Source organism: Chelmon rostratus, chromosome 17 (genome assembly GCF_017976325.1).
Source record: "Chelmon rostratus isolate fCheRos1 chromosome 17, fCheRos1.pri, whole genome shotgun sequence".
Classification (NCBI taxonomy): Eukaryota; Metazoa; Chordata; class Actinopteri; order Chaetodontiformes; family Chaetodontidae; genus Chelmon; species Chelmon rostratus.
The window spans coordinates 5,741,505-5,885,683 of NC_055674.1; the positions used below are offsets into that span (position 1 = coordinate 5,741,505).

A 144,179-nucleotide genomic window follows, 5' to 3' on the forward strand; every position below is an offset into this window, starting at 1 on the left:
AGTGAAACAGCAATGTCAGCCGGCGCTGAAGCACCCTTTCCGCAGCGCGAGAGCAGCTATAAATGGAAACGGCTCAGCCCCGGAGTCACAACATGTGGAGACTGACCATGAGCATCGAGCATCTAGGGCAGCACCGTCAGGACGACCCCGCATTTCAAATGACTCTTCGCTGACAACTCACAGTTGGCCCTTGGCTGTGTTGGAGTACATAATACATTGTTACACATGTGTACAGTATAGAATAGATAAAGCCATTGACACACTGAGAACACATCATAAACATAAACGTACTGAATGTATTGCTTTAAATGTGAGACTTGTCTTAGTTATGGATATTCCATAATGTGATCACTCTCACCTGATTGTTTTTTTGTTTTTTTCCAAGCAAAATTCTCACTGAAATCGACATGGGATCGTAAAAACATACACCTAGAGCAAAAAAAGGTGAATATCAACACAATTTTCATTGCTTTTGTAAGTAAATCAGTTTTAAGGTGCTTTTAATGTGGTTGCCATGGCACTGTGCTTTGTTCCCTCCCACGCTGTGCACAGACACTGCAACAGGATGTCAGTCAAGTACTGGCTGAGCAGCCTCCCCACCCACTGTCATCCAAACTTTTCACTGCGCTCTGAAATCCCATCAAGTCTTCAAGTTATCCGTTGTGTTTTCGTTATGTGTGTGATTGTGTGCGCATGTATTGGTGGAGGGGTGGGAGGTGGCGGGGGGATTCCCTCCTCCTCATCATAATCATCATCTCATGCTGAGTTAACGCCGCAGAAATGAAGCGCAGCAGCGAGGTGACGACAGCGGGGTGAGGGAGGAAGGAAAAGAAAAAGAGCAGTCGTGACGGGAAAGAAATAATAGTGCGTTGCAATGTAAGACATCCACAGCTGCAAAAATGTTTCATGCTAGCTCGGCCAGTGCATAATGTCCAAGCTGCACTTGCATGAACGATGCGCTGGAGCAAAAAATAAAAAAAGGAAAGAAAAGGAAAAAAATCATTCCGAAGACAGATTTGCAAATTGAAACAAAGTCAAGTTGACAAGCTGACCTTTTCTGGACCTTAATGAGTGCTTAATCCTGGGGAAACGGGGAAGGAAAAGAAATCTGGAGGGCTCTGACTATGGCTGTGACTCAGAAAGAAAGAAATGTTATAATTATACAGTCGGGGCTCGGGAAAGTGTTTGGGAGAAGGCTTGAGGTGCAAAATGGTGCTAAAGCAGGGTTTTAATGGACATACAGTGTGTAGTTCTAGCTTCACGTACCGCCCACAATGAGGACTCACAAACGTCCTTGAAATGTTCTAATTTAACAAGGGGTGCTTGTCCAGAGAGCTGTCTGATAATTACCATATGCAAGATGAAATTGACCTCAGAGCATCCTTTAAGCTAGTTAGCGGAAAACAGTGATCAATGAGATGGGCCCGTCCAGCCATACAGGAGGATGACTCATGTTCAGCTGCTTTAATGAACTACGGTCTTCCCACCTTTCATAAAACCCCCCAAAGCAATAAGTTAAAAACGCTTTTAAAGAGCATCAAGTAAAGGGACCTTATTTTGTGGCAACCACACTAAACATACATCTAGACTTGTCTATATTTGTTCTCTAATAAATTACACAATAATATCCATAATCCCACTTTGACCCATGAAATGGCTATAAAAACGGCCTCTGTGCGCCAGTCACTGTCTGGAGGCCTGTCCTCCTCCTTCGGTCATGATAAGAGGAGCAGAAAGAAGGCATGACGGGGGATCTTGGCCTTTATGATAGGAACAGCTCTCAGGCCTAAAGGCCTACCGAGCGTCAGGGCTTGTGCACTCTTTCCATCGTAAGTCAGGCGGGCTGCATAGTTTGCGTGTGGCCTTGTCACGTGGGTCACACTGAAGGAGGGCCTGGGGTTTGGTAAAGGGACGAGGTTGGAGCTCAAATGGGAAGTGGGTCAAGTCTTTAGTAGGGGGAGAAGATGATGGGTGTGTGTGTGGCCCGCAGTGGCCCCGGGGCAGGCCGAAACAGCGCAGGGCCCAGGAAGGGGGTCTGGATGAAGGTGGTGGTGCCCACTGGGTGGCGCAGAGCCAGCGGGTTGGTTGCCACTGTGCACAGGGTTGGCGGGGTGAGGGGGCTGGGCAGGAAGCCAGTTGTCAAGCTCTTGGTCAGCTGCTTCTGCAAGGCCAGTTTGGTCTGGAGAAGACAGGGGGTGCGGGGACGGTGAGAAGTGAGAGAAGAAGACAGTGAGGGCAGAGCGTTTACTGGGCAAACACACATAGAGGAATGTATTCTTACACTAAAGAATCCCATAGCTCCACACTAAACACCACCCACAACCAGGTCCCTGAGAGCTTGTTGCACCAACAGTCAGCAGCGACACACAGCAGGCTAATGCTAGGACTACAGTATGGACACACCCCATTTTAGCTGGTTCAGGGGTTAAATGGCAGCCATTTACTTTAAAGCTCTAGGATGTTAAAAGGATGGTTGGGATGTTTAGGTGAAATGCTTTACTCACTGATGCACGGACATCAACCTCGATGACATTTGCTACGAAAACTTTGGGTCATTGAAAAGCTGGTTTAAAACTGTTTTTCTGCAGAATAGCTGCTTACGTGTCTCATGCACCATTGCTCCCTTGCAGCCTGTTTAGCAATTTATTAGCAAAGAAACAACTGTTTGGAGCATACTGAATATACGGGTGAAAGGAGACTTCGCTGCCAAGATTTTTATGAATGTTTTAATATGTTCTTCTTGCCGTGTCTCTGGGCTGCCATTTGAATTCAATGTAACTGCTGTGAATCCAGGCTGACTACAGCTGCTGTCCTCTGCAAATGAACGAACCATTAACTTTTTCAAGCCTACGGGGCAAGTGTTTGATGGAGATCTCCCTATCATGGTACTAGTGACAAATAAAATCATTTCATGACACAAAGAGGTCCGAGAGGAGGATCAAGCATCAGAAATTTACTGAAGCTGTTGCTTATTCCTGTAGATGATTCAATTGTTTTTGATATATTTTTTGTTAATTTTCCACTGACCTCCACAAACTGTCCAAAGGATCAACAGACTGAGCTAAGGTCCATCTACACCTTGTGGAGTTGTGAAGAGGGAGGGGTGCGTTTCCCCATTCTGTATTCCCATTTCAAATGTTTCTTTTAACGCCATCCTCATTGCAATTTAATCATGGGAGTTTAGGTCAGGACTACCAGTTTTAATTATTTCAATTTAGCTTTAGACCAATCATGTTTTGTCTGTCTAGTGTACCAATGAGCTATAGATGAAGCCATTCAGAGGCACAAATCATTGTCTTTGAATTTGTGAACAAAACACAACGTCACAGCTGCTGAATTAATCCAAAAGTGGATTGATTTAAGCTGCACATTTCAGCATCAATCTTTAGCTCCTTCTTCCAGTCAATGCCCAAGAAACAGAACTGTGATCGGATTTTTCTTGCCGAAAGTACCTTGGGAGTCGTCGATACCTTCTCTGAAATCTTTATATCGACAGCCTCGTACCTTCCACGTGTTATTTAAGAACTAGATATCTTATGGGAAAGGTATATGCCGATCAAAAGCCACATAAGTGCTCCAATTGTGAGTCACGTAACGTCATCGATGGGAATCATGAATGGGATTCTTCCAGAAAGCAGGGGCACGTGAAATAGCTCCTCCCGCTTCGTAACTCCATTGACAGCATCGAAAAATGAGCAGCACCCCGTGTATGACAAACAAACAAACAAACACAATCAATGACTTGACATTATCCCTGCTCAGTCCCCTGCCCGTGGCCAGGCCTAAAGTCCAGCCATCTGAAGCTCTCGCCCTCCAATCCAACCCCAGTCTCGGCCTCTCCCGCCACTGACCTGCGAGGAGAGGGAGGTGAGATTGTACTGGCTGAACGCTTTCTTCATGGCAGACACAGCCACGCCTGCATAGCCACTCCATCTCACGTTCTGTAGGATGGAGGAGGAGGAGGAGGAGGAGGAGGAGGAGGAGTATGGGGAGAAGGAGAGACGGGGAGGTGTGTATATGAAAGGAGCAGAGAAGTGATTAATCTGGAGTGCTGATTCAGGCTGCTGTTGTCAGAGCTGGTCAGTGGGGGAGAGCAGGACTATTTTAGACCTGTCTCAGGGGTAGGGGACTCACCGAGTGCAACAGTGTGCTTAACCTCTATGACAGTACGGGCACACGAGCATGCTGCCTCACCAAGGCATAGAAGCCCCTGAGCGCAATGTAATGGGATCTGTTTGTTTTTTAACTCGGGGCCCGGGTCAAATCAGTTAGCTGTAATGGAGACAAATTAAATCTTGTGTTTAAAAATGCATTAGTTCACAAGCTAGGCTGAATTTACTCCACATTTGGCACATGTGCGCAGCATGTTCAAGCATATCTGCCGTGAGAGAAAAGCAATTATGTGTCGTTTGTCTTCCTTGAGTGTGTGTGCACGGGCGCGTATTTGCGTGACAGTGTTTTGTTTGTCTGTGTCTTTATGCTGAGACTTACCGCTAAGCTGGAGCTTGGCTGGCTCTTGCTGTGGGGGGTAAATTTGGGTTTGGGTGGTTTTCCGGCCAGCCTATCCTTGTGCCTTCTGCTATTCATGTGCTGCCGAGACCGACAGAAATACCATCAGTGAGCTAACAAGCATCTGCTGTACCACGGTGGAACAACTTCAAATGTTATCTGCTGAATTAATAATGGATACACGTTGAGTATGACTGAAGTGCACAGAAATTACAGCACATTACTTACTATCACAACCACACTATGTCCTTCTCTGGCTGCAGTACTAACAGGCTTATGTCCTCCTGGGATAGGGGATGTTTATGTAAGACTGAGCAGCCTGGGCGCTCACACATGCCCCGTATCTTTCCCACATTCCACTCCAGCGTAACGTTTCCAAGACAATCCCTTCGCTCAGATGTAGCATTTAATGAACATCAAAAGGGAGAAATTACTTCCGAAACCTGGTTTGATGCCAATGTAACCAGAAAATTAAATACAGGAGGCATTAGCCGACTGCAGTAATGAGCGGTAAATAAATGCCTGCTCACCGAAGAGCTTTGCAGTTAGTTATAGCATGAGATTATATCTGTGTAATGTGGAAAAATAGCTGCTGCTCGAATGTGCTCCGCACTCACAGCCTGCCTTCAATGGCTTCATTCATGTGGCTGTAAATGAAACTGCTGCTTTGATTTACGCCATCCTCCATCAAGGTTATGCTAAAACGGTCTCTCGGATTAAGTGAGGTATTTAAAATCCCATCATTCATATTTATCATTTTAATACACATCATCTGCGATAGCTTGTCTAATTGTAACATTAGAGGTCAGTCTGGTCCAAGTTCAGGGTGTGATATCAGCCTCTTGATGTGTTGGGTAATTGCTAGCTATGTGCACGCAGCTCAGCTTCCTGATTAATTCTGTGGCCGCGTCATCTGTCTGTGGAGGTGAGGTAATTATATGCAACATTTTCTCTAATGCCTGATGTGATCGGGCTAGAGTGCTTTTCCCTGCAGAGTCAACAGTACTTCTATGCCCTTTGGAACAAAATCCTATCAGGTTAGCAACACTCTCGCTAAGCGTGCCTTGACAAATCTGTAGGACTTCGCCAAGCCCCTGCTTCCTTCCTCATCTTTCATTTCATGCAGCACAGGAGGGACAGAGAAGTCCCAGAGTGTTGGCTCTTGCCGTTTTGTACCTACTACTCTGATACCTCACAGCCACCAGAGTCTTTGTGGTGCTACGGGTTTAATAAAGTCATACCTTTGGCCACAGCTGCTCCACATCCATTCATTTGTACCAAATCTTGCCTCAAAATCTCTAAATTCCTCTTCCGCAATGTTAGCAGCGCATTAAATTGTCAGCTAGACACATACATGCGCTACAACCTAAATATTTGTGCTTCTTTTGAGCCTTACCTGGCTCAGCTGGGTCTCAGAGTTCACAAAGATCTCACACACTTCGCACTGAAAGTTCTTGCTGGGCACGCCGACGCTGCCTTTGCTGCCCAGTCGCTTGCTCTTGCAGCCAGCGCGGGCTGCCACCACTTTCCCCCTGCGTCGAGGCAGAACACTGTGACCTTCCAGCATCAGTTTGTGCTTTGTACCTGGTGGAGACAGCAGAGAGTTGGCAGATCAGTTGTGGCTCAAATCAAATAACATTAGAGGTTTTTATTTGGTGCTCAGATCCACAAAATTTTTGATCAACCATAGAGTCGGTTTCAAATGTAAAAGCCTCGCAAGAAAAACTATTTACCGCTGTTGTGTGCTTCCAGTTGGGAGACGGAGTTGACTGTGACTTTACAGACAGGACAATGGAGGTGAGCCTTGCTCTTTTTGGGGTCCTTGTCCTCGTCTGTGCGTGGCTCCCCATTTGTGCTGGACGTGTCTGCGTGGCTGCCCGACTCAGTGTTTGGGCCCGCGGCCTCGGCAGCCTCTGGGACTTCGGGGGCACTGGTGTCTGAGGCAGTCTCTGAGAGCTGTGAGGAAGGTGAAATATGAGGAGGGGACAGGGTGACCAGCTCCACAGAGGAGACCTCTGATACCGGCGTCAGCATAACTGAGCTCCTGGGACTCTCCTCGAGCTTCACTTCCAGGTTGGCTGGGTCTAAATCAGGCTGAAGACCTGCATAAAACGGTAGAAATAAAGGAGAATATCAGCAAATTGCGGTTCAATCATTATTTTGTGGCCGTGGAAAAATGCTGTGAAAACACAGTTGACAAATTGTCACATTTTAAGTTGATATGATGAACATATTCAGCAGTTATGGAGCAGCTTTATCATTCATCTGGAGTTTTGTTTCTGAATGACTTCACGTCCAATATTCACTCTCTTTTAGTTCTGTTTTTGGTCTCAACCAACTCCTGTGAGAAATATCTGCCTGTTTAGATGCTAAATGCTGCACTCCATTCACAAGCAACGTGACTTCCTGCTGATTGGTGCTGTGCAGGTAGTGCACAGTGAGTTTTTTTTTTTTTTTTTTTGCTAAAAACAGCTTCCTGCTGTGGCTAAAAACACTACGAGAGTAGTGAGAGTGAACCAAAGGAGTTCATTTTTTGAATGTTCGGTAGAGACTGGTCGGCTCGAAATGTGCTGGGGCATTTAGCATCTCCGAAAATAGGAGAAATGGCACTGCTAGTAACTCCAAAGCTTCCTCCGTGCTATGTGTTATTAGCCGGCCGGCTAACGTTAGCCACAGATATGCCTACATTGAAGAATCAGCTGGTTTTGTTTAGCGGCGGAGGCGCATATGAAACCTTCGGCTTCTCTGTGGGGAAGGGACTTTCCAGGATGCTCCTTTCATACCCAATCATGATACTATCACCTGTTACCAATCAACCTGTTCACCTGTGGAATGTTCCAAACAGGTGTTTTTGGAACGTTCCACAACTTTCCCAGTGTTTTGTTGCTCCTGTCCCAACATGTCTGAAAGTGTTGCTGCACCACATTTAGAATGAGCAGATATTTACAAAAATCAACGAAGCTGACAGAGCTGTGCTGGATAATGAAAGTAATGGAACCGAGTTTTGTGGCTAATTGCTTTTTCTCGAGTTATTAATGTACTTTTTCAACATGAAGTGAGTAGTTGAAACACTGACTTTCAGCTTTTTCCACTGTGGGTAATATAATCCCAACAAAGCTTGATGCCTTAAAAAAAAAAAAGAAAAAAAAAAGAGCCTGAATAAATAGGAAGAAAAAGCCTCTTGCATGCTGCTAAACCCTTTTCAAATTGAGTTAACTTTTTGAGCTCAAATACAAATTTGGCTGAATCAACTATTTCTCTTTTAATGCAGAGTGTTTTTGCAAGTGCTACCTTTGTGCCATTTCCTGATATAATATCTGCCTTTCTTTTAAACCGTGCGGAACAAACTACATAAGCACTGGTTTAGGCAGGTAAATGCCATCAGCCTCCTCCCTCCTTCCTTTCTCCCTCCCTTCTCCCTCACTATTTAAATATCAAGTGGACCGGAGTCTCAGTCAATATAAACAAACCCATCGACTGCCGGGTCCAGCCGATAAGTCACTGGAGTTCCATTACACATCTCACCTTCACCTCACTGCCCTCCCGAGGGAGTCACACACTTCACCCCAGAGCACTGTGCGCTACGCTTGCTGAATATCTCCATTTCATTTAGTGCGCTTTCTCCCCACACACACACTCACAGCCCTCCTCAATGCAACTGCTCCATTGATTTCCCCTTTTACGTCTCAGAGTAAATTCATCATTGGAGATAAGGGCCTTCCCCTTCCATTCCCGCGAAAGAAAAAGAACCTATATAGGAGCAAGATTAGACAGTCCCCCGCTGTAATGAGAGTGACCCCTGAGGGATTTGAGCTCCTCTGTGGGGGGCGGGGGTAGGTATGATCCTGAGCTTATGTGAGAGACATGGCCACCTGAGAAGTCTCTGGAGGGGAGCGATACTGATCAATGGATTCAGCAGGAGCCGTACAGAGGAAGACATGGAGGCTGGTGGGAATCAAAGCCCTCGAAAATCCAAAGACGGATCACGAGGGGCCTCATTTAGCAAAGACTCATTTCATCTATCTATGCTTAGCTAAAGATATCTTCATTTTTTTAAAAGCCAGCTGAAAAAAAAAAACAGCAGTGAATCTTCTCTTATATTGAAAATAGTGATGAGAGGATTAGTCCAGCAATCAAGGAGTTAATCAAACTGGTCCACTGGTTCTTCCTCAAGTAAAAGAAAGAGTTGGTAAGTTAGCCACGATGAAAAAATAGGCATACTTTGACTTTAAATCTTCTTTATTTTAATCATGACTACCTTTTCATTGATTTTTTTTTTCTTGGCAGAAATTGGCTTCCACTGATTCTGGCTTCCCAGATGTGAGGGTTTGCTTTTTTTCATTATTGTGAATTACATGTAATTGTTGGGGGGTTTGGCTTGTTGTTAAGACAAAACAATCACTTTCCAGATATCACCTCACAGTTCAGACTGTTTAGAGACTGAAAAGATGAATTGATTTATTGTAAAAAACGACAACACGGATTGATTGTGGAAGTAATTGTTAGCTGCAGCCCTGATGGGAAGCTGTGAAAAGACTTTTTTTGTCTTTTTGCTGCAGACTGGGGTCAAAAATCCTGTGAAACTGATAAAAAATTAAGAAAAGCCTCTCCCACCCTCTTCCCTTTCTGTCTGCTTGTCAGTCGTCCCACTTGCTCTACAACCATCTACATGACGAGAGAAAGTGCCACCAACATTGGCAAACTGTCAGACCAAAGGCCAGCTTATTGGCAGTGCCAGCAGGGCCTCTGTGGAGCAGAACAACACAGCAGCAAATTATGGATATTTGGATCAATGTTATGCTCGCAATCGTCACTTTTCTTTAACATGAAGAGGATTTAATCCACGCTTTAACTGTCCAATTAAGTCTGACAGGCTTTTAGAGTGTAAACACATCTGAAGAAATCTCAATTCAGCAGATTGATCCACTGAGAACTTTAACCACAGCCAAACAGCAAATGAATATGAATGCTGAACTCATTACGCACACGCTTGTATGCACATACAGACACTGAGCGCTGGGTTTAGCAGGGGAGCTGTGATCCGAGGCAGCCTCAGAACATAAACAACTTCCCTGGAGAAAAATCCTCGCTTCAAATCATCATTACTGTGGTGACAGACAGAGACCCCGCGACGACGGTTTCAACAGCGGAGTCAATCAAAGTCGAGGGTGATTGATGCCTGTCGCGACTGATGCAGACCCTCTGTCTCTGGGCACCGGCCGGCTGCTCGCTCGCTCACTCGCTTGCTGTGTGCTCACTCCCTCCTTTGTTGGGCTGGGACATGGTTTATAAGCATCGATTAGCCCCTTTGTAAGACTGAAAACTCTCTGCTCCTCCCTGCCTCCCTCCTGCACTTACAAAATGCTGTGGCACTCTGAATGACTGAAGAATATCTGTAGAAAGTCAGAGGTGTTAGAAAGTTTAACTGCACTGGAACTGTGATAGAATTTAGGAGTTTTGTAAAAACCTTGCGTGCAGCATGACAACATGGGACATTTAATAGTTTTGAGGCACTGAAATTGACGACATACAGGACATCCCCATTGGTGCAGAGGTTGTGTTAGTACTCAAGCAGTTTAAGGTCCTGCATTTCCCCCAAATGGCAACAAAATACGTTGTTTGTCATTTCCCTCTGATCTGACGCCACTGCTAACACGACAACATCATTTGTCAATGCCTTCAAAAACAAATGATGTTGCACCGCTGTGGACGTGGTTTGTCAAGGTTTAGGTACAAAATCATTTTAGTAAGGTTGGGGAAACATCACGGTTTGGGTTAGGGGACCTTTGTCGTCATGGTTACGATAAAAATCACATAGTTAAGGTTAGCGATCGTGGCGATTGTTGAAAGAAACCAACCAGTGGAAAACAGAGAAAAAACTCCTCTCTCCCTGTGTGGACTGTGTGCCAATGTGACACCACCTCCTCTTTCGCTGGTTGGACAAGAGCCATAATTCCTGAGACCGCCAGAGGGGCCTTGTCACTTGAGCGTTCGCTGAAATCCTCATATTTATATAGTTTAACTGACAATCTGTATGACATCCCCGTTGGTGTAGAAGCTGTGTTGGTACCTGAGCAATCCAAGGTCCTGCATTTGGGTCTGGCCCTGTCATACTGCTGTTTAAGGGTTCGGCTATTTCTCTTAACTGTTGTGACAAGGCATACATTTTAATTACCTTGTCCATTCCACTGTGGCACTTTCCCAAATACACTTGGAAAGCAATTGTGACTCATCATTTGTTCTTGTGCACCTTAGAAAAAGCACACTTTGAACTCCATCCAGCACCTCACAGTCAAAAGGTGGTACGGGAATGCTTGCTGCCTTCTGCGTCTGAATGTGCATTATTCTAACGGAGCTGAGGAGGCTGACCTTGTGGGGCTAGAGTGTGTTTATTCAGAGCCAGACAGGCTGCTTCGAGGAACAGCCGACAGGTGTGTTATTGGCTCCTGATGGCAGACAGTGTGGGCATTACCCTCAGACAGCTCCCCACCAGCCTTCAGTTTCATGGCAGACATAACTCATTTCAGAGAGTGTTAATTTGGAGCGCTATTCCATTACAGGTTGGCATTGTGCTGCATGCCACCACTGGCTCGCACTGCTGCATTTCAATTTCACATTAGGCCAATCACACAATTGGGCTTATTAAAGAGTGTTCCTCCTCACAAAATTGCCTTGGAACTGTAAAATAAATTATTCACATCATAAAAACTAGCTATGACTTATCTACTTTCTCTCTCCAATGACCCCCCTTCCCTCCATACTCTTTCTCTCTTATTCCCCCCCCCCCTCTCTCTCTCTCTCTCTCTCTCTCTGTCTGTCTCCTTCATTCATTTCATCTTATCTTTCATTTTCCACTCATCGTCGCGTTCGTCTCCACTGCTGCTTCCCCTCTTTCAGAGCTCTCTTTTGCAACGGCGGAATATTAAAATGAGATTTGATGAGAGCGTTATCAGGCTCTCAGTCTTTTGTCCACTTTCTCCTTTCTGAAGGAGACTCTTAGCGCTCAAGGCAAAGAAGTGTGCATGTCTGTGTGTGTACCCACGTGCACATGAGCATGTCTATGAGGGGAGGGGGGTAAAGTACAAACTGTCCCCCACTTCTCTCAGTACCGTCATATCTCTTCTCTAATATTCCATCTAGCATTGGAGAGCATTTTGAAATTCTTCCCAGATAGCGATCTTCTCCGGGGCGGGGGGAAGTGGAGGGGAGGATGTAGCAGGAAAGCAGAGGAGAGAGAGAAAACTGCTGTGCCGCTCCTCCTCTCCCATCACCTCGGATGGATAAATGAAAAGTGTGGACCCAGACGAGTGCAACGTGAGAAGGTAATGGGCTCACTCTGCAGTCAAAGTGCCATTGAAGTAAGTCATGCTCTCCAAGCCAGAGTTGCAGCCATGGCGCGTGGAACACTCAGATATGCTGCTGATGGAAAACCGACACGTTCCTCTTTCTTTGGCAAAACTTAAAATGTCTATATTTACACCACCAATGTGAAAACATTTTAACTTTTTGTCAAAGAAGATGAGTGCCTTTGATTTCTTTCAACTTTCTTTTCTATTTGACAGCCCCTCAAATGAAAAGTCTCACCGCTATTTTGCTCCCTCTCAACTCAGCCAGCGCGATTTCTGGACCTACAACCACCCTCTCTATCTAACCGAGATGGATAGGAGAGAGCAGGAAGGAGAGGAGGGGGGTCAAGAGCTGGAAATTAAGAGGCAAAGGGGGTAAAAGCCACCCCAGTGAGGCTACGATCGATCTCAGACAGCCCCTTTATTTACACAACATCTCTTGCTCCCAGACATCCTACAATCCCACAGCTTCGGAGCCCTCCATCCATCACAGGGCGCAGGGACAGAGGGCCAGGTCAGGGAGGTTTTGGGGGGGTGATAGAGTGGGTTGAAATTGCTGAGGTTTCAATGTAAAGAAACACGCGGGGGCTACGAGGCTGAAGGATAAAGTGTACAGAAGACGTAATCACAAGTGTAACACAATGGAGCAGCGGGAGAGAGATAAGGGAGGCCAAGATGTGAGGGAGGAGGATGGAAGGTGATGAGAGAGGTGCGTTGGTGGAGGGGGTTTAGAGAGATGAAATGGAGCAGAAGGGGGAACCAAGAGTGATCATCAAGAGATGCTTTCTTCCGATCTCTCTGTCTGTTAACGTACTTGTTCCCTCCACTAAGCTCGTATCCATGAGCGCGGGAAGCGCTGCCTCGGATGTGGACGTCTTGCTCCGGTCCCGATCTCGTTCCCGTTCCCGCTCCCGGTCCCGGTCTCGGTCTCTCTCCCTCCCCGTGGATGAGGCCTCCCCGGCTCGTCGCTGCCTGTTCTTCTGCGCCTCCATGGCTTTGAGCTTCCGGGCGTGCTTGTGGCCCTTGTAGTGGGCCTCTGCTTGGTTCTGCGGGAAAATGAGAGAAAACCAGGTTGGGAGGGAAAAGCAGAAAGGAGTGTTTGACTCGATGTATTATCTGCTGGAGAGTGCAGCCCACGTGCAATAAATGTTAAAATTCACGCCTGAATATTTGCTCTCTCGCAGGCATACACAAGCTGCAAGGAGGAGAGTCTGTTTCCACCTGATAAGAGCGATGGCACATTGGGAGGCCAGAGGTATAATTGCATGTGTAATATGCAACAAGAGAGAGGATCCCATCTCCACAACTACCCTATTAATGTGCACTGTGAGAGTCAGCCTCTGCAAGTCCTCAGCACGTGGCAACACATACTAATGTCACACACATTTGAGCGCTCACGAGCACACAAACCCACAAACTGACTGCAATGCAGCAAATAAACATCTCCACACACGGGTGGATCACGATTTTTACCTTCACATTCTCATCTTTCTCACGGCCCCGTGCAAGCCGAGGACAAAGCCCCTGTTTTCAGAGCAAGATACATAAGAATATCAGAGAAATCAATACAGATATCACTCATTAAAAGCTAAAACAACCTCCGGTGATCAGTTCTCATCGGCTCCTGGCCTGGGCAGGAGATAGTTATAGAGGGAACCAGAACCTGAACAACCACTGAGTCAGTACATTCAGCATCATAAAAAAGGAGCTTTGCTCCAAATTAAATCCAAAGTGTGGAAAACTTCCCTAAAAACAGTAATTATAGAGAATACTGAGTAATATGGACATTTTCATACCCTCAGTATTTAAGAGATGGATGGATTAAGGATGAAGGATTAAGTGTAAAATATTTTTTTTTTCCCCAAAGGGTGCATGTTTTGAAAAGTGGAGCAAGGTAAGACTGCAATGCTTCCTTCTGAGCTCTCATCCAGTTTTACTTCCTCAAGAAATAAATCATGCAAATCCTCAGGCACCAAGCAAGTCGAGTAAAGCGTCTGGACTTCGCCTTGAAGACTCCTAAGTGAGGAATAAATAGAGACTTGAAAAACAGTAAAATACTTTTTCATCAGGAGCAAAATGTGGATGATTACCTGAGCATCAACGACTCATTAAGTCCAGGAAGCAATAAGTAACGTTACAGCTTGTGCTGAGTTCGTGCGCAGACGCACACATGCATGCACCACCAGGCTCATATGTTAGCTCTATGTAAACACCAGCCGTCTTGGGATGGAGTTTAACACACTTCACATTAGCAAGCCTAATGGTGTGATATAGTGGAGGCCTATAAATAACGCGGCTGTCAGAGCATCTGTAAAAACAACTCGAATACTTCAGCGCATCGTGTGACTGATCTGCCGTGAAAAGGCTTCGGAGATTAGCGTGATGTGACGAATTTAGCCAGCGCCTTCTCCTCCACCGGTCTCTCCGTCCAACTGAGTCTCAGCGGAGGCAGAGGACAAGGTGTGAAATGAGCTTTGGTTTGCACATCGCCACCACGTCCAGCAGGATACGGCGCACTTCTAAGGGATCCTTGATGTCCGGTGATTAAGCAATCCTACGGCTAAAAGTAAACATCATACTGTATCTGGTGCACAAACATATGTTTAGTGGGTGTGGAACGTGTCCCCTCATAACTCTGAAACGGTGCTGAATTCTCTCTCCCAATAATGGCTTGCTTGTAGCAAACAAAATAACACAGACATAAAAATGAAGTGGATCTGCCAGTTGGTTTGCTTAATTTAACGATCACTGAGCTGCCTGTTTTGATTGTGGAGGTGCATGTGGTTTGCCCTCAAGTCACTAAAAAAGCAGGGTGGCGGTAAAAAATGGCTCTTTTACCAAATTTGCCAGTCACAGTTGTCTCTGATATTTTTTCGCTGCACTGGGCTATGTCACCTAATTATGTTCTATTATGTGATGACAATATAAAATTTGAAATATGATGAACAAGAGGAAAGATAAAATAAAATATTTATGCAGCACAAGAGCAGCAGACATACTGAAACTCTCCCTCCACACACACACGCACACACGCGCGCACACACACACACACACACACACACACACACACACACACACACAGACTGCTTAAAATGTGCTCATGAGCTGTCGTCCTTGAACTGAGCTGTTTTATACTGATGTACCCAAAATACCAGAGTAATGCAGGATTGTTTATCCAAGACAAAACCACAGTAGCACACAGCTATAGAGTCATTTTAGATGATAATATCTTTGAACTGCACTAATATCATTGAGAAGTAATCAATGAGCTCTGTTAACCTCTATTGGAAACCAGTAGGGAAGCCACTGACAGACAAAACCCACCTCTACTAGCAATTCAAATGACAAAACAAGAAATACGATGGACGCATCTTTTGATCCACATCAGCACGCAACATTCAGTAAAAGCAACCCTCGTTCAAATAATTTCTTTTGCTTTTTTCCCCTTGCTGAATTGAAAAGGTCATTTTAGCTTCACAGTAGAAAGGCCTGAGGGTATGTGGGCTGAACAGAACAGCAGCTGGACATCCAGAGGACACCTGGGCCACTCAGGTGTTCGACATTAAAGAAGCAGTTCAACATTTTGGGAAATACGCTTATTTGCTTTCATGTAGTAAACATAAAGCTACTGCAAGCAGTTGGTAAGCTTAGCTTAGCTTAGCACAAAGGCTGGAAGCAGGGGGGAAAGCTAGCTAGTCTGTCTGAAGGTAGCAGAATCCTGCTAACAGTACCACTAAAGCTCACTGATCATATCTCATTATTTAATGTGTAAAATTATGTTAAAAATGCTTTAGTTAGGAATGTTTTGATGGCTTTAGACAGAACCAGGCTAGCTGTTTCCCCCTCCTTTCAGTCTTTATGCTATGCTATGCTAACCAGCTGTTGAGTCCATTTAGCATCAGACCACATACAGACATGAAATTGGTATTGATCTTCTCATCTCGCTCTCAGCAAGAACATAGATATGTGCATTTCACAATATGTCACTGGGGCACACACCATGTGACACTTATCACCACACCCACCTGTGATGTCACATTGACACAGCTGTGCATGGCTGCAGCTAGGTGAAAAGTTCCACCACTGCAGGTAAGCAAAACAGGATATTCAGCTCTTTAAGGTCAATTTGCGCTATATTGAGCAGCAGAGAAAGTTTCCTTCCTCTCTGAGCATTATGCACAGGGATGACTTGCCATAATACCTGAGCAAACTCGGAGGAGGGTGCATGAGAGTGTTCGGAAAGTATTCATGCTCTCAGAGAGACAGATAAAGCTACAGTCAGACCTGACACTCCTCTTTAAGTCGGTGTGCAGATTCGGGGAATGGGATTTGCTCTAGTGTGTGAAGAGCACGTCTGAGTCTCCTCTCCCCCCTCAGCTCCTTGTCTTCTGTGCCTCAGCCCCTCTTTGAAGATGGGGTCCAAAAGAAAAAAAAAATTCTGTGCCTGTGTGTGTGTGTGTATTTTACTGTTCCCAGAAGTGAGATGTCTTAAGGCTTACTGGACTATTATCTATTTGTTTATGTGAATATGCATGAAATGTCATGGGATGTTTGTGTGTGTGTCTCTGTGTGTACATGTCTGCAATAGCGTGCATGTGTACAGTACGCGTGTGTGTATTTGTGATTGTGTGTGGATGCGTGGGTGTGTGGGTGTGTGTGTGCCAGAGGTTGCAGGGACGGGAGAAATGGAACGAGGAGCCGAGAACGCCGCTTCCTGCTGGGGCTGCTGATTGTTTCTGGTCTTTGCTGATAAACGGCAGCTCTCCCTGCTGTCTAATCCCTCACACCGACACAACAGACAGACACACACATACAGATTCCACTGAAAGGAAGGCCGCACAACGTATATAAACACATAATTAGAAAAATAAAAAAAAAAACTAAATGATTTCTGGTTTAAAATGTACATACGCTTGCAGAGAGGGATCCGCCTACAGTTTTGTGTTTTACATACGCACACGAAGATGCACACAATTGCTCATTCACACACACTGGTGCACACACACATATGGTGTGCACAAACACAGTGAGTCAGTGGGGATGATAAGAGCTGAGGTAATTGAGGAACAGACATACTTTCAAAAAAAACAAAAAAATAAACAGCATTCAAGCAGATAGCAGAAACACAAAACAAAGAGATGTTGTTCTCTGAGGCTTGACTCACTTTTTGGTATAGACTGCTTTTATGTTGTAAATTACAGTCGGGCGTGCTGTCTCTTCCTCTCTCTTATAGTCCCACAACCTCTCTCTCTTTGTCATAAACGCAGAGGGATAAAGCCTGTAAAACATTTCTTACCGTTGAGTTAAAGCGCAGGTGGCAAATGTTGCAGGAGATAATCTGCTTCTTCTTGAGGGGCTGGGGGACGCCAAACGTGTGGTTGATCACTGCCTTCTGGACAGGGTCCATCTGAGAGGAGATCAGCACAAACAACGTTACTTCTATCAGGTTTTATTGTGCCAAATGAGACATTTCACCAAATCATCAGTGTACTTTCGTGAAGCATCCTCTAATATAGCAGCTGAAGAATGTAATGGGAAAGTCATATTTTCATGTCAGTCCCTCAGAATTAAGAGTAACAGCATCTTTCACGACTCAACATTTGGCACCATGGTTGAGAAGTGTCATTACAATAAGAGGATATTTTTCACTTTCAATCTACTTTGTAAGCATTTAATTCTTTGCACGCAGTCATCAGATTCAACACACACAGGTGTTTCCATTCGGCCTCTTCTCAGGATGCACAATGTGCATCATTAACTTATTTTTTGTATATATTCAATTATTTCTTTCCCTTCTTCCTCTTTCTTTTCCCACTTTCTGTTTCTGAGGACAACAAGACTGCTTGAATCTTTATATCTGGCAAAGTGATTCAGTTTTTACTCATATGACAGTACCCCTCTGACTGTTTTTTAGCCTATGCTGTGTATGTGCTGTTGTTGCAGTCCTTCTTTCTACTCCATTGAACTGATGGCTCATGATTGCACCTGTGCCTGGTATATTTAAATGACCTCAAACAAGGACTCTGTAAGCACTGATGACAGTGTGATTCATCTGTTTCTAGTTGGCTTTAATGTCAGGTGTGAGGCATTTTTTGTGCACCACCCTCTCACCACCATCGAGGGGCATGCTACACATGTCCAAGATGGAAATATCGAAAATATGGCTCCTAAAAATTGATCTTGCTGAGGTTTTCGGAGATATGCACCCACCCAGAATGCAGGAATATAGCTGAGCTATGTACGCAAAAAAAAAAAATGCAAGTTAGCTTATACTTATATTTATTATAGGTATATTTATAATTGCTAACTTGACCACACAGCCCTACATGTTGAAAGATGACGCCAGGGGGTCCTGACCATGTGATGCAAATGTGATGAGATGGGAGAGAGAATGTGTTGCAGAGGGAATGTGAATGTATGGGTTGAATACTTCTGTATCACAAAGTAAACTGAAGAACAGTTTCTGTATGTATAGAGTGTATAGAAGCATGATGCAGCCTGATCTTGTACAAAACAATGAGTGGGTGATATCAACCATAAATCCAGCTTTGGCCTTCATGTTTCTCTCCACACAGATTCTGTAGGATCAGTAACTTTGTTCTTAACACGACTGTTGTGGCCTGCTGTTACAAGCCTCGCTAAAGCTCATATTTTCATGCAGTTAGAGTTCATTGTAATCTCGGAAATGTGACTGTATAATACATTATGAATCATTGCAGCCCACGGGGAAGTGTTTCTGGAGAGGGTGTTGGGCAGACTAATTCAGTTTTAACTGTCTGTGAAAAGACTGCAGAGAGTCCCAGAACAGCACACTATAAACAGCAGGGGGAGAGCTGAGGCTTCATTAGAAGGTCTGCATGCCATGATGACAGCTGATTTCATTGCGGCACCCTTCGCCATGGTATCACATATAACAATCACCTTGGATCTCTCCCCAGGCTGGCACAGGGCCTGGCCCAGTCCATTCCTCTGATTGCAAGGGAGAAGGGACTCATGACGGCCAGGCAGAGCGCTGTTCTCACACTGAGTTAGACCACTCACTGGAACCGCACTGGCACTGCTGACACCCTCAGTTGCCCAGAGATCGAGGAGTGTCGGTGTATTTATGGCAGCGTCGATGGCACGCTGCCTTTGCTTTCTTCCTGGTACGTAAGCTCGAGCAGCATCAGCTCCCTCTGTACCACACAAAGAGCTGTGCCATGTCCAAGGCAGCTGCCTCCTCTGCAAGAGTGGAGTCCGTTTACTACAGAATCCTCAAGGCCAGGTGTGAGAGGGAATATAAACACACCTGACACTGAAGCCTCCACGCTGGAGGTATATCTTTCCCTCAGGGCTCTATTTGCTTTTGTGGCTTTATTTTGGCCTCTTCTACATGACTCAAAGCTACCTCTGGGAGCAACTGACTTTTCCCTTCACCAGCTGAAGCCTGACCACAGAAACCTAGCTCCCCCACTCCTGCCGCCCTCTGTCCACCTTAGCAGGGCAGGCTGCACACAGCTATTTGTTTTAGGAACTGAAGAATGTGCCCATTGTCTGTCCGCAGCCATCCTGAACCGACTGCTATAAATGCGTCTTTTGTCCAAGCCCTCCGTCCTCCCCCGCCATCCTGGTGCAGACAGAACTTATCCTGTGCCGGGCGGCTGAGTCCGTGATGGGGTTTCAGGGTAGGCAGAGAGAAAGAGGGAGAAAAAGACGAAGGGAGGGGTAAAGATGTAAGAAGGGACACCGGGGGGACCGGAGGATATTTAGCTTTGGAGACAGGTGCATTCATCTTCCCCCCCTGCACACGTCCGGGACAACGTGTGCCTTATCGGCGCTGAGAGAACCTGGGGCTCCTAGTTGAATGGACTTTGTGATTAATGCCACAGCTGCACTGTCAGACTGTGTGTTATGGAGGCTAATCATCTCCTCCCGGGACTGAAGCGACACTGATTTGATGTTATTTCCGCAGTTATCATAATTTCTGCATTCTGATTGTGGTGGATTCTACATCCTACCGCGAGATGTATTCTGTGTAACAATGGCTGACTGAATATCTTTGCAACTCCGTAAATATGATTTCCTGTGCATGAGTTTGTAGCATTCATTAAGAATCTACTGCCTTCTCCTACGACAACTGCAGTAATGCTACTGATATGACTACTTGTACTTCTTCTATTAAATAAAACAGTGCTCTAAATTCTGAAATACGTGTTTTTTCTCACATGATTTTTATCTGACAACACAAACGCTGGGAGGAAAAGAGCTGTGAGGCGCAGACGTTGGTATGGGAGAACATAAACAGCAATTTTCCGATTGAAAAATAAGCATAACACAGACTGCACACTGACCAGAGACCTGCCCTACTGCCGCCACCACTAATATAAATACATGCGGGTGTAAGAGGGATGAGTGTGTTCCATGCTGCCTTTGCTGCTGGGCATTCTCAATCCTCCATAGGGCAGTATAGGCGACCAAAAGCAGTGGGCAGCAGAACGAATGAATAAACTGAACTTTTCACAGAGCAGACCAGAGACCCCCTGCATGAACACATCATACAGCACACGTTTATGTCTCATCCACCCCCTCACACACAGCCAGCCAGATGTATGTGTGGCCTTACCTCTCTCCCACCCGCATCCCACCTTTTTTTGCTTGGTTTAAAAAAAGGTGTAAAGTGCACGCTGGAGCGAAAGCTCTGGCCTATGTTTCATTTACAGACCACAGAACTGGAGATGGTTTCACAGTGCGCGATGAGGACGTGCACACACACACACACACACACACACACACACACACACACACACACACACACACACACACACACACACACACACACACACACACACACACACACACACACACACACACACACACACAGTGTAAAACTAGGATCAAAGAAATGAGAAGTGCCGACACATATACGCGCACAAAACGACAATGGGTTGGTGAGTAAAGGATCAAAGATACAAGCTTTTAATTCCAGGCACCGAGGCGAGGTAAGCATCAGAGCCGAAGGGGCTCGAAAACCGAAAAGTTTGTTGCTGACGTACGAAACAAATTAATAAGGGTCTCGTCTGTAGAGATGTTGATACTGAAGTGACAACTATCCCTTCTGAGAGGCCGAACACTGCTTGCATAAAGATTAGCACACGACACCTAAGGTAAGGCCTCTGCACAGACAGCGGTAGAGTCTATGGGGGGAGTACTGGAGGCTGCGGTCTGGCAGAACTGATAGTGAGATGGTGAATAACAGGGTGGCTAGCACACGATTTTATAGGTCTGTCTTTCTTTACGCTCTCACTGACATAAACTCAAAACCAGCACAAGGTTGACGGCAAATTTATGAAGTCGCACTCCTGACCCGTAAAATTAAGGATGCTCCTGCTGCTGGGTACACAATGATGTTTTATAATCAACGCCGCCGATTGAGTGACAGCTTGCCAGGTGCTCGTCATCGCGCTTACTCATGTTTTCAAAGAGGGTGGAAGACGAGATGAGACAAAATTTTAAAAGACATTTTGTACTCAAGCTCAAAGAAACATGTTACCAAACAGTGTAATCACAATATCTTTCTACGGTGAAATGAGTCACCTATTGACATGATATTTTTCTGTTGGATCTAATTAGGAACTGTGTTATTTATAGGCTCTGCTAGAAACCTTTAATGTTGATGTTGTTGATCAAAATCATAGATCAAATGGTTCCACTTTAATACCCAAGTTCATCTAATTGCTATTTTCCCTGATTTGAGGTGTCGAGCCACTCACCGTGTTGAAGTTGGGGAAGAGGCTGAGGGGAGAGGAGCCATTGAGTCTGAAGGGCAGGAGGTGCTTGAGGTCGAGCTGAGGTTGCAGGGGCCGTCCTGGGACGGGGAGGGAAGCCAGGAGGGGGCTGCCCTGGGCCGACGTACCTGGGCAACACAAAGAGATAGATGTTAGAAGTTAAGGAAAAACCGGGAAACATTAACTCGAGGGTCATTTCTCCCCCAGTGTGATTGTAGGAGTGAAACTGCACCGATGGCTCCAAAAGGTCAGGTGGTGCGCTCAGAGGAGGCCTGACTTTGATTTATTTGATACCAGAGGCACCGTTACACCTCCATCTGACACCCGATTGTACGACCCATGTGTGTGTTCGAGGGTGCTTGCGCTTGTATCTGGGACAGTATACAGTGTGTGTCAGCAAGTGTGTGTTTCTGTTTCTATGCAGACGATAGGAGGTGGTATTCATGCGTGTTTGAGGGGGGGGAAGGGCAGTTTTGTTGGAGACTTAATACTCCCATCACCCCAATTGCCCGAGCTCATCCCCCAAGGACATGCACCTGCCCTCATGTACACACACACACACACACACACACACACACACACACACACACACACACACACACACACACACACACACACACACACATCATTTAATTACTGATTTATTGGCTGAGGAAAGGTGCCCGTGCGAGGGGAAGATGGGAGATATCGGATTTCAAATGGACCAGGGATGAAGAGATTTCTAATTTTCCGCCTGGCTGCGTTTCAGTGGACTGGTGAGCTCACCGGTGCGCGGGCACTTATCCCAGCACCAGGATCAATCATCGGTGTCAGCTGCAGGTCACCGTGGCCACCCCAAAGCACGCCTATCATGCGAGCCCCCTTGCAACACACACATACGCTGCTCGTGTGTGATAATGCACACCAAGCACAAAAAAAAAAAAAAAAAAAAAGAAGCAATAACCGACCTTGAAATAATACCAGCGGCTTGGAAATAGAAAAGACTGGACAACAAACAGCTGCTTCTCAAGGCGGAGGTGCAAGATTTCAGAGGGAAAAACAGAAAGGTGAAGACAGGAACGCTGGTGTCACAGTGAAAACTGGTAATATATTCATAGCTTTGAGTGCACAGTGTATGCTGTTTAGAGTGAGGCTCTGTATTTGGGAATAAAATGACTTCATTACAATGACAAAAAACTGACTTTTATGTGAAATGATCAAATACAGTTGACCAGATGTTGAGCTGACCGGGGTCGCAAACACAATTTTGCTAAACTTTTGCTAAACCACTATTCTTCCATCTCGTCCTTATTTTTTTTGCTTCGTTACAAAAAGCACAGACTTCTTCCTCCACCGGCTCTGGTACATAATTCCTAGACAGACCTCACAGGCTGGATGAAATATAGAGCTATTCCACTTACAACTCACTTAAAGACTGCTCAAACAGGGCTACGAAGTCACTGAAATCAACAAAACAATAGAAACTGTCAAAATGAAGCGCGGCAGTTGCTCCGTGAAGTCTGTTTGTTTCTTTTTTGTTGTGGAGTATTAGTAGTATTTTTTTCCTCTTAGCATTGGTTTCAAGGTTGCTGATGATAGCGCTGGATGCTGTGTGTGAAGTGCAAAACAGAGTGATAGATGGGGGGGGAGCTGGTAGCCTGGCCCGTGGCTGTCTGAGGCTTGGCAGGATCGGCTGCCATGGCGAGGGGTGTGTGTGTGCGGTTGTTGTGTGTGTGTGGGGGGCTGGGGGGCTGAAGGACTGGAGCTCTCAGCATATGCTCCTCAGTGCTGTGCTCAGGCCTGCCGTTGCCATGTGTGGGCTCTCCTCTGCTGTCTGTCTGACACCCAGAGAGAAGAGGCGCAGGACGGAGGCAGCCTATAGACACGTGGGCGGTGTCCGGCGGGGACACACACACACACACACACACACACACACACACACACACACACACACACACACACACACACACACACACACACACACACACACACACACACACACACACACACACACAAAACAAGGAGAAGTCTTCTCTTGGCTGGGCTATCAGAGGAAAAAGCTGGGCTTGCAGGGAGGACAGTTATCAGCTGATAGTGCTTCCCCACCTCTCAGTGGCTCCCTAGGCAGCTTATTAAATCAGAGGCTGGCTGTTTGCCTCTTTGGATGATAACGCTGCCACGGCGGCGCAGCCCAAATCCAAGCATGTACGGCAGCGGGCGAACGAGTGTGTGCGCTCGGCTCGCATGTACCAGACAAGAATCACAGGCGCACACACAAACACGAACAAACAGAACTGCCTACGCACCTCTGAAAACAAATAGCTCCCAGGGCGAAGGGGAAGTCAATATAACAGTCGCACAAGCTACACACACACACACACACGCAAGCACACACACGCACACACACACAGAAAATCAAACAAGGTATAATTTTGCACTTGGCACATATTGTGTGATTCCCCTAAGAGTACAATTTAAGGCAAAGCAACGTATATTTTTGAGTGTTCAAGCACATTTCTTTGTGTGTGTGTGTGTGTGTGTGTGTGTGTGTGTCAGGAGGAAGGCTGCCGTATTTCAGCCTGCAGCCCCTGATAACCTCCTTCTATCACGCTGCATCATTTTCCACTCATTTAATGTTAGTGCACATATGTGTGTGTTTGCACGCGGATGCGGTTGTGTGCACATATGTTCTCCCTGTCCAGAGTCATGTCTGCGTCAGGGCTCGGGTTTATTTACGCCTCACTTGTGGTCCGGGGTCCAGACAGTCACTGGCAGTTGAGGCCAGGCCTGAAACCAAATGTCCGGCCCCTTTCTCTCTCTCCCAGATGACTTTGCTAACGGATCTGACCGTCTCCGCCAGTCTTTCCCCGGGCAGGCCTCCTCCTCCCCCAACCGTCACAACAACGCATTCCTCCCTCTCATGACTCACTGGGCCCGGTTACACAACAGCCACCGTCACATCGCATCTACTCGGATGCGTGCATGTTTGCGTTGTGCATCTGAGCCACAGAATTCAAACATTGATTTTTCAATTATTTTCTACTTGCTCATCTGAGGACATAATGGATTCCAATGTACACAAGCAAACACGCTGAGCCCTCCCTCCTCATTCCTCCTCACAGAATTAGCCATTCAATGCTTTCGTCATTTCACTGCTATTCTCTTGCCATCACTCCAGTGCTCCCTTAGGTTTCTGACAAATTGCCTTTTCTCACATCTAAATACCTCCACCCCGCCCCCATGCTCTGCGTATCCTTGCAAACTGCTGCTGAGCAGCACAGGAAGGAGAGGAGGAGAGAAAACTGCCTTTCTATTTGTGGCCCAGTGTAATTATGTGGGATAGATGCTGGCACAGCAGGGTCTTGGAGTTGGGTGAGTGGATGTACACCTTCGTTTTCCCTCTGCCTGTTGCTGTCTTGCCTTTCAAAGACAGCCCACGATTTCTTTTCCAATGAACTTGACACTTAAACTTGAAACAGGTCAAGACAGTCAGTCATCAGTGGTTTATTATATAGTGATTATTATAAACCAAGCAGCAACCTCAGGTGTAAGTGCCAAAAACTGCAGTGCCCTGAATGGCCACTTGAGGGTGGCTCAAAAGTGAGTCCCCATAGACCCCCATATTAAAATACCCAACTTTACAGCAGAATGTTTACAGGCTGTACAAAAAATGGTTTCGGCATCGATAGCTAATTTCCCTGTTCAGGACAACTATATGGGGGGTGATTTTTAAATAACTCACTTGTTGTCTATATCAAAGCTTAAAGTTATGCCTAATCATGGGCATGGCTGCTTTGGGTGATAGCTAGCAGCTAGGTGTCAGCAACCAGGCTTCACTTGGCCTGCCTTAGCTCCACCCACGCTCCAACTCTGGCCATTTTTGGATTAGCCATGAGTTTGGCGGAGTCAGGCACTGCCATGGCTGACGGTGGCACTTCGGAAAGCTACGGGTGACGCCACGGAGACGATGTCCATGTTTTATACAGTCAATGTTACAGACCAACAACCTAAATGTTGTTGTTTTCTTTGTTTGACCATGACTGTTCCCTTACCTTAACCACATGTTAACCATGATGATGAAGGTCCCGTAACCTTAGCAAAGTACTTATTCTAACCCAAACCAGGATCTTTCCCTCAAGCAAAACAAATCATTTTTTTCGCCTAAGCCTAACAAACCATAACCATAGTGTCACATCATCTTTTTTTCCATCATCTTGTTTCAATAGTTGATTAAATTTGGGAGGTCACGCTATCATCTAAGCACTCCCACAGATCAGTGATGGACCCAAATAACTGAATTAGGCCCAATAAATTGTAAGTGGCGGTTGTTCAGATTGTATTCTAGCTTTATAAGGTTTGTTCTTCTAGGGTTTAGATTCCAGTATGGCCGACCTGTCCTCTTTGCCGTTTCTAGCTCTCAGCGACAGAAAAAAAAAGGAAACTGTGCTGCTACCCAGGTGGACCATGAGGACACGTGACTTTGGTTATACTGTTCGTATAAAAAGACAAAAGGCGGCTTGTTGGAGTAAAATAACGTACAAGACTACTCGTGCTGCCTTCAGCAACCACAGCAGAGAAGGGAAACTCAGAGAAAGCCTTTCATTATGCGGCTTCCTATAGAGCCTGGCAGAAAAGAAAACATGATGAAATCCTTTGTGTAAGAACATTTTAAAAGAATACACCAGAGATGGAGTGGGCTTTGTCTCTGGTTTTGTGGGGTTTTTTTCTTCGCAGAGACAAGTGATTGTGGGATCACTGCGGTAAGAGCTAGTGTCTTTGTTGATTTCTGCAGAATTTAAGGGCATTATGCACCACATCTCTGCCGCTCAGCTGTGCCTGCCTGCTGAGTAACAGTTGGACTGTCAGTTAGACCTCCGCCACCAGGCCTCTGATCTGATTATCCAGCTGTGATAATGAATATCTACACATCTAAACTTGAATGAGCCGAACAGGAATTTGCGAGGGAAATTGCTGACCGGTGAAATGATGAGCACTAAGTGAAGGCACAATATGAGCGTGATTACTCTGCACCATGTGCATGATTCTTTCGTCAGTTGCCAAGTACACAAAATAGCCTCTCTTTTTGATGATGTTTTGCACAGTCCTCATATGCCAGCACCAAATGTGCAGACAGTCGAGTCCTGACGTGAACCCTCAGAGCCATAACAGGATGTTGCTCATTGTGCACCTACCACACTGTTGCCACACAGTTTCACCATCCCCCAGCCGCCACGCAAACTTCCCAGCAGCCGCTGCCATGGACTGATGGGACTGGACCTGACAGGGCGGGAAGAGCCAGCAACTACACTGAACCGGACCTTTTTAGTTAGAATAACCCGACCGACACAGCCTTTTTTTTTTTTTATTGACTGAGGTATGAAATAACCCAAGACATGCTATGCATACAAATGGCTGTCTCACACTCGCTGTGCCTGGAAATTGTAAATCGGCCTCACGGTGTATTAGAGACTCACGGCCATTCGAGGGCATGAAATGACATTGCAGCGCCTCTGGATGTCCAAATGTACTCCAGCGAGACGCAGAGAGAGTGACAAAGAGGGAGGAATTGGAGAGAGAGAAAAGTGACTCTCAACAGCCAATTAGCTTCCGCTTGATCAGGAGGTGGTGTGAGGGCCACCGTGGGAACCATTATAGCATGGACGGAGAACATTAACCACAATCAGTTTTAATTAAAGACCGACGCTTTTTATTCCCCTCCATCCGCCGCCGTTCCTCCCTCACTTTTACTTTCCACTCCCACTTCAAGTGTGATGATGATCTGCAAACCTGACTTGAAGATGTTACCGGACTGATTAGATGAAACAGCGCAGAGATGGTGCTGGAACTTCAATTAGCCCTCAACTAAGCCAATTTGATTAGTTCAGTTGCATGAAATGGGTGAGAATTATGTGCTTCTCTGCAGCTGCAGAGACGATCTCACTATGGTGCACGAGGCATTGTTTCACATATGAGAGGCAAACCTGGAAAGTGGGCTAATAAATACATGTCTCTGCCTGCAAATTGACCTTTTTGGAGACTTTGATGTCTGCGAGCCACTTTCCTGCATCAGTAGAGAAACGTTAACTATTGTCAGTGGCATGCAATTTAAAATCTCTACCAAGAACCCTCTAATATTATCCTTTCTGTCTCAATGCCTCACCTTACCTTAAAGCCTTTAAAGTTGTTTATTTGAATATATTTTCACTCTCTTTCCTGGGTCACTCGGCACGCCGTGTTTGCTGCACAGCGCTGTACATTGTGTACTGGAGTGTGTAAGTAAATGGCTGCGTGTGCTGCACATGACAGTTTGTATTCCAGCGTGTGTGCAGCAGGCAGATACGGCTCATGTGTTAAATATGTGCGAGGAATATTCGAGCAGAACACGGCTCCAGCTTTACCCCGTTTGATGTCCGAACAGTCGGCTTGTCCTCCCCCCAGTCTGAATGTCCGTGTGAGGGGAGAAGAGCTGGCAGAGATCAAAACCAGTTACATGATAAAAATGTTGGCTGAGATCTTTCCAGCAGAGATACTGGCGTCCATCTCTAATAAGGTTATGAAGATATTTCTTATGAGGATTATACCTAATCTAAGCACTTCCTTTCCTATTTTAGGCTAATCTGCTCTTTAAAAATCTCTCATATGTAGTTCTGGCCTCCTTTCTCCTTCTTTTCCCTGGATTGCAGGAGGTGGCAGACTGCTCCATGTGGCCTGATTATATGCAAGGCTAAGCACAGTTTGACCCACGACTGAAAATAGAGCACTCTCAGGAAGGGAGATGACTTCATAACTTTACTTTCCCGTGTAATTTTAGAGGAATTATACAAAGTCGGACACCGAATCCATCGAGTTTACCTCTCCGTCGACCCCTAAACCTCACCTGTGCTCAGTCGGGCTTCTGCTCTCCTGCTGGCTCGGGTAAAGTTACATCATCAGGGTTGTTTTAGCGCTTCATTAATCACAGGACACAAGATGAGGAGAAGAATGAGGTGAGGTAAGCGTGCAGGAGATTTAAAAGCAGATTCAGACCTCAGGCAGCTCCATCACAATGTGGATAAAGGTGTATAGAGGCTAATTTACAGCCAGTAAATAAAATATGACCTGACATTGAAGTTTAAATAAGATCAATATGGAGCCTTTGGCTTTAGCGGGGATGCTGTCTCATCAGAGAGATAGCAACCTTTGCTTGTGTCACTAGCATTGACAAACAAGTTGCTCTAATTTAATCATCCGTAAATTGTTTTCTTGCTATTAGAATGCTACACCATCACAGTAATTGCTCCTTTTTTAAAACAAGAAATATATTCATGTTGGTGGTTTATAGCAGGTTTGAACAAATAATTCCTAAATTAAAAGTTTCAGCAGTATGTCTGGCTCTACGGGGTTTGGCTCCATAGTCTGTCGTGGCAGTCCGGCAGTGGTAACAGGACCTCGCGGAGATGCTTCTTCTCCTGGGGAGTGTCTATAATGAGTTCTGTCAGGCGAGCAGCGAGCAGCGCGGTGCTACAGAACCCAACCTGAGCAGAGGCAAGGCCCATCTGTCAAGCTGAGACGATAAGCCCGGAGCCATCCAGAAACAAATTGCTCAGCTTCCCCACTGCGAAGCCCTATGAGGCAGCCGGCTACGGGCGGGCAACAGAGATGCCACCGATTCCTGACGCTCCGCAGGAAAAAGGAGGTGGAGAAGGGAAATATCAAACACATTAATCTATGCAGATGGTGCCTATGGCCAGCCATTGCTCTGCAGCTGTACACAGAACTTCAACGAGACGATAAACAGCAAAGAGAGGAAAAAAATCTGAAAAGAATCGTCATTTCTGTTGTTTGTGGTGGGTTTTTTTTGCTTTCAAGCCTTAGGGTGAGCAGTTTTAATAAGTCGCCCACACTTCTCCTAATCTCCTCCCTTTGCTTTACAAAGATAATGACAGCTGTCGGACCTTCCCCTCTAGGTAAGAACAAAATAAACTTTTAGAACACATACACGGTTTAAAAGGATGGAAACGATCAAAGGTAAAACATGGCAGTGTAAACATCTGTCTGAGAGAGTCAGTGGCCTCGTCTCCGCTTTCATTATCATAACTGGCGTTATCATCTTGCATTGGCATGCCAAAAAAACACACACATCTAAACTAACACAAAGCAGTGCCGTGCACACGCTATGCAAAACCCAGGTCTCGGAAATTCTGCAGGATTGACAGGAACTCAGATGAGGTTCATTTCCTCAGCAAATTGAGTCATTTGCGGAAGTGGCATTAAGTGCGACATCGTTTTTTACATGAATAAATATCAAGCTGGTCAACCAAGCGTCACACAGCCATCATGCCAACTGAGACAACTCATTATAAATTGATTAGATATGGTAGGCGAGCCGGGCTGGTCGGATCCTCAAGGAGGAGCTGCGTGGCGCACAGGAGAAAATAAGCACAAGACAGAGGTGGCTTTCTAATTTTAACTCCTCAGCTCAGATGAGAGGAGCAAGAGATGAAAACACTCACTCAGACACTGAGACATGAAGGTGGGCATGAGGCTGTGGCGAATGTGAAATGAAAATGAAGTTGTAGCCGCGTTGAACGCGGTGGAGCCGCCCTCTCCTGAATTTCTTAGAGATGAACGGCGTCTCATAAGACACACAGAGGAGAGAAGCTCTTTACAACTGATAATTCATTTACACAGCTATTCTCTGAGATTCTCAGGTATCGCAGGCGAGCACCTTCCCTTTATTTAAAATACGACACTGGCGAAATTGTTATGCAAAAGATCTCCTGCTAAGCATGTTGCGTTTGCAGCGAGCCAGTAAATTGCCTTCCAGAGCACAGTTTTTCCTCGCCATCAAATAGCCTGCTGATCATCTACTCCCATTCCACCTGAATTTGTTTTTCTCAAAATGTCTCTTTCCTCACTCATTCCACCTTTCCAGGTTCTTTGTTTTAGACTTTTCTTATAACACACCTAATTTGAATTCTGCTTTCAGGCATGTGTCTACGGCCAATTAAAACTCTTAATGGAAATGTGTACTGGCTATAAAAAGCAAAGCTTTCCTGTTCTTTTCAAGTCCTCGCTGCAGGGCCAAATATTTTTTCTACCTTTTAACACATAGCAGGAAAGGTGGGGGACAGCTCTTATATTTATATTATATCTTATATATTATTCATTACAATCATAATATTACATGTTATTATATTTGAGGAAGAGAAATGCAGTTATGTTACGAGAGCTACAGCACAGGACCGTCTGTGGTGATAAAAGTCCTCCAGCTGTGAAGGTTAGCACAGTCGTGATGCACATATATAAAAACAAACACAGTAACAATTCAACCATCATTCAGTTCAAAGATCATTTTAATTAGCTCAACATGCTTGCATTTGAATTGAACCCTAAAATGTCCCTGCTCAGGTGAAAGGTCAGCTGAAGGACATGCCAATGTTAAAAAGCAATTACCCCTTGGTTGCTTTTTAAACCGGCCTCACTCCCAGTCAGCAGTGGCCTTGGAAAATGAATGAGCTAATTTTGCCCAACCTGGGCTGTAATTGTTTCAAATCAGCCTCATGCCTCAGCGTCACTGCCAGAATAATTGCTCATGAGCGTGAAGATTAATCTACAGAAGCACATCTGTGGGACTTAATTTACGGGTCGCAGTGCCATGCCTTGTGGATCCATTAAGCTCATTTGGTTTTCAATCCTGTGCAGCATATGCAGCTAAACAAAGGTGAAATAATGGTGGGGAAAAGTCGCGGAAACAAGCAAACACAATGCACAAACGGCTCAATATCTGGAAACAGTCAGATGCACACAGTTTCCAACACTTGTGTAAATATGGGAGTTGACAGTGCGCCATGAAGACGGACGCAGAGCGGCAGTTACAAAAGGGCGAAAAGTGTCAGCGGCGGCTAAGAAATCAGCATTAGAATTGTGAGCCACTTTTCAGACTGAGAGAGTACGGCCCGTTCAACAAGCTCTCTGAAGAGAAACAGCTGCAAGCTGCAAATTGGAAAGCCTTTGTGAGAAGCTGCTCTGCCCTTTGTTGTCTCCTTCCTCCTCTCCTCAAAGTGCTGGCATGCAGATGTCTCCTCTCATTCCTCATGTGTAATTACAAAGATGGGAGAGCGCCATAAAGGGATGATTCCTCATATGAGGCATTGTACTGCAGGCGGCACACCCGAGCCAGGCAGCCGGCGTGTTTTTAAATAGGAAAACTTCACCACAGCAAAGGATTTAACGCCTCGCTCCGCTGCCGCAGCTGCCTGCTTCCTCGCGCTCGCAAACCCTCTCCAACGTGACGCACCAGACACGATAATGTGGTTGAAAACAATCAATGTGACCACCCACGGTGGTGTAATACACCCTCAGCTCCAGCCTCGGGGCCATCTCTGCTCCGCCCGGGCGCAGAGAAGAGACACGGGGCTGAGCAGATAAGGATTCTTATCAGAGCCTGTGCAGGTGTTTGGAGGATCGAGGCCATAACAGGATTCCTAAGTTACTATTGGCGGCAGGATTTCACTTGATGTGAAGAGAGTAAGAAAAGAGGCACAGGGAAGGGTGTGCGGAGGTGGGGACGGGAGTTACGTGTGTGGTGGTGGCGGGTGAGCTGGTGGCCAGGGTGTTATAATTGTGAATCCCCTCAGAGTGCTGCAGTGCAGCCCGTCTTAGACACCTGCTGGTGCGGTGATAAGGAGTGAAAAGCAATCACTGCAGCTACCTGGCAGCCCCAACTGGCATCTTGCTGCTTCTCAACCTGCTACGACTCTCAAATATAACTGGCTTTCTGTTATAGGTCAGCTCCCTCTGCAGGCAGGTACCTTGGGGATGAGAGGATGAGAAACAAGAGGGGGGGGGGGGGGGGGGGATTACCGAAGGCCAAGAGGGATGCTCTTTTGTTTGTTAGCCCAGTTAAGAGTTCATGTTGTCCTGCTGAATCTGTGCGATGCTCCAAAGCGTGTGTGTGTGTGTGTGTGTGTTTGTGTGGCAGAAGTTTCTCGTGCCGCTACAAGCTGCCATTTCAAACTAACTTTATCACCCGCAGAGGTCAAGGACACGCGGTCTGGCTCCGAATGAGTCCTCAGACTCTCCGGAGAGCGTTTCTCATTAGTGCGATTCCAGCTGAGGATTATAACGCGAATCCTTGGGATAAATCTTTGCTCGTCACGGAGAGACCATCAGCTGTTGCAGTCAACCAGCGCCGGCTCCTGAATAATTCATTTTCTGTTTACAGCAGGCGACAGGTGCGTGACCTCTGTGATGAGTGCCCAGGGTGTCTGGGAGAAGTGGTGACAGGGAGGGGGGGACGGGGGGCTTGGAGGAACAGCACTGAAGACGAAGAGGAGGAGGAGGAGGAGGGGGCGGTAGAAGGTACGGGGCTGCTTTTGCTTTTCATTCTTTTTAATTCTTTGGCAGACTTTTAGGAATGGCTGCATGGAAGGGAGGGTGCCGATGCGGTTGCCAGTTTCAAGGGGTGCAGCGAGAGAAAAAGCAAGTGAGGTGAAATAACGGTTCCCCAAAATGTTAAGAGTGAAACTCAGGGCAGCAGGGGGGTTGGGGAGGTCTGCCAAGCCTGAGCTGCGCATCGGCTGAGTGGCATTTACTGTAACCTTTCCCCTGGCTTTTAATAACCGGAGCAGAAACAGCAGAAACACGGATCACTGCGATTCACCGGGGAGCAGTGGGAATTGCAAACGGATCTCCCACCGCTCGTGGCCACACAGAGCCCGTAAACACCATGAAGTCGAAAACAACCTCGGCTCCAGCTCTATGAAATCTTTAACGCCAGCATGCGAGCACAAATGAGATGTAGTAGCAGAGACGTACGCCGGATAAGCAGAGAATGGGAGCACTGCTGAAAGCAAAGGGAACAGGGAGAGACTGATAAATCGAGAGGCTGTGAGCTGGAAATAGGCAGATGTTGTCAAAAAAAAAAAACACAGGCAACCCGTCGGGTTTGTTTAGTTTAACACCAAAGAAATACCAAACTGAATCACAGGAATCCAATCTGGTTCACTCAGCCTGAACAATAGTCTCTGACACCTGATCGCTCAAGAATAAGCCTCCCATTTATGCGCACATATTGATGTGGACATCTGCATGAACACACACACACACACAAGAATGCATGCAAAAGCAAACAGACGCGCACCCTCGCAGCAGAGTGATGCACGGGTTTCACCTTCAGGCAACTGGGGGAGAGAGACAGACATTTCTCCCCTTCGGCCAACTCCCGCTTCAGACAAAATAACAAACGGCTGAATGATATAGTGAGCTGTCCCCTCTGGTTGCAAAGTGGGAATGGAACCACAGCTCTGAGACAGCGGCTACAAATGGCCCATCTCTGTAACCGCCCTCTCCTTCTCTCTCTCAGCTGCGCATCCACAGAGGCCTTGGCGGATCTCAAAGACAGATTAATCTCGATTGAAAGTTGCTGAAGTGTCCTCAAGCGTCAAAGCATTACTACGTATCGCGGGCGAGCGCCGTGGAGACGATCCAATGAAAAGCCAGACAATAAGCTCTGAGGTCATTTGGGATGGACGAACACCCGAAAGCGACCGGCGCTGTAAAGTGCACAGTGGCTAGATTAAGCCCTCATCATGTGAAATCTTGATTTAACAGACCTCTTCCCAGCCTGCCTGTGGTAAGCCTTGGCCTGCTGCTGTTGGAACTGCATGAATCTCATGTTTCCACCACTCATAGCAGCATGAGTATCACAGTTTTTGGCTGCAGAGAGAAACTCTTGCTCTCAAACTTAAATCATCTGGAACGGGATTTCATTGCGGCACTGTAACATTACCGCTTCACTGTGCACTGTGTGAGATAAGTAGCTGTTCCAAGGGCGCAGGTTTGCCTATGGATGGCAGAGACACGTCTCAACATTCAGGGAGGACAGAGCTGTCCCCGGCAATATTTGAGCAAACTCGTCCCGATGTCTCTTCAGAACCACGGACAGCACTGAGAGAGAGAGAGACGTGCAGACATCTGTTTCTACGCGCCTCCCGCGGCTGCTTTTGACAGTATAATTTAGAAATTAAAAAAATATTTAGCGCTCTGTTGGTGCTACGTTCCTATGCGAGTGCTCTGGTTAATAAATGTATTCTTTGATTTTGAGGCAGTAGCCTTAGGGCTTGTGTCCATATAGCGTTTTTCTCCCTCACCGCGCAGCGCTTCATCCCAGCGTTCCTGCCAGAGAAAAACGCTGTATGGATACACACCATCATCATCATCACAACAATAATAAACTTTATTTGTATAGCACCTCTCAAAACCAAGCTACAAAGTGTTTTACATTAAAAACAGATCACTTTTAAAACACAAACAGAATAAAATGAGCTTAAATGTCGGAAACTATAAACGAAATCACCGAAACAGTCATTAAAAGGTGGGTTTTTTTAAGTGATTTCAAACACCAGACAGAGTTTGCAGCGCTGCTCTCGTCAGGCAGGTCACTCTAAACGACTCTACGACCTCTCTGTACCAACTGACCTCAGAGCAACAAGGAACGACGCCTCTGATGATCTCAGGGAGCGTGAAGGAGGCCAAGAGGAGATCTGATTAATAACTCAGGGCGAGGCCTCTCAATGCACTGCAATGAAAAATCAGGTGGGTGCCTGGGGGTGGGGGTTGTGCATTCTGTCCAAAACAACATTGAGACCAGCCCCGTGCCCTCAAGCTGCTCATTTTTCAAACGCTACATTAAAGCATACAGGAATTTAGAGAAATCAACTAATCTTTTGCCATTAGCTTATACGCTCTATAAATTAATTTTATAAAGAAGAACTAGCAGGTGCGGACTTCCCAGCATGCATTGTTCTTACATACTTGAATTTGTTTTCTCAGGGTTAGGGTCGGTTTCAGTTGGTTGAACTAGTTTAAAACAAACTCCAGACCTCCAGACTCGACACATTTTGGATGTAAAATCCAATGCTTTTCATTGATTTCTCTTTGCTCGCCTTGATCCGGATGCTCTGCTGCTGCTTTTTATTTGCCACTTCAGGCAGGACACACTGCCAGGGTTTACTTTGAACACAGCTCCACATTACCATCATTATGTCCTCAACATTGGCAAATACCACAATGACAACACTAACAACTGAAAGAAGGGCAAATTTTGTGTTCATTTTTGTTCAAAACCCCTAAAAAAACTAGCAGCAATCAAAGTTTTTCGCCATAATTTGGAGTTGAGCTCAGTCCTGAAAAACGATGCTACTCTTCCTCATCGGGACTGTGTGGGTCTGGTTTGACCTGATTTGATTGACAATGACCAGAAAACACAACAAATATCACCAGATTGTAATTCAAATGTTGTTAAATCCTGAGAGCTGAGCCACTTACTTAATTACTAGAACTAATCAGAAACAGAAAACAAGTTTTAAACATTTTGCATTAACACAATGGTGAAATGTTGTTAATTAGTGAGCCAGTCGAAATGATACTGAGCATTCGTTCACTGACAACATATTTCATTTAGATTATACAGAAAAAATCAGCAGCAGTGATGATCTTTCCCCGACTTTACCCAAAGTGCTTCTGTTGCCTGAACCAAAACCACAGTCTGGATCTGAACCCTGGATTCTGGTGTCGTAGTGCTGCACTTTGTACACCTGCAGCAAGCAAACGAGCATCGACTCTGAACATAATCCAGGCAGCGATTACACTTGTCATCGCGATCTACTGTGAATGCAAATTAGCTGTATATAAAGGTCATTTCTAGGAGACACTGGTGCACAGAAGCTCGCAACATCACCTTTTTCTAACAATTCCGAGAGAATCACAAACACAGACGCAGTTATGTCTCAGGTGAAACAGCCAGTGCAGTTCTAATTTCGGCAGAAAACAGCGTCATGAACACGCAACAAGCACCCCATCACTCACAGTAAGAAGCTGACAGAGAAAATGTGTTTTTAGGGCCCCTCGAATCAAAAAGCTCACTCTTTAAAAGTAGTCTTGATCATAATACTGCGCATATCACTGTTAATGGTGATTTTTATTATCTCTGACTACTCAAATAAATTCACTGCCATGTTTCCCATCAGAGGTAACACCTTTTCACATGACATGACGCTCGGAGGCAGAATCTGTTTTTTTCCCTGCCAGCATCCATTATGACATGAAAATACTACTTGCTGCTTACTGACAGGTTTGTGGGACTGAAAACTGTACCTTTGCTCATTTGTGTTGGAAAGGCTGCAACGTTTTTTTTTATTGGCATTATCTAATGAACTGTGTTTGTAAAAAGTTGCTTTAGCCATTGTTACAGCTTCCTTCTTCACGACAGGAGCAATAAAACTAGAATGGAATCATCACTGTTATGTTTATAGCGTGAACTTAAGTTTCTTTAATCATCTCTTTTTGTTAATTGATCACTCCTGCAAATTTATATCTTAGTTGCAGCGTTGCATTGATCACAATATACTGCACCTGTTAATCTGGCTTTGACTTGTTGAATCAGAAAATGTGAGTTCAGCTGGGGATGGTGCAATGTGGGCAAATTTAACAGTCACATCAGTGTGAACAGCATGGCGATTGATCCCATATTTATAAGGCAGCATCCGAGGACGTCCTCTGTTTACAGCTGATGACATAACTTGGTTGTATCCAGAGCTCTGTTGACCTTTGGCTAACATACTGTAGCTCTGTCCGACTGTGCAGGCCTCAGCTAACCCACTTCAGTCTGTCTGCTGCTGTCTGCTGAGACAAAGAGGATTTAGCGTTAATCTGGTCTTAACAACAGCAGGAGAGCAGACTCTCCACAACAACGCTCCAGAGAATAGGACTAATCAAGACATCATGAACATCAAACAGGGAACAATTACCTCTAATAAAATCAATTTTGCTGATTGACTGAAAGAAAGAGTGGGAGCCGACACAGTTATTTGATTGGATTTGATTACACTTGAGTGGTTTGTATAGGATCATGCAAAAAAAAAACAAAAAAAAAAACACCTTAGCGAATGATTTAAACTGGCTGTGAGTTGAAAAATACGACACCGCCATGAGCTAATTTCACTTTTTTTCTTTGCAAATTAACACTTTCTTTGGATCGATGTGCCACAGTGTGATCTGAAAAACGATGCCTTGTTTCAAGATAATTGGATTTGTTTCTAGAGCCTCCTCAAATGACATAAATCAGTGAAATCTTCCTTCCAAAAAACGTGAGGTGATACACATAGTTTGGTGCCAGAAGGTAGCTCCCACCCTTACAAAAAACAACCAAAATCAGCACATGTAAAACAGGTTTGAGTACCAAAAGGGCACAAAAGACGTCTGATGAGGTGACAAAAAGGGGTTTGATTGTAATAGAGAACAAACGGTGGATTTGATTGCAAATGGTTTTAACAGGTGGAAGTGTAGCTGGGGAAGTGTACAATTCGCAATCCCTCCTCATTAGTAAGCAAATGAATTCAATCACCTCTCTTTGGTAAGCGGCTTGATAAATCCCTTCAAAGTCGAGTCTGGCTTCAACCGCGGCGAGCAGCTTTAATAGATGCAGAGCTGCTAATGCATCATTCTCATTGACTCGGCGCTCGCTAAGATCAGCCCGAACACAATCGTTGGCCTCGAGCAAACAGACCCAAGTCAATGAGGCTGGGTCTCCACGGGGAGCAGTGAGGAGTATTTTTCCTCCGCTGGCTCCAATAGCTTAACAAATTTTATTCATATGTCCCCCGAGAGAGCCCGCTGCTGTGCTTGAGGGGAGGGCAGTAGCTCTAAATGGGCAGGGCAATGTAGGAAAATGCAGATCGGAGAAGACGAGATGCATCTTCCATTGAGGCTAAAAAAAAGAGCTGGGGCAGCTCCTCTGGCCCCAAACCACTGCAGGAAGAGAGATTTGCACCCGGGTCACAGAAGACATCATTACTACCACCTGCTGTACCACTCTGTGCTCCCGTAACACAATGTCCAAGGCACAGCAGGATGTGGCCACTGGGATTGTAAGCAGAGACAAAAAGAAGCAAAAGACACTGAGCAAAAGAGACACATGGAGAATGAGTATCGGCTCAGCATGGTACAAAATACAAAATCTGAGATTTCTGCAGGTTTCTGGCTTGAGTCTCATTCCGAACACTTAAAAATGTCTGGTGTGACATTTGTGCCGTAAAAGGCAGATCGATATGCGGCATTTGTTGTGTCGAAGCTGGATAAAAGCGCAGCATTTGGCGGTGGCTTAGCCTGAGTCACACACAGACGATGCCCGGCAACAAATCCACTCTGCAGCCCCAATCAATTCATTAGTCGGCCCTCTTGGCGAACACGCCCGTGCACGTACGCGCATGTGAGTGAAGCACCGCGATGATTAGCTTGTCCCACTTAATCACTTCCCATCCGAGACACCTGCAAGGTTTCAGCAGTCTTGTGTGATTATGTGTAATCATAGAAATGTCACATTTGAATGATAAGCAGCATGAGAAGATGACTTGAAACACGAGGCGCTGCATATTTACACCAGAGAAGCATCAGCTATTCTCATACAGAAAAAATACTCATATAAGTGTCACGAATATACATATATGTCTTGTGTGTCTGTGAGTGTGTGTGTGTGTGTGTGTGTGTGTGTGTGTGTGTGTGTGTGTGCATATATATGTGTTCTCGCAAGACACACAAATATAATCTCTCACACATAATTTTGCATATGCTGTGCAGGCGTATAAATACACACAGGCACCCACACTGGGCTGCAGGGGAAAAAGCCTATCTGCTGTGGATAAAAGACATCGCTTATCAGCTTCCTCATAGAGGAGCTGGGAATGAAGGCATTTACTCAAATGAAAGAGGCAGCTTTTGGAGATAAGCCGAGAGAGACGGAGCTCAACTAAGCTTTCAGATTGGACTGGGCCTACAGAGGCAACAGAGGAGACGGGAAAAAAAAAAGAAGAAGTAGAAGAAGAGAGGGAGAAGATGGACAGACGGGTGGATGATCGATGGGTGGATTGTTGATGAAGTGATGAGAGGACGGCGCAGGCTACTATTTGGTGCCGTGTTGTGCTTTGAGGCAGATGCGCGCATACAGAGGAGGGAGTTCGTGGCTTTTGTCTGCGGTGGAAGTGCTTATATAAAGCATATTTAGAGGATGTGGGTGTGAAAGCTATTGTGTTGACCCCGGTATTTTGTCTGTGTGGGCGTGCACGTGTGCGTCTATACCTTCTGTCTATCCCTGCGCTCGGAGCTGGCCCTGTCTGCACAGCGAGCTGGCACATCTTCCTCCACCGCGCCGGGCTGTGAGCCGCGCTAAAATAACCCACTTCAAAGAGACCCATTGTCACACACTAATGTGGCGAACGGCAGCTAGCGCCACAGAAATCAGCACACACTGAGACTGGATATTCCCTCTGAGTCCCTGCGAGATGGGGGAGGACGGGTGGCGTGGGAGGGGATGAGGAGCAGGGAGGGAGACACAGAGAGAGACAGAGAGAGAGAGAGAGAGAGAGAGAGAGAGGTTTGTTCACAAACACACTGCTGTGCCAACATTAATCATGTAGACTCTCATAAAATCATTAGAGCTGATCATTCCCAGTCAGGCTCTCTCCACAGCGACTCAGCACCGGCGAGAAGAGGCAAGGATGCCAATTTCTGTTCGAGATACAAGCCAACACACACTCAGACACAACACACACCGACACCTTTGTAGCGCAAAGTGTCAACACGGAGAAGTGAGACACCTGAACTAAACAGCAGGCTTTAGATGACTCGTGATGCATTCATGTACAGAGCGAGTACACACAGCGTACATGTTTTACATCTAATTATGTTTACGTGCCTAAAAACACCCACTGTATTTATGAACTCCTTCAACTCATTTACGTATGTTCACATATTGTGTGTACTGATAACACAACACATTTATACTATTGATTGCATTTAAATGTGTGTGTGTGCTAGAATTTATGCACTTGCGTTTGTGGTTTCTCATTTGCTTTGTATGTATCATAAATTAGCAACGTGTTCCTCTATGGACGAGCTCTGCCAATTTGTACGTGTACAAAAAAATGCTTACTATTTACATCTGGGATTGCATCCTGTGTGTGTGTGTGTGTGTGTGTGTGTGTGAAAATGCAAAGCTCATGTTTTGGTGATTGCATTTTGTCAACTGATTTATGTATATTCATTTGTTGTTCAGGCACAGCAGCTCAGAGCCGAGTTCTACTTCTTGTGAGCTTGTGTCTCTTCAGAAAATGTGTGCTATAATTTCCGTATTGCAAATTGCATTTTGTCTGTTAATTTTACATTTTCTAAAACCCTGAACCTTAATTTTTTTTTGACCGTACAAATGTGAAGTCTAGTCACATAAATTATTTAAGAGCTTGGAGATGCTGAGTTTGTTTTATTTACTGCTTACATGCATTGCAGATGCACACAACAGTGTCAGACAACGTTAATGGCTTGGACCTCGTGTTGTTCTGTGTATTAAAAGAGCCGAGAGATTTCGAGAGTTAACTTTTAGTCTTGTTTTATATCTGGTGTCGAGCTGCTCTCTTATTTGCATGCATATTACAGCTTTTTTTTTGTCTTTACAGTCGTTATTGCTCATCCAGTATTTTTCATATAATTTGTGCTTGTGTGCATGTGCACATGGGACAGGGATTGGACATTAATTCCCAGCCACTGTAATTAATCCGGCGAGCGGTGTGCTGTTAAACACCCGTGAGATGGCACGCAGTACAGGCGGAGGTCAGCTAACAAAGAGCTGGAGCAAAGACAGCCATTAGAGCTGGATCAGCGCATCTTCTGTTTACACTTACCACCGTTTACACACTAGCTGCACTCCATTATGCGCATTGGACCCTGGAGTATTGCAGATCGGTGGTCAGGGTGCCAGGTTCTGATGGCTGACGCTGACTGTAAAATCGATGGCCTTTGTTACTTTCTGAGCTGCTGATCCTCGAGCTTGGAGAGCAAGGGCGGTTATGTAGACAGTCTGGTTTGATGACTTAGAAATGCACTTGAGACAGAGCGAGAACTGAGAACCACAGCAGAGAATAAGAGGGAGATCTCCTTTTAAGGTTATATTCCCTTTATGTTTCAATTCTGTCTCCACCTGAGTCATTTTCTAGCTCTCTCTCTCTCTCTCTCTTTTCTTTATGTGTTTCTTCTCATCCTTCAGTCGGCTGCTCTCAAAGGCCTTTAACTCTTCTCCCGCTCGTTTACGTCAAGGTCAGAGCGTCAAGAGGACTAGTCGGCCCCTTCAGTAGGAAGCTGCTGAAGACTAATTAATTTTGCGAGAGCAGAAAAACACACACACGCAGCACTGGGAGGTGATGTGTTGCTGCTTCCTTCCACGGCCTCGATCTTTAGCCTCAGCGATGGGGGAAAAAAGAGGCTAAGTGGTGAGGTTTCGGTGCCGAGTGCAGCGAGGGACCATTTCTCATGTTGTCAGAGCTCCCGCTGGGCCTCGCATATGCCTACGGCTCTCAGCATCCAGAAGCCATCACTTCAGCAGGCGGGCCAATCAAACCCACGCTGTCACTTCAGTGAAATAACTTGAACTGTCACTCACACACGGGCATTTTCCCCGCAGGGGGCCTGCAGGCCGCAAAGGGGCACATGCGAACTGTGCATGTAAACGATGTATGTGCAGACATGCAGTTTCTGTCACAATATAAATCGTACATTTACATATTAATAACGTCCACGATAAAGAAAGTACAAGTGTGTATATCTGTACAAAGAAAAAGGTCGCATGAATATCAATGGGGGTTGCATGGAATAGCTAATGTTTCTGTAGCTTCATTGACTTGTGACCTTTGGTCTTTGTTGACCTTTGACTCCGTCTGAAAGGCGCCTGCAGGTCCGTGCAGACAGGTCTACTTATTGTAACAACAGCCCCATCCACTCACCCTGAGTCTAAATACAATTCATGCACAAAAATCCACTCAAACGCATATACACACAAATGTGCTTTTTAAATGTGCAATATTCCTGCATGTATTTGCCAATCATAGGAGGTATTAGGTAGTGTTGCACAGAAAGAGATAAAAGCAGGAGCCAGCGACTTATTCGGAGTATTTCCCCCCATTTTTCGAATGCAGGAATAAAACCCTGCTGCAAAAATATGTCAGTGAGTACAATATAAACAGAAAAAGTCTGGTGTCTGTCCCTGTTTTAGAATCAGATCAAGGCCTTTGAGCATTTAGCATTGAACTCCTGCAACGGTGTCAGACTCAAGATGGAAAGAGATGCACAAGAAACGGAGATATCGTCTTTTCTATTTTTCTTCCATGTCAAAACCTGGTGTCTACATTACCCACAATTCTGACAGTTTAGCTGCGCTAGTTGTAGCTAATGTAGCCAGGAGCTGCTAGCTTCAAGCCGAGATGAAGAGCAGGCTGCAGAGGTCAGGTGAGCTCAATTCTTTCTAAATCCACACATCCAGATTTTCCTCGTTTTTTAACGTATGCTAAATGTAACACAACGTTCACACGATGCCGCCATGGAAACAGACTTTGGTGAGCAAAATTGTGCTCCAGCACAATGCAATCGTGGAGCAAGAAATCCATCAGAGAGGACTCAGATATTCTTATTTTTGTTCCACAACAGCCTCAAAACACCACCAGCACTTCATCACAAAGCGACTCCTGAAAAGCGCCGAACATCAGAGGTTGACAATATACAACAATAGCGTCCTCCTTTAAGCTCGCGTCACCTCCTGGACTGAGCTCTGCAGGGAAAGATAAAACAAGATGAAGAATAGTGACTACAGCTAGGCTAAAAAAAAAAAAAAAAACAAGCACGGAAAGAAGGAGTTTTAGAGTGATCACATGCCCCATTGTTCCTGTTACCTGGAAGCAATGGCTGACTGGCACATTAAAGTGAAAAAGAGCCACACACACACATCGACTACTTCATAAAAGTGGGATAGAACTTTACACCAGAGGTACAACGTATAAAATGCAGTAGGACGAGAAACAATGAACATGAAATAATGTAGTATACAGTTTGAATTCCCTTTGCTCTCACAGGAGTCTTTACTGAGAAGACACAGACTAATAGAAGCTGAGGTAATGAAAAAGAAAAAAGTGAGTTTGACAACAGATTTGTCATTTGAGGTGAGGTGTTTGTTGAGCTAATAGAGCAGTGGGTTATTTGTCTCTGCTGTGTGTGTGTGTGTGCGTGCGTGAGAAAGACAGAAAAGGTAGAAATGGCTTGAGCAGGAGCTGGAGAACTGCCACCTTCATCCCTCTGGCCCAGGAGGGATGAACAAAGAGACAAGAGACTCAGGAAATCCATCCATCATAATGTCTCACTGCCTCTCATGCTTCGCTTTTGCATGCATGTGCACAGACAACCCCCCCCCCCACCCGTCTCTCTCTCTCACACACACACACACGCAGGCAGCGAGTCCAGTCCAGACAACGAAAAAGACCAAGGCGAAGCACACATGGACGGACGAGCTTGTTGGTCTGAGAGGCTGGCGGTTTGATGGTGACGCAGATGTCGAGCTGGTGGGAAGTGGACCAAAGCTTTCAGTCCAACAGTGCTGCCTTTTCATTAACCCCCACCAATTTACACCCCCCTTCCACCTGCACAACCACTTCTAACAGACGTGCTTCACCTCCCTGCTGCTTGGGAACCCCTCAATCCTCTTCGCATTAAACCAAAACCAAGGACAAGTGGACGCAAGACACCTCAAGGTCAAGGACTTCCTGTTGGGCCGCACGTTAACCTCCAAATTTGGCAACATCCTGTCATTACGCCTGTCCTGAGAAACAAACCTGCTTTTTAATGTCATTCTGCTAATTTTGCATCAATCTCTCACAGGCCTGCTAACAGGGTGTGGCCAGCCCCCACCCAGCGGTCACAGACTGCAACCTTAGCCCCATGTAATTAGCCCTGATCAAGCTTGGGACCCTGTTTAGCGCAGATTAACGCTGCTTCCCATGCATTCCCACAGCCCCCCCACCTCAGATCCTGCAGATAAAAAAGGAGTGGAAGAGAAAGAATGGCACCCATTCCCAGAGGGACAGGCCTATAATCAGCCCTCCCACAGCCCCACAACCTGTCCCCTGCCTGGGGGGACAGCAGGGGGTCGTAGATAGATGTGAGACAAGGTTGAGCCCCCACCACCAGCAGCACCCCCCCTTAGCAGAGCCCAGCCTCTCATAAGGCAAAAACACAGTGAATAATCAAGTAACGGCTGCTACGTGGTGTCGAGAAGGAGCCGATGCAGCTCCCCGCTGACCCATCGAGCAGCTTTTAAGGCGACGTAATGGCGGAGGTGAAATCAGCACGAGACAGAGGCCAGAGCAGTTAGGGCTCCACTTGACAGCAGAGCTTCTCTTTTAAGAGGGCGGCTGGGAGACGACACGAGAGGAGGGACGAAGACGACGTTTCAAACACCTCAGCGCTGAAGGCTTCGTTGCCCCCCGATGCATCCATCGGCACTGGCGGCGGGATTAGGAGGTGGCTTCTGGGAGGAGAGGTAAATATCTGGAGAACGGCTTAATGTGGCATCCATTTGCATGACTCATTGGCCCCTGCACCGAAGCCATTTTAAGAGCACCGAGATCTCGCAGCACCCCACGATCCGTGGTTAAGTACGGAGGCCCGGTGCGCCCGCATACAGCCATTACATCCACGTCAGCAAACAAGACTATCAGCACTCCCCCTTTGGATGTTTGCTATCTCATCCTTTTCACTTTCAAATTCTCATCCGTCTTCTGTTTCTTTGTCTTGGAACAGTAGGACGGGGCCCAGCGCACCCACAGAAACGCTGACATGTAAGAATGGCTGCATTTTGGCAGCGGAGAGGAGAAGATTGGGCCACGGTTGAGAATCAGCGTTTCAGGTTGAGCGCGGGGGCACGGCGGTGCACGTCCATCCCTCAGCTCAGCCCACACAAAAGAAATGTGCACCTTCACACTCTGATATAATCAGACGGAGCTCATTATACAAATGAAGTACAAATGAAGTTCTCTAATCTGGATTCAAAGGGTTTTTTTTCATTAGCAGCTGTGCCTCAAATACATTCAGGATTTTTTTTCCACCTTTAAAAAGCTAATTTCTTTTAAACCTCACTACTTTAAAAAGTCAAGTGATTAATCAAGTGATTATGTATTAATAAAATAAATTAACTGAAGTCACTCAGGAGAATCTGGAAATAAACATTGATTGATTGTTTCAGGAGCATGTCTGACTCTACAAGCAAAAATGTTTAATAATAATACAAATAAAATTATATATATTCCAAGACAAAAATCCTAGCTGTTTGCAGTGACCCGACGCGCATAACCTCCTATAACCCCGCTTCACTCCTTCTAATCTATCCTGGTTCCCAAATAGCCAATAATTCCGACAAAAACAATGCGAGAGGAACAAGATATGTTCTGCTACACTGCTGATGAAGGTTTATTTCCATTTCCAGCTGGTGACAGATTGACGTTTGAGAGGACGCGCAGGTCACATTTCTGGAGGCCTACATTTTCACACACTCTCTCGGACTTTCTCACTTTTCCGGCGAGAAAAGAAACCGTCGTCATTATTAATCTCAGACATCAGGCTTCTTTCCTTTCACCGCTAGAAGAGCCAACTTCCAGGTGAGGATCGGGAGGAACAAGGAGGCTGAGGCAGTCCGGAACTCCGCACCGTTCAGGATGCGCGTTTGGATTCCAGGATCGATATTCTGAACTGCGCTGATCGATACAATTTCAATTCTGATGCCATAACAGTGAGCATTACAGCGGCGTGTCAACGGCCACACGACCGAGGCTCCCACACACGAAATCCAACCTTAAAATGCCTCAGCGACCGATTAATTACTTCATCAATATCATCAGTATTTCTAATATTCCCGACAGCGACTTCCAGCCGCTCGCTCCCTCATAACGTGCTCCAAACACCACCACCAACAGATAATCTCACATGAACACATGGACCGTGCCGTCATATTTCTGCCATCCTTCGTGAAATTGCCACAGGGACTCCTGAAGTCCGCGCGGCCACATCATCACCGGGAAAGTGCTGAAGGTGTTCTGACACTTACCGATCAGCATCGTGCGTCCAGGACCGTATCCGCGACTCTCCAGCTCGGCTCGTGTCGCCGTGCGTAAAAACGGCAAAATTTTACGCACTTTTATCCCCGGAGAGCGAGGACATGCACGACGCACAGGTGCGAACCGGAGGCGTGCTGTAGTTGTAAAGAGCCGATTCTGCCTCACTTGTCCCCCTCTCTTGTCTCTGTGTTGACAACTCTTTCTGTGCGACGCTGTATCCGTTTCCCCCCTCTCTCCGTCTTTGGTGACCAATCCCCGAGAAATCTCAGATCCTATTGATGCGCGTTATCCTCAGTTAAAATCCTATTGCTCGTGCTGCTGCTCCGCTTGGCCTGAAGGAGGCGAGGAGTTGGGCTGTTGGAGAGGGGCTGGGTGTAATTGCCTGCTCCTTCTCTCTCCCTCTCTCTTCCGCTGCTCTCTCCGAGTCCTCTCTCCTTGTCATCTCTAGTCCTACCTCTTTCTCTCTCCTCCTCTCTGTGCGCACCTTTTCACTTGACAGGAATGCACAGCTGGGGAAATTAGCCGCTATTTTTTCACTTCATACCTGCACAACTTGGCACCGCATTAACCTCCTTGTCAAACTTATTGTCTTACAGGGCAGCGTCTGAATCATGCATGTGTCCTGCCATGCAGCCAAAGAAAAGACTGGAAAAAGAAAAACACCCGGTGCAGCAGGCGGCAGCGGAAAGCTTGGGCTGGCAGAAGCATGATGTGCGCACTGTAAACATAAAGGGAGAGAAGAGAATATTTTCTGAGACAGGTTTCCATTCGTGCTCTCCTAAGGATGATTTGTGTGCACTTGTCAAGGCAGCTGCCTTGTGTGCACGGCGCTGTGTGAGCGAGAGCGACGTGAGAGTGACTGCAAGTGATGGTTTCTCACAGCCATCTCTCTCGCCAGCCTGCTCCTCCTTTGTGTCTCTTCTTGTCGATGCATCATTTGGTGAAGCTGACACATATTCGGGGATTCGGAATTGGCTCGAGAGCACAGAGTCTGCTTGTATTAAATTTCTGTTTGTTCAAATGGTGTGTGTGTGTGTGTGTGTGTGTGTGTGTGTGTGTGTGTGTGTGTGTGTGTGTGTGTAAGCATAGATTGTGGGTTGAAGAGCCTTGGTGCAAAGCGAAGCTGTCCTGGAGCTACGCCAAAGCACATCTCCCAGGGTGCTATCAGGAACTTAATTACAGCATTAAATTGCTCCCTCTCCGCCTCTCTCCCACTCTCAGTTCACTTCCCCATTTTTCCCCTTTTCCCCCTTCCTGCTCTCCCTCCCTGCCTCCATCCCTTCTCCTCAAACTGTGTATCCATCTAATCTCACGCTTTGCCTCTCTCTCCCTCTCTCTATCCATTTCTCTGCCTTTATCTCTTGTTGCTCTTTTTCCCCTTTTCTTGCACTTGCTGGTTTGGCAGAAATGCCTGCCGGTGCTGCTGTGTTCATGTCATCTTAGTGGGAAAAGGCCTTCAAAAATGTGGCTCGACTGTTCCTCACATCCATTGTGCAGCTGGAAATAACAAAGCTGCCTCTATTGTGCATTTAAATTTCCGAATTTCACACTTGCACACCAATGATCTATTCGTGATGCTGTTTCTCCGTTTGTTTTGAGCTCCCTAACGCTGCATGTGTGAGAGTGAGAGTGGAGCGTGACAGCAGCGAGGGGGGGTGACAGAGTTCCCTTTAAACATGAAATATTGCCTCTGACAGAGTGTCATGCGGGGTGTGAGCTACCTTTCCCCTCTGATCCAGGTTTCTGTTCCTTGCCATTCGCCGAGGCAGCAGTGGACCCAGCGACTCTCCCCTGGGGCAGAGTGGGGGACACAGGGGCAGCTGGGCTGTCCTGCTGCTTCATGCCAACCATCAGCCTGCTGGCTGGCACGCCAGAGCCGGGGCTAATTGGAAACACGGGAAGGGCTCCAAGCTTTGCATCAGTCAGCCTCAGCGAGCCTGATTTGTTCTTGCCAATTTGTTCTATATGTTAAAAGACGAACGCTCGACTGGAAAAGGAACACACGGCTACATCTGGGTGGTGGCAGTTAGCCTGTTTAAGGTCCATATCACTCCTGCAATATTGCTTATTTTACAACTCCAGAAATAACATTTTTATAAAACTAATTTGCTGTAATGGAGAAGCCACTTGAACAAGCTAACAAAGCTAACCGCCAGCACCTACCTGTCCAACACAAAACAGTCAACTCTGCGCCGCTCTTCATCCCCATCCTCTCCCTCAGTGCTCGCCAGCGGGTGAAAGTTAACCCCGGATTCATTCTCATTTTGGAATGAGCTTTGTCTGTTTGCCGTTCCACCTCGCTACGTTGATGTTTTGTTCAGGGCTGCCTCTTGGATGCATGCTGCTTACAGTCACGAGCTTTATACGAGGTCCTGACCTCACCTGCATGCTGTTATTGGTTGGGGGCTCCACACCCACTGACCAAAGGCTGCAGCTCAGAAACGTCCTGAACGGAAATACAGGCCGAGTGGAGAAGATAAATGCACCACCACCATGACTGAGAGGGATTACTTTTGTTAGAGTCTATAGGTTGTTAGTTTACCTTTAACATAACCAGGAAATGTGCAACATATTTACAAAATGCTAATACTGATCATATCACAACAAGCTGTTGTACTTCATTTGTTCCCCTACATACTCACAGCAACTGATTCAGCTTTTTACGGTTTTGTTTAGGAACCCGCAGCAACTTGGTTGAGATTGGGAAACTATCATGAAGGCCATTCCAAATCCCACATTAACAAGTATGCTAAAATAGTGAGGTACGTATTATTATTTTTACTATTACTAATATTTCAGTTTGCAAACACTGAACACTACACTGGCACAAATATCCCATGATAATTTAAGTAATTTAAGGATTACTTGGCGACGCAGATGGCGAGTTTGTCTGTGGCTCAAATTTCTTCTTATATATCTTCTTAATGTCAAGGATATTTATATGATTAGCATTATTATTATTATTACCGCTAGGTGAGGGATTATTGCAAATGCTGGGAGAGGTGACATTGCTGCGGTGACACATCTCCAAGGAGGCTTCACGCTGACTGGTCCATGCTGACCAGCACGTTTGAAAAGATACATACAACTATTTAATGACACAAAAGTATGCTGACCAACACATATTGAGTATGTAGTGCACATTATGGAAAACTTTAACGAAACGACAGTCTCTGATGTCGAAGTCCTGCACGTTGTTCATCCACCCTGATCCCTGTAGCATTTCTAAAAATAAATGTTGCCAGGGAACATAATCCAGGAATTATTCTAATCCTGAGCCTTAGAATGATATTTTTCTTTAAAGGCATGTTATCGGAAAACAAAAGGATCTGGTTCCCCCCAGTGAATAAATAACCTTTGTTTTCTTCAGTATTAAGGAATAACTGAATATTTAAAACTTAATGTGGGCTAATATTCATAACCAATTATCTTGGTAAATGTTTGCAACTACAGGAGATGTTTTGTTTGTTTTTAAAAGTGCGATTTCAACGTTAATGCGTAACTGAAAAGTGATTTTCAGTCCAACCGGAGTGATGTGTTTTTACTTTCGACTGAATTTAAACAACTCTCAAACCAAACTGAGCGCTGTAGCGCCGTCAGGTCAGCGGCGCGGACCAAATAATCTCCAACATGATGGGACGGCGGAGCGGCAGTTAACGCCGGTGGACTTCGTTAATGATATTTGCCGAGTTGCCGAGGGCCGAGTATCTATGGTGATGAACGAAGGCCCCCGGAGAGAAGAGAAGGTCAAGCTGTCACACTCAAGTCTAATGAAATGGTGTTGTCTTTCTTTTCTGTTCGTCTCTGCTCGGCTTTGGCCACTGATGGTTGATGCTCAGCCTCTGTAATCCTGTGTCGGAAAAACAGGCGTGTTTTCAGTCCAACCATGACATTTTAAAGATCACCAGGGGAACTTTGGCGATTATATCTTGCAAACGTTGGTGATGAACGCAACAGATGTGCAAGAATGTTGACTGTGCACTGGTGTTAACTTTGTAAGTGTGATGGGAAGGTGAGGTGGAAACTACAGAGGTGAGTGGCTTGTAATTATCATGCAGGGTGCGTGCTTGCTGTTGCGTGCCGCCGCTGTCGCCACGGTGGGCCGGGTCGGTTCGGGTGGATGGGCTGTGGTTTAAAGATGGGTGCGAGGGAGCGTTCCGGGACGGCGTGACAGCGGGGGCACGAGACGAGGAAGAGGAAGCGTGAAATATTGAGATAGCTGCTGTCACCTGAGGAGATGACGGCGCTGCACAGTCTGATACCATGTGACGCCTTTTTAGCGGCGGCATCTGGGCATCTCCACAACATCCTCCCGACTCCCCTCTTTTTGCACACATTCTCTTCACATCCCAACTTGCATTAGTCATTAACAGATGGCGACAAACCCCCAGAAAGCCTCCCTCTGGCGCCGATGCGAGGTTCATCTAGCTGTCTCTCGGCAGCAGCCTGATCAATACCTCTCACGGCGTGACAGCCTCGTAATGTCCACCTTTTTGTTTTCCAATATGCGGCGGGCGAGCAAGAGCGTGATGAGAGAGACGCAGCTGTTTTTGATGAGCGGGTGCGGACGAGAGCGCGGGAATGTGGGTCTGGGAGTTGTGTGATTCACTAAACAAGACGCATGCTGTTGCCACTCCTCTGGGTTAATGGATATTGATGCATGGCTGTAGATTATCCTCTTTATTCTGCTGGCAGAATTCATCTCAGATTTACTGGATGGTTCACAGCGTGTTCGCTATAAGCACAACAAAATGTTCAGCACGCACACAGCCGGGCTTTATGAGCTTCCGCTTCGTCGTATGGGAACTCGTGACAAATGCAAATGTGTCTGGAAATGGTGTTTTCTGATCCCAAATAGATGCCAGGGCGTAATGACTGGCAGGCTAATTTATGAACAGGCAAAGAGGAAAGCTAGCCCTGCCTCTCCCTCTCTCTCTCTCTCTCTGCTGTTCCGAGCCACCGGCCTCCTCAATTAGAGCTCGCTCTGCCAACCTGCTGCCGAGGCCCGACTAGGTAATGACTGGCAGCAGCAGACGAGGCAAGCAGCCATCTATCTTCCTCTCTCTCTCTAGTCTAAACTAACAATTTTCCTTTCTCGCTCTCTCACTCCCCACCTCTCTCTAAGCTAACAGCTTTTCTCTCTAACCCATCAGCTCTCGCTCTCTCTACAATAACATCTCTGTCTAAAGTTTGGACATCCTCTCCCTTTCGCTCCTCTTCCTCACACTCTTCTTTCTGAAAGTCTGACACAAAGCTCTCTCTATCTAAATTGACATCTCTTTATCTCCCCCTCCCTCAGTCCCTCTATCAATTTGCTTACTGCATTCGCATATTTCTCTCCACCTCACTATCTCTCTCTCTAGACCCAAATCTCTCTCTCCCGTTCGCTCTCCGCTCACCTCTCTCGCCCTCTCTCTCCGACAAACAAACACTGAGGAGCGTTGGGAGGGAACACCCTCGGAGCGTGTCGGCTCGGCCGGCTCCCCGACTGACTGACGGAGAGACTAACTAGCTAAGTGACAGAAAGACTGACAGGAGGTCGGAGGAGCACTGAGAGGGTTGACTGTGAGGAGCGAAAGTAATCTGAAGATGGGCGGACGAGAAAGACAGGTGCTGATGGGTGCCGGTATGAGACGCCCAGTCTTACAGTGACAGCACCTGAAGGCGAAGAGGGATTAGATAGAGTTTAAGGTGATTAGCTTGTTGGTAAAACTTGAGAAAAATGAGAAAAAAATGATCAGAATAATTGCAAAATTAGCATGTTTCTCTTATTCAAATTGAATTGGGAGCCCTTCACTTTGCAACAAATAGGACACGCTTGATGAGATGAGCATGAAGTCATGCTAACACCAAAAAAATTGTAGAAATGTACAGTATGTTATATTACACAGTGACTTTATGCATGTTTGGGGTGAATTAGAACCCAGAACAGCTCCATTTAACTTCTTATGGACAAACTTTCATAAAATCCCAATGATAGAAATCCAAACAGACTCTTTTTCTTTCTTCTAGCGCTCTGTAAAAAGTTCTGTCAACACCAACCACAGATTTAGGAAAACCCACTGTGCAGAACCAGGTTTTGAAGCTGGGGTCTCAAACAGAGGTAATGCATCATTTTCTGCAGCGGACTTCTGACACGTGTCATCGGTTCAAAATCATGTGAGCTCGTCTCATTTAATAAGAAAAGTCATGAATCACAAAGCTGATAAATCGGTGTTAAGTATGTTTTTCAAGCTACCCTAACCCTAACCCTAACCCTATACTACAAGTGGTTTCAATGATGGTTGAAATAATCCATTAATGCTTTATTGATCAATAGGCCGTTGGGATAACCCGACCCATTTGTAAGTCAATATTTGGGTTGCCAGGTTGTAAACAATTTGGCTGGTGTCCTCCTCCTGCATAACTTTCTTTGTCTTTTTTATCTCTTCACTTCATCCTTCAATTCACCACTTCTCACCTTCTCCAAAAGTGCTGCAGAGCATCAGGCCTAAGCATGTTCATTAACAAGTTACTACTGCAGCATTTAGAGCTCAGGTGCGCATCCTCCTCATTTGTCTTGTCAGACAGCTCACTCTAATAATCCATCACATCTGGAGTTTTCGCAGTAATACATTTTTTGTATTTTGGTTCGATGCTCTGCAGTTCTTTCACAGGAGGGGATGTGGCTGATGAATTAAAGAGCCGGATGAAAAGACAAAGCTGGTGACGCTGAAGGAGGACATTATGTACTTTTAACAACCTGACATTGTTCTTACAAATGGCATGCACTTGATCTATAAAGAATTAATAAATGATTTATGAACCATTAATAAAACCATTAGTTACAACTTATTAAACTCCTTGTAAAGTATGCTGCCTGGAAAATGGCGCCATATTACAGTAAATGATAGATGGCTGGGACTGTCAGTCTTGGTTAAGAGTAAGATTTTACATGTAGAGATAACATAAGGTTTTGATTTAGCAGGTTAACATAAGACGTGAATGTCGTGATGTTTGGTGAGACTGCATGCAGCTGCGTGCAGGGAATAAATGCATAAACTGTTCCCAAAATAACCCCAGATACAGCAGATACGTTGAGCTTTCATCTTCAAAACTCTTGCATGAATGGAAATATATGAAAAGTTTCAGCATCTGTCTGTTGCTGCAGATGTTGTGACCTATTGTCTGGCTGCCGGAGTGTGTTTCTTTAAGAAAACGAGGCAGATAGTGTCAAATAACCAGATCGTGTGAGATAACCCCAGAGCAGGGAGATGCTGTCATCTCAGCATGACACTGCAGAGGAGAAAAGTGTGTGTGTGTGTGTGTGTGTGTGTGTGTGTGTGTGTGTGTGTGTGTGTGTGTTGTGCTTGTAAGCTCTGCCACCTGCACATTCCACCTCATCACAACAGGAGAGAGGACGCCCCATTTAGCATCACTGTCACATACGGTTTCACAGACAGACAAACATGAGAGCAGACAGTGAAAGTGTGTGTGTGTGTGTGTGTGTGTGTGTGTGTGTGAGAGAGAGAGAGAGCGAGAGAGTGAGGGCTGTAAGGGGGGGAAGATGGCTTCCCTAACATAAATAAATCATCAATGTGTTTCGTTGCCTTGGCTGGGTTCACAAGTGGGAGATGAAGGGGAGGCGCGGGACGAGGAGGAGGTGAGGGAGAGCGAAACAGATCAGGTGGAGAGGGAAACCGTTGGCTGAGGGGCACGGGAGGCAGGTGGGAATCCTAATGTCTGCTCCGTGCCTCAAGTGGAGGAGAAAACACAAGAGTCAAAACTGACGTAATTGCTGCCAAGAATAACCAGATGCTTTGCCTGAGCGGGACGAGCTCATGCACACTATTATAACGTGAATAATGCTGCACACGTTTGGTTTTATGTTGAACCTGACCGCCTTGCTTTCTCTGAAATGAGTGCAGGAAAACAACTCGCTGCTGTGGCCTTCCTTTGAGGGTTTTGGCGTTGCGTAGCCGCAACACATTACAAGCACTGCCATAATGTTCCGGGCAGCGTTTAGGTGTTCGGAGCATCCTTGTTTTTGTCTTTTAGAGGCTGCGTTGTCCGTGTCAGCATGCCATGAAAATTATTATGGCCATTCATTGTCTCATACTCTGAGCCTTTCTAAATTTGCTGTGGACATCCACGTTCCCCTGGAGGATGAATTATAATGTTTCAGATCACCCCTGACCTTTTGTCTAGTGCTTTCTAAACCAATTTGATTTTAACAGCCTTTCCGCTGTCCAAGGGTAAATGTTTTGCTGGTCTCTTACTCTTAACTTTTACACTGAACTGAAGTTAACAGGAGCCCCTCTGTAGACACATACTGCATAGTTTCTGAGTTATAGTCCATTGTCTCATTCCACCTGTTGATATCACTCCTGCAGCATGACACGGATGTATCGTACATGGTCAGCTTGCACGTTTTTATTTTATTTTGTTTTATTTCCCACCACAACTGTGTTTACAGTCTTTTTGTTATCAGCGACAGCGGGAACGCACTGAATAGAGGCTATTCTGCGCAGTGGCAGCATTCACCTTGTTTCATTCACTGGGATTCAGAGCGTGGTCTGCAGTGGAAATGGCTTTGCCGGATGTGTGTTGAAAAGAAGATAACCTTCGCCTTTTCTTCAGCTACGCTGTCTTCACTCTCAAGTCCGTGCTGACTAATCATAGTTAACGTGTTTCCCGCTTGGCATCAGCGCAGGCCTGACGCGTAGCTACATTTCTGAGGTGGCACACGTCTACATACACGCTGCTTTCTGGAACAGAGGTGAAAAAGATAAAAAAGGGCACCAGCTGCATGCACAGGAGCACATTTTCTCCACTCAGGAGCACCCCAGTGGGCACTTTATCATGTTTTTCTACCATAGGGGCATCCAAGAGGGGCACTTTTGCACCACCAGTGCTATAACCCCTTAATGCACAACTATAAATTAACCTTACCCCTCATTGTTTGCCTTAATTTTTGTTATTATTTTCATCTCTAATGTCTGACACCATGTCGTAGACTGTGTCTCGTCTATCCTTCACCCAAGGCCAGCGAGAGTGACTAATGCTGTACAATAAATTAATAATGCAGGATTGTACTTATATTCCTTAATTGCTGCCTCGGCAATCCAAACTGTAATTAAAGGGAGTTATACATTTAGAAATTCTTTTCAGAGTGAGTTCAGCTGTGCTGCTGCCGCATGAGAAAGTACCTGAAAGGGAAAGGCGTTGAATTCGTGCCTTGTAATGCGTTATTGTTATGTTTTAGCGCAGTTCAGACTCTCTCAGCATATACTCAGGAGTATTTCTCACAGGCAGAAGTGGGAGACTGATTTACTTGTCAGGTCGATGCAGAGCTCCGGTGTGAGTCTTTTGGAAAATACGGGAAAGATTACAGAGACAACAGCCGAGCCTGACTGATGTAGAATAAAGGATCATCTTCTGCTTTAGTGCTCTATGATAACAGACAAATGTTGCATGAGGTCAAAAATCAATCTCTTATTCATTATCAGCGGAGTGGCTCCAGGCTGTACATTACCGCATATTAGACTCTTGCTTTCTTGTTTTTGCAGGGTTGCTCATGTTCACACATACTGATGAGCATGCCCTTGCCTATAATGTATTAAATAAAAAAAACCTACAACACATGCTCTCAAATGAGCTTTTACTGCCTTAAGGCTCCAAATGAAAAACCCATTAAAGCATTTTTTTTTCACTTTAATTTGGATATGGTAATCAGTAAAATCAAGGTAGAAACAAAGGGCCAATCATTTCTGATAATTCACATTGCTCGTCTGAGTGTACACATGAAGAGTGACTATATTTAGGCGCAGCGCTCAAGAAAATATTTATATTTTGGTTGTATTCACCTTGAAAGAGCTTGGCTTTGGGTCCGATAAATAATACAATAAGGCCGTCAGTGGATGCGAGTGTGCTCCTTGACTCAGATAAAGGGAAGGAGAGTCATTGCACTGGCAGAATGCTGCTTTGTACACAGAAGATAAGGCTATTCAGAGTCGAAAGCAAGGGCTCTCACATAATAAATGTGGCTATAGTGACCGTCCTCACAATCAGTAAGGTCAACTTCGCCTTTATCTGGCTGAAGTGAAAGTAAGGAAGGGCCATGTGAGGTATCTTTGACTCGAAACTATAACAGCTAAACCACTTGTGGGTGCATTTGTATGTTTAAAGGAAGGATGAGCATTAAATCAGCATGGTTTGCATGTGCAGTTTGTTCAACAAGCCTTTGTGCTTTTAAAGAAGCATCAGCTCAAATGTGCCACACTTGAAAGCGTCACAGAGAGACGTCGTGGCTGTGGTGTGGTTACTGTGTGCTACACGTCAAAACTGCTGCAGGAGTGACAGTAAAAACAGAGCTCCGCACAGAATCAAAGGAGCTCTCTGGCATTCTCAACCAAATTTACGCGACGTGACGGTATGGAAGCAGACCATCACGCAGAGGCTGGAAAGAGAGGCGCGGAGACGAGAAACGGTTACGATTTGAGATGCGGTTCAATCTGAAGGGATGAGACAGGATATTGAAGGTGAGAGTGGAAAGAAATCCACTAAAAGGTATGCAGCGAACCACGGATGGCTCAGTGGAAACACTGGGGTTTGGCTCAGCTCTGGAAATATGACAGTGTCTGACGCACCTGATGGTAGGCCTGGAAAATCTGTAAAAAAGGGCTCATAAATGTGGCTATAGAGTGTGTGCTTTGGAAAAAACGTGCATATGCGTGCTGTATCTCCCTTCACACCAGGGCCAAGTTACAGCCCCACCCGGCCCATAACCTCGCTCTGCCCCGCCTGTGGAGGCCTGCTGGGAGGAATTACTCTGCATGGAGAGACCCCAAATGACAGACAGGAAAAGAGGCCCTCTTAATAAAACACTTAATCTTTCTTTTTCAAGTAACATCAGACACCTTCGGTAAAAATGATCATTTTGGTTTGACATATTTTCTTTGTGGGTCTAATTAAATTTAATAACATCTAAAAAATATATCAAACACAAAACTGAAGTGTAAACAGACATCCGCATCAGGCATACCAAGAATTTAGCAAGAAATTGCAATATATTTAAATTTCATCGCACTGAGCATACGAAAAACTATTTTTATTCAACTTATATCAGCATTTTAGTGCACAGAAGCATTTCTCTTGACATTTCACTGGTTGACCATAACTGAGGTTAATATGTGAGGTATGTGATTAATTGAATAAATGAGTGAAAGTGGTTCATTTAGTCTCTAGCTCAATAATGTGCTCTGCATCTGAGACAGTTAATAATAGACTAAATGGTTTTTCTTCCAGTGGAGGCTGCTTTCCAGCCACAATCTGGTTGGACCCACCTGTGAGTGTGTGTGTGTGTCTGTGTTTGTGTACGTGTTTGGTTGAAGCAGCTGAGGCATGTGGAGTCAAAGACAATGGCGCGATCCTAAAGGTCTAGAGCCAGGCATGCTGGGATTCATTCCGCCGCCATTCAACCGGATAAAATATCACAGCGGCCGCGGCCTGAACCCATCGTCACCGTGTGTGTGACTGTTTCTGTACGTGTGTGTGTGAGGATCGTCTGTGTGCGCATGTGTGTGCATGTCATGCGTCTTATCTGTGCTGTGCCAGGCGGGGCTACGGTTTCTGCCTCTCCTATGGCGAGGACGCATCACCTCGCTGCCTTCCTGTTTTTCCAACCCCCACCCTCACCCTCCTGCCCGCCCGCCTGTTCCTGCACGCCGGGTCACATGGGTGCTGTGGGCAGTTTCACGTCCCATCATTTCCTGTGGCTGACTGTCGGGGCGGATCAGGGTGCCATGCGAGTCTAATGCTGACGAGCTGAGACAGCTCGGCTCTGACTGGGAGGGGTCTACTGGACCGAGCACAATCTGCTAACCACCACCCCCCCCCTTCTCTGCATAGAAACACTGAGACACAAATAAACAAACATACACACATACTGTAGAGAACAAATCACATGGCAACAGTGTGTGAGCACCACTGTGCAAATCCAGTGTGTATGCATGCGTAACTGTGCCATTACAGTACAAGCATGAGTCATTCCAAAGGGCATAATGGTGCATTACAAAAGCGGCTGTATTTTTCTGGTATTACTGTTAAAAACATTTGCAGGCTTACTAACACAAATCCAGTCAAAGCGCAGAGCTTCATTTTCAATATTTGGATGGTGCACAGTCTAGTTGCCCTGCGACGGGTCAAAAAACAGAAAAATATGGCTGACAATCACCGGGGGCTACACAAGGCCAACCAGCAGATAGACACAAATCAAATATATCCGAGGAAGGACGCGGATAAAGCAAACTACGGAGCCACAAAGGAGAGGACGGTGAAAGGCAGGGAGAGAATGAGCCGTGTCACTGGAGTCCAGCCTCGGCGATGGCCCGTCTGCACTATGTCGCATCTTACACCTGCACACCATCTGTGTGTGTGTGCGTAACTGTGAGCACGTGTCCGTGTGTGTGCGCAAGCTGACGTGCACCTGCACGTCGCTGTTTGCACGCATGAACTCGACCCGGGACAAGCGCGCGCCCAGGGTTTGTGCAGCGCGGAGACAGATGTGGATGTATGTGATAAAATGCCTGTTTAAAAAGAGACGGAGCAAGTGTCGGGACGAAGAGCGGGGGCCGACGAGAAGAAACGGAACGAGAAGCTGTTTGACAGAAACAGGCTAACAGTGTGGAGAGGAAGCGAGTGCGGGAGAGACTGACAGGCAGGAGAGTTCGAATAATAGATGGAGGCAGCGACAGGGAGTCAATGTGATGGTGAGACAATAGACAGATAGACAGGCTGAGACTGAGGAGAGGAGCAAGACAAGAGGAGCGGCGCCTTCTGAAGCTCTCTGCCGGGCCGCATAACACTCGCCTCTCACTCCACTAGAGGCCGGAAGAGAAGCTCAAGCTCACTTTATTCTACAGTACCATCACCCACTCACACTAGCAATTCACTGTTATTGATTATTGATTAACTGGCTTGAACAGAGGGTTGTAAGAGAGTGATGTCGGGGGGTCTATATTGACTAGTTTTCGCTCCTTCTGTCGCCTCGGAGCCTTCCGGGCCCTGAGTTCAGCCTCTCAGACTGTTGACGAACACATCCTCATTTGCTCACGTTGGGAGCTGTACGTAGGATTGCCTGATGCTACAAACCTATAGCATTTATGATAGCCTGAGCTAATCTGCAACACGGGTCTCTCCTGCACACATTCAGCTCAATACGAAACACAAACAAGGATTAAATCAAAACACCATTAACAGCTGAACGTTCATAACTACATGACTGATCCCTCTTTCAGGTGGAGTCTTAGATGATCCCAGTTGGGATCCAAAGTCGCTCCTAGATTCACCCTGAGTTACTGATCCTTACATTCTTATGTTAAGCATAAGGAGTCTATTATCAGCATATTTAATGAAGTGCTGATTTCTGGAACCTGTCAAGGTATCCATCATGAATGAGCTGGGGTGCACTCTGGACACACGCTGAATGCTCATGATGGATGGATCTGCTGATTGCATTGATGACACAACAATGTTTGTTATGCATTGCAACTACAGCATTGTTATTTTTAGGTAAAGAATGGTCAAGGCTTGGCAAATTTAAAGAAAAAAGGCTAAAAAGGTATGATTAGATTCAGGCAACACCTGGTGGAGGTCAGATAAAAAGGTAAAAAAGTTCATTTGAAAGTCTGGAATAGGCTTCAATCTCCAGTATTCTGCGTGAAAGTCAGATATTTGGCACAACACTGAATGTAAATCGTGACTGAATTGCTAAAATACTGGTCTGATGAACTGGTAGCCATTTCATCTATAACATAACGCTAAACAGAGCTTGATAACTGGTCCTTGCTGGGGTCATCTGGGGGGGGGGGGGAATGTCTCTTTCTACTTCCTGGCTGCCATAGTTGGTCCGTATGAAAATAACAAACCCAATGTGCTCAGATGGGGATCCGTCAGACAGAATAGAGTCAATGACGCGTGGCCTAACGTGTATTTATTTGGAGGGCTTTGACCTGAAAATGCTTGTGAACTCAGAGCGTACACACATCTTTTATAAAACTACAGATTGATGTTTTATAAATTGAAATATAGTCCATGCTGTGTATTGTGCAAGCCTGCCTGCCCTGAGGGGGGTTTGGAGGCCAGGACAGATTAAAACTGCATCTCTCCACCAGCTTCCCGGCCCGTTCCTCAGATCCGCTCCTGTTAGAAAGCGCGAGATGCAGGCACGGCATCCAGTGGCCTCTTCCGAAGAGCGTCTGATTCATCTGACTGGTCGGAAGTGAACGGTGCAGCCTGACACGGCGAGTCGCGGCGATACGCCGTGCGCGCCAACACTGCGGCGCGGCATCTGCCAGCCATTTTAAACGCGGCTCTTGACAACCCGAGGATGGAAGAGGAAATGGGAAAGCTGCTTTTCTGTGAAATGTCTCAAATAATTTTCATGGCAACGCGCGTGTCAGCTCGAGCAGGGAGAGAAACGGTGGCGAGGGAGGGCAAAAACCGCGGGTATGATGTGTGTCCTCACATGAAGCCGAACAATAGCTTCATCTTTTAAGCATCTGGAAGTCCTTTCCCTGATTACGGCTCTGGAAGGAGAGCTGGATGGAGATTAGAGAGGCAGTGCAGAGAGGAGAGGATGGGGAGTGGTATGTGACTGACAACTAGTTTATTTACTCCTCTCTTCAGCCTCTCTTTCACAGTCACTCCTCTGTTCTGAGCCACTGAGGGTAGCTCTGTTTTTGCACCAAAGGTCTCACCTGCTTGTTTGACACAGAAACACACAGACATGGGAAAAACACACACACAGTAAACCGGGTCTCGCATGCAGTGCGCAACCCTCCTTCCACCTTTAATCCAAAATACTGCCAAATTCCTGGATCGAGCGGAACCAAAGAGATCAGCCGGGCTCGGCAGGAATGTCACAGGAGCACGGCTGCTTTGGCAGGTATGTTCCCGGCGGGGAGGAAACATGGAAGGCGGGAGTGGGATTCGCGCATCCCAGTGGGATGGGGACGGTGCTGTCATGCTCCTGCGAGATTCCCACTGTGTATTCTGGGATCGCGCCCTTCCTGTGTGCCTGACTGGGTGCCAAGGCCATTATCGACCTGTGTGTGCGTGTGTGTGTGTGTGTGGGTTGTCTGCCAGACTTTAAGAGCTATTGTTGGCCTGCATTTCCTACTGACTTTCTGCCACCACAACAAACCAGACAATAGCTTCAAAGAGATTATCATCATACTCCGTTACTTTTCATGGGATTCATCTGTTGGCCTGCTTCTCTGACCCAGGAAACTGTTTATTACCTGGAAAACCAGGGTGGTGTGTAATGAAGTTGGAGAGAAACATGTAATATTCATGAGCAACACACAAATGGACCTTGACATGACCTTCAATCCACTGGTCAGGATAATAATGCTTGATTTACTTTGCACTCGAGGGCCCGCTCTTAATTCAAATATCCATCCTTGAAGCGCACCCGTAAACTACAGGCTGTCCGTGCTGTAAGAGCTCTGGAAAGTATCGTATTGGCAGTGACAAAATACGATAGGAAAAAGAAATTAGGATTTATCTGCAGGATGAAAAAAAAGGATGAGAGCTGGTGTGCGTTCGCTGTCAGGATAGAAGGGATTGACTGCGAGTTAAAATTACATCCACACACACACACAAACGCAGACACTCACATGTATGAAAACATAGCCTTGCTGGTTAATCCAGGCTAGCTCCAGCCAGCCTATAGGGGCCTGGTCTAATCCTGTTATCGGGTCCAACAGATGCTGTTGACAGAACAATAAGCGGGGGGCCAATATGGCAGCCCGGCTCCGAGGAGGTCATGAGCCAAACTCATCACAGCAGCAGCAGGATCGCTGGCTGGCTCGAGCGAGCTGGACTCCGCGCCGGTCACACACACTGGCTCTCACAGGCTGAACGCCTCACCGCGACGGTCGTTCACAGTGATTTGTTTCCTGGTATGCAAATCTCATTTAGTCCGCAGCGTCAGAGGGTGTAGAGTGCAGCACGTCTAAAGCTAAATACTAAAAAAACAGAGAGCCGAGACACCCCACACCTAACTGCTGACCTCCACCGACACAGGAAAATACATCAGACAACCCAGCGAGCAACATGTAGACTACAATTAGAGGTCTGAATGAATTTCTGAGTGCTACTTTACCGAAATAGAAACCGACATTTGTCAGCAAACAATTTGTCCTGCACATTTGCACTGCAAATTGTGCAGAAGAAGGTGAAGAAACGAAAGAAAGAGCCAGTTTAAGGTGAACCGCTGCACGGAGTGATGTGTGCAGCAGGGTCTGTAACTCTGCTAAGAGCTGAAGCTTAGCGAACTGTGTAGAGGTAAATCTCACCTCAGCAGTTTTGTCTGCACTCAAACTCAGATCAAACGCATTAGAGAATAATTCTCTCACAACTGGCACATCACCACTTGTTTTTGGAGTCTTTCGGCTTTTTTCTTTCTTTCTCAGCGGCAGCAATGGTCCAATTGCAGCCATAAAAAACACAAACAATCAAACTGGAACAACAGATGTAAACTGGACTGGAAGGCAAAAGATTTGGATCCTTAGACATAACAATTATCAGCTGTAACCTGCTCAGATCACAGGCTCCAGTCTGGCTTGGTGCAATCAGTCATAACATCTAAATCCAATATTATCAACCCAAAAAGTTTGAATGTTTTTCACCCTCATGTCCCAATATTTCCATTGTGGGACATGAACAAGTCTGTACACAGAGTCTTGTTGCAAAGTTATGAACCTTTTAGGCTAGTTTTTGGTCTCATGGTGCTTTAATAAAGCTGTGAAGTGTTGTGTGTGTGTGTGTGTGTGTGTGTGTGTGAGAGAGAGAGTTTCTTCCAGATCATAGAAGAAAGAAACTGCCTGAGGCTGCTAGCTTTGTGTCTCAACTTCCAGCAAAAGATCTTTTCTTCTGCACATCAGCAGTCTACTGCACAGATAGATAGATACAGTATAGTATGGTGAATAAGCTCTAACACACATATGCATGCATACACACACACACACACACAGACGCGCACGCACGCACACGGTCTTGTATGTCACCTTGCAGATTTCTATAGCAGGAGCTCTTGTCTCACACACACTTAATGCAGATCTGAATCTGACCATTTTTAGCTGTTAGAGGCTGAACCTGAACCAGCCACCCAACCAAGCTGTCACCCACAACCACATACACTCACAAAATGTGCTGACTCAACCTGCAACATATACTACAGTCACTCCTTCACTGTCGAACCAAAAGAGGATGAGGGGTGTGAGCGGACAGCGAGGAAGGAGGACAATTTTAGAGCCGATTGCAAAAATAAAACTGCAGGAAAAGAACAACCACAGCAGCAATACGATAAGAGGGGGTCTGTGATTGACATTCAACACAGCCAACAGAAAAGAGCGGTGACACACATAGTCACCAAATAATCACAGCGTGCAAGCTAGTCATGCATGATGGCAGAAAGAGCAATGACGTTGGCTGTGATGATGAGGAAGTGTTTTCCTCCACTCTCCCTGACTTTCTGGTTTGTGTCCCAGTTTAACTAAATCCCATTAAAAAGGCTTTCATCTCACTGCACTTCATTACTGGCATAAATGCTGCAGCTCACCCCAGAGAGAGGCAGGGATTAGACGAGACGAGCTCATCTAAAATGTTACGCTCTCGAACCCCAGCAGCTTTTTTAATAAAGACACTCACTTTAAATTCTCCATATTGGATTATCCAAATAAACCCTGCAGTGCAGGAGGTGTCACGAGGGTCGGCCTTGTTGTGTTATGCATAGGCTTGCGTGTCCTTGCGCTCGCTGGCAAACAATGGACTGGATTCCGGCGGCACAGGTTGCTGCAAGTTTCCTTTTTAAAAATGAGGATGGGTGCACCAATATGGCTGGAAAATGTGAACAAATTCGGGGAAGAGACAGGAGGAGAGAGAGAGGGGGAAAATAAAGAGGAGCTTTGCAGGCATGAGCGAGAAGAGAGAGGACAGCAGGGAGGGGGCCTGGCATTGTGTGTGTATGATTGGATGCGATGGGTCAGAGGCTTTCACACGCATTTATGAATGCTTATTTTAAGCAGAGCCCAAGCTGGGCTAATCTTTACTGCTCGCCTGAATGAGGGTGCTGATTAAAAGCTAATTATACGCTACAGATTTGGCCCGTAGTGAAGACTCTGCTGATTTGACACAGCTTGGACTCCGGCCTGGGTGCATGCCTGTGGGCTTGAGCTCCAGATAGCCATGCGTGTGTGTCTACAAATCATAGTGGAACAAGACGTCAGCATGCATGATGGATGCTGTGAGGATTGCGTTTATAGCGGCGGTGGAATGTAAGCAAGTCCATTTACAATTATTGACGTACAGTATGGTACAGTAAGGTACTCATCTAGTAGCACCTTTCAATACTTTTTATTGGCCAACATTTAATTGACAGCTTTAGTTAATAGTGCAGAATAATACCAGCTGCAACATTAATATGCCTCTTGCATATGTCTGCATTAGTAATAATTATCCCATAATGGATAAATGATGATATAACTCCAAAGGGGTCACTCAACTGCGTTATGCGTTGCTTGATGATTCAAGGTGTCCTGTGGAGTTAGTAGCGGTATGAAGTAATGTTTTCAGAGCGGGCTCAGTATTTTGAGTGCACAAAGAAATGAAATTAATAAATAAAATATTTCATTATATATTTTTTTCTGTAGTAAAGGATTTGAATACTTGTTTTACCACTGACTGTGTATTAGTAGAATGAGGGTAAACCTGCCTTCGACTCACGCAGAAAAGTTTGCAAAATGGCAGCAACAAATCATGAAACATGACATGACTGTGTGCTGTATGTTCGCCTTCTCTCTGCAGCTCTGTTCACAATCAATTTTTTCAGCTTCGTTGGAGCTTTGTCACCTCATGTTACTCTGAAAACCGGTGGTGGAAGACATATTCAGTACAAAAATACTCCACGACAAGTAAAAGTACTGCTTTCAAAAACGCATATAGATAAAAGTGCAAAAATATCAGCAGCAAAATGTACCAAGTGTGAAAGTATTTTATTGCATTTTACTGTTACAGCTGGTTTAGGTGGAGCTAGTTTGAATTACTGCATTTATTCAAAAAAAATGGTTTAACTGGTTTAATGCACCTTATCTTATACTTTTATTATGTGTGTTTTTAATGTAAAATCTGAATCTGAAAAGTATCCAGTAGGTCAAGTAAATGCAGTAAAAAGTACAAAATTCCCTCTGAAAGTAGCAGTAAGTATCCTAAATTGCACTTAAGTACAGTATTTTGAGTACTGTGGTCTGAAACTGTATACAGATAGTATTATATCTTTTATTTTGACAGTACTGTAGAGAAAACATCTTTAATAAATTAATACGTTTGTAAGCATTTTCTGTGCAATGCATGCTGGTTATATATCATTTTTTATTGTTTTTTATAGCTGACAGTAACAGCTCATTCTTTTCACCTGCCTGTCCACCTCTTTGATGTCTCATGCCTTCCTTTTTAATTCTAAATAGCTCAACATCTGAGTTATATCTCTGCGTGACTGGCTTTGACTTTCATCCATCTCCATATACGAACTCTTCCAGGGCCTCGTTCCCCTTCCTCTCATCTAGCTGCCATTTCACCACTCGATCACACTGACAGGAGGGGGTTAATATCTCTTATAAATGCAGCGAGGAAGAGAAAATAGAGTGAATCCTTCGCTGCCTGTTAGCATCTTGTCTTTGACATCATTACTCCTCCGGCATGGCGATGTTCCACGCCTGTGACCCTCCCGCAGGAACTAACTCCAGTGCAACACCACAACAACACACGCAGAAAACAACATGTCTCACAGCCAATTGCCTACGGGGCGCTTTACAGTCTTTGGCTATTTATGTCTCGGGCAGTGACACAGTCAGTTTGTTCAACTGCTTATTTTCTTACCAAGCCTGCAAATAGTCACAGCGAGCATTTCAACAAAGCGGCATATAAATACGCATTAGCTTTTCAGCAGCTGCACGACAGAGATATTTGTTTTCTGTGCGAGCCGAGAAATGAAGGTTGATGTTGGCGACGGGTGAAAGTAGCTGGCTGTTTTTTAAGCCACATTTTGAGTTTTAATCGTCCCGCTGGCAGCAGGTTAAGATAGGGGGGAAAGAAAGCGTTTGCCTCGTATCTTGATGTGCTGTTACATCAACGTGGCCGGTTCAAAAGCAGTTTCCACAGCTGATGCAGAGACAGAGGAGCAACAGCCTGCAGCTGCTCAGGCGTCTTGTCAACAATAGAGAGAGGACAACTCTACATGCTCACCTTCATGTCAAGGACAAAATAATTCACAGCTAGATCACACCTGGTCACTGCCTGCGTGTGTGTGTGTGTGTGTGTGTGTGTGTGTGTGTGTGTGTGTGTGTGCGTGGAGAGAAGGGAGTGGGGGATTTGTTTGAGAGCTGGTGTATGACTGGAGGCATCCTGACAACTCCAGCCTTTCCTCTCTAACTCCCATTTCTGCCCCCCCGCCCCATCTCCCCCTCCCCCGTTCCTCCTCCACCTTCCTTGCCTGTCTTTATTATTAGTGGCAGCTAGAGGCAGTGAACCGGAAAATTCCCATCGAGAAACAAACCCACATCTGCATATTACAGCCCTGTTTCACGTCTGCCATGAGCGAATAAATTAATACATGAATAACAATGAAAATCATCCATGAGTTGCCTCGCCTGCTCTCTAAATGGCATTGTGTGCGTGCGCGTAGAAGTGTGTGTGTGTCACTGCATGTTCGTGTGTGAGAGTCCGGAGGAGGTGTAGCTGTCTCTTTTGGCCACGCTCACCAGGGAACTGAGAGTATTTGCATAAAACCTCTAAGAACTGGCATACCTACAGTACAGAAGGTAAGATCACCAATCTGGCGATGAATGCTGACACACCAGTTCAGTCCCGTCCTTAGAAACACCTGTGCAGTAGATCACCATCATTATACTTCACTCTGCGCATTTGATTGATTTCCTTACCTAATTTTGGAACAAATTATGCACTAACACAGCACTTCCTTATCATTTATTTTTGCCTGTTTTAATTATATTCTGTGTTATTTCTACAGTTGAAGTCGTCTCCTTATCTGAATGGGCGCTGTATGTTGAAGAGATTCTGAAACCTTCTGAGACAAATTTGAGATTTTGGGGCAAGACAAAATTGACTTGGCGGCTTTAATTTATTTTAATTAATTCAAATTTTTCCTCATAGTTGTGTTGTGAAAGTCCAACAGAAATAAAACGGCAAGCAAGTTCTGTGTTGTCCTTTGAGAAAAAGGGAAGAAATGTATGCTTTGGTTTAATGACGGCGCTCTCTTTGCATTAATTTGTTGGAACACAGTTAGTTCTCCGTCTATGTCGAACTTGTTGCGGCCAGTCAAATCATTTCGTTTTAAACCATATTTGGTCAAAGTGGTAACATCAGTGTTTTATCACAGGCAGACGGTCACAGCCAGCCAGCAGTCTGCTACACAACACAATGAACAGCCCAAATTAGCTTCTCTGCTAAAGTCTCTTTCTAATATAACTTATAAACACAAACGCACGTCTTGTCCTGCGCCTCAGCTTTTTTAACAAGCAACCAAACAAACATTCATCAGGAAAGAGTACACTGCTGGGCAGCTCATTAACAGCATGTAAATGTACATGCAAACATCACTTCAGTCCAGTTAGACGCAGATGTGGTCCTGTACTCTTCAAAACCACTAACAGCACTCTGTCTGCACGTGACATGTAGGCTACAGTACAAGTGTGTCATTCCCCTGCTGGAGCTCAGCCTGCCAGCTACTGTCAAACAAACAGAGATGTGGATGTCCCCCCTTGCTGCCATTTCCTCAAAAACTTCCCCTTTAATTATAAAAACTATTACAATGGATTTAAAAAACACTTTAAATGCTGTTCTTATCAATGTTGGTGTGCACAGACAGCTTTGTGCTTACTTTTTTATACACTAATTTTGCGCCTGTTATTATCTCACACTCCTGTCTTATTTAATCAGTGCATGTGTGAGTCTTAAATACAAATGCACCACTTGAGATTGTCGCATGCAATGACGATAAAGTTATTGAATCTTGAATCATGTCTTTGCCTCATGTAAAGGTACCATAAAGGAGTTGGTTGAAAGTTTAAAACTACTAATAGTTCCTAATAATATAACAAAACTGTGCTTAAAAGCTCTTTCTGTCAGACTAGAAATGAGCAGTGCACTTCCCCACTGCATCCCCGTGCATCCTAACACTTTAAGTTAATTACGTGTTGTCGTTTGATTTAGTTCCAAGTGTTGTACAAACATAGATCCGTTTGTCAGTGTGAAATTAAGGCGCAGGGACGTGAGGATGTGAGTGTGCGTGCAAAAAGCTACTGTCATCTACGCCAGTGAGACGTCTATTTCTGTGTTTGTTAGTGCACCATACGTGCCCTCCTCCCACTCGCACTCTCTCTTCCCATTCCACCTAGTTTACATGTGTTTACTAAAGCTTGTCTACTTCAGTTTTGTGTACGACACGGCGAGGGTCTCTGGAGGTCCGCTGTGCAAGCAAAAGCTCTGACGCTGCCAGACTACTTTGCTCTGACTCATCTCATTGGATGTGATACCAGAGCTCTCACGAGATTACATCAAATTCCAAACTGTTATGCTTGAACATCCCAACGCTTGCAGAGGAAGAAGTCAGTGACCCTCCGCAGAGCTGCGTTCTGGCATCCCATAGTGTGCCGCTTCCATTGGCGAGGCGCTGGGTGTGAAAGATGGGAGGTACGTGTGAACTTTGGGAACTGTGAGGCAGAGCAAACTTTAAGGGGCCATATATCATGTGTCCATTAGCAGGCAGCTCTGCCTCTTTCAGTAAATGACAGTGTTTGTCTACGTCTGCTTCTCGCTCTCTCACACGGCGCCCACTCTCTATTCAGGCCAGCCTCTCAATCTCCTTTCCAATCTTTACCCCTTCTCTCCATCTCAGTCTCGCTGATGTGATCCTTCCCATCTTACAGCCTCCATCTTCCTCGCTCCTCTCACTCGTCTGTTTTATCACTCTCTAGCTCTCCTGTATTCCTGCCTACCTTTCCCTCTCTCTAACCTCCATCTCTGTCCCTGGATGCAGCTGGTAATAAGTCACTCTGCTGTAATTTTGCCCTTCTAAAGGCCTGTAATGATGGGGCTCAGAGGATGGCTGAGGTGGAGGAGAGATGAGGGGGGGTTAAAAGGACTCTTCTCTGCCTAGAAAGAAAGCCTTTCATGGGCTTTTTTTTGCAATAAGCCACTGGGGGAAGAGGGTGAAACTGGCCAAAGGAGAAAGAGAGTGAGAGAGGCTCATCAGGCCACATTGTCCTTTTGTACTTTCTATATCAAATGTAAAATATATCCATTGATGTTCAGTGTGTTGGAGGAGCTGGAAAAAAATGACTCCATGCACACAAACACTGACACAACAAAGAAAAAGCCAAATGACTAAAACTCTCTTTGCAGACGGAGAATAAAAAAGGAGGGCGAAAGTGAGCGAGAACGAGAGGGTCGCGCTCGCTGACCAAATTGATAAAATACTGTTGAAACTGACTGATATTTTCTGACATTTAGCAAACTGGCAAACAGTTCAATTCATTTAGCAGATACGTCGGCGGCAGCTGCGGCAATATGGGTTTGTGTATCAGACGAGCCAGATAAGGGCTCACAGTGAGATTCGTTTGGCCTTCTCCGCAGACGGAGCCGGTCGACCTGTCAGAGCCCGGGTAAACACAGACATCGGATGATTTCTGAGAGATGTGGCCCTCTCCCCGTGGCCTTATAAGCGGCGCTTCTCATGTTTCTCGCTCCACTAGGCCCTGTGTGTCGACCCGATACGCCCGTTGACCTTTTTCCAGAGTTTGAACTGCCGTCACACAGAGGGGCACGCCCTGGGGCGAGGCAGAGAGGGGGGAGAGAGAAGGACAGCGAGCGAGGGGATCCGAGGTGGAGGGGTGGGAACAAAGTGCACGACTCCACAGCCATATTGCATTTCAGGAGATTTGCCAACAGCAGGAAAAGACACTGAGGGGAAGAAATGGTATTCTGGGATGATTTGGGAGTATGGTGACTCAAGCAGATATAAAACAGATCAATGCAACCTCATTATCTTTTTCTGGCGATATTAGTTTTGAGTATTGGAGCTTTTAATGTTTGCCAAGATTGCATAGAAAATAAATGTTTTCATGAATTAGACATAGCCGACAACCATCAGCTGCATTGTAATTTCTCTGTAAGCGTTCACTAGACTTGATGAAATCATCGAAAAAGACCAACCAGGCAACACTTGATGTACAAAGATGACGGACAGTAAGGCCGCTGCACTGACAGCGCACACAGTCAGCGTATGCACATGTACTGTATATCCGAAGGCGTGGGGTGGGGGGAGTCATTTCCCTCTGCTGGGGTAAAAAAAAGAAAAAAAAGAAAAAAAAAGGAAAATGGCGAGCAGCACAAAAATAAAACGCAGATGCGCAAATGCATTCAAGCAGAAAATCCTTGCCTTTAATCCAATTCCTCACGCTTTATTAAAACAGAGCCAGAGAGATAGAGTCAGACAGGGACCGTGATGAAGAGGAGAGGAGGCTCACATTCCACAAACATACACCAACACACACGCACGGCAGAAATCAAAGGAAAATGAGATGTGGAGGACCATGAAAAAAAACAAACAAAAAAAAACACAAATGCAAATTCTCTCCCTCTCCTCCTCACTGTCTCTCACAGAAAGACATCCGCACATGACACGTTTCTGCCTTCCCACGAAGCTGAGGAAGATTAACACAAACACAAACAGCCGCACACGGGCAGGCAGTGTGTCGTCAGGCTGTGGAGTTACACATCCGCATGCACCTCTGCTGGGTCATATCAGGGCAGGCTGCCGTCCACTCTCCATCCCTTTGCTCCCCCCTCTCTCTCTCCACACCCTTCCATCATCATTGGATCATCTGCTCTGAGACGGAGGGTTATTTATAGCACTGGACGAGCATGTATGAGCGGGAGCGAGTGCGTGAGGCATTTCTGTCGGGGGCGAGGTTTGTTTTAATTGTCCGTCTCCATGTTTTGATTTATCTGGCAGCGTGTCCTTGGCCAAAAAAAAAAAAAAAAAAAGAATAAAAATGCTAATTATAAAGGATTAAGGCTGCCTCAGAGGACTGGACTCGCTGCTGCTCGCTGGTTGGTCAGAGGAAGTCGGAGGCCTCCCAACATCTCCGCCTAGAGCGGCAACACTGCGGGAGAGAGGAAGCAAATGGGGTTTCATGCTCATATGCACCAACACACATGTGCCTACTAGCTAACACACGCACATTAGCAAACAGTGAAGTTGGGCGTTTGAGTTGCCTGATGTTTACAGAGCGTCTTTTAATTTAAAAAAAAAAAAAAATCAGATGCAGTGATAAATCACAGGAACGAGCTACAATTTCATAATTACTCCAGCAGTTGAAGCTATAACCAAAGTTGCAGACATGAAACGTGGCAAAGTCAGACCAAAGCTACCAAAATTTGATCTTGAGACTTTGTCGAAACTCTGCGGGGTGCCTTGAACGTGACATGAAGGAAGAACAAACGCACCTAAAAGAAGCGACAGAGCACAGCCAGACACTTTGAATGTTTAATTATTCGGCCTTTGTGTTGAAGGCACTTGATGTCCACTGTGCAGAAATTACTATTAACAAAACCTTGAAACCAGAAAATGTTCAAATGCAAGCATTCAAGCACGTGACGGACTTTCAGGGCTCATGAAGATGTGCGTACCTTGACTTGCCGTTGACCTTGAGGCTCCTTCTGACAAGACATGAGACGTAGACTTGCTTGATTGACTTAACTCAGTTTTGCTTGAAAGACTTAATAATAATATGACTGTTATCGCTGCCATGATGAGTTTGTTTAGATAAGAAACATTTTTTTATTTAGTGTCTGTGTCTTCCTGCTCGCTGTCCTTGAGCAACGTACTGAAGTCCAGACAGCAGCTTGTGTCGACTAAATGTGCCGAACGACAACTCTGCAGGGATGTAAATGTAGCGCTTTCAATAACACTCAACAACAATCAGACCTGAGGACGTGAAAGGCGGGATGTGAATTAAAAAGCCTGAACGCAGACACAGCAGAAGCTCTTTGAAGGCGTATAGTGAACATCTCTCTGCGCACATGTTTGGATGCACTGACGCTTCACACGTGTGAAAAAGATCCTGCCTTGAGAGAATAACTATGAAATAAGGAGAATAAGAAGCAGCATCTGGGCCTAATTTCTGTTTTGAAGTTCGACGGCAAGCACGACTCAAACTATGAGTCACACACATCACCTGGAATTACTGAAAATAATGATGAAGCACAAAGGCTGAATGGAAAATTTGGTTTCACAGCACTCGAGCGGGAAAGGTGCTTTTTTTTTTTTATTAATGAGGAAATTATGCCAGTGATGTAAATGCATTAAGTGCAAATGCATTTATGAGATGTCTGAAATATCCATCCAACGCCAGTTTTCACTCTGTTTTTAAAAAATGGCATTGAAATATCGCAGGCATTGTGATTGTTTTTCTTGTTGGACAGGATGAAATATAGCCAGCATTAGCAGCCATAAAAGACATGACAACGGAAAAAATACCTTGTGGATTTCCTTTGGTTTCCTTAAGTTGGTTTATTCTATCTTCTGGAAACCTATTTGCTGCTTCCTGCTTGATGGCAAACACCTAATTTCTGCAGGAGTTTTGGCCAAACCTTCAACATTCCCTTAAAGGAGCAGCACATCAATAAATCACTACCACCTTAATTTTAGCATGCCTGTGTTAAAAACAAGCAGCCCGCTGTTCACAGTGAATTTTTAATAGACCTCGTTATGAAACATTAAGATATAAATGGGCACAAACTGCAAAAATTAACACCCAAACTCAAACATCTGGACTCCGTCTCTCCATCCAGATCTGTCAGCGAGCTCCTCTACATGTTATTCTCCGCGATAACGGAGTGAAATCACTTAATCACTGGCACATTGCTCTTGCGGTAGGACTGGCTGCACCACATGTCCGGCATCCACGCCAGGAGGAGGGAGAGATGAGGAAGAGGAGAGACGAAGGAGGGGAGGACAGGAGAGAGAGAAAAAGAGCCTGAACCCACTGTCAGCTCAGTGAAGCAGAGAGGGAGGGAAACACACGCCGACATGGAGACGATTCGCTGGGAGTAACACACACATGCGCGCGCGCGCGCGCACACACACACACACACAAGCACATTGATTTAAAAGAAAAAAATGTTGTATTCTTTATTCATGGAATCCATAAACCCATAAACATCCATACCAGGCACAGATGCTTAACTGTACATATGTGGGCTGACATAAAAACAGATGAAGCACGAATTTATGTTTCCTCAGCACAAGCTACACATTCTGCAGCATTTAAGAAAATCTAAAAATATCCGAAGCAGACATGCAGGAACGCGCACACACGTGCACAGACGCAGCAGAGGGGCGGCGTGGAGCTGAGGACACAGCAGGGCTGGCTGCCTGAGGGAGTCAGCAGAAGGTGAGCAGAGATAAGGCTGTGTGATTGTGACTGCATGTCAGAGAGAATCTGCACACCACAACAGTTCAGCATCCCCTGCGCCCCACACACACACACACACACACACACACAGACTACACAACACACAAACACATACTCACAAACTTTTTTTACATGCAGTCTGCATCACCTGCAGCAGTGTACCAAAACAGGGAGTTTAGACCACGTGCGGCCTGGGTGTATGGCGGAGTTTCGGGTATATTACAGGATTTATTAAGCTTTTTCCATTCTTGCCGGTCTGCTGCACCCGAGCAACCTGACACATGAAGCCGACAACAAAGGCAGCATGATAAAACACAAGTTGCACTTGAACACGCAGCAAAAACTGGAATCTACGGCGAGCTGCCTGCTGACATGCACGTAAGAGGAAAGGAAATCAAGGAGGCACGAATAAAACAAAGCAGGTTATCATTTTATCACCGCTTTCAACTACATATCTGATAAAAAGCTGCAGAGCTGGGAAAGCTTTGCTTTGCTTTGCTTTCACCTGCTGTGGTCAGTCTGTAGTCTTTTGTTTGTGGGATAAAAAAAAAAAAAAGAAGAGTTGCTGCATGAAATCAGTGAAATGACTGAAGGCTCGGCTGAGCAGCCAGTTGGACGGCTCCTTCTTGCCGGCTGCCTCCGCCGACTGAACGCGCTGAATCAGGCAAACAGCCGCCGATAAGGGCCGATTAGATCCAACAGTGCCAGGGCCTTAAATTCTGTGGAGTGTGTATGTGCGAATGAATGAATAAATATTTTTGTGCTTTGTGAAAGGATAACACACACATTTCCAGAGTGCGTGCACGCAGCCACACATGCACATATAACACAGACACGTACACACACACACATAAAACCATATAGATCTGTATTTTTTCTGTTTAGACTCATGGGCGTGTTATGGGTGAAGAAGTTCTCACCAAAAAGTCGGACCGAAGCACTTTGTGAATGAATGCTCGCTTATAAGCAGAGTTCTTATGTGCTGATCTCAGGCCTTGACCACTAAAGCAGACGAGTCTGAAAACAATGTTAGCTGCTGAAGGTTTTCCGTCAACGCTGGCATTTTCAGAGCAGGTTTCGAAAAGTTTTGCTGCTCGCGCTGACAAAAATGTTTAAACGTCCTCCTTTATCTCCCATTTTCGCAAACAACAAAATGCTGCATTTACACTCGTGACAATCGCCGCTGATGACGCGCTCTTCTCCTCTGTGATTGTTAACTCTCCGCCTCAATGGAGACATGTGTTGCTGTTGACACATTGTTTGTGCGTCTATTGTCAGATGAAGCACAGCTAAAATAAAGCAGAATTTGATTGACTGTCATCACGGCTGCCTAACAAATTCCTCAGTTACTGCACAGAACTCCGGAATTAAATCAATACTTCATACTGAAGCAGACTTCTGACAAAATAAAACAGAAAAATAAGTCAATAACAAACCCTGAATTAAGCAATCACAGGAAGAATCACAGGCAAGAGAAGAAGGCCTTTAAACATTACTGTCAAGCTGATGCATGTTGGTGAAAAGTTTGTAATATCACAATCATAAGTCAGCATGTTCAGTTTTTACCTGTCATGCAGGTGCAGGTGGTCCAGGGGGCACCGGTGCTCCCCAGAATTATTACATCAGTATAATGTCAGTGTTTTTCAGCCATACTTCTTAAATTCAGGACTTCATGTTGTTTATTAGTTTGAAAGGCTGGATGATTACTGTTGCACCTCTTTAACAGTCGTTATTATTGGGTCCATTGCTGTTTAATTTCTTCATCATCATCATCATCACTTCATCTTATTGTTCCATAAAGGTCTCTCTCTGTCTGTCTGTCTCTCTGTCTGTCTGTCTCTCTCTCTATCTGTCTCTCTCTCTGTTTGTCTGTCTCTCTCTCTCTCTCTCAGTCTGTCTGTCTGTCTCTCTCTCTGTCTTTCTGTCTCTCTGCATCTGTCTCTCTATCTGTATGTCTCTCTCTCTCTGTCTCTCTCTCTCTCTGTGTGTCTGTCTCTCTGTCTCTCTGTCTCTCTGTCTCTCGCTCTCTATCTGTATGTCTCTCTCTCTCTGTCTGTCTCTCTCTCTGTGTGTCTGTCTCTCTCTCTCTGTTTCTCTGTCTCTGTCTGTCTGTCTGTCTGTCTGCCTGTCTGTCTGTCTCTCGCTGTCTGTCTGTCTGTCTGTCTGTCTGTTTCTCTCTCTGTCTGTCTGTCTGTTTGTCTCTCTCTCTGTCTGTCTGTCTGTCTGTCTCTCTCTGTCTGTCTCTCTCTCTGTCTGTCTGTCTCTCTGCATGCGTGTCTTATTTTGAACATAGCTACGTCACCTTGTGCTTCAGCTGTTTGCACATCCAGTTTTCCTGAAGCGCAGCCAGACTTTTCACTCTGGCTGTGCTTCTGGTCTTCACTCATCAGACTCATTGGCTCAGTGTGGATGCAGGTCCAGGATGTGCTTTTCATGGTCTCTGTTTAATTTTCACTCACTTGTCACAATTGAGAATTATGCAGATTTCCCGAAACCTTTCATGCATATTAAACTGACTCATTCTCAAATTCCAAAAAGAGTAATCATTTTAAACTGCTTTGTGTATATCAAATTATTTTAGCCTATTTGAAGCAAATGTCATTTAATTTCTGAGGAGCATTGGAGGGCTTTAGATCACCACATTTACAGTGCAGTCGAGTCCCTCTCAATCAGATCCATTAATCGTCTCCATTACAAATAAGATACGTGATTCACAAAGATAATTCCTCAGTTTCTTTCATGGAGAGAAGATGAACAAAACATGAACTTAACTGTGCGAGTTAAGCACAATGAATCGCAGCGTTCTCACTCGCTATAATTCAGTATTTCCTTCCAGGAAGAGTACAGTGTGAGGACGGCAACATCCCATCCATCTCTTGCAAGGACACAGATACAAAGACAGCCCCTGATCACCACCCTTGGCTTTAAACTACTCAGTGTCATAAAAAAGAAAAAGGAAAGAATCAAAAACCTCGCTTTTGACTTTCCACCATGGCTATGACAGTTGTAGGCACCTTTCATTCAAATATAATAGGAAGGACAAGGAAATCCACAGAAGTACTGAGAAAAGTGCTAATTAAAAACATTAAAACAGGCTGATACAACCAGCTCTTCCTTCTATAGCAAAGAAAGACAAAGTGACAATAAAATGACATTTAAATAAACTGCATCACCCTACAAACACTGAAACCTATGAAACGCTGTCATCCAGTGTTTTGTGTAAGACCTTTGAGCTCAGAGGAAGATGCTCTGGTCACTTTGGCCATTAAAATAATCATCTGCATCCAGACTAAGAATGCATTATCTATCATGCAACCGTTAAAGCAGCACTACACAGGGTTTTGCAATTTGCCCTACCTATTGCATTGCCTTGCTCAAAGGTTTATTGACTCCACAGAGATTTCCCCAAACATGCACATCTAACCACTGAGATGAGACCGTTTCACTTGCTTTTAAAGATTTTACATCCTGATGCTACCAGATGTCATTTTCAGATAGTGCTTGTTTAAATGCTGCCAAGCTCTTTCAGAAACGCAGACGCGAATGTGCAGATGTAAACACACATGCATCCGGCTAAATTATCTGCGAGGCCCTGTTGGCTGTTGACAGTGTGCATTTCTGGAGGGCAGATGTAGGCCACGGCTAATTCAGACAGACGTCTTCCAGCTCGGGAACCTGCTGTGCTCAGACACAATCACCCTGTTTCTCAGTGTCAAGACTCAGCTAGCATGTGACCCCTCAGTCAACCGGCCTCTACTCGCATGGCAATTTGAGCTTGAACTAGGTTTTCAAATTGTTGGTCCTATTTATTTCTTTCTCTGAGGGGCATGTGAGCTTGCCCCTGTCTGCGTACTTTTATACTTGTGTGTTTTGAGTGTGTGCTGTGTGTGTTCGCCTCCGTCCGCCCTGGCGACGGCTGAAGAAAAAGCAGAAGGCAGAGCAGGAGTGTGAACGAGTCAAACTTAACTGACAAACTGAATGCCCCCCCAACCCCCCCGGAGCGGAGTCCTAATCGAGGCTGTGACTAGAATGACAAAATGTCCAGCTTAACTCCAACCACATCACTCCCAGGAACACAACCATCAAACACAACCAGCACTTAATTAGCTTCTCGCTTGCTGACTTCACTCAGCTCTGCTCCACTTGTATGTGTGTGTGTGTGTGTGTGTGTGTGCATGTGTGTGTGTGTCCTCAGCCCAAGGCTCTGTCTGAACACATTTCAGCAAATAGAATCCAATTTGTTTAACTTCTATTGAATACAAGTAGGGGGGTTTGGCACACAGAGGCTGGTGACAGAGGACTGTGAACAGTGTGTGGGATTCTGTTAATGTGCATGGCCCTCTTGTGCTAAACAGGGTTGCGAAATCCAGCGGCGGAGCACTTGAGCCAGTGCTCAGCACTTATATCTGATTGTGCCACTATGAACAAAGTGGTCAGCAGAGCAGCGCTCCGTGCCTACCTGTGTTACTTGGCATCTTGCCATTGCTGATCTGCTTGAGTCTCTTCTGGTGGGACTTGCCGTTGTAGTGGATCTGGGCCTGTGCGGGTGAGTTGAGTTGGATGTTGCAGACCTCACACAACGTGTAGCTCCGCTGCTTTCTCTCCCTTTTGGGTCTGTGGAGTGCAGAAGGCAGGGTGCCCCCTGGTGACTGCTCGTCTGGTACTGCACCCTCGTCCTGGGCTTCGCAGCGAGGCTCGCCGTCCATCTGCACTCCCGTCCCGGCGCCGAACCCCCTCCTGTCCAGCTCGGCGCTCGGCAGAGCTGACGGGCTGAACGGACGTTTCATACCTGTGACAGGAGAGGAGGACAGGATTAATTCAAAAGGGACAACATAGTGACAGGATGAAAGGCCAGCATCGCTTAGAGGTTCATGTTACAATTTAGGTGCCATTCCACTTCATGCACAAATGTTTTTTCAGACTGCACATGTCTGACGGATGCAGTGCTAGCATGTGTAACACAGCAGTGAGGCCGTGTGTCCTGGAGATGGAGGTATCAGTGTCTGACCTGGATCACCCAGCATACAAAGCCAGCCTGTTAAAACCTGATAGCTGCACGACACACAGGCAAAAAATACCCCTGATTCCCAAAGCTTTACAGGAGTGTGGAATGTGACCCCGTTCTTGTCTGCTGTAAGTCATGCTTGTCAGCACCCTCCGAACAAAGAGACACCTGCACTGTACACACACACTCATGAAGACATCAGAGAACAAAAGACGGACTGGGAACAAATGTGTACATGATCGCACTGTGCAGTGAGAGGTCCAAGCCGCGGTGGTCCTGGGGTGCAATGGCGTACCACTTGGGGGAGACAGAGTGCTGTAGTGTGGCTCTCTGAGGACCAGCGAGGCCCCTCTGTCAAGCAGCCTCACTTGTGATGACTCCACGCCTGTTTGCTGTCTGTGCTCGCCTGCAAGCCAAAAATGCTGCAGCGGTGGCTGCGCTGCCTCTGTGCAGGATCTCAGCCAAGCGGTGCCTGGATCGGATCAGGAAACAGGACAACAACTGGGAGTCTGGGGCTTATGAAGCGGCTCTGATGATGTTTGCTGACATTAAGGTTCAAATTAGAACGCATGAATTACGGAAATAACAGCTACTGTTGTGTATATATGTGAGTACCCAACCCTCACACTTCTCCCTCTAGCTGTAAAGACTTCTTGTGTTCTGGCTGACCTGCATATATTTGGGGGTGACGAGAAAGTGGGACAGTCATATTGAATGAGACAAACAAGCAAAGTGATGTTTCTGTCAAAAAAAAAAAAAAAAAAAGGCAGCCGCTTGAGCACCTCAGTTTTTCCATGGAGAGCTCTGTGGTCAGAGAAGAAGCCTTCCCAGGATACACAGTCAGAGAGAAGAGCCGTTTGTTTCATATGCAGCTTCTGTCTCTATAAATAAATGAAAAGGTAAGTCTACAGTAGCTCTGTGAAGGATCGAGACATCATCATCGGAAAAAGTCCCTGAAATACACCCAGCTGTGCATTTCTGCTGCTGGCTTTTTGCCTCCGCCTCAAGTTATTTACGTAAACACCCAAATCGCTCACACACACACACACACACACAAACAGCAAAGTGGAGGCTATGATGCATACATACCTGCATGCATGAAAAAATGTGGGTGCACGCATGCACACACACACACACACACACACACACACACACACACACACACACACACACACACACACACACACACACACACACACACACACACACACACACACTCCTCAAAAACACATTAGGGCAAGCAGCCTCTATGAAAGCTGCTATTCACGTTGCCAATCTGGGAGCACTCAAGAGGCACCATCAGATGTTTTCTCAAAAGCTTTGAGCAACGCTGCTCTCTGGCACCGAATGAAAAAAATCTCTGTGGTCCTTAACCACGCAACCTCCTCACACTCCTGCCAAACTGCTCCGCTAGCCGCCCCAAATTAGCGTGGTAGTAAAAACAAAACCATCAACGAGAACACAACATACAGAGCCGTCGCAGCCTCGCATGAAGAGGCATTTCATTAACGCGCACGAAGCACTCACACATAACGGACTATTAGACGATATGTCCAGCCTACAAATGTATGCGCTGACCTCATTTTGCCATTTTGTGATATGCCTTTCTTCTTCTCATCATAAAAACAGTACATTTAGCTTTGGATGCTAACAGTGGTTTTTGTTTTTGTGCAATTCTAAAGCTCACCTTGGACATTCACTGGATATTTACGCAACATCACACAAAAACTGGGCAGAGTGCAGAGCGGAAAGTATTTTTACCTGCTACACCATCTGCATTTTGAATGTGAGTGGCCTTGTTGCAGAGCTACAGGAAAACAGTGACACAAGTGTCTTACATGGTGCTTTTTTGGGTTCATTCCGACTCAGTTTCGTTTTCAGTGTAACAGATTTCAACAGATCTTCACATTTTCTAAATCAGCTTCTTACTATGAGTGATGGAGTCCGACACGAACGCGTAATTTCCTGTGAAAGTTGGAGCCATTTTTGTTATTTTAAGTGTGAGATTTCTGCTTTTCTACCTTTTTCTCTGTTTCTTTGAACTCATTCAGAAAAAGGTGGATAACCTCCATCCAATCCAATGTGATCAAACTGCACCCACACAACCCTGATGAAGCAGATTAGGTGACATATTTGACTCTTAAACAAATAAGATGGTATAAAGAAGGTATTTTTGCAACTTCAATTATATTAAATGTTCTTAAAAAAATACTTGAATAGCCTTCAGAGACTTTAAAGACTCATGCAGCTTTAGGTGGAGGCTGTGTGAGACAAGAGTCCATGCTGTGTCTGCACACAGAGATCTGTAGGCTGGGCAGGAGATTGTCAGGGGGTAACCCTGGGGGATGTGAGGGAGGGCAGGAGGCTCTGCCAGCCTTGCCATGTCCGCTGTTTCCGCTGTCTGATGTGCCCCTCCGCCTACACCTCCTCCCTCGGCACATGGGAACCATCAATCACCGCTGTGATCTTGCTGAAAGGCCCAGGCTCACCCAGCATACCGGCTCGGCAATAAAAACTCTATTTATGATCTTGTGTCTGCTGCTCACTGATCCTGAAATACTTTAGCACTTCTCCCCAGCTCAAACCAGCTCTAACCACTGGCCCACCGCGATGAGCGCCCCCACCCATCCACTGTGGGCACAGTTGGCATTGCGGGGGGGGGGTTGTCGGTTCTTCCCAGTGCAGGCAGAAACTGGCCTCCAGATGGACCAGTGCAAACACTGCAGGCATGTTAGCAGCTACTAAATCACACTGATGAGAGGGGGACACCGACAACAAGTGCAGGCCAATGGGCGAGCACGTGCACACTCCTCACATGCGCGCACGCATGCATCGGTACAGTTACGGGCACGGTTGCCCTCGGATTCTGTAAACAAGGAGCAAGCAATTCGGCAAACATGCACAAATGAACAGAGGCATTTAGACTCGACTGAATTCATCCCCTGCTGCCCAGAGCACATGGACTGACCTCAGCAATATAAACAAACACAATCAACAAAAAATGAAATCCAATCAAGCGAACAAGCAGAGCAGCAGCCAGAACACACAGACATATTCTGTGTGCACTGCCTCAGAGGAGATAAACACACGCAGGGAGGAAAAGGAAAAGGTAGCGAGCGGAAAAGAGTCCAGACTGAGACTCCAGTCAATAGTTAGCATTCCTCACCATTAAGCCGTTTTGACAGTGAGGGATGTAAGCAATATGACTGCAGGCGAGGATGTTCTGTTTCCCTCTCTAACATGTATCAGGCGAGTTAGGAACCAAATTTTCCTGACAATCCACCAGAGCTCAGGGCAGTTCATCTAGTCAGGTCAGTGACGGCAGAGAGATGGAGTGGAAATATGGGAAAGCGAAAGAGAGGAAAAAGAAAGTGAGGTTGGCGAGGGGAGCACAAAGGCGCTTGTATAATTGCCATTATCGAAGTATCATTATTGCCATCACCGCTGTATTGTCGTGACTGCAACTACAGAACGGGCCGAGGCCTTTGAAGCTCCATGTCTTTGTGTCCAGTGTATCAGTGTTAATTATGTAAAGTCTCTCTCTAATGAGTGTAATTATACAGGAATCGGCACTGCGCTTATTGAAAAAGAGGCATCGACTGCAGTGCGGCTGGCTCGGAGTCGGGCGCTGGGACCGAGCGCTTGCAGTCCTTGTCACCTCCAGCCCGACAGCAAATAAAAAGCAGTGGCACATAAATTGATGCGTTTTCTCTAATCTCTGTTTGCAACAGTTCTTTGGTAGCGCACAGGGAGGGCAAGTGTTCACAGTGTGTGTGCTTACTTCTGTGTGTGTGTTTGCTTGTGCATGAGAGTGCATCATTGTGTCCTCGCAAAAAAAAAAAGTTTCGCTGGGGGAAATTTATACAGCATCAGACTGATCCTATCACTGAGGCTGTATTGCATACGTGTGTGCACGTGTACGCCTGCGCAGGTTAGTACACACATTGGACAGAGGGTGTTAGAAAAGATAAAAGAGCAAGAATTTAGAGCAAAACAGAGAGGATTAAAGAACCTGGCTAATAAAGAGAGGCCAGTTTACTGTATATAACAAGTAAACAAACCTGCACATCCAGTGTCGGCACACCAATTATACATGCTGCTTCTGAAGATGCATATCTGCTCCATTGAGAGTGAACGCCTTTGTGGAAAACATGTGCAAGGGTTTAGAATGAAGTGGATCCTTCTGGCCTGTTTGGAGCTAACAGATTAGCTAATGCAGATTGCTTAAATGCACACTGCAGTTTAGGAAAGCATACATTGTGCGGTGCTATGTTGCACCAAATATTCAGTGCAAATTAGAGCCAAGTGTTAAGCTAATCTAGAAGACTCACTGTGTTACTCTGTATCTGTTTTCTCTCAGATGATAGAAACTGCACTGATAGGCTGAGTCGGTCATTAGTGTTTGCGGCATGTTTTCTTGTCAATCCCTCCAATGTTTTTCACTCTGGACAAAAGTATTGGATCTAAAGAGGTCAAAACTCCAGCAACACTTTCAGCATATAGAACAACTGTATTGTTAGAGCAATGTGTGTTGGCTTGTGGTCCATCACGTGGACCTCATACATGATTGTACTGCATATGATTGGTTGGTTGGTCCCTATGTGACAGGTGTTGCTGGAGTTTTTACCTCTTTAGACTTTTTTCTCTTCCCCATTCACCTTAGAAGGAAGCAAAGGTGTGTCAGAACTCCTGCTCTGCTTCAAAAGTATTGGATCAACAGCCTAAATGACCAAGAGTCCCCAGAGCTGCTGCTGGCACGGCTGTAACTGAGAGTCTAAATGCAGGTGACCCTTTCATCGGTTTAGATGGAGATCTTATTTGTTGCTTTTGTCTTGCAGCTATAATTGAAGATGAAGACATGTGCTGTGCACGCTCTTTTCCTCTTCCATGCTAAGCACGCAGTCAGCGAGCAGTCACATATCTCCCTCCCTCTCTCTCACACAGTGTGTTCGTCTTTGCTCTTTATCCCTCACTTCTTCACTTGTTCTCAGACTCATTTATTTCCACATCTCCAACATGCAGCCTCCTGGAAGCAGCTATTAATGCGTGCCGGATGGTCTCAAATTAAGTGAAAGACAGACTCTCTCGCTCTTTGAAAGTGGTTGTGTGTGAGCACATACACAATTGTATATTCATGTGGCTGCTTGTGCAAGCATGTTTGCATAGGACAAAATATTTTTCACATTTTCCATGTGCTACTACGGCTTAGTGGGCCTTTGTGACAACATGGTCAATAGTCTTTACATGAGCATGTACTGCCCTATATGAATGGTACTAAATTGCAACCCCCCTTTTGATGTAACAAAGAATAAAATTGCAGGCAATCTTCTGGCTATGCTTTCTCTGGAGTGCTGTTTCATCTCTTCTTTGAAACTTAAAAAAAAACTGCTCAGCATTTAAGCTGAAGTGGTACTTGATTGAACGGCATTGAAAGGATGGTGTGAATGGAGCCTTATAGATGTGCTGTATGAGCTATTTAACAGTACATCTATAAAAGCATGAAGAGAGACATCTGCTCATGTTGTTTGGCAAAATCAACAGATGCAATATATATGTCTTTTATTGAACTTTAATAACTATTTAATTGGCATATATCTAATCCAAGAACTTTGAGAGATCAACTGGATGAATATTTTTCAAGTCCTTCAGTCTACTGAAGTGGTCTGCGACAGATTCCGCTGTAGCTTGGCACAGTTTTTATTATGTGTTTTTAATGACAAAAGAAAAAAATTGCACATAATTAGTTCAGATGCAAAATAAACTTTATCCAGCATTCCAGTCTCAGGGGCTTTATTGATCTTACCGAAACATTTGATCAAGTATTTCTTTGCATTGTGACTGTATTCATTCAAAGACCCGTGTCAGACAAAGACCCGTGTGTCCCGTCTCTCTCTACGGTCCTCTTATTACATTACATATTTCAGTGGACTGCCCTTCCTGTGCTCACGCCTCCGATCAAGACCAGCAAGAGTAATCGATGCCAAAAACCAGGTTTGACGATTTGCGAGAAGCGCACAACCGCTGCACTGAATAGGCCGACTCCATCCAGTGTGGCCCTATTCATCTTTCAACCACAAAAAACAGACCAGTCCAGTTTTTGCACTACTATCCAAACATCCGTCTGCCTCAAGCGTGCTAAAGTTAGCTCATGCAGGAAAACAGGCTCATATTTGCCTTGTTCACATTTCACCACAAGCTCAACTGGGGAACTGCCCAACAGGAGTAACCACAGACACTGGGAGGGGTTCCATACAACGCTAGATATACTTAGACGTGGCTCAGCCACAGTCACAACATACACACACAATGCACAGTCAACCAGCTGCCCACACACACACACACACACACACATACACACAGATGAAGAAACAAATCATCATCCTCCCATTCTGCAGGGAAAACGTTTTGGATCACAAGCGGCTTATCTAAGAGGTGTTTATTTTACAGTCTGCGCTGGCCAGTGCTTTTAACCTCTTGTCAGTCTCTGCCTGCCTCACAAACATCGGACGCAGACTTGTGGCAGAGCCCTGGTCAAAGCGACAGAAACATCTAGAAGACGTGTTTAATAATTAGTTCCCAGCCAAGAATAAAACCAATTAATTTTTAATGGGTGGTTGTCTTCATCCCAAGAGGCATCTGCTGGCCGAGGTGTTGCCAGTGGCGTTTGGCATATGCCGAGGTATTTGGATGACCAGATTCAGGAATAGCATCAAGGACATTTGCCACCACTGGCTTGAACATGCATGGCTCATAGAATCACTCAGAATTATTAGTAGTGACTTGCCCTGGCTTCCTCTTCACTTGCTTTTACTGTAAATAATGCCAGAATATGCCAGTCAACCATACCAGATGAAAGTATTTACATGAAGTTTCATTTAAATCATACATTTATAGCCGGCTTTATCAATCTCAAGATACAGATGCTGTGAGCTCTGTGAGATGATGGGATTAATTCAGAGCTGACTGGACATAGATTTTGCAGGGAGCGCAGACAGATGTTTTGCTTTTAGATAAGAGACTCTAATCCTGCATATATTAAAAAAAAAGATAAACTAGGCTAAGTAAAAGTGATGTGTGCCTCTATCAACTCATCTCCTTCTCTAAAAACCAATGCAATTATTGTCTAATACGCTCCAATAGTTATCTGCAGAGCCCATCCAGGCTCCCACACTCCGGTGACAAAACCAAGTAATTTTCCTCCACCGCTTGTGTGACAAACAGGTATTGCATGCACTCTGCAGACAACAGAGGCAACTCTAGCCTGGATTGCATGACTGATGGAGATGGGAGGAAACAGATTGCCTTCAGGACAGAAGAGACGAGGAAGAGGGATGGAAGTTGGGCACAGGTGCGGCGCCGCTTTTTCATACCACTGAGATTGAGCACAGAAAACAGCTTCTCAAAGAACCTCCCTTTCTACTTCACACTCCTGCATGCGCGACACGCAGCATCATCGCACGGAGACAAACACACACCCCCCCCTTCATGTAAACATGTTTTTCCACAGATATGTTTTACAGTGGGCAGATGATTCCAAGTCTTCGGATAAAAAGTACACCACAGTGAATCAGCTGGCATCTGTGGCTAAGAACCGCTTCTGGTCTGCCTCTCTCGACTGAGAGGCAGCATACATGACCTCATGCAGCCTCTTATAAGCCATACATAACCGAGGAATCCATGATGTTTTCGACCGCACTCCACTCAGACTGACCTAAACAGATTCAGACACCTCAGCTGGCAAAGAGAGGGGCAGAAAGTTAAGGGCCCCCGCTGTCATGACAGTCATGTTCGTCTTTTCCAGCAACACATCACCGCACAAGCCAGGGCTCTGCTTTAAATCTGTCACGGCAGGTTTAGAACTGTCACTGTGACGTTTTTACAGCGCAACCTCTGGCGACAGCCTTACCTTAAAGGCTTAAGATGTTGCAGTTTGAAAATTATTTCCAAAGTATTTCCAAAGTATGCTGCCTGGGTTGTCATGGCAGATGAAGGTGAACTTAACTTGCAAAGGATACTGTTAATAATTTAAACATACAATAACTGGCTTCTGGCTAACTTGGGGGCAGCAGAAACAAGCTGTGAACAGAATTTGCCACACCTTATATATTGCTTATTTACACATTCAGTTATGGAGCACCATTAAAGTCAACTGGAGTCGAGATTCTTCCAACATTCATTCTCTTTTAGCTCCGATTTTAGTCTCTACCTACTCTCAAGTGAAATATCTGGCTCTGTAGCTGCTAAATGCTCCCATATGTTCAACATGTTGCAGTCTGCAGGTCGTTTTTTTAAAGGTTTTTCCATCGAAAATGTCTGATTGTTGCTAAACAATGAGTTTAAACTCACCGTAAAGCCCTGGAGAGCAGAGGGGAGCTGCAGATTCGAGTGATAATTCTTTGCAGGTTCATACAAGTGACCCCTTTCACATTGTTGTCATTTGATATACTGTCATTCTAAAAATGTTGATTAGAGCTGCTTTGTTTGCATGAATGGGATCAGAGTCAATGACGCATCCACAGGTAGGAAATTAATGAAGTAGGACAAGTAAAGTCACATGCATGCCATCAGCATTAGCTTAATTATCAACAATTATCAAACAGCTTCATCACACCTCCTGGATTAGTGTATGTAAATCCTGTCCTCCTAAATCCTGTATGTGCTGTAAAAGATATTTTTAATGATGTAATTTTAACTGATAATTGAAAGGATTTCTGCTCTTGTGTTTAGTTTTACTCTGTTATCCATTCTCAAGAAGCCCAGGCTGTGTGTGTCACATAGCAGTCACACCTGTGCAACAAACATCCTGCACAAGACCCGCCGACCTGAACAAGTCAGAGGGCAGCACGCAGTCGCCACCCAGCTCCCGCCTCCTCGGCGCTGTAAACACACGTTTCAGTCTCAAGCACAAAACTTCCACTCGATTTTTTCATCTCGTCTTCTTCTATTTACCACTCACTGGATCTACTTGATGACACCTTCAAGGGAGGAGGTGCTTCGTTGGTGCCGGCGCTGCTGACGAACACTCCCAACGAGCGGCTTCTTTTCAGTGGCGTGGCGTATCAGGGCCCGGCTGGGGAGAGTTGTAATTACTGCAAGGATTTGATTGCATTAGCCTCATCGCTACCTGTCCTTAATGACATTAGCTCTGTAGGAGGAAATTCATTAGACACAGAGAGCTGAGTCGGTCTCCCTCGCATGCGGTTAGACACACTGACAAATTGCCTGCTCCATTGTAAACAAATGTAATTCAGCGAGGCGGGTATTTATGCAACAAGCGCGCAAACATCAACTCCACCAACTTCGACTCAAGGCGTCTGGCATCAAATGTTGAAGTTTTATGAGAAGGGGGCCAAAAATGGGGAACGTGGAGGAGCTGTGGTTTCAAAATGAGACGCACGACATAAAAACTGAACATATGCACGTTCCCACAGATGAATGGACACACACACACACACACATCATCAGCACTGCAGGAGGCGGTCTCACAGGAACAACCAAAGGCAGAGCTGTCCCAGTAAAGGGAGATGAAGAGCACTGCTGCTGCTGCTGAAATGCTGTTTCAGCATGTGGGTAAGCGAGTGTGGTTCAGCTGCACATGTCTATCTGTGTGTGTGTGTGTGTTGTGGTATCTAGGAGTGAGTATCCAACTGTATTATCCAGGGATCAACTATGGTGTTGATGCTGGCATGCAAGCTGTCCTTGCCAATAAGCTGCCCCTGCATCCATCAGTACCCATCGCACTCCCAGTGCCAGCTCCGACAAGAGGAAGGATTATCTGCCCAGAACTTCGAGTACTCGTTATTTATGTTGCCATGCTACTCACAGGGACACACAAAGAAGAAAAAGAAATTACTAGAGGGGAGGCAATATATATAGACGGTGGGAAGATGAGTGCAGTGACTGAAAGTGGCATAAGAAGAATGATAAAGAGAGTGGGTTTGACATATGGTGCATGCACACTGCAAAAAATCTCCTCTACATGCAAGCAAAACATTGTGTAATCCAAAGCAACTGCTTGAATTCAATAAAAAAAAAAAACATTTTTCCGGCCACCTGATGAATGTAAGTCCAGTATTCAAACTCCTTTTAGCTTTGTTCTGTTCCACCACCAACTGCTGAAACATGTGGCAAATGCTCCACTACATTCACAAGCAAGGTGCTATCTTTGTTGTGTCTGCTGTTTGTTGCTGTGCAAGTAGCGTACAGTCTGTTGCTAGAGGTTTTTCCCCAACAGCTGCCTTCGGTTGCCAAACACTGGGTTGAAAGGGCAGAGCTGCAGGCCTGAAAGCCAAAACAATGAGCCAAAAGAGACTAAAATGGGTACACACAGCTGAATGAAGCTGCAGAACTGAGCGCTATTGTGTATCGATTTGTCAAAACTAGATTATTTCTTTTTTGATTCATCACAATTTAGGATTCAATATCTTCAAGCACAACTACAAAGAAAGATCTGGAAACAAGGCATGCATTTTTCTGCTTCTTTACACCAGACAGCGAGGTGCTTCACTAAGAAGCTGTAACACAAACACAGATTCGCACTATTCCCCACACCTTCATCACACATGGTTCATGCAGGTCTCCAATCTACAATGCATCATTTTTTTAGCTTGAATTGTGTTCTTCCCCCCCTGACAGTGATGTATATAAAAGTTGCGTCCTCTTAAAATAGGGCTTGATCACTCTTGTTGTTGTGAGATTTGCTTCAAGTCAACTAGATTATATATACAGTAATCTCATTTAAATAGTTTTGAAACAAAGATTGTGCCTTTAACACAGAAGAATGAAATGCAGCATTATTTCTGTATGGCATATAATGAAAAAGTGATAATGCCTGAAAGGATTACAAACCTTTAATGAGAAAAAAATCAGATTTAATCATGCTAAAATAACATACGTGCTTCTTCAATCGCCTTTTTGCAGTGTAAGCAGGAGAGAGAAAACCAGGTGAAAGGAGAACAATGCTGTAAAAAGACTGACGTGGTGCATGAAAGGTAGTGACGCATGCGGCTCCCGCTGAGTTCAATTCAGTCAGACCTATAAACACATTAACACTGGCCACTGCCACAGAGCCCCCACTGCACACACTGCTGTATATCACCATGCACCTCACCCAGCAAACACACAAACATATGCACGTCCCTGCCCTTACGCCTCTGCAGCTGCTTCACAATAACGCTCGTCTTTACAGCTCTTTGATCATGAGGCTTTACCACGTCTGCATCTCTGATTTCATCTAATCCAATAATCTAGTTCAGTCTAATCTAGGATTACCTAATCCAGATCTTTTTGTCAACAAGTCCTTAGCAAGGGGATCTATTAGAGTTCAAGTGTGGAGAATGAGCTGCTGGCAGCTTCAAATCTGTACAAGCTGGAGAAGGCTTTGCAGATTCAAGCAATTTGTTCTTAGCAAAACAATACTAACTTTAAAGGACTTCATTGATATTTTAGATTTCCAATCGTAGAGCACGAAACAACCATTGCTTAACACAGCTGAAGTATTTCATGCAAAAACACAACAGTTTTACTTCTGTGCCATCAAAAGCAGGCTTCACACATCTTGCGAGTGCACAAGCTACCCGGTGCATCTGCTGCATGTGTATGGCAGAGATTATAATCAGGTTGTACGTGAGCAAGTGGTTGAGCCCGTGCTCCTACTGTGGCATCCTCACTGCGATCGACGCAGCCAGAGCAGCAATCAGAGCGAGGCTGCACTTCGCTGGTCCTGCGGAGGCTCTGGAAGTGCAGGCAGAGAAGAGGAGCGGTGGGAGTGAGGGTGTAGCGTGAATGGCACCATCCATGCCAAGTCTTTGATGAGGAAGTGCGTCTGCTTTGTTAACCCTCCGAGTGACACTCTGACTCCTTCTGTGTTTGGACGCTTTCCAGGAAGGGCCATACGCACGGTGAGAGCCGACGAGCTGAAGCGAGCAGGCGCAGCAGACAAATGAATAGACAAGTTCACACATTCACAGCCATAAATCAGCTTTCAGGAACCCCTGTGGGGTGTCTGGATCACAGACAAACCTGGCTCGTCTGGGACACGCTGCAGTTGTGATAAACTGCAATTAGAGCGGCACGCACAGACGTCTTCGCTAACACACCAGACGCTTTGTGACGTCTACTTCCTACAAAACCAAACTGCCACACTGTTGCAAAAGACAAACACCCCGACCTCTGATCTCTGTCAGCCAATTACGTTGCTCCTTAACATTCCTGCTTGCACTGTGACCAGATCTGCCTCTGAGCAGCTGAACATCATGTCTTACCACTCACTTAGCACAGCGCACACTAACCTCACGGGGGCCTTCGCGCATGTTGCCAATTTCCTGTCTAATGTGAGAGAGTCAAAGGACCTGTTAAGGCTGGGGTCAGAGGAGACACACGGGGAAAAACTTTGCAGCATGCATGTGTGTGTAATGAGTTAAAGTAGTGCTGCGAGCACCAGCTGGATTTGACAACACACACCTACACGCACCAGCACACACGCCCCTCCCTCTTAGCAATCGCTGGCACATCTTCCCCTTATTTCTTTCAGCGCGTGTTAGACCCTGAGGAACCTATTAATGCTGTTAAACTAGGCTAATTACGCGGCAGACACTTTTAACACTGAGAAAGTGTGCGAGGAAGTGTGTGGGCATTCGGTGAGGCACGCTTTTGCATGGCTGTGTACGACGTGCGCTAATGTCTGCGCGTCATCAATAGCTCTCACAGGAAGTGAAGTGAATCAATCAGGTTGCCGCTCACAATTACCGGCCCATTAATAACAAAACACTCCGCCGTTGCCTCAACAACAGCCATAACTGCCGAAATGACTCCAGTAGGAAAATAGTTTTATCACCATATCAATTATTCAGCACTTGGCAGTAAACAGAATTTGCATGCTCTTTACGGCTGTACAGACAATTCACTGTTGGTTATGTATCTGTTTCCTAATGTATTTTGGGATAACAGCTAGGATCAAGGGCCCTCTCCATCACTGTCTCAGCAGCAGTGACAGAACCAACTGGAGCTCATCGATCACACGATAAACAACTGCAGAGGAATAAGCATACTAACAGCTATTTAGGAGCAGAGGATCAGCTTCTAGTAGCTGAGAAAAGCCCAGCAGGGTTTGAGCGGCGTGAGCTGAAACTTTGTAAAGCTACAGGGCAGCTGCGGATTCAGGTGACAACTCTGTAGATTCATCAGCCGTCCCTTTCAGATCGACAGGGTGAATTTCACACATTGTTATTGTAAAAACATTGATTATAGCCACTTTAAACTTACTCAGACATCTTTTTCTATATATATATCTTTTACTCTTTTTTTTCCCCATAGAAAATAAAAAATTCCTAAGAGTCCTGAATCAATGGAGGTCAGAAAGGCCATAATTATGAGAAGACCTAGCTATTTTAAGCTATTTTAAACAATCAAAGTCTTTTTGACAGTGTGGAAGATGTGTGAAGCTCCGTTAATGTCCTCGTTACTATTATCATCATTATTTCTCTTAATAAAAACAGAAACAATGAGGCGCCAATATCGAAGTACTGTAACAAAACATTGATCAATGCGTATTACTAATTACAGCTCGGCAGTGCAGCACAATGAGCCAGCTGCAGTCATTAGTAATGGAATACACCTTCAAAGTCACCTGGCTGGCTACCAGAAGTTTAACACATCAGTGGGTCAGTGCGACTCTGGGCTGTTGTTGCTCCACACCGGCTTTTGCACAGGATACGCTCTTAGAATAGTGTGATGGATCAGTGGATACAGTGGTGACAAGTGAGAATGTCACTGGGTGTCAGCGTGGCACTATACTTAGGTGCTGCGTGATATATGGCTATACGGTTACCCTCAAAGTTGGCCTTAGCTTTGTGCCGCTCCGATCACCAACGAGTGCAACTTAAAAATCAGCAGCCGCCAGCTAAACTCTGATTAACTCCTGGCCTCGCGCCGGGAGACAGTGGCTCCTGCCGTCCAGTTTGTTTTGATCGATTTTTTGGGATTCGCTAGAAAAGAAATTCAATTGTTGGATCTAAATTTGACTGCTGAGCTTGATGCCCCGATGGTCACACAGAGAAACAGGCAGCCGGTAAAAAAATACAGATAAGAGAGTGAGGCAGGGGGGCTTCGGCCTTGCCTCGCTGCAACAGACTTCAATCTCTCTCCCTGGGACAACAGCAAACCCTGGAGCTTAAAACCCTCCAGGCCACCTGGCACGGGTGGATTATCAACTAGTGTTACACTGATACTGTATATGTTTTATTCAATATCAAACATGGCTGTGATGGAGCGGCTGCAAGGAGGAAGAGAGCAAAGATTTGAAATTCACTTTTTTGTTTGTCATAAACTCTCTGTCATCCATCCCACGAGATTTCTGTCTCGAGAGAAACACGACAGCGCCTCATCGCGCGTGGGCGGAGAGTTTTGAAAGCCGATGAAAAGTCACTGAAGTTTGGCACGAGTCTCTCGGCCCTCCAGATGTGCGTGCAGGAAAATTCAGCGGGAGTGTGACAGCATCCTCCACACCTCTCCTGGTCCAAATTAAAAGGGATCCAAAAAAACTCCTCCACCTGCAGTACGGTCTCCTTTTTAATGAGCTTCTCCATCAACTTCATCAGCAAAGATGTTAATGCTAACAGCCTGAGGCCATTCAACGCCATGGGTGGACTCTTTTTAGCCATGTGCCATCTGCATATCTGTGGGATCCACAGTGGGCACAGGGATGTAGAAATGTGGTGCAAACATGCCACTGGGCTACTTCCCAAAAGAACGCATTTCTGCCTCTCCTTCGTGGCTGAAAGGATCCTTACACATTTTACTTTTAACAGAGAACAAGCATACGGTACTGACATGCTTATGTATTCCTTTTGAACAAACGACAATCTGTAAAAATACACACTTTTGGACTTGGAATCTGCCAACATGATTTATTAAAAACCGATGGATTCAACCCTGTCTGTCTTTGAAACTCCTAGTTCTGCATTAACGTCTGTGCACACCAGAAAAATTAATCAGTGGATCTTAGTGAAATATTCAGTTGTAGAGGGTTGGCGAAGCAGTGAGCACTCGCAGGGATAGTTGGGGAACTATTGTAGCTGGCAAGCTAACCGCTTACGCACGAGCCAGCTGGGACGTGCTGGCACGAGTCCGCCACAACGGCTCCGTAAGCTTCTTGTTGTCTCTGTACTTGTGTACTTTGTTTTCAGGATTGAACATCATCTCATTCAATAAAGAACTGGATTGAAGGGGCAATTATACGCTTGATAGCTCAGTCAATGATGGGACAAAATTCATGCAAACGTCATATTTATAGCATTACCATAACTATCTGCAAACCACTACTCTTTGTGTAGCAGATTACACTCCAACAGGGAGGTTAAATGAAAGTAAAAGGTCCGCCTTTTATATTTTTGCACACACTGTGGGACTGTGAGAAACAATATTTCAATCCCTCTGTACGTCCTGGACATATGGCGAAATTAAAAAAGCTTATTATTAACTTAAGAGCTAAGCTAAGCTAAGATCCAGCTCTCTGTTCCCAGGTCCATGGCGTGAATTCAAAAGTCAAAATTCACAAGTTGCACTTGTTGTGAAACATTTGGCAGATTTACCTCACAAGGAAATCCATTAATCACAGGTGCTCCAGTGACATGAGTTAATTTTGCAGCATAACTTCACAGCTTTAAATGCATGTTATGCAGGCCTTTAGTATTATCAAGGGTAAACCTTGCAAAGAATGCATAGAAACAGAGGGGAACTGCATTATGTATACACACGCAGTATAATGTGTCACAGACTTTTGCACCTTGACAGGTCTTGAAGAAACTTTACATGTTTCATATGGAACAGTTGCTAATATGTGAACATGTACAGCTAATGTTTGCTGTCACTTGGTCAGTATAGAGCATGATCTCCACCCCAGTGTGTCGTCTTAGCTCACCCGGAAGCAACAACACTGAAAAACTGATGAATAACCACTAACATTCCCAACGCTGCAAATAATTATTAAAAGAAATACCTTAAATCTAATTAGAAACAAACGTCCCATCATTGTTAATCTATATTTCTTTATCTTCTGCCCTTCTGCAGCTTCTCTCATAATTTCTGCCGTTCATTAAACTGAGCGTCCCCTCTGTCCATTGACGTGCAGTGAAGACTTGACTGTCCCGATCGCACACCTTTGTGAGTTTAATTTGTTCTGTTTCCCTTTGTAATATCTTGTATGAGAGGCATCTCTCTCGTTCTCTGACTGTAACAAGATTCTTCTTTCCTTTCCGCCGCCGTTGTGGCAGCTTAGATTTATGACAGTTAAAACAGAAGAAAACAGGTAGAGCATCCAAAGAAACTTCTTAAACCGCCCCTGCAGTATAATCCACTCATCTGCTGTCCATCCATATGCTCATTATGGTCTATTATTCTGTCAAAATATGAACAAATATTTACTTCTGACCAGACATTGTTTAACTGAGCTGGCTCACAGCCGTGGCTCTATTTACTATCATTAATTATTAAAAAAACTAATAAAAATCATTGCTCATATTCATCAGCAGGGACTAATAGGATGACATAGATCACAGAGAGAGGACAGGGAAGGGTTATAGTGTGAGACCACTGATACACAACGAGCACAATGATGATTATGGTGACTGCAGCTGTCGAAGTAATCACTAAAATGATGATGATGATGGGACAGTAGTGACAAACTGAGCGCCTCTTCAGCCAAGTGCCCGTGAAAAGGGCTCAACATGTTCACCATGGCGACCTGGCTCACAAACAATCTGTCCACAGACGCGGAGCACACGCTAATTCATCAACGAATTATGTCATTATCACTCCATTAGTCATGAATTCATTCAGTCATTATCCCAGGTAGGAGAATGGTGGTGTGCGGCCATTACAACCTATTTTATACTACAAATGATAACAGCAGCGGAGGTTGCTGAGTGAGAGGAGAGAAATGACATTTCCAACACCAAATGGGTTGGCAGCTGAAGACAAGAGTGACTCTCCATCAGAGAGAGAAAAGAGGCGGTGAGGGAGAGACGTAAAGATGGAGAGAAAAATTAAGAAACGAGGGCCGGCCCCGACACAGAGGTGAGACAGAAACGAGGTGCCACTGTACAGGGATGCGGAGCTGGAGTGGTCCGGGAGTGACGAGCAGCTCTGATTGGCTGCGCCAGATGCTGAACACACACACACAAACACACACAAGGAGGCGAGGAGAGCTAATGATGCGTGAAAGAGAATTACCCCTCTGCTCCACAGAGGACAGTCACTCTGCTTGTCGCATGGACAACACTTATTTCAAATGACCCTACTATCTATTCATGAGGCATCTGTGTGTGTGTGTGTGTGTATGTGTGTCTCTTTGTGCTCATATTTGCCTTTGATGCATCTCTCGGGTGAACAGCACACAAGCACACACAAACACAAACACACACAGACCAATAAACACACACACAAACACACACACATCCTGGAAACACTGCAGTGAGATCAGTATCTGGGCTCGTGAAAATAAATCTTTTAGACCTTTATTCATCCGAGGAAAGTCAACGGTGCACAGTTGCTCTTTTCCAGTAACTCCCTGCTTCACTTCTCTGTAGCGCCACAAATTCTTAGTAAATGGTTAGTTTACCCACATTACAAAAACTTGACATGCAGTATTTGATATTGTGAGCTAACAGCATTAAAATATTACTTTCAAAATTAAAACACAAAATCTCTGTACAGTAACAGCAGCCATGTTTCCGTCAATGAGTTTTTATGCACATTATGAAATATCGCAATCAAAAAGCTTGACGGAGCTGCAAGAAAACATTGTTTAAATCCACAAAAAATAAGTTTTTAAGCTCTCTTGAGGTGGGTTTTGCCTTTCTCGAAAAGAATAAGTTCTGACATAGTGAAAAAAAAATCACACAACTGATGAAGTAAGAAGTTAATAAGAAATTTTAGAACGATAAAGCCTTACAAATGATGCCACTATCCACTAACAGAAAGCATATCATAAACTGAATATTCTGTTCATTATATCATCATCATGGCTGACTAATTCACTGAGAGGTTTTTATTGGCGTATTCTGCCACAGCAGCTCATGGAGTTCAGCAGACGGTGGGAAAGTTCTCGCACTCCGAGCCGCCTCAGGGACAGAGGTCGCAGGATCACCGTCCTCTGCACCCAGAGGTTCCGTCTGTATGTTTTCTTATTCGCCTACATGACCGTCTCCTTGACCCGCTCCCATCGAAGCTGTGGACCGCTTTGCTTTAACAGGTTAGTAAGATGTCTTTCAGCATCTAACGTCATGTCAGCAGTTGTTGAGGTGGGAAACTTGCACCACTCCTTCACCTTCCACAAACAAACCCAGTTCTCAAACTGGGCCACGTTTCACCGCTCCCTCCATCCGCAGGAGGGATTTCAGTCGCCTCTGCGCAGATTATTTACCATCTGTTAATCAGGATGATAATGTAACCTCGACCACCTGGCCGAGAGGCAGTGAGCAACAAGGGGGGAGGGGGTCAGAGGGATTTTTAAACGATGCTGTGTTAGAGAGGGTTAAGAGGTGGTGTGAGAACTGAGTGACAGGAAAAGGGTAAGAACAACTGCCCCAAAGTCAGCGCTCTGTTTAATGTGTGATGGGTGTGGGGGTAAGCTGTCCTTGAGATACTGATCTATTGCTTTCCTGGCAAGACTATCTTCATCCAGGCCGTCTGTGGCTCGGGGGCGACAAACACGTTGATTAGATGTCGCTGAAAAAACACCAAGGGGATGCCTGGAGCCCATCCCCATCTCCATCTTTTCCTCCTCTTCCATCCCTCCAAACACCAGTTACACTAAGCACTGAGCCCGAATAATAACACTAATAATACTTTTTATTTGTAGAGCACCTTTCATACAAGAAATGCAGCTCAAAGTGCTTTACAACAAAGAAATTTCGTCCGCCAGAGTGCTTCACATAAAAAAAAAGATGGAAAATTTATGTAAAATAAGGTGGAGAGTAAAATGCACTGAATAATAATAATAAAATAAAGCTGGAGCGAATAGAATCCATAAAACCAAATAAAATACAACATTTTAAAAGCAGTGCGGCTGTGCATAAAGTGCAAAAGTCTTAGGCCTGTAGCAGGAGAGTTGTAGCTGGTTTAAAGGCTAAGCTGAGCAGTTTTTAGCTTTATTTTAAGAATATTCGGCCAGCTGGCTTCCCTTGTGTCTGCAGGTAGTGTGCTCCATAGCTTTGGGGCGTAACTGACAGAGGCTGCATCCCAGAATAAGCAGATGAAGTCACTCCAAGGGGCAACAATTTGTTTGCGAAGGAGTGTTAGCGATTAGGATTTGGTTCCTGTGTGTGTGTGTTTGCACATGGACAAAAAACACACCCGCACCCCTCTCGTGGATGACTCCTCCAAGCGAAGGCCGGTGGATTACAGGCCCATGGGGGCTTAGCGTGTAATTCAAACCATTTTCCATCACATTTGTACTCACTTGAGGCCTAATCCCGCCTGATTAACATGCCAGTCAATGGGGAGGGCACCTGCTGTAGTCGCTGGACCATCAGTGTGGAGGGATGGTGATCAGACACAGTGACACACACACACACACACAGGTGCAAATCAAGGTGGATTAGCGTTTCTCATAACAAACGACAGATGTTTACTCATGATTTTAGTGCGAGCACTAGCAGCGCGAGCCTCCGCAACGACTGCTCCTCCTCGTCTTCGTATACTGTACGACTCCTTTGACGCAGCAGCAGACTATATCATAACACTTGCACGAGATAAATACTGAGCCTTCATTTAAGACACTTTTCTACGTCCCACTTCCATCCCAGCGACATCTGTGCCTCATGGATGCTCAACTCCTCCACACCACAGCCCTGTAGCTAAGCATTTTCTAGTGGATTATTCTGGTCTTACTTTACACTCGCACACACACACACACACACACACACAAGGGATTAAATAAGGAGTACGTCACTCCAATCATTTTCATAGTTATTACTGTCTGAGAATGTGGCAGAATGAGAAATCGAAGCAGGACGTCAGACTCTGAGCCTGCTGACATTCCCGGATGAGCACGACTGTATTTTAGGAAGCTGTTTTGCTGGTTTTATTACATGAATGGCCTCTATATATACACATACTCCAGCCAGTGATTATCTTTCAAACAAGATGGGAAAGACTTTCTGGGAAATTGGTTACAGCTTCCCAGGCAAAGCCTACTCCAATATGACTCTATGGGTTCTGCTTACTTTTCATCTTCAGCATGGAGGCTTAGGGCGTCAGCTGGGGCTGCATGACCCCAGTCAGCTAATAGTCCTTTCACATCATGGGAAGATGGCAACAATAAAAAAGGTCAAAAGGCAATTGGTTGCATTATGGCAGGAATCTGGAGTGGCACTAGCTGTAAGCATGGCTGACATTAGCATTTAGACGTGAATGTGTCTGAAAGACGGAGCGACTTGCCAACAGGGTTTTATTTCAATAACAACAAATGTCTGGATTATATGCTTTGAGGGTCACCCGCTGTGGGGTTTTATTTATATTGTAGAACAACTGATGCTCAGTTTTCCCTTCAGGATGATGTTGCGCTCGCATTGTAAGCATCACGACCCCTCAGCTGCTCAACAGCAGAGGAATCCATGTGCTACATTAAAGATCTAATCCCTGAAATTTTCATGATATCAAACCCTGTTTTGATACTATTTATGGTTTTTGAGCAGTTACCATTCAGTGTCTGTCCATTGTTTAATTATCTCTCTTTGTAGTAGTTTTCACCGTCAGTAGTGGAGTCCGCCATTCCCACGCTGCTCAGACCGCCTTCCTACGCACAAAGAACTAACAGGAAACTATGCACAGTGTTAATCTTGACTGTTTACAATCCTACAGCTGAATCAGAGTTGCATTTAATGGTGGGAATCACTTCGCTGATTCAAATCATTTCATTCAGGTCAGTTCACAGTACGTGAACTTATTTACTTATTTACATATTAAACAGATTATCTGTGATCAGGCAGATCTGTGTTAAATCAGCAGTTAAATCAACACGACTGACCAAATACCAAAGTCATTAAAAAAAGTCCTTATATATATGCAGAATATGGACTAAAGCATTTACGTATACAGCCCGATTAAAATCAAAAGTTTCTAAATGTATTGAGGTCTGTGCCACAGATAAAGTGTCTGAGTCATCCACAGGCAGACACACAACCTCATTGTGGACGGTTAGCTGGCACATTCAGTGCTCTCTCACATTATATTTCTCTTCCTTAACGATGATAAGAGCAGCTCGCTGCATCTCACACACACACACACACACACACACATACACACACCACAGGCTAAAGAGCTGATGTGACTGAAGACTGGCCTTGAGCAGAGGAGGCAGATACAGAAGAGAGGAAGACGTGAAGTGTGGCGACGGGCGGGGTGTTTGACATTTCTCGTCCTTAAGTAAACAAATAACGGTGATGTCACGTACGATTGAGTCAGTCTAATTCTCTGAGTGCTGAACAGCGAAGGGTCACGAGGTCATAGGCGGAATGAAAGGGATGAACCATCTGACCTGAAGGGGGGGCAGAGAGGTGTTTATACAGAAAAGCACACTCCCAGTTGGCATTGATTTGGTCATTTTCAGACAGATGTGTAGTCTCAAACTGGGCTACATTTTAGGTTACATGCTTTCAGTGACTGTGTCTCAGTGTAGTCAGGACTGCTGCACAGTGAAATGCTTCTCATATCACTTTTCAACGACATTTAGCATCATTTCAACCTCTTTCATGCAAACCTGGGCTTGCTAGGCTACCAAACTGCCGATCAACACTGTGGTTGTTCAGAAATGCTGCCAAAACCTCGACTTCGGTGCTTTTTCCTACCTAAAGTAGTTCCATATTGGTGTTGTACAATGTTAAATGTTGTGAGGAAGAACTGAAGTTTTTGTTGTACATGGTAATTTACTGCAGTACATTATTTCACTAATAGCTGAAAATAAAAACTTGATAGCAGGTGTTTTTTTGCAGACGGGAGATCATGCAATGTCAATAGAGGACGCCGTGTCAGCGCTGGAAGATGCCCACACACCCTCACAGTGCTGGTCTTCACCCCTGGGAGGGCCTGCAGGGCAGACATGAGAGCCTGCTCTACTCCTCCCACACTAATTCTCCTCCTGAGCCTCCTGCTCCTTTTCAAATTAGACAGGAACACTCCACCAAATCGACCCATGCTCGACTGACAAAAGAAAGTGCTCTAAAACCCACCAACAGTGCCCAAAGTTGCTACCCACCCCGAGGGAGAAGCAACACTTTTGCAGGTCTTGAACATTTTCCCGGGTGAGTTTTGTAAAAGCGCTACAACCCAGCGGTTCTGAGATATATTGCATGTGTTTTGGGAGAGCGACTACAGATCCAAATCAGATTAAACCAGGCTTTTTTTAGTGGGTACAAGATCCTGTGCACTATTCTGCCGGAAGGACAAGTTAAAGATAGAGAGGAGTTGTGATGTAGCTGGGAACTTTTACAGAGATGCTGGCTGAAAGGACCTTTTCTACACAGAGGTCTTATTCACCAATTAATGGAGGTATAATACAGCAGCAGTGATGGAGGCATGGTGTGGTTAATGGGGTCGCGCACCTTTCTGTAAAGAAAACTCATTTCACTCATTTCTGAGAGGTCAAAAGCCGCTGTGGGTTTATTTGCTTTCATGTTTTTTTCTATATTTAATGATGAGAGTGATGCAGTTTGTTTGCTCTCTGGAATTTACTTACATTATATGTTCTAGCAAATTCTGTATTTGCAGGCTTAAAGCTAATGCAATACTGCAGTTTTAAGGAATGCTAATGGGTTTATTCAAAGTCACTAGCAAAGGAGGATACACATGAGGCAATGCTACAAGTTCTCAAGCTCAGAGCCTGATTGTTCCAACCTATTCTCAGCTAACAACATAATTCACCGAATCATGCTCTGCATTACTTTTAGCTGTAGCTTGATTAGCGATTCTTCAAACACCCTGCAGATATCTCACCTTTTTCCTCATTATGAAATGCAGTCAAGGTGTTTAGATCCACTGTGCTTCAGCAGTGTGAATTACCATGTTTACACTTTCATACACACAAACAGTGGGAAATGTTTAAGTTTACACATGACAGGGAGGATAAGAACACATTAAGGCTCCATGAGACAAAATAGAGACTCAAACGTAGCTCTAACAACAGTTTCTACATTAAACCAACACATGCTCAGAACCAACACAACTCTCATTTGCAGCAATAACAGTGTCATGCAACACGCTCTCATAACTAAACGACTCAACAGGTCGACCTCCAATGACTCCCAAAATGACACATGTGGCCGTTTGATTACCAGCGATAGATGACTTTCATCAACATGCTGTTAATGTGAAATGGTCGAAGTTTCCTCAGGTTCATGCAACAAAACTGCCTTGTTGGGTTTTGGAAAATATGTTTGGGTTAAAAACATTACTGTTATGTAGCTTGAGTAAGTTAGGACCACTCGAGGTCGCAGCTATAAATGTAAAGATTGATTGTAATAACCAACTTGCACAGACAACCTGAGAGCTCCTGAGCCCCTGTATTAAACTCCTTTACACAATCATGTGTTCACAAAGTGGTGAACCTCGCTCCATCCTTGCTTGTGAGCGACTGAGCTATTCCAGGATGCTCCTTTCATACCCAATCATGATACTATCACCTGTTACCAATCAACCTGTTTACCTGTGGAATGATCCAAACAGGTGTTTTTGGAGCATTCCACAATCTTCTCAGTCTTTTGTTGCTCCTGTCCCGATTTCTTTGAAACGTGTTGCTGCATCAAATTCACAATAAGCAGATATTTACAAAAATCAGAAGCTGATGAGGTCAAACATTAAATATATTGTCTTTGCACTGTTTTCAACTGAGTACATGTAACAAATGACTAACAAGTTATCACAGTCTGTTTTATTTATGTTTTACACAGCGTCCCACCTTTTTTTTTTAATAAGGACTGTACGTCCTCTGAGCCTGCTGTTCAAGATTAAACCATTTCTATCAGGCAACGCAATCTTCCTTCCACACGCAGAGACCAAGACACAATAAGTGTGATCATCAACAGAAATCAGCGACTTCGGAAAGACAAAAACTGGGTTTTGTTGTGGAAATTGCTTAGAAGCACATAAAATAACTAATGATTGTACTTCCACGGTTTCCACATTTGTCAGGATTCAAACCCAATCAAGCCAAACAAAAACCACTTCCCCCCAGCATGAAGGAAGGCTCAACCTTCGCCGAATGAAACGCACTATGTAAACAGACAAAATGACAGGATGCACACACAAACACACACACACACACAGCTCAGTACGTCAGCATCAGCACCCTGAAACACATTGGTGTTAGATCAGGTCGCTCTCTGAGAACGGAGATAAGGGACAGTGAAGCACAGCCCCTCCCTGTTGTGTTTGTTTTTCGCTGGGGGTGGAGGGGAGAGGGCTCTGACAGTCACCCATGCATGCAAGGCCAGTCTGTTGCAATTTAAAGGCTCACTTGTTTAACAAGCTAGGTCTTTATTTGTTCATGCTGCACATACTCAAAAAGGCAGAGGAAGCAGGGGGAGCGTTCAACAACGAAAGCAAAGGCAGGAAGATTCCTTCACAAAAATCAGCAGAGTGGTGTGAAAGTCCTGTACTGCATTTCTGCTGTGAGGGTTTGAATAATTATGTCACACAACATCCTACACATGCATATATACATATTATACATGTTGGCACGTAATTAGTCCTCATGCACATCACTACCTGGACACACACTGTAAAATGTGCACACTATCCCTGCAGACTGTGTTTCAAGTGGAGGCTCATATCTCAATATCTCAACAGTATTAAAGAAAAATCAATTTCAGAGAGAAGTTTGAATTTGACGGCTTTTATGGTATTTGCTGTGGTGGAACACAATCCTCCACAAATCTCTCCGGCAACCATTTCCTGAATTATTACCAAATTGCTGAAGTGCAATTTCAGTGGACACAATCTGGTACTTCCTGAGCCACGTTTCTACATGCAGGTGCAAAAATAGATCAAACGACTAATCCAACACATTGCTGACAAGGAAAAGGGCTTGTCCTGTGATATTTGGGAAGCAGGAATAAATACGAGGTCAGAGGCAGTACTGTCGGGGTGTGGGTGGCAGCACAGAGGGTGTGGACCCTGTTACTGTAATAGAAGCTCTCCGTTCACTTCTCTCCTCTTTAGCCAGAAATCACTGGTCTAATTAGCTTTTCAGTTAGCACTCAACACAGCAATTAGACCTGACTAATATTAGAAGTGCTGAACAGAGAGAGCGACACAGGGTGAGAGAGAATTCATCGGAAATGTGTGACAGGCAGCAATATGGCTGGAGCTGACACTTGAGATAAAGTGTGTTGCAGTCTCCACAGCATGGGTAACCCACAAACAAGACCAACACACACACACACACACACAGGTTGGACTCGAGAGGCACTGCAGTGAAAAGACGCTCAAGCTCTTGTCAGGATGATACATACATTCCCTTAAGGACAAAGAAAAACGTTTCCCTCTCGGTTCATATGGACTGTAGCTTGTCAAACAGTGTGAATGGTGCGAGCGATCCAGCAAAGCCAGCGTCCAGCTGCCCAAATGGCTCAGCTGGCCACTGAGATAATCATTTCTCTCATTAGGGTTCCACTGTGCTCCCTTCAAATCATTGGGTACCCCGTGCCATTACAGCAAAACGGCCACGCTGGAGGCCGGGTTGAGCTTTGTGGGCCAGCCACCCAGCTGGGACAAATGTCTTCATGTGGCGGTGCATTGTCTTTTTATTGACAGACACAAAACTTGAAGAATGCTTCCAGCTTTCTTTCCAATTTCAGTCTTATTCTTCGTCATGCTAGTAGCATGGCTCCGAGCAGACCGTTTTTCCCAGGATTCTCCAGTATTTTACCGTTCTCTCCTGCTGTCTTCTAGTTTAAATATTTTTTTTGTAAATCTCCTTTTTATTTTAACAATTCTCAAAAGAAAAAAAAAAACAAGTTGGTTGCAACATAGAGTATTTGTTGTGTTTGCTACATTCCCCTCCGGTACAGCAGGTGGCAGTATTTAGAACATTAGCTGCAGTGATGAGAAGTCATATACCAGCTGTACGTACTGATTCAGTCTGCAAAAAAAAAAGCAAAATCTGCAGTATGCCAAAAATACCCAGCCGGCCAGTCACACTCGGACCCCTCTCACCCCACAGTCACACAAACCACTGCAGCCAACGCAGCAGAATTCAGCAACAATGGCACAGGAAAGCCAATCCCACAGCTGTAAGGTATCTTTAATTTTGTACAGCTGTTATTCTGACAGTACGTCAATTTTTCAGCATGTGGAACAAACAGAACTACCATCAATTAACAAGTTTTATGAAAACTTTGATTGAAGCAAGAATAACTCTACATTTCCAGAGCAATGGACAAACCAGGACTAGCTCCAACTCATGTTTGGAGTTGCAGTGAAGACTGAAATATCTCAACAACTACTGGATAGACTGAAGCTTAATGACTTTGGTGATCCACTGACATCCAGGTACCCACTTCTTACTGACTCTGCCGATCCCTTGACTTTGCCTCTAGCGCCACCATAAGGTTAACATGTGTAGTTTTAGTTGAGGTGTCTCATCAGTTATTGCATTACATTACAGTACATGTAATTTAAACAACTATTGAATGGATTGCCTTTCAATTTGATTCACACATTCGCTTCACTCAGGATTAATTGTAATCAACACAACAAAAATACATTCTCATCACCCTCAGCTGTAGTTTGTGTTTTGTGCCAATCAGCAAGTGTTAGCATGCTAACACACTAAACTGCAGTGGAAATGAATAGACCTGCTAAACCATCATCTTGTTGTTATTGCCACTGTAAGCATGTTAGCATGCTAAGGCTAACATTTAGCTCAAATTACCACTACCAACCTCAAAGAGCCACTAGCATGGCCGTAGTTTAGGCATCAGTTCTGTTGTTAATGATAACATTTTACACACTAACTTCGGAGATTTGGAGAGATGATTTTATACATTTATTATTTGTGATTATTATTTATTTTCTAAACTAAACTACTTGCAACTGAAAATGTAGATGAACTGATCCAATGCACTACTGCAAGGAGTGAAGGTCAAATTTGAACCATGAGGTAGATCTGCAAATGGTTTGGTAGTTCGTTCAGTTTCAGATCATTTTGAGGGGATTGAGGATTTTTTTTTTTTTTTACAACCTGCCCAGAACTTAAATTTGATTGGTTGAAAATGTTTTTTCCAGCTAAATCCCTGAACTCAAACAAAAAAATAGATGCGGCTGCCGCTTTCGAGATGTTTTAGGTCATTGTAATGAAAATGCAGACGCATATTTGGGGCACCTGGAATCTCAGTTTTCTTCTGAATTTGAATGTGACACAGCAATTTCCATAATCCTGCAGTTTTCACATCGTGGCTGAATGCTGTAGCAACAGCAGCTTCTGATAATCCCACAATGAATGTGGTGAAAGTGTTCCACCTACAGCTGGGAGGTGCGGCTGAGGGTGACAACACTTTACTGAGGACGTGCAGGCTGCCATCTTTGTGGCAATTGTGACATTCAATCCATTTTTTTTCATGCCTCACACTCTTTTGCCTAATTCATTACATTTTTTTCACCCTGTCTGACTCAAACAGGATTTTCAAAGAAACTTTTCAAGTGCAGACGTGCACACACGCACACACATATACACAACATTAAAATGTCAATAATCTCCATTCATTTCTTTTCAGAGCCTCTGTGGCCATGAAAGCACAAAGCAATCCAGCGGAGTAAGATACTAACTATGCTTTTCACCAGGCAAGCTTGCATTGCTGAGCACTTACAATATCATCTACAAAACAAAAGTGAGCTAGAGATAGACAAGGCAGGAGGCGGAGGAAAGAATGACCCCTCAGAACTGCTGAAATAGCACTGCAGGCTGAATGATTGGACAGCCACACCACAAAAAAAGGATGGAGGGCAAAAGAAAGAAATAATTCAGTGTTCAGTGGTTTATGCTCTCTTTGTTGTTCTAGTTTGCCACAGAAGGCTTTCTGCATGATAATAAACTCTGCCTTCACATGGCTGCACCACCCTGTTTTTTCATTGTGTACCAATCACCTCTATGCTTTGTGTAGGTCTTTTCCTGTCTAATCGCTGTGCCCCACCCGCCTTCCCTCTTCTCGTCCTCACTCCATCCTCGTGTCTGTCTCTGGGTGACGTGTCAGGGAGCAGCAAGGGGTCCAAGATATTTGCATCGGTACCTCGCCTCATTTCCTCTCCTAATGGGAGACACGGGAGCATGGCAGCAGACAGAAATTGGAGCTGTGGGACAGCGGAGCAATAGGTGGGTGGGTGGAGGGGTTGACGGAGCAAGAGACAGACAGATAGAGAAAGAGGGGTGCTATAAAAAGAAAGACTGAATGATGAAGAGTGTTCAAGTGGGCTGGTGGGCACCGGAGAACACATTAGCATTAAAATAGCAAACAACCAGTAATGCAAATGATGTGCGTTTCCATGAGTGAGTCATTTGTAGCCTAAGTGTGTTGATTAAAACCGAGGTAACGCTGTGATTCATTGTTCCTCACGCTATGTGACTAGATCAACCTAGACAACCCCTTCTCCACCTCCTCCTCCTCCTCCTTTTTGAGATGCAAGAGAGCTCACTGATTCATCCACTCCGCTAGTGCTGCAATGTTGGTATTTCTACATGTGTGCAAGCATGTGTGTGGCTGGATTTTCGTGCCTTTTGGTGGTGGGCAGTCAAGCACCGCTCACTGGCTCACTCGAGTCGAGGAGGAGAGGCCCACACATCATTCCCATGACAACCCTGTGCCCGCTCGCCAATGTGAGCGCCTCCACCTATCTAAGTCATTAGGCAGGCAGCCACCGATGCATTACCCATTATCAGATGGCGCATAACAAGCAGGTAGACCCTCACAGAAAAATACGCGCCAAAAACAACAAAACAATACAAGCCCACTCTGAGACGAACAGATGAGTGTGGTGACAATTCAAAATTTTGACTGGTTAAAAAGCCTGCACTGCAGCTAATGGTGCCGCTACAACAAAACAGCAAAAACACATGCAATAGGTCCCAATCCCTGCCTGCCCCCTCTCACCGCTGTGGGACTCTATCGCCCAGCTGCAGAAGGTGATTTGGACCTGGGAGCATCCCTGTTTGCCATCCATCTGGTACTGCAGTGCTGGGAATGGATTCAGTGTATGTGTGCTCCTGTTTGCAGCAGTGGACGACTGCATGCCAGGCCCCTGGGCTGGCACCACTCTGTGCAGAACGCTCGCATTATTGCTCTCCAGGGGAAATGGGGTTTGTGTCCCAGCACAGCTGAGCAGGCTACATGCTGGGGGGTGGGGTGGGGGTGGTTGGCAACTATGGAAGTTATCACTGAGGGTAAGGCCTAGGGCGACAGTTAGAGGAAGGAAGGGAGGAACTGTACACGCTGGGAAATAAACATGCGTCACAGGCTTCTGCTTTGTCACTGCATTATGACAAACATGAGCACCTCCTTTGCAAAAGCCGAGCACTGCTGCAGCCAAGGACTGAAAACTGAAGGCCCGCGTGGTGACATGCCCATAAACCCCTGCTCTCTAAACCGAGCACTCCGGAAATTCAGCATTGTGCTTTCATACAGCTGGGGTAATCACAAGAGACAGAATTCATAGTTTGAAACTGAGGCATGTCAGGCTGGGATGGTCCTGACTTTCAGACTCTAGTCCGGCTCGGGAAACCCAGCGTAATCCAACATTCACAACCACTTCACACTGTGACTGGCCAGGTGAAAGGTGAGCAGGTAGGCAGGGTTTGAATCTCTCAAGCTCTCTTTTTTTTAATTTGACTACTTCTTTGTCTACTACTTTTTACTACCTCACTGGAGTGAGAGGCTGTGAGAACTGTGAACCACTGCACACCACACTTTTACACCTACACCTCCACCTGCACCTTCTGTGTACTTAACATTTAAGTACACACTGAACTAAATTATATACATTTTAGTATATTGGTACATTTCATTGGTATATTTTATTGTTTACTGTTGATATACATGTTAGTATATTTCAGCTGCTGTCGGGACATTTCACTGGTATATTTTATTCTATTGGTGCATTTAGTTAGTGCTGATATATTTTATTGTTTATTGATAAGTATATTTTATTGTCTTAGTATATTTTCATTTCTGGTATATCTTTTATTGCATTTACGAATATTTTTATTGCATGTTCGTTTATTTTATTCTAGTATCTTAATTTTATTTTAGAATCTTTCTTATCTTTCTTATAATCTTGTTTCTAACATGGGGGTTGCAATGCAAATTTCATTGACATGTCATGCTCAATGACAATAAAGAAATCTTGAATCTTGAATCTTCATGCCATTTGTGGTGCGAACGACCTAGTGCAACACTATGACCGCCTTACAGCACACAGAAATGTCTAAAAACGGCTGTTAGCCCCACATTTAAACAATTATCACGTCTTGTGGGTTGCTTTTAGCTTTGAATGCCCTCTGACCCATCGTACAACTACTTCTTGCAGGCATAACCTCTCCCTTAGGCCCTCTTTACCTGGTGAATCCCCATGACTTTCATACTCCAACCCCTGCACCCCTAGTTTGTAACATAGGCTCAGCTCCAGAAGACATTACACATCTATTTTGCAGGTAGTCGTACTCCCCATGACTAGTAAATGGATCTTCAAATGTAAAAACACTGGAGTACCCCTTTATGACTCCATACTGAAACTGGTTCCCCTGAGCGATCTGTCAGTCATCAGGTGAGAACCAAAAAACTGTTAATGTTTGAGGTTGCACTCCAACTCCCTTAAAAGCCGATAATGGCGATCGTGGTTGCCGCGCCGCGCTCGTTCCCGGTTAAAACGATGGTCTCCTCTGCCCTTCTTTAATTGGGATTGACATTTAAATGAAGTAGTTAATGTGTGCCAAGGACAGAGTTTGCCGTGTTAACAATTAAAATGCTGCTTAATGGGGCATGCCAGAGCTATTCTGAGTGCATGTTGTGGGAGAAAGAATAGGGCATACTCTATTAGTCAGAAACCAGAGCGTTTCCCTGAAGTGGGCCAAGGTCAGAGCCACTCCTTCGTTTCTAGGCTAGCTGCTCATCATCCAGCCACTTCAAAACCCTGACTAAAGTCATTAACATAAACACCAACATGGGAGAAGGCTTTTAGCATAACAAAAAGTGGCCATCGAGGATATTCTGTCATTTATGTAACACCTCTCTAGGCACGCAGAAAGGCAAGAGCGACCAGGCTTACATGGGAGCTGAGAAGTGCCCTCAGGGCCCATTACACCTCTCTTTGAAAGACAGGCTTCCTCTCACTTCTCGCTCACCCTCTCTGCTATAAAGCTCTGCATGTACACGCAGTTGGGAAGACTTGGGCTCACTGGTGCTGAGGAAGGTGGATCGACTTGGCCGGAGCTTTTGGGCTTGGGAGATCACAGAGCAGACAAGAAAAACAGGCAGGAAAGCAGAAGGCCCGCCCAAATCAGACGCAGCTCCGGGGCCAGGTGTCTCAAAGGCGTCTGTGTGGACGGGAGGGAAACGGGATGGAGCGGAGAGAGGGCTGTGCCAGAGGTAGGTGGAGGAGGAAGTTAAATACAGAGCTCCAATGTGTGTCCTTCCCACCAATCCCGTCCTTCAGCCTTCATCCCTCTGAAGGCTCCAGTGTGCCCCTGTGTCGCGGGCCAAAGGGGGAACAGGGCTGCTCTCTGTGTTTTCCACGCCGTGTGAGGGGTCAGTCACCCCGCAGGCAGCTTACACTGTGTGCTTTTGGGGTTAGATGTGGGCCCAGGCCCGAGGAGGCCTGTGTGTTCATGTGCCACAGAGAAGTTTACAGTGAAGGAGGAGTACCTTGATATAGGCTGTGAAGTGGGCAGACTGTGGAGCTCCTGCAGATGCAATGACTGAGCGCAGTGTTAAGAATACTGCACAGATTCTTTGCAGTACATGTTTCCATCCTGCCGTCAAGAAGATTTTACGCAAACGTAAGAAATGCTTTGGAAAAACAGCCTTTCTGTAAGCTCAAACGGCTGCATTGCTACGACCCAGGGAGAAGAAAGATTGCAGGCATGTGAGGAGAATTGATTGGCATCAGACACGCTGATGCTGACCTTTAATGGCACTGACATTTGTCATTCTGTCTGGAGACATTTAGCGAAAAGTGCTTGGCAATATGCTGTAGTGTCGGAGTTAATAGTCAAATTATGCCACATTCAAGTCAAAGGCTTCCATCCAAGTGTATTTCTAAAAAGTTGCCAAATAAAGCCTGAACTACCGTGTGTTACATCAGCTGCAGTTATGCAAATGTACTCAAGAGGATGTAACACATTTACATAATTAAACAAGCACCTGTAACTCGGCTACAACACGGAATTTCAATGCCGCGTCCCTCAGATGGCATTTCCTGCGTTTCATTTAAATGAATGAGACACCGTGTTGTGTTTTTTCCTGCCGTATATTTTCTTGTATTGTCAGTCTGCATTTACGGATCAAGCGACTTAAAATATTGAATGCACTATGTTTGTGCGAGGGTTTTATGGATTTGCCAAACCTGTGAGTAATCAGCCCTGATTAGTCGTCAGGGATCAGACCAATGAAAGGCCTGCGTTCACTCAAATAACCACAATAATGTCACAGAGGAAATCTATGTATGCAAGACTGACATGGACATTTTTACCACCTGGGGTCTATTTTAATTCCTTACATTACATGGATGAGACCCCAGCTACTGTATGTTCACGCCTCACACGAGCATCTCTGTATTTACTGTTCATATGAGGGTAAAAGAAAATGGAAGAGAGCACAAGACGCTCTCTTGTTCAGATGTACCCTCCTGTGTTTTTCTCTCAAAGTTTGCCATCAAAAAACATTAGCAGAGCCCAGAGCGAGTGTGTTCTCTCTCACTACAGCGATCTAGCTATTGATTTCCTACAGACTTTTGTGTTCAACTCGGCTTTGAAGAAGAGGAGAGCCTTGTTTTGATTCCTGCCTTGGTTCTCAGAAGAGAGTCACTGAAGCGTCACCGGACTGCAGACCCTGTACCACCCTGTTCAGACCAATGGGGGAATTAAGGCACCATAAACCCCCCTCAGGTTCCTCTGAAATTTTGCAGTATTCTGTGTGTCAGTCTGTCAAACGTTACAACTAAAAAGAAGGAAAAACTTGTATTTTGAGTAAAAAGTGCAAGAAGCACACAGATGTTTCCTAAAGCATGAAGAACCTCTGCAAAACCCTTAATTAACATTTTCTAGGACGGTTTGAATGGAATATCTGCAACACACTAACAATAAAAAGCGATGTGAGGGCTTTCTGTTCAAAGCCCCAGTTCAGTGTTTCTAAATCATGTCCATTATCGCACAGAAATACATCCTTTTAAGCAGAGTGGCTGTATTAAGCTTTGTCCAACAGCGCAGCAGACAGATATTAGTGCAAAGCAGAGGTGGGCTATCTGGAAGCCTTTTCTAATACAATATTGTTGTTCGGGGAGCCTTTTAAAGTCAGTATCTGCACTCTGCTCTCCGTCCTCTCGCTCTCTCCAAGGTTCAGATGAACAAACTAAGTGTTGGCTATGTGTGGCTCTTCCAGAGAGCAGCGACTCCCTTTATCTTTCGCTGTGCCCCCTCCCTGACAGCAGCGTCGCTACGATTGTTAACCCAACCCCAGCAGCCCCTGTTTTGTCAGCAAAAACGCTCCCGGGAGCAGAGTGCTGAAAGATGCCCCTTCTTCTCTTTACTGAGAGGGAAAAAAATATATGGTTCAATTATAGGGTCTGTCAGGCCAGTCTGAGTTTGTGATGGCCTGAGCTGAGCTGTGGGGAGATAAAGCCAAGCAGCTAACTAATGAACAACCCTGATTCCAGAAAGGCTAAGACGCCGCAAAGAGTAAACAAACAACAGAATGTGATCGTTGATCCTTTTTGACATATACTCAATTTAAAACAGTACAAATACAATATGTTTAATGCTTTATCTCATCAGCTTCATTGATTTTTGTAAATATCTGCTTATTCTGAATCTGATGCAGCAACACCTTTCAGACAAGTCAGGACAGGAGCAACCAAACACAAGTTGTGGAACGCTCCAAAAACACCTGTTTGGATCATTCCACAGGTAAACAGGTTGATTGGTAACAGGTGACAGTATCATGATTGGGTATGAAAGGAGCATCCTGGAAAGGCTCAGTCCTTCACAAGGGAGGATGGAGCGAGGTTCACCACTTTGTGAACACACAATTGTTTAAAGGGCTCAGGAATTCTTCTGAAAACCGCTGTCAGTAAACACAGTTTGTTTGCAGATGATTGCATTGTGTTTTATTTAGGTTTTACACAGAGTTCTTTGTGGGTTTGTAGAGTATAGCTCTATTTAAAACTCAAACTTATTCAACTTTGCCAGTCAACTCTGGATGTGCCAGATGTACCGTAGAAGCACTGACACCAAACAGGTAAGAAAGGGAGAGAGACACAGTGAATCAATGCAGTTAACAGAGGTGATTTAGTGGATCAGTGAGTCGATGTGTGCGTCAGCCGTGTGAGTTAAGAGCCGATGTCTTGGCCGCTGCTGCAGGGCTAAGAGGGATTTTAAACTGGAGGAAGTGGAGTTAATGTGGGATCTTGAAGAGTAGAGAGCTGGCCTCGCGTTCTTCACCCATTCTCAGCCCACCAGTTTGACACAGATGATAAGAGGCCCCTAGCAGAGTGCAAAGGCACATCACCCACACACACTCATGCAACGCAGAAATGAAAAACACCTCAGCTATAAAAGGGAGGAGGAAGATGGAGGAAGATACCGCAGGAAAAAAAGCACACAGATGACACAAACTGAAAAACGGCGAAAGCATGCGGAGAATAAACAGGCTCGGTTTCCTAGAGCTGCTTAGCCCACATATGGTAAGAGGGTGATAATCTGACTTTAATCAAAGGCCAGGCCACCGCTGATAGGCTTGCTAAGCCGCAGTTCATTGTGAGGAGATGGTAGACCTGAATGAAAGAAGGCAGCTGAATGATATCAGCTTTTCTGACTCAGCCGCTACGTCAATAGTGGCATCACAGGCCCACCTTCAGCATCACCAGCGCTATCAGGCCATCTAGGGCGACCTGAGTCCCACCGATCAATATCCAGCCTCCTCTCCCCACAGCCCGCACGGTTCAATAAGAGACAGTGCAACCAGAGCGTGTGCCTCAGATCCAGCCCTCCAGACGGTGGATGGTACTGTGATCAGCATGGATTAGATGTCTTTCGAGCCTGATCAATGAGAGATGGAGGTGGGGGTTGGAGGAAGCTTTGGTACCACCTCCTGCGGGCTGTAATGACTCTGATAGCTGATATCTGGAGCTGTGGGAGCCAGAAGAGGAGCTGTTTGCCGTGCAGGAGATAAAACAGATGCTGCTCCCAAAGGACGGCAGCATGAACGTAAGCTGAGATGCACAGAAACACGGAAGCGCTGTCGCTCATCCACACACTCTAAACACGCTGTGTAGAGTCAGATTAGAGGAAGCAGTGTGGAAAACAATGAAGATGTCAAGCTCGAGTTAAAAAGAGTATTTCTGAATTCATTCCGCTCGATGAAACTTGCTTTTCCGCAGGTACAACCGTCGGAGGAGCGGTGTAACAGATTTGTTAGGCGTCATTTTCTCCCGAGCTCTAAGATTCGGGTCAAGTGCGAGACAAGTGTGACTGTTGAGAAAATCACACATCCGCTTTACTGACACACTTCTGCAAAACAACAGGCTCTTCTGCCTCGTTAATTATGCCGTTTTAGAGCAAATAGTTCAGAAGAGGACTTGTTAACAGTTCACACTTAGAGAGAAAAGACTGATTTCAAACACTTTTATAAGCAACACATACTGGAACCAAAGTTGTGATGGAATGACGAAGCTAAAAGGTGCAGACAGTGATTAAGTTTACAGAGATATCTGCAGGGTGCCTGTCTTACCTGAAGGCGGCTGGTGTTGCATATTCATCATTTGGGTGACAGCGAAATGTCTCTGCAGTTAAACAACGGTATTTTCAGATCTCGGTGTAACCACCTGCACATTTATGCTGCAGTGAGCCAAAACCATTTCCATTACAAGCTTTATCTAGATCCTCCCAGTGATATCAAAGCCCCATTTCAGAAATGGTAGAAATGGCAATGACAGTCAAGCTTGGACGCAATAACCTACAGGTTTTTATCATAACTGACTTGTGGAGAAAACTAAACTACTGTAGTTCTTCACTCTGGCACAAATGCTGGATAATGTGTGGGCCAGAGCTCAGGTAAAGTAAGGGCAAATTGTGTTAAAACACACAATATCATTGAAAAGCTTTTAGAGTGCAGGGTGATTCTGAAATTCAACCTCAGAATAATCCCCAGCAGCTAAATATATTTTACTTAAACTAATGCATTTCATTCACTCAGATTTAGCAAACAAAAAAATAGGCCCCTGAGTGAGTGCATTATTTTTCACTGCCTGAGATTTCACATAAAAGACTCGGAAAAGTGCCCTTAAACCTCCTTCCGAAATGATATCACTATCATAATCCTGGAAAGCCCGGAGAGCGATGAGGACGACGCACACCGTCAAGCTTGAGAAACTCGTATTCTCAGCCATAAATAATCTTGACACAGAGAAAGCAAATGAGTAACACTCCCCCTTCTGTCAATATTGATGACCATTACGCCCTTGAGAAAGGGAATTAACCCGCGACAGCTCTGGCAGAGCTCCGCTGAAAGACTGTGGCTGTGCTGTGCAGCCACCAGGTGTGAATGTGTGTGACTGAACGACTATGTGTTGAAAAAGGCTGAGCATCAAACCAAACTTAGATAAATAAACGTAAAAAAAGTCAATACCAGATACCACACACACATATATACACACACACAATATCTACATATTCATGAGAATCTATACCAGCATGTTTCTGATCAAATGGTTTTAGCCGCCACCCTTCCTGAGTGCAGTTGGACCCAAACAAGTGGTCTATTTAGTGTTTGTTGTTGTTGTGCGGAGAGGTTGAGGGGGGGGTTTTACCTGGCCGAACACACTGAGCCAGTGTTTAACCCCAGAGCGCCGTCATTCACCAGCGGCTCAGCAGCATAAACACGCCACTGTGTGCGTGTGCGTGTGTTTTTGTAAATGAACACCCGGCTCAAACACTGGGGCCACTGTCAGCGCGAGGCGTTACACATGTGTGAGTGTGCACGTATCCACGGCTCGTGGCAGTGGGGCGGACTTCTGGTGCATGACAACGAATCAAAATGGGATCAACGGCGATGCTGAATGTGCCACTGACTGCTTCTACGGTAGGTGTAAGCCTGGCAGACCTGAGGGGTTACAGGCATCAAGAGAGACAGAGAGGGAGAGAGTGAAACCTTAACCTGACCTCCCCAGGGTCAGCGGTGTCGCTTCTCCAGCTCCCCACTGAGGAGCTCTGCGGAGTCTATCCCCGGGATGTGCACCTCTGGTCGGGCATGCCAGTCTGCCAGGCAGGGGGTAGGGAGAGCGCTTGCAACGGGAAAAGGGCAGCCTGCATGCCCTGAGGCAAACTCCGTGCAGCTGTCAGAATCCCTGACCCCCCCCAGTCCAACCCCGCCCCGTCTCTGTCACCTCCAGCCTCTCACATGGCACGGCCCAGGCCGGCCGAGGGGCTCGGGGGTGGAAAGGGACCACCACCCTGTCACTCCTTCAGGGAGTGAGAGACAGCATGGCTAGAAGGGCCAGTGTTCATGTCTTTATATAGCGATTTTCCCTTTTCAATTTACCTGTCATGCAAAGCTGGCACAGCTTGTAACTTGGCCTGTCACTCCTCACCCAACCCCCAGAGTGCGGCAAGGGAATTTATAATTTTTCAAGCTTGCTTGTGATACAACATCTGAATAAATATGAAACGTGGGAATTGTATAACCCAAAGGGCATGTTTAACAAAATAAAATGCTGCGTGGATAACTAAATGCTTAAGCAGTGAGTATAAAGCTATCAAAATAAGTTTGATGAAGTATATTGCATAAAACTTTCAGCTGCGACAGCTTTGAATAGGACAGTGCTGCTCTGCCTGGCCATGGCAGGACAGTGATGCCAAGCTTCCCCCAGCTAATTGGGAATTAACTGAGAGTTTGTACTGGCAATGGGAAAAGCGACCAGTAAGCACGTCTCAATTTTAGCACAAAACTTTTCAGAGACTCCAAGTGAAGGTCAATGTGCTACTCTGATCGTTTTCAGCGTAGGATGAAATCAAGGGGAGCGGTCACACAGAGAGGAAGAGCGAGAGAGAACAAGAGAGGTCAGCAAACATCCAAAAGTGTAGAAATTCAGTCTTGAGCCACGTTGGCTCCAGCTGCGAGTGTTGCTCAGTGTGAGCCGGCTGGTCACCTTGGCTCAGCAGGTGATGATACCATAGATAACAGCAGTAAGGAGGGGGATCAAAAGAAGGTCAAAGAGAAATAGCAAGAGGCCACTCGAACAGCAGATGAGCAAAAAGCATACAGAAAATTATAAGGTGAGAGGCAGCAGTATAAGAGTCCCAGCAAAATCAGAAAAAAGAAGGATTCTGCAAGCATACACAGCAGCTAAAGGTGTTTGAATAACATGCGTTGCATATGTTTCTCAAGAAAGTCTTGACCAACAGCAGTTAGCCGTGCCAAATGTTTAGGATACAGATGCATATTCATTTGTGTGCATACATGATGTTATGTTGCCACGAGCCAGCTCAACAACCAGCGGGAGACGAGGACAAGGCTGCAGGCCCTGAGGTCAAGAAAGAGGCTCATGTCAAGACATGAAGACAGAGCGAAGCGTCACCCTGCGCTGTGGCCGTAATGAAGACGTCACTGCAAACCACGTCTATGACAGCCCGTCAGGAACACTTTACACTTATCTCAGTCAAGACATGTGGGCTGGGATGTTTCGAAATCCCCAAATTATGCTCTCTCTCTTTGTTTATATCTCACCTCTTTCTGTCTCCACCTTTTGTTGCACAATTCAGCTCAATGTCTTGTCAGTTGTCTCTAGAAACCCAGCTAAGTAAAGGATGGAGATAATGTTGACATATCCACCTCATGTGAGGCGCACTCACAAGACATCCAACTAACAATCTCAGATGACCGTCTCCACGAAAAAGATCCCCGGCGGACAGAATGTGGAGCTCAGCCCCGGAGTGACCCCTTTTTACATCTAATATTAACGCTTTCTGCCAAACGACCCAGCGAGATGAGCAAGTACGAAGCCACTTTAATGCATTTTGCCGTGACATGTTTCTCCACAGGCTTCCTGAGGTGGGAGTTAACATGAGTGTCCACCTCTAGCTACACACAGCGACAGACAGCCTGTTAGTCTGTTGCTACTCTGCATCAGCAGAGCCAACAAGACGCAATTAAAAACCAAGCAGTGCTCGCAAAACACACACACACACACACACACACACACACACACCACCTACGCCTCCTCTAAAGGCATGCAGCACAGTTCATATTGTGGTTTTTGGGGGTTACAGTTGCACATGTTTTCCTGTGCAGTGAGGACAAATTTAGGAACAATTAATACATAAAACCATTTATTTTGGAAATCTGGCTTATGGGCCATCATTCATACTGCAACAGGGACAACTGCTACCACTGCACTGTAGATCATTTTAAGATAAAGACGTTTAAAACTTCCCCTGCTGCCTTAAAAATGGGACTTAACTGAAATTGGTTTGAATAATTAGTTCAGGGATAATAAGCTGTAAAATTGTAAAACGTTAATCAGTTATTTGAGAAAACAAGTTCCATACAGTGAAGGTATTAAGTTGAATCCTCACTGACACAGATTGGATTTGCTCTCATTTCCATTCTCACAGTTCAAAGACTCAGTTCTTCATTTGACACAAAGAACTTGGAGCCACTCGGTAGCTGAGTCGTTTTAATTATCATGAGAAGAAACAAGGCTGACTTATCTTAACATGCATTCAACACAAACAGCAAGCTCCCACCAGGCATGTTCCCTGTCTGCGGCGAGAACTCGCTTTTGACTCTCAAACAATGCATGCTGGGAAGTCTTCTAACATGTCGCTCGTGTGTCTTTAAAAGCTTAATTTAATGAGTTTGGTGAAGTATATTAATTCACCTCATTACATCTATGAGTTCTGAGGTGGGTCTGAAAATGAAAACCAACCATTTTATGTCGAATTAACTTAAAATCAATAGAACTTCTATTTTTATACTAAATTAGTGCATTAAGATTAGTTAATTCCACTGAATTCCTTTAAGATGATCTGCAGTGTGTGCATGTCGTCATCTCCACAAAGCAGCAGGAGGATATATGTGGGTGGGATATGGAGAGGTTCAAACAAGTAGATGAGGTGATGAAAAATGATTCATGTTATTCTGTCCGTGTTCTACTAAACGTGGTTGGCAGCGATGCACAATATTTGTGAAGTATTTCTGTTTACATAATAATCCCTTTCACCTACTCTCCATTACATTATTACGAGTGCCTCGCTAGCATCACACTCAACATGGACAAAATTATTGAGAAATGACACTTTATGGAATAAATTAAGTGCATAATGAAACAGGATTTGAATCCAGATCATCTGATTTCAGGTCACAGTTTGAATCTGCATGTGGCTTTGATGCAGATAGACACTACAGTTAGTCTATTCCTCGAGCATGGAAGCATTTGTTTTCCCCCTGTGGTGTGAGGTTACCCTGTCTGTGTACAGTAAATCCAATTAGTGGCTGCAAACGTGCCAATTAAGGTTATTCATCATGTTTTGCACCTAAAATTAGGGCACCTAAACATGAGCATCCAGTCAATAACAAAAGGCTTTCTGTAAAGTGAGGCAGTATCGGGAACATCAGGACAACGACGGCTTAACTTTTTTAGGTAACGGCTAAAAACTGACTGCTACATGTGTCCCGTTAAACACCATCTGCTCTTGCTCCATCTCCTAAAAACTCTCAAATGCCAAACTCTCTCTAGCAAAAAAAAAAGTAAAAAAAAACAATAAAACACTAACGACTATGAGACATTTATTACACACTGTATCATAACAGCAAGACAGATTGCAGCATTTATCAAGCAGGGCCATTCAGTGAGAGAAGCCAGCTTTAAAAGGTGCCGTCCATAAATAAAGTCGGTACAGAGCAGCCGCACTATGGCAATTTCTCTAAATCAGCCCTGTGATATTTCACTTGATTTATCAGACCTCTTACTTGTTACAACAACTACTGAGCGCCATGATCGCAGCAAACGAGGTGTCCAGTAGAAAATCTAATATAATCAAGTGACGGTTTCACACGCTCCACCATGACCCTGCTCGCTTTGATGGATTCCAACATCTGTACACCAGCATACCCTTCTCCCTCTGTACAGCTGTGATTAGAAACTGTACTTTACTGGCTGTTTTTCTAATGAGAGCCATGCCACAGCTGATAGACATGTCAAACTTGAAGAATTCCTCCCTAAGCAGAAGGCTGTTAAATCTGTCATTGCTGGTCCCAGTAGACCATGTCTGATTCAGTGTGTGTGTGTGTGTGTGTGTGTAGAATTAATGCTCATCATGAAAACATATCATGCAGGATCTTGCATGCAAATTCACTTTTTTTCCCCCCACTTCAAAATGCAATGAACCCTGTTTGTCCAGTCATCGTATGCAGCTTTATGAGGATGTAACAGTGTTATACAAACATTTTACAAAGGTTATCAATACAAAGTTCTAAACTAGACCGAATGCCTTCGAGTGAAACCACCTCCTGAATGTTTTTTCCTGTTATCAAAGGTGACAAGGTTGCTACAATTTTATTAACACGTTCAATATTTAAGTTTGAATAAGAAAGCTGTGTATTAAAGTGATTTCCCTTTAGAGCAAAGTGAATATTTGATTTGCTATAATTACACAAAATGTAATATCAGTAGGCTGCAGCACAGAGCAGAAAGTACACCAGGAGGCGAAGTATTGACAATTTTAAGTCAGATTATTAAACCGGGATGTTGTGTACAGAGGAGGACTGAGTACATGAGGGAAGCAAATGTTGCCAATATCGACCCGATGACTGGATATGAGTGACTTAGAGAGTTGTCTGAAGATGTCCTGCATCAGTTTTGGTTATAATATACTAACCAAGCCCCAAATAAATAATCCCTTTATCACCTTTATGGCGATCTTTGCATTTTCTCCCACTGTCGTGTGTGTGTGTGTGTGTGTGTGTGTGTGTTTATGTGTATAGGTTTGCTTTTAATCTATTTATCCATTAATTTCACAGTATCACTCAGAAAAGACTTCAAAGTCTGTTTTCCAACAGGATGAAGCCTGGAGAAGGCGGATTAGACGTCTGGTGTGCCAATGCGCAATTACGCATAGCCCCTAACGCTGATGAACGAACTCCTTCTCGAGACCGGACGCGCAGTTCATCCACCGCTCCGGCGAAAGCGACGAGCGAAATAAAACTTTACAACACCGCTTGTGAAATTCAGCACAGGCTTTCAGGACCCAGCAAAACGGAACACCTGAAACTGTCGTATCCTGATCAATTAAAGCCAAATCAAAACTTTTGCAGAGGCAGCGCTCCGCCTCGCGTCTGACAATAACAGCAAAAGAGGAAAGCGCATCGTCTTACCGGTCCCGTTCCGTTTCCGACTTTCCCGGTGCTCGTCTGTGCCCAGCAACAGTGGAAACAGATTGGTACAGACTGGTTGCCAACGCGAAAACCACAGAGCCGTCCAGTGCAGCGGTTTAGTCAAGTCAGACCCAGTTATGCAATCCTGAAGCCGGAAGTGTCTTTTAATAATAAAGGCGTACATGTGTCGACATCGGCAGAGCCGCTGGCGTTTCACAGCTTACAAAGCCTCCTTAAGTGTGTCTATGGTTACTTAAAGAAAACGACGTTTGAATAACGTATAGGGCAACTTTATTTTGTTGTTTGAATTTAATTTACATTCCAAGAGCCATAAATCAAACGGAGTTTTATTTTGAAATACAGAGCCGGATGTCTTCGCTCCTCTTACCTCTGTTCGCTTCACACACAGCCGCCTGGCAGCAGCGCGTCAGCCCATCACGGACCCTAACCCATGATCTTTACACTTGTGTCTGTAATTAACAATGAAAGTATCGACATTATAACCTTATCTACATTAAACGTGACAAGACTGTTATATTTTATCCCGCAGGTCTCTCTCTTTCTCTGCCCAAACATGCTTTTACGTGGATTTATGCTTTTTATATATGTCATAAAACTCAGTCTAATATGGCTATACTAATATTCGCCACTACAGATAAAAGGCTCAATAAACTGAGCCATCGGTATTTAGTGCACACTAATTTACAAATAAGAATAGAAATCAATCTACTGATTAATTAGGCTTCTTAAAGCACATTCATGTTGCAACATCTCACAAACTGTTAATAATCATCAGCAGCATTAGGTGTTCCTCTGCCTTGAAAAGTGAATATGTTGGTAAAATGCAATGTGACAGACAGTGTATGTATTTGCAGATTTCCCCAGTTTCCCAGACTCCAAAATAGTTGCTTCAGGAACAATAAACATCCCACAGTGCCTTGTTCTTGCCATCCAAGAAAAATATTGTTCAGTCTGCCAAGTTCACCAGTTTTAGGGGCTTTTTATACTTCATTTATTCTTTTAAATTCTGTTTTCCTATTGGCCCGATGTGATTTAAATACTTGCCGGTTTTGGGGCCTTTTTATAGTTCATTTGTACCATTATACTCTATTTTTTCTACTGGTTTGCATACTGATTTAATCTGACATGATTAACAGAGAGGCTAAATGCCCTGATTGTAATGTGCTGGGCCTCTTTACAGTAGCGTGACTAACTGGAGGAAATGCAAAGGACAGGTTGTCACCAGCGAGGTGATGGATACTCTTGGCTCTCTCTATTTATGAGCAGTAGATATGTCCTTCTTCATGTAAATGTGCTGGCTCTCAAACACGCGGCGATCATAAAAATAACCCACAGTCAAGAACACGGGGACCACAGCAAATGAAACACAACACCACCTCTCTGCCCACTAACACCAGCCATTAGCACCTCTGACTAAGATGCTTTAAAATTCTTTAATCTGTTCAATGTGGATTCGTATCATCTGAATGGCGTCCAGCCTGTGAAGAACGAAACAAACCAGAAGCACAGCGCCTTTCTCTCATTTTAGCTTTTTACGTCGTGTCTCAAGCTCCGGCACTTGTCCTCTTCGCCTGCAGACAGAGCGCCTGCTAATGGCTAAAGGGCAGGATGGAAGCCAGATTCTAAGCCCTAAGAGGTATCTGACTGGTCCCTGTCCAAACCCTGCACCCCATCAAACCAACATGCACCTGCCTCACAACCGGTTCCAGAACACACTGCTGGTGCAACTTGCCCTTTCAGTGCTGACAGTGCTGATTATAGACTGCTTATGGTGGTAAATAAAGAGGTGGGTAAACTGCGACCTCTGTCCAGTGGTCTTCAGGAAGCAACAACCTCTAATTTAAAGAGAGGTCCTACAGAGAGGAGCATTAAATTATGCCTTTTGTGTTGACATTTTGAGAAATATGTTTATTAGCTTTCTTACTGAGCGTCAGATGAGAAGATAGCACCCTTGTGCCCGTATGCTAAATACGAAGGCAGCAGCTGGCTAACTTAGCTCTTAGGGGAAGCAGCTAGCCTGGCTCCGGCCAAGTAAAAATCTGTCCACATACTTGCAGGGTTAGGTTATGCAGCTGCAGGCCAAGAAATTGTTCACCAGATTGCCCAACCTGCATGCTTTTACACTTTGTTTTAAACAAACGGGACAAAATGCGTTAATGAATGAGCATTAGAGGTGCTGAGGACTGAGTCAGGCTAGTGTTTCCCCCTGTTTCCAGTCTCTGGGCTAAGCTAAGATAGCCAACTGTTAACCGTAGCTTCATATTCACCCGACCGACACCAGAGTGGGAGTAAGCTTCTCATCTAACTCTTGGAAAACAAAGACAATAAGCCTTTCCCAAAATATTTCCCAAAATATCTATTGCTATAATCTTCCACATTACAATATGAGTGAAATATGTATATTATAAAGTCCTATAATTATTTTTCATATCAGGATAAAAAGGTAAACATCTCTTAAGTAATCCTGAAAACCAACAGGTAAACTGATTTCTTCTTATTAAATGCCTTTGGTCTGGATTACTTCTTCTCGCTGTATCTGCATACAAACACTTTCTCTCCCCTCCTGGTGGATAAATCGCCACTGGGTCTGTACAACTGTAGAGTAAAATCCATAAATCTTGACAGGCCTCTATAGCCTCTCCAACTCCCACTCACACTGTTCTCAACAATCTGTCCATGCGTCAACCTGGTTTCCACGGCAACCGCAGTGGCAAGCTGTGTCCATCCAACATGAACTTTAAAGCCCGTCTTTAAATGGAGCCTTTGATGGGCCCGGGTGAGTGGAGTCAGAAATGAGCGAAACAAAAGGAGGGCGGGCGAAGGAGCGAAGGCACTTCAGGCAGCTGGTTAACTTCAGCATGAGTGCGGCCAGAGTGGCACGCATGAAGAAAAAAATGGAATATGGAAATGTTATGTTAAAGACCGGCTGAAAAGCTATAGCATCTCTCTCCAACACAGCATGTAGCTTTAAAAAGCCTGTAAATTTATGCATGATTATATAAAGCACAGAACATATATCAAATGTGTAGACATACACAGCATTGTCTGTAAATGAGGATTTTTTTTTTTTTTTTTTTGCTATCTTTTGATGTAAAAGGAATATAAACAATCTTCAGCTGCAGGGCTAATTTTATTCATACATGCATCTTAAAGCTAATGTCCACTCTGAGATCATTTCACGCTCTGTTATGTGCTTTCTTGTGACAGTGTCTGAGGGTGAATTTCTCTTCTTCACAATGAAAAGTGCCACTTCAGTGTGACTGTTGTATACCTGGCTGCTGCACTGTAATGACACCGAGCTCCCTGGGAAATAAGTCATGGATTTAATGTGCCCCTGTATAAAAAGCAATGGGAAGATACTTAAAACCCCATAACCCTCTGCAACATGAGTTATGGTTGACTTCCGCACTTTCTCCAGAGTCGGGGCACGCAACTGCCGCGTTCTGTTTGTGGTCACTTGCCCTTGGCATTGGTTCTAATTAGAAGGGTCCAGTGAGATTACCACAGAGCTCATTATGTCGGCTGGCCACTGAGGCATTAATGGCAAAAAAAAAAAAAAAAAAGGCGGATGCAGATTAGATGGACTGAGGTAAGAGGAAAAAAAGGCAAAGACGCATCAAAACAAACCAGCTGCAGTGGCGAGGACACTGCCTCACCCCCGCAGACATTTATTGACTTCCTGGAAGAGAAATTACTTGATGATCTGCGTCACAGACACCGTCAGTCAGACTTCGTTCGTCCATCTCGGCTCAAATCAATTTTCTAGCTGCCTGCAGTGGGACAGATTCATATGTGACTGACAGTTACCAAATGAAGAATCACTGCTAAAGATGGAGAGGGGCACGGGGAGGGGCGAGCGCTTGCTTTGATATGAGAAAAGTGGTGCACAAAAATGGAGACATTTGCATATTGTTAGTTATAATGATATGGGATATATTTTATGTCAAATGTTGGTCAGTCAGTGCCTATTTAATTTCCATATTTTTTGTATTTGATGTTCAGGGTTGAATGTTCGATTGATGTTTGTAGAAATTAATTTCAATGTGTTTTAGCCAACATTTTCCTGACCATTGCATAGTTTCTCTGTGTAAAAGACCTTTAGTGACTCATGATATGAATAATTACAGGACAATGTATCAGTTACAGGTAAAAATGTCTTCATTTCAAGCTATTATCATGAAGACAATATCATATAATCAGCATTTAAATATTTCTGAAATGTCACATTATGAATTCGTGATAAGCACCTTCTCAAACACCTAAATGTTTTGGAATGAGTGTAATTGAAGTCACTTGATTGTATCTCGGAGACTAATGTGCGCTGATTGGATTAGCATGCACACAGCAAACCTTTCACATATCACACAAATGGGGGCATTAATATTATGGTATTAAATGACAAACTCAAGGTACTGCAGGAGTCTTTTGCCATAACCTGAGTAACTGCAGCCATATGCTATCAGCACCCGTAGCCTAACTGCTTTGTGTGATTTATAACTCGGCAATTGACCTCCCAGTGCTGCTGCTGACTTTCATGGCATTCTCCCCAGCGAGCGAGACGCAGTACAAGGAGAGGAACAAAGCCTCCCAACTATCACACCACCACTACACACTATCAGATTTTTATTCCACAGGGAGGATGGGGAAGCAAAAGCTATACATATTAATAAGTGGAAATTCCTATTCCCACACCTTTTACTCAGAGGAGCCTGCCGCCGAGTTGAACCGCTGTCAGTTTACCAGGGAGCTCACCCTCTGGCATGTCTACCTGAAACACTTCTATGTGCAACCTCTAAATTAGTCTATTGTGCAAAGTCTGCAGAGGATAATAGTTTAAATGTGTCTTCTGTGTCTTGGCAATGACCCTGCATGAGAGTCCAGAAAAGCACCGCACTTTGTAGAGGAGGAGGCCTTTTTACTCTTGAACCTACATTATAGATGATTGCTTACTGGGTCTCAGCAGGATTAATCGTCAAAGTGACGTACAGGAGCCATTTCCACACGTCTTCTCTGTTCCTTTCTGCTGCACTGAGGGGAGGAGATATTCAGTTTTAGCCTTCCCTGTGGAATAATATACAATCAAATACTCCATCTTTATATCTATGATTAGGCACCTGTACATTGATTTCAACAAGATGTTACATGTTCTACTTGTTGTCAAAAAGACGGGAAATATTCATTCTTGATATTTCATATTTTGCCTGTCTCACCTCATGGTTACAGGGCTTTAAATACAGCAAAGCGTGGCCTCAACAGAAATGAGTGAATCACCGGATGACAATGGAATAAAAATATTTTCAATCCTTTAATAGCCTTGGGCGGATAGTGAATGAGAAGCATGCAGTGAATGGTAGAATAAAATTAATAAAGACTGGAGTAATAGAGGATGCATTGATATCTCATTCTCACCCATATCAGCACATCTTGGCCTATTCAAAAGTAATGAAACAGTCATAGCTCATGAACCCGCACACTCACTTAATTACACGACAGAGACAGGCAGACAGATTTATGTGGGGAAGAAAACGCACAGAAAAGTTGAATACATTTGTGTCCAAGTTTCTCATTATGATGACATTGTTATGCTACCAAAGAAAGACAGTGCGTACAAGAGAAATAATATATTCTAGCCCTCCTCGTGGCTCAGCAAAGGAGTCATTTGTAGGAAATGAGACTGCTCATAATCAGGGTCTATTAGCTGCTTCTACTGATATAATCAGTCCTCTTTTCCTACACAGCCACATGGCAATCATTTATTTTCTCCCACAGTCTCTCCTGGATGATCAGATGATAAGTTCTCCCAGCAACACAGCAACGTTTTTATCAGGAAACTAGGTGATTTACACAATTATATCAGGAGAGGAAAGGTGTGGGAGATAGAGAGCGCCCCCCCCCCCCTTGCATTTATCGTTTTCATAACCCAATTCAGAAGAAACCATGCCCATTTCCGAATGACGAAAGTCAACGGCTGCATTCATTACGTCCCTTAATGTCAAGCCAATCCTAGCAAGCTAATTCTTGTCTCATCGGTGGTCTGAAAAACAGTAAATTAATCAATTTCAGTGCCCCAAATCGCTATTTATTATACACATAATCCAGCCTCTTTGCTTCACTCCAACTGCTATCTCTTCAGAATGAACATCGCCCAGCAGAAACCCACTGAACACACAGTTCGTTTGGACCGGACTTTAATATTAACTATTGGATGGACTGCCATCATATTTGGTACAGACATTCATGGTCCCCAGAGGATGAGGATGGATCCTACTGACTTTGGTGATCCTTGGACTTCTCACCTTGCATCATCATCACCATCTACATTTCAGTTAGTTTTGGTTTCTGAGCAAATACCTGCGCAACTAATGACATTCAGTCTTCACTGTACTTTGTATTTTGTCCTAATTACCAAACATTAGCATGCTAAGATGCCAAACTAAGATGGTGAACATGATAATCATTATGCCTGCTTCACATTTGCATGTTGCCACTGTGATGTGAGCATGTTAGCATTTACCTCACTGCTGTGCCTAAGCACGGCTTCACAGAGCTGCTAGCACGGCTGCAGACTAACAGTACAGTCATTTAAAGGTTCTATATATGACATTCACTGCCACCAGATGTCGCACTAGAGCACCAGGATCTAAGACCAAAACAATTGGGTGCATGGCCACACTTGCCCCTTAACCGTTAGGTCGCTCAAATCCTCAAAGCCACCAGACTCCATTGGCAAAAACAGTAATTTTACCTCTCAGATCATTGTAAAATGCACTTTATTCAAACTCAACAGAAATTAAAAACCATCTTGCTTAGTCTCTCCACTGTTCCAATAATCAGCAGCTATGGTTTGGCCAAAATAAACCCTTAAGTTACAGAGTTAAATGAGAAAATATTCTGGCTTTAGTTGGCCTTTTTAGTTGCTTTTGTGTAAGACGACAGCTAAAATCCTCTGACACGGTTTCTTTTTCCTTCTTTCTTCATTTTTTGGTTGTGCCACAGAAACATGCAAATCTCGACTGCACCCGTGATTGAAAACCGAGGTAACGCAGCGTGACACAGGTAATTGATGGTGATACCTGCTTGTATTCAGTTGTTCACTCACACAAGACAATAACAGGGGAGATGACACTTTATGGTGCACATTATCATGTCAAGTTTATTGAAGACTGAAATATTAACTTGAGCTGGTGAGCGTGGCCATTGTGATTTATAAATGCAGAATTCGTCTGTCATGGCACATCAGCACAGACGTGTCAAGGCTGAGCGATTTGCATGGTTTTATAGCGGCGCTTACGAGGTGCAACAAGGTGTAATGCTGTTGGGAAAAGGCAGAAATATGTTGTTTATTGAACTTTATTCTTGCAGATTAGACGTTAGTATTTTGTTGCTGTCCAGCATTACCCTCCATTATTCCCTTTATTTTCTCCCTGTCAATCTGTGTAAGGCAACCATTCTCCTCTCACACCTCCTGCATGACCTCCATATCATTTTTGTCTATTTCTGCCCATCTTTATTCCCCCTCCCTATCCTTTCTCCCGAACTCCAATCATTTTTAACTCTCTCATGCAATCACTTTCCTTGCGTTCAGCCCCACCTCTCGCTCTGCCTCTCCCCTTCCATCTCCCCCTCCCGTTCCTTTAATCGTTCTGTTTTCTGCTGAAGGTTACTCCTGCCTGCAGGGCTATGAAAATGTCAGAAAGGCCCACTCCATTTTCAGCTACGTAAATAGCCATTTCCCGCCAGAGCAAACCCACTTTCCCGGGTGTGACCTGCCACGTTGCACACCACACTTCCCACCTCTTTCTCTACACTACCTGAGCACAATAGTAGGAGGGGGGGAAATGAACAGCGCTCCCTCATTGCTTATCTGTCATTTTGATATAACGGACTGGTGCCACTGACGTCTGCATTCATCTGCCTCTTGTTCGCCATTTAAACAACCTCATGAGGGAAAAGCTCGGCTACATAAATTCAAATGAAATGGCTCCCATTCCTGTAGGGATCAGCCCGTTCTCTATAAATACCCATATATGTTGTGATTAAAAGCTTGTTTTCATCCCGTTGAAAAATAGGCTGATGAAATATATTACCTATAACAACAAGAGGAACACCGTGTGGCTTGTAACGAGGCTGGTATTCACAGCCTCTAATGGACAAGAAAACATACATTAATCACATCTTGAAATACAGTTAAAATATTCAAATATATTCACATGTCGAAATAAAAAGCTAATTCCACTTTCCAGGACTCACAAAAGAGCAAAAATGGACACATTAACCTTGCCTAAAACCACTTTCTACTCCGCCATCCAGCAGCACGGGAATAAATATGGGTAAAAGTGTGTGTTCGTTGACAGACACAGAGAAAGCACTTACAGTGTGAGAATGACAGTCAGACAGAAGAAGCTTCTCGCCCTCCTTTAAGTCACAGAGAGCTTCAAATCAAATTTTGCTTCCATTAAAACTTTTCTCTTTTTACACTTGAGGGACGAATTCTCTTTTAAGGCAGAGTGAGTGCGTTCTGTGTAATTCTCCGAAGGTTTGGTGTTTTCTCTGAATTAGAATAGAGCTTTGGATGCAAGCGGTGAGAGGCGGCGTGGGCTTGGAAGGATGCTGCAGAAATTTTAAACCTGGATTTGTGCCCTTAGTCTTTTTTAGAGAATAATAATAAAGAAAACCCACTTATTTGATCTCTCGTGTTTTCTAAACCTGCTCTTGCTTCCCTGCCCCGTATAGCCCTGCGCTTTGAGAGCGGGCTCCCGCAGGTCATGCAAGGCTGGTTCATTTCCGTGTGCCATGTCCCAGAAAACCCCGACGTGCCGCGCGTCGCTCCCGCCCTCCACCTCTCCTTCCCTCCGCTAACGCTCCCCTGATCTTCCCTTTCAATTTCCTGCAGCTCCGCAAGACAATGGAGTGCTACATCAAAGGCCTGCATGAGGGGTTCGATAGCTCGCGTCAGCAGAAAAAGAAATCATTCATACGCACTTCTCGTTCAACAGCATTTGGACACCTCATCATCTTTCCGTGCACTTGCAGCAGAGGTTGTATTTTCTCTGAGGTTTCCTTTTGAGAAAGTCAAAGAAAAGCTGCTCAGTGGAAAGCGTTTCCAAAGGGCTCGATCTGTTTCCAGAGAACAAAATGTAAGGAATACAGGTAGATGACACCTGAAATTTGACAAATTGCCCATGCCACATATCACATCACAAGTGTCGAGGCCACGCTGCAAACTGAAAATATAATTTCTCACGGTCGTGTATGATTTCAGCCAGCATTCGCACTGACGAGACGGCAGTTGATGGCACGGTCTAACCACAGGTTTTGACTGCAAAAGCACACATACATTGTGTGATAGAGCAGAAATAACAGGGAAATGATGCACACAAAAACATAATTGAATGGTCCAGATATAAAATTACTTCTGGATCCATTCATGCTAATTTACCTTGGTTTACTCAGTGCTGTTCCTCTCGTAACAATGGATATAGTGAGTCACTGCTGTCAGTCTGGCACTGCCCTCCCGCTGCGACCGAAAATGACTTTCAACAGCTTGATCGAATTAATTGTCTTGACTGTTGGGCAGAGAGGGATAGACAGACCATTAGCTATTGAAAGCGAAAAGATTGACAAGTACGTTGTTTCTCAGGAATAATTGAGAGGGAGGACTGCGGCTGGAGGGAGAGTGAAGGGTACACAAAGAAATCAGGCCTCAGATGAGGACAAAAGAATAGATTTCTGCAAAAATGAGCCTGCTTTGTTTCCTCTCCTTGGCAGGAGTCAGATGTTTTGCTGTGCTCCGTCTTGTGAAGCATGACTCCCTTTTCTCCTTAGACACAAAACCTATCATTTGGACATTTGTGGATAGACGAGAGAAAAGCAGCTTTACCAAAGACAGGAATAGACATTTTGAGGGATGCGGAAAAAGGGGGTGTGGTGGCAGCATGAAAAGTATTCAGCATGGAAATGTGTGTTTTCTAGTAATATGTTCAGTGTCTGTTTGGTTCGCAGAATATCCAAAGATGGCTTGCATAATGCTGCAAACTGCTACTAAAGATGCACCAAAGAACAGAGACTATGGATGAGCAGGAGTGGTGTGCGTGCCATGCTACATTACAGTTGCTTGTGTGAGGGTTGCTTGGAGGGCAGTGGCAGTGGCAGAGGTATGAAGCTCGTTTTAATTGGATCTGTCAAAAGTCGCCACCGGTTAATGTAGTGCCTCTATTAGGCAAAGCTGCAGCCCATGACCTGCCGTGTGATCGATGGCTCTATTTGTTGTTTTTCTGTTGCTGCCGCTGTTGTTTTTGTTGTTGGTGATGATGACGGCAATAGAGGTTTTTGAAACGATCGGTTCAAAATCTCAGGCGGTGAAAAACAGGCTTCTAGTTCAGGTTTTTCAGGAGTCCTGTGGGTCACGGGACTTTCACTATTCATCACATGACTGGGAGGCAACAGAAAAAAAGGCAACGGGAGCAGGTGGGGAGGGAATCATAATAACAACAAAAACATGCAGCACAAATATGAATAAAGTTTCTTACCTGTGCACAATACTGTCTTTTCTTATTCTCTCCCGTCTGCTCTGGTGGCTGGATGCTGGTTGGTTGCATCCACCTGGCCGGTGCGTAACGTGTGTGCAACAGCAACCAGATGGGACGGGAGTCATTTTTCCAGGACTGAAATGGGACAGGAGCGGAAATCCCCTCCTGTGTCACCCTATAGTTTCTAAACATCTTGTCGATTTTGCTGGCTGAAAAGTAGCTTGCTTGCTAATTAAGATAGTGGGTTGAAAAGGCTCTCTTTGGGTGAGTTTCGCCGCACTAAGCTCGTTAGCTGGACATGCTAATGTTTGCAGCAGAAGTTGAAACCGATTACTAACTTCTGAGCTTACGTTACTGGTTTTGGTCACCACCCTCCAAACCCTTTAGACACCAAATATCACTCTTACTTCAGCCCCATGCTCACTGCATCAGCATGTTGACGACTACAACGCGGAACAGCACTTCCATGTACCTACTTATTGAACTAGGAGGTCCGAATTTCCAAGTTCTATCAATCTATCTCTGTTCATGTTGTCAGAACATGTAATTGTTTTCCTGAAGGCGTCCATCTTGGCTTTCTGACTTGTTATACTGGAGCATGGTTAACTTGGGTATGACTCGTTCTCGGCTCTGATTTCCAAGGTAAATTGAACACAGCATAAGCAATGCCATTGAGAAAAAGTGAAAGTGAATGGACTTCTGTTTGTGTTGACTGAAAATACCACTTTAAAACAGTAATAAATCCTACAACGTCCTCAGACATCTCAGCCAACACCACCACTATTTTCTACAGTTCTACCCTTGACATTGCTGATTTGACCCTTCATTGGCGCCTTTTCTAACAGCTATTCTAGTAATCTCTTTTTTTTTCCAGTTACAGTAAGTCACTCTGGAAATGAGCGCAACCTATAACCATAATATAAAAGGTAAGTAAACCAGTCTGAGGTTTGCAGTGGCCTCCGCTCTCCTGAGCTGGCTCAGATGGGGGACAGGGATCAATACCTCGCTGTGCCAGAGCCTCATAAATCTGTAGAAATCTTTTTATGCTATATGAGCCGTCTACTTATCTCTGGCTCCAACTGCTGCACAGAAACAAGGCTTTTTCTAGCTTTGACTGCGCTGCTTGTGGATCGTAACAGTGTTTATCAACTGGCCCAATGAGACTGTCGTGTTGTTGTTGTCTCTTTCTGTTTACATCAGATTTCTGGGAGTCGGTCCTGTGTCCTGGCAAGGTTACAGATGATGAACGACTCCACTTTCACACGCCAGTATTCCTCCTCCAGGACATATGCTGCTCTCTAATTCAACCTCCCACTTTTCTACACTCTATGAAGATATTCATAGCTCTCCTTATTCTCCCTTCTATAATTTTTCCTTTTCGTGCCCTCTCCTCCATGCCCCCTCGTTCTATTTGCATCCTTTCTCTCCGTCTGTCAGATGCATCATTTCCTGAAACACTTTTCAGGCTGCTGTAGCCATCTTTTTTTTTTTTTACTGTCCTCGTTCTTCTTGTTTTTAAAATCGGCATTGGAAATGACAGACCTTGCATGTCGAAGCCTTGACTGCTTTATACTGGTGAGGTTTTTCACAGCATAATCAATACCCTCAGCACCGGCCTCGGGGATAGCCTAGTTTTAGTCAAATGCTTTTGGGTTTCTCTTGTGTGTGCAATTGTTTCAGCCAATGAACAGTGCCCCTGGCCTCGCCTTGAGAATAAGCACTCCCCCAGCTGTCTCTCACACACACACACACACACACACACACGCACACGCACAGGCACAGGCACAGGCACAGGCACAGGCACACGCACAGGCACAGGCACAGGCACAGGCACAGGCGCACACGCACACACAGTCAAACAACTAAGTACACATTCGCAGTTCATGCAGTGAGCACTCATTCAGAGTTAAAGCAAGTCACCGTGTTTGGATGCAGTGTCCATTTAGTGAACAGAGAGAAGGGAACAATCACTCGTTTCAAGAAATCAGAGTGACGGCTGGACGTTATTGTTTTTGTCCAACTTTTAGTCCAAAATTCTAAATTATATACAATAAAATAAAACAGAGAAAAGCAGAAAATATTCATGTTCGAGAAGCTGGAATTTTTTTAGATGAAAAATTACTTATTACTGATTATTAAAATTTTACATTTTCGTAATTGAATCAATAAATTTGGTCTATAAAATCTTAGAAACTTCAAGTCTATGACCTAAAATTGTTTGTTTTGTCCAACCAGAAGTCCAAAGCCAAAGATATACAGTTTAATAACACAGAGGGCTCAGAAACAGTGAACTGTGAGTCAATTTTCAATGTAAAAAACTGCTCAAACTGCTAATTGGTCATCAGAATAGTTTTGGACTAACTGTTTCACCCCTAATGTCAAAGTGAAAGAATTTAATTGAATTTATTCAGTTACCCCTCACATCCGTCACACACACATGCAAACAAGACTGCGCTCAATCATCCTCCAGTGATCAGCCTAGAGAAGGGTGAATAAAGAATAAAAAAAAAACTGTGGGATGTCATACGAGTCCACAATAATCCCCAGCAGCCCGAATGACTCAAAGCGACTCAACATGGATTAATAACAGGGATTAGAGTCGATGGTAGAGACAGAGGAAGGAGGACAGAGAGATTTTAGTCCAAATCAAACCACCACTCAAACTGCTTTGGACACCCAGCAAATATCTGAAGCACCACAATTAGGAACATGACTCAGTGTCTGCTTCTCCCAGACATTTTGATGAGCGCCAACATTTCTACTGCTAATACGTCCTCAGTGCCTTCTGTAACTGCATCACAAAACAAATGTAACTGTGCTACAGCTGCAAATCTAAACGTTGGTGATTGCAGAGAAGTTACAGCTGAGGTTATTTTTTTCATCGGATGGCTACCGAGCTGTCTCTACATCTCAACAGGCTCCATTCATTGGACAGTATGCCCTCTGATTTTCAGCATTGTTTTTGATTGGTTCTCTCGATTTGCGCCGCCTCTCGGGCTCTGACGTTGCACAGTGTGAAGCTTGTTTACCAGCAGTGAAAATGGTGTGGTGCTGAGGAAACATCTGCAGGTACGTTGATGTAGCTGCAGTTAAAATAAAGTAGCTAACGCCTCACCACGCTGCTTATGTACGTTCATAATTTAGCTCTTTGTTTTGCTCAGTGTCCCTCCAGTTGGCTACATACCAAAGTTTAATCTCCATTCATGATTAATTAATTAACAGTAATCAGTGTTGAGGACTGTTGTAAGGTTTATACAGCCTGGTTTAAATGTATGTTTTTAGGACTTCCCACCTTAGGTTTAAACATTTGGCAGAAAATGATGAAGAACTTAAAATAGTTACGCGACTTATAAAATTTTTGACAGGGTAACTTGTAATCTAACCTCTAAATAGATAGAACACAGACAGCTGCACTCTTATGTTCATCGTACTGCCACTGAAAGAGCTGAATCTGCAGCAGGGACGTCACAGATCCTGATGAAGAACTTGGGAGTTCATTCTTGAGTTCCTACACTCTAATAACGCAGCAGGCAGTTCTGTCGAAACGGAGGCAGAGGAAAGGGACAAGACAGCAAAGAGAGGACAACAGCCCAGGCAGCAAAGACAAGCGTCTCTTTTATCTGCGCTATAATAAAGCATGAAATGGGCTGCGTAACTCTTGACTCTGGCAGCGACACCGGAGCTCAAGTCCACTTCAGGGAGCGGCATCCTCAATCAAAGGAGACGTGCGACAACAAAGATGCTGCCCTTTCCGTACTATAATTGCTTTCATGTTGCCCTAAAAACACACCAAAACATGTTTTCAAGTGTCTGGGTGTTAAAAAGGAACATGCCCGTTAAATGAAAACGTGGAAAGGAATGTTCTGTGTAAACTTTAAAATACCAGCCAAGACGCAAGGCCCGACGGCATGCTCCCTCCGAAACCACATGACTCCAAACATGGCTGACTCGCAGTGCCGTACATGAGCAGCCACTTGAAAACCACTCTGACCTACAAAAAAAAGACGCAGGTGGTACACATGACAACATACAGTAAGACAATGCAAATGTCACCACCCATCTCGTCACTGATAGTAACCTGATCCGCTGCTGTTGCCACGAGAATAGAGACTTTGAAGTCCTTTCACCGTGACAAGAAGGCCGTCAAGCAACGCAGAAAGCTCTCAGACGGCGCCAGCAGCTGGCTGACGAGCAGGCCGATCCCAGAGGAAATGCCCGTCCTGGGGACCGGCTCGTCGCGGCGTACGAGATATTTGTGTCTGTCATTGTCTGCGTCCTGTGTGAGTGCGAGTCCTGGGGAGAACGCGTGACGACTACACAAGCAGAGAGGAGCTGTGTGTTGGTCTGACACCGACCTGGCAGGTGTGACTTCTGTCTGCACCCAGGAAACTGACCTAATGATGGGCTTTGTAGTCCACTCCTATAAGTGCTTATTGTATTTCCTTATTTAAAACAGCAAAGGAAGTTAGATACACGTTGTTTCTTTTCTCTCAAATTTATAGGGATGAGTGATTGAGTTAATTTAAATGTGCTGTCATCCCTCAGGGGTTTACAAGATATTTACAAGACATCAATATTTACAGTAGTGCTATATATAGATGGTGTAATGAGGTCCAACCTGGAGGCTGACAGCACCCCCCAAAGGAATCCAGAGATAAATTTTACACAAGATGATTTAAAGGATAAGAAAGAAAAGAAATACTTCTTTAAACTACTACTTTTAAACTAATATTACCATTCTTAGGCATGCAAGCAGTGCGGCTCTGTGGATGGCAATGTCAGTCAGTCTGTTCTGTCACTTTGGTCAGGACTGAAATGTCTGGTACATATATTCACAACGCCCAGCATGTGAATCTAATGACTTCTGCGATCCCCAGACTTTTTCTCTAGTGCCACAGGAAGTTCAAAGTTTTCACTTATCCTGTGGAATATTTCAACATCTACTGATGCATTGGCACAAACTTTGGCGCAGACATTCATGGTTACCAGAAGATGAACGCCAATGACTTTGACGATCTTCTGACTTTACCCCTAGTGTCATCATGCAGTGTGCAATTTCAGTTCGTACAGTACTTTGGTGGAGGTTGGCTGAATTGAGCTTTTATGAAACCTAGCAGCCAGCTGTCACTCAAAGCAACCATATGCATAATTATGTGTAAATTCAAGCCTTTTTATTTAAACATTTACCCCCTGTGCAGTTGAGGAAGAAAATGAGCTTTAGATACCAAAACTTTCGCACAAGGCTGTAAACGTTATGTTTCTGTTAAAATTTTTCAAAGTTTCTGTTGTAAATTCTGCATTTTAATATGGAGGTCTATGGGAAGGGACTCACTTTTGGAGGCAGCCTCAAGTGGCCATTCGCCTAACTACAGTTTTTGGCACTTCGGCACAAATGTCAGCATGTTTAACTATGATGGTGAACATAATAAACATCATACCTGCTTGACATCAGCATGCTAGCACTGTCACTATGACAACAATAGCAGGCTGAGGCTAGCATTTATCTGACTTCTCTCTGATTTTTGCTTTTCTGTGGTGAAAAACTGGGTATTTTCACCACTTGAGACATAAAATAAATAAAGAAATCACTCTTTTGTTGAGCTGCTGTTGGCTGCACAGCAGACAAACCTGTTATGAGTTGCCGCAGGTAATAACTTTTTAAATAAAATCAAGAACACAAAATTAATTCAAGGCTCCACAAAGCTGCAAATCCACTCATCCAAGGTCGCTCTCGCCGAGAAGACACGCAGAACAACAACCTTGACCTTCAGATTTCAGGCAGATCAGTGTTAAACAATGTGGACTGACTGGACTCCAGCTACAGCAGCCTCGCCATGTTCAGCCACAAACATGGAGCTGACAGCTGCCATTAATACACCTGGGGCAGACCCTGGGAGAGCACCTGCTCACGTGCGCCAAACTGATTCAACGTGTCACTTTGAATGGAGAAACACGGCAAGTATTTCTCTCTCTCATGTGTGTGAACTTTAGGAAAAGCAGCACATTAATTTAAGAATCTCATCAAGCTGTCTAACGTTACACGTTGGCCCATTATTACAACTGTAAAACTAAAACACGTGACAAACAAGCTGCCAATCCACAGTTAATTTGCAAAAAAAACCTCACCTTGTGCTGAGCTTCAGCAAACGCCAACAGTGGAGCTGCCACCTGCGCCGCATCGTGCACTAAAAATCCAGTTTATGAGCTGTTTGTTTCGTGCTGAGTGTTTGAAGAGCCCCCCCGAATGAATCCTGTTTTTATTGTGAAAAGGTCCCTGCTGTAATAGCCCTTCCTGTCATAGTTCAACGCGCACATGTCGCCAGGTCACCTGGCTTCCGGTACAAGGAGCGTAATTAGGCTAATGAACTGTCAATCACATTAACGCGCAGTGTGCAGCTCATATTTAGAGTTTTCCGGTCTGTGATAAGAAACATTTTATAACCTTTCAAAACCGAACTTTACGGAGAAAAATAGGATGTAGTGTAAAAAGTACTTTTTAGATTTATGATTATTTTCTTACTTTGCTAACGAAATTTTAGAAAATAGTGGAAAATTATCCCAGAGCCCTGTTTGCCATATGCAGTCCACCATACTGTTCAAAAACAATAATGCAATATATGATAAAAAGCAGCAAATATTACATTTAAGAAGCTGAAACTTTTTTTGACAAGTCATAATCGATTATTAAAATAGTTTCTGTCCATCACTTAATCATCTTATAATCTCAGCTCTAACAGTTATTGGCGACAGTTGCCACAGCTTTGTTTTAAAGATACCTCAGAAGAAAGGGGATTTCTTCTGTCACAACATGCGAACAAGCTCCATCTTTTTTTTGACATTTTAGATTAAATAAGTTGGACGAAAACATGTTATGATTCAGCAAATTGGGGAAGTTATGCCATATATTGGAAATTTCATACATTGTGTCTGCAAATAAATAAGATCCCACATGATATCATGTAAGATGTGCTTCCCCTCATCAAGCCATGAGTTCAGACATGTGCTCATCCAGAGCTCATGTGCTGTATATGATGGGACAGACAGACAGATGTGACCACGCTGACAAGACGCCAAGAATAAATGTGAGCAGCATCCCCTGAATTCACACAGCGCATCATGCCATCCTCTGCTCAACTACTCCAAGCTGCTTTTATTTCAGAGCTTCAGAGCTAATTGCAATTAAGATGCACGGAGTGCCGAGCTGGGAAGTAAAAGGAAGTAATCAGTGTTGATTATAGAGCCTAAGCCTGATCAGAGTAAATCATACACTGCGCGGTTCCTCTCTGGCTGCCTGGATGTGAGACAGGCGTGACACCAGAACAGAGCCTGCTCTCACTGTGATTGCGTCCAGCAGCGCCACCGACTCCAGCTCTCTGTCAGATTTAAAGGGATTACGACACAGTGAGGTTGACCCGAGCACGTCTTGTCCGGAGACGCGCACACCCAGATGTGCTGCGGGTCAAAGGTGAATACAGTGTACCCGATGCAGCTGCCAGCCTGAAATGAATGGTTTCCTGACCAGTTGTTTTCATTTCATAATCTGGGTTTGAAAGCTGCTCATTATCGTTGAAGCCGTGCTGCGGTGTATCGAGCGTGATTCATGTATGCAAACAAAGCAGCAAAATGAGACCAAATCCTTTCATCTGTCCAAATCTGCCTTTTGGAGATTGCTAAAATCGAGCTGTAAGACTTCTGAGAAACAGTGAAGTTAGTCTGCAAAATGCCTGTGTGTCAAACGAACATTTGCAAGTCTAACGAGTCTGTTCCTCTCTGTAGACTGTTTAGATGGTGTTAAATGATCCGAGCTGAAATACATAACCCTGCATTGATCCAGTGGTGCAGAAGCAGCGTAGTGAGCTGCGGCAGTCAGAGCCTTTTAAAAAACTACAAAGAGAAGCTTTCGCAGACATTGTGGTTTCAGATATTTTGCTCTCTTTCCTGTCAACAGCTGCATTTTTCTTTTCTGTCCAGATGTCACGTACGCACATCTGGAGGCTGTGACCAGCCGTCTTGTACGAGCGACGAATGAGCTGCCAGTCTGGGAACAGATTGCCTTGCTCAAGGGCGAGTGTGTGAACTTCCCCTATCTCAGGTCTGAGGATTCAAACTAGCGTCTCTTAATCTCAGAGTCTCTAGGCATCAGTCCGAGAAAGACAGGAGAAAATGTGTTCTCTGGGTTTACTCACATTGTTTGTTAGAGGTTAAAGAGGCAGAGAAGTGGTCTGACTTGATTTGCTAACCAACACTGACACCTAGTGGTTAATAAATGCAAAGTGATTACAAAACATCTGTTGGGTATTTCAGGAGGAAGGTTCATTTATTGACACTGATCACAGTTTAGTTAATTAATTGTGACAGTTTTTTTCAATAAAGTGAGCTAAAATTAAAGTGGTTGCTTGAATGTTTAATGATAAAATATAATTCAAACTAACCTCCTGTAAAACATTTGAATAATTCAATAAATGATGATGATGTTGAGCTGATCAGCACACGCACAGTATCTGCACCCTGCACCCTGTGTACGCCGCTGCATCTACTGTAAAAAACATCTTAAAATAGCTAAGAGAGAGTTCGTGAGGAGTCATCTTCGTGATGACACATCAACCGTTCATGATGGTTGAGGTTCACGTTGCATCCGAGTTCATTTTGTGCTTTGTTTTCGGTGCATGGCTTCAGATGAAGCAGAGGGAATACGCAGAAAAACATGCAAAGGGAGCTGGGACCTTGGGCATAAACAAAGCTGTCATGCTAATTTCAAGCATGATCGATGCGTACTGGGTTTTAGCACGGTGCTGCCTCACTGGCCCCGCAGCGCACATTAATGCAAGCACGTGTGGAGGGAATGTTTGAAAAGCACCTCAGACGGCGCAGTGATGGTTTCCCCAAATGAGCTCTGGAATGAAGAAACAGATAAAAACGTGCAAAGAAGCAGGAAAAAAGATTCTCTTCGTGTCTCAATCAAAGATGTCAGGGAAGTTGTCCAGGCAGTACTCTTCAAAGCTGAAGTCCTCAACAGTGAAAGTGATATCCTTCCACTTCTTCACCGTCAGCCTGCCATCAGGGGTCTCCAGGGCAAAGTTCTTAATGGCTATATTGGGCAGCAGGGCAACCTCCTTGTACTTCATCTCAAATCCCCAGCTCTGTGAATGCAAATAAGGATAAAATGCCCCAAAATGAGCACCAGCATCAGCTCTGTCGACAAACTGCCTTGAGGAGGACAGAAATTAGATTTAGATTTTAAACTGTTTTGCAGAGGGCCAACCACACCTTGTTGCAGTTGCCGTTATTGCAGCTGATTGTGCACCCCGGCTCCCAGTCCTGAAAAGTCCTCTCCAGCTGCACCTGCCCACCGACTTTGTATTGTCTCCTGAGAGCAGAAGAGAAGCCACGCTCAGAGGATTAAAGACGTTTTTTAACCTGAATATACTTTTGCATGAATCTTAAAGAGCTCAGCTCACTTAAAGTCAGGATTGACGTTGACATAGTGCACGTTGTCAACAAGTTTGATGTCACTGCCAGAGGCCACAGGCTGTAAACAGTTTCGACACAACAGCTGGACACTCGCAGCGCTGTTGCGGCTCCTCTTCTCTGTCTTGTGGCTCTCTGCAATTTTTCTGCAAATAACTGCCTCTGTTTGGAGCTCAGTTATCTGGGGACAAAGGCGGACAAATGGTGATGGCAGAAACATTAAGCAGTGGGAGTACGTGTAGAGGACAGACAGAGTAATACACCCTCACCTTTCTGCGGAACTCTTGGGAGCTCATATCTTGGACCTTAGCGATGGCTTTTCCAGTCAGCTCCACCAGATGTTCGTTGATGAGCTCCCGGCGCACCTCCCGCCCCCCTTTCTGGGCGACCACCGAATACTGGCTGTGCATCGCTCGTGCACGGCCGCTCGCCTGCTCCTGGGCGATCTCATTCGTAAGCAGCCCGTAGCGCACCACCAGGTTGCATTCAGGGATGTCAAGGCCTTCTTCAGCCACGCTGGTGGAGATCAGGAGGTTGAGAGTTCCCTGGCGGAAATTGCGGATGGTGTCCGCCTGCTCGTGCTGCAGGGAAAGCGAACATGTAAGAAATGAGTCATACAAACAGAAGCACATCGACAGATACTGAGTTGTAATAATTTAAAGGTTATAGATTGGGATTATCCATCAACACACCTGCGTCATGTAACTGATGCCATTGCCAGCCCCAGTGAGGATGGCTGCCTTGATACCGGCTTCCTGTAAGGTTTTGTTGGTGAGGACCCAGTCCTTCAGGCAGTGGGTGCTTTTACGTGTTTTACTGAAGAGGATCCCCCTTGATTGCACATTTGGACCAAACTGTTTTAGCAGAGTGCTCTCGAGTTGGAACATCTTCGGGTTCTCGTAGCGAGAATCCCTGGCCAGTGTTTTCAGCTCCACCTGATTCTCTGTGTAAACGTGACAGTGATGTTGAGCAAAAAAAATCATGCAGCCGAACGTAAAAACAAGGAACTAACATTTCTGGATTCCTACCTTGGAAAAGTCCCACCAGGAAGTAGTCGGTTCCGTCGATTTCTGTGGTGAACTTGGTGATGTAGAACTCCTCCAGGGAGCGATAAGCATCCATCATTCGCAGGGTGTCATTGATGAGCAGGGCGTCGTTGTACTGTCTGAGGTGGCGCGCACTTTCTGCCAGCAGCCTGTTGTTCTCTCTTACCCCTGATCCAAACATACACAAACTATGTATGAGCATCAACGGAAGCAAGGGCTCTCGCAGCCATCACAACCAGTCGCGATCCATTACAGGATCAAGAACCAACCTCGCTGCTCTAGAATCACCACATCTGCCTCATACTCCTGTGTGCCGCACTCCCTCAGTCGGAAGTCTGGGGGTGGGTTCATGAAGTCGTGGATCAGCTGCATCATGAACTTGAGGTGATCTCCAAATGGATCCTAAGACAAAAAACAGTGGATGCGATTATAGCATCACCTCTACAAATAGTGCTATTAATGTTTTAAAGGAGGACAGGAAGGTTCGGACTACCTCGAGCCTTTTTGACACAATGTCAAACGTCTTGACGGGTCTGGGTACTTTCTTCTGCAGCTCTGGTGCGTAGTTTTTAGTTGAAACTATGGCTGAGTCCAGGTTGGCACAAATCTGAGAGGGAGAGAAAGATGATGATGATGAAGAAGAGTTGTGGGAGATCAGTCGAACCAGCTCATTGTAGTGACAAATTCAGCGAAGCCTCAAAGTGGACAGGTAAACCTCACCTGCAGCACGTGCTCCACAGCCTTTTCCAGGGTCTTTGCGCCCCCTGCGCCCGGTGATGCAGTCAGACCCAGGATCTGTGGCAACGGCCGCTCTCCTTTCAGCTTTTTCTCCACATAGCATCCCATTACTTTGTTGTAGACTGAGTCCTTGTTGGTGTGGTGACACTCATCGATTATCAGTAGAGTGATATCTGTAAGGAACCATGAATGCATCACAGGTGCCGTCCCTATTTGTGGATCTTACGCTCTCTATCAAGGCGGTTTGAAAACCTACAACCTCCGCTAAGAGGCTCACTTTCACTGACCTGAGAGCGCCACGTGTTTGGTCTCCTCCACGTTTGTCAGAGCATTGTACAAGATCTGTGCCGTGCAGATGACCACGTCTGAGTCCTGCACCACTCTCCCGAAGAAGTCCTTCTCCTCACTCTCTCCACTGACTGCCACCAGGGTGTAGTTGCAGCCCAGGTGAGGCTCAAACTCTTTGCTGTAATGTTGGTCAACAAGGTGAACCTACAGTGGAAGACATCAAAAACGTGTTGTATTTTGCATTCTTCTGCTACACTGGTTGGAGGAAATATCCTGTTTTTATTATTCTGGACTCTGCCTGTCCTGTCTGTTGTGTGCAGTCTGTGTACCCTGTTCACCAGGACCACCACCTTAGC

General features: G+C 45.0%; 2 protein-coding genes across 2 annotated transcripts in view; both read right to left on the reverse strand.

Annotated features, from left to right (window-relative positions):
• Nucleotides 1-898: 898 nt before the first annotated feature.
• znf385c (zinc finger protein 385C) lies at nucleotides 899-78,844 on the reverse strand. The gene is made up of 8 exons (XM_041956831.1): nucleotides 78,559-78,844; nucleotides 21,605-21,747; nucleotides 17,152-17,262; nucleotides 12,670-12,901; nucleotides 6,243-6,611; nucleotides 5,906-6,093; nucleotides 4,492-4,590; nucleotides 899-2,179 (listed from the first exon to the last, which is right to left on the reverse strand). The coding sequence occupies exons 1-8, from the start codon at nucleotides 78,803-78,805 to the stop codon at nucleotides 1,949-1,951; spliced, it is 1,620 nt and encodes a 539-aa protein (XP_041812765.1). The 5' UTR covers nucleotides 78,806-78,844; the 3' UTR covers nucleotides 899-1,948.
• A 61,736-nt stretch (nucleotides 78,845-140,580) lies between these two features.
• Nucleotides 140,581-144,179, reverse strand: part of dhx58 (DEXH (Asp-Glu-X-His) box polypeptide 58) — a 4,070-nt gene continuing 471 nt past the window's right edge. The window contains exons 2-12 of the mRNA XM_041956463.1: nucleotides 144,153-144,179; nucleotides 143,823-144,027; nucleotides 143,518-143,708; nucleotides 143,291-143,404; nucleotides 143,067-143,199; nucleotides 142,780-142,965; nucleotides 142,444-142,694; nucleotides 142,021-142,332; nucleotides 141,742-141,932; nucleotides 141,551-141,650; nucleotides 140,581-141,423 (exon numbers count right to left, since the gene is read on the reverse strand). The exon at nucleotides 144,153-144,179 is cut by the window's right edge and continues 164 nt beyond it. Coding sequence (XP_041812397.1) covers nucleotides 141,238-141,423; nucleotides 141,551-141,650; nucleotides 141,742-141,932; nucleotides 142,021-142,332; nucleotides 142,444-142,694; nucleotides 142,780-142,965; nucleotides 143,067-143,199; nucleotides 143,291-143,404; nucleotides 143,518-143,708; nucleotides 143,823-144,027; nucleotides 144,153-144,179 — 1,896 coding nt within the window. The 3' untranslated portion in view covers nucleotides 140,581-141,237. The remainder of the gene's footprint in view (nucleotides 141,424-141,550; nucleotides 141,651-141,741; nucleotides 141,933-142,020; nucleotides 142,333-142,443; nucleotides 142,695-142,779; nucleotides 142,966-143,066; nucleotides 143,200-143,290; nucleotides 143,405-143,517; nucleotides 143,709-143,822; nucleotides 144,028-144,152) is intronic.

What these genes read in the sequence shown, in the direction of transcription:
- znf385c (XM_041956831.1), bottom strand. Translation starts at nt 78,805, where the DNA reads ATGGACGGCGAGCCTCGCTGCGAAGCCCAGGACGAGGGTGCAGTACCA. An exon ending in CAAGATGCCAAGTAACACAG is followed by an intron (nt 21,748 to 78,558) that starts GTAGGCACGGAG and finishes TGTGTTGCCCAG; the next exon opens with GTACGTCGGCCCAGGGCAGC. An exon ending in ACTGGAAGCACACAACAGCG is followed by an intron (nt 6,094 to 6,242) that starts GTAAATAGTTTT and finishes TGTCTCCACCAG; the next exon opens with GTACAAAGCACAAACTGATG.